This window comes from Neopelma chrysocephalum, unplaced genomic scaffold, assembly GCF_003984885.1.
Source record: "Neopelma chrysocephalum unplaced genomic scaffold, ASM398488v2 Primary Assembly neopelma1_139, whole genome shotgun sequence".
NCBI lineage: Eukaryota > Metazoa > Chordata > Aves > Passeriformes > Pipridae > Neopelma > Neopelma chrysocephalum.
The window spans coordinates 1,011,861-1,131,849 of NW_020897801.1; the positions used below are offsets into that span (position 1 = coordinate 1,011,861).

Genomic DNA, 119,989 nt, shown 5'->3' on the forward strand with positions numbered 1-119,989 from the left:
TCTCACATATCTGCATGCAGCACCGGTCACGCATCCTTCTTCAGCAAACTGCTATTCCTTTTCTTTTTATTTCCTTTTTTTTTTTTTCTAAATCAGCGGTACAAATTAGTAGAGGACATTCCTCCAAACTAAAATTTAACAGAGAACATCACTATGCCTACAGAGTACAACGAATGTTTTGCCATTCATTAAAATGACTCATATTTCAGGTCTGCTAACAAAGGGGCTGCCCTGCTGCCATCTCTTGTGGCACACGGAGATTTCCATTTACCTATTTAGCAACTTATTTAGAGAATTAAGCATCTAGTAACTTCTCAAGGGCTATGTCCACACAGCTGCCAGGTACAAGCTGAAATAACGATTGCTAAGTCACCTCACAGATAGATCATTAATGTACTAATAAGTATGTAAGCAGCTCCACTCAGTGGCAAGAGAATGCATTTCCAACTGTGATATCCAACATAACATGAAAAGAAAAGAGTCTTTGGAAATGTAAATATGTATAATAAACACCCTCAATTTAATTGAGTCTCTGCATTATTTATTTTAATCAAAGCATTAGAATCACGACCTTTCGCTAGGATAGCTTTATTCATTGTCAGCAACATTTGAGAGAATTCAATCACTGGCTTAGGAAAGATGTTGGTCAATCGAGCAGACACTCTGAATTATAGATGTTAAGTAAAAGAGAATCTTGCCCAGAAGCTGTATAACCTATAGTTGGCATACTTGTTATTCTGTGCAGTAATGGGGTAAATTACTTTATATGATTACAAGGCCCTGATTACATCCTGAGAAGTTGGGGTTGATGGATATTTAGCATTACAAGACAGTCATTTAGACAATAAACAGACAAATGTGAACCTTAGAATAAAAAGTTATTAATGACATTTATTTGTAATATTATTGGAATCTAATACACAATCACCTTGTTTAATGATACATAATCACCTTGTTTAAAACCATAAAACTCAGTATTGCCACAATGTTGTTATTTTAAGCTTGCTAGACTTTAATTTGCATCTTTCCTTCTTTTTCTTGTGCTGTTTCTGGACTTGCTTGAAAAACTGAGGTCTGTTGCATAGTTTCTATCTTCTCTAACAATCTCTGTACTAAAAGCAGTTCAGCCTGAGGGCACAGGATTAGTGTATTTCTAAAACAAACATGCTCAGACTGTGGGGAATAAACTATTTAAATGGAGGTTCTACCAGGGACATAAGGAGGGCATTAGTGGAGGAAATTCCAGTTTAGCTACAGCTAAAGGCTCCAACAGAGGAAAACATCAGCTCTGAACACACAGAGGAAGCACTTCTGATAGAAATTACCACATTAGGGTGTTTCTCCTCAGCAAGAGCTCGCTGACAATGCTGGATCTGTTCAGCATCATCTTTTGCTCCTGATCTCTGTGTATTTGGCCCCTTCCCTTCTCACCCCTGCTCTTGCTTCTCTTTGGAGCACTTCCTCCTGCACACACTTCTCATTCCACTTGCAGTGGCTCCACAGCAAAGCGTTTCTCCTTCTCCAACTGCAAACGTGCTTTATGGTGGAATTTCCCCTCCTCATGCTCAGTTTAAGAAATGCAGCATTAGAGATTTCTTGTTGGAGTCAGGTTAGAGATGCAAAACGTATCCTGGAATGCAGTAGGAAAAAAGTCTGAGACTGCTGCTAAAGAAGCGATCTGATTGAATCATGTGTGATATATCCTGAGTTAGGCCTAGGACAAACTTTGGAGACTTTCAATTGCTATGTTCTGTCTCTGTATTAAAAATGCAAGAAAAAACGTAGATAGGTTTATTTTCAGTATTATATCTGTATGCCCTTAGTTATATTTCCTGAAGATAATAAGGGTCTTCTCTGCTTTGCAGAATTTCAGTTTAAGAAGTCATATCCTCTGTATCACTCACTGCTAAGTTCAGACTCTGAAGTGCCTGATGCTTACTCTTCTGGACCAGTCACAGTCCACGTAGGAATGGAAACCCCTTCAGTGCAGAAGACAAAAATCAGTTTCTGGAAGCTGCTGCAGGGGAGCTGGTGGGTGGGAAACGAGGCCCGAGAGGTTGTGTGGCTGGGGCTAGTGGGCAAGTATCAGGACTTAACTGGGAATCAATCAAGCACCTACTGCTGGAAGCAGATACGGTCACTGTGTGGGATTGGTGTTCACATAATCATCTACATGATTGCACTGAGTCCATCTACCAGCAGAATTATAACTTTTATACAACTGGGCAGTGGCTGATAACAATCAATACACAGGTTTCTACCCAGTACAATTATTGTCCTTAGCAGGATGATGCCCAAAGTCTGCCTTGGTCCCACAGTAGGTATCAAAAGCCTATTTTAAGGGTCTGTCTTTAGTGACACCTGTCATGTTCCTTACTAGAATTTTCATGTTCCTGCAACACATGAAAAACTTAATACATAATAATAATAGTACCCAACAGTTCTGCTTGGCCTAGTGGGATTTCTGATGTCTATGTCTATATTTTATACGTTTCATATCTCCATGATTTTTCTCCTTTTATGATTTTCAGCTACTTACTGGCAAATTGGAAATATTTTTGCCTTTCTCTGCCTGTTATAGATTTTGTGTCTTCCTAAGTGGATGTCATGTTGTTGCTCTGTGCAGGTGAAAAATCACGCTCCATTTAATAGAGGACAAAATCAATCAAAGCTATGAAATCATTACAAATAAATGCAATATTCGTCTTCTTTCCATTCCTCAACCTTGAATTTTCAGCAGGTAATTTAAATTGACTGTTTTTATCTGCACTGACCCACAGGATCCCTTTTTTCTCACTCAAAAAGTTAATAAGATAATTTACCAGAAGAGTTTTTTTAAAGTGTAAACCCAAACAGTATATCTAACAAGGAGACATAACCCCATGTTTAGATAAGGTTTTGAAAAATGTAAATGTAAAAGTAATAAATCTTGGTTTAGTCCTGTTTCAAATACAATTCAGATCTCCACTTATCTTTCTCCCCAGTTGCTGCCCCATTCCTATAAATGTACTTTTTGGTGTGCAATGACTCTACTCACAATCAAAACAGATCTACAGGTAGGAACGAAGAAAAAAATACTGAAGACTAGGACAAATAGAGAACATACAGGTAAGGTTTAGTACACTCAGACTAATCTACCATGACATTTTGGAAACACTGCTATAATATAAAGTATAAAAAATGCACTTCACTTTCACACCCTGAAGTTTTAGCCACTCTACTGAAGAAAAATATTTTATACATTAAGCTCTCAAAGTATTCACAAGGGTGGGATATAATACAATAAAAAAATTCTTCAGTCACAGTTTTATCATGAGAAACACACTTTTCAGGAATTTTATTTAAATATAACTTTTAATGTTAAAAGCTTTTGGAGATGCATTTGAATTTCCCATGATTTCAATCTGTGGTCTGAGACTTAAGAGATTCAGCTTCAGGCCTGTGTCAAACTACAATAAGAGACTGGTATCACTGTTAGGAAAAAATCCAGAAAATCTTAAAGACACTGTAAAGGTCTATGTGGTAATCTGCGGCTCTGTGTGGAAAAACTGGAAATGTCAGTTACAGCGTTAGTACATGAAATTACAAAATCATTAGGAGTTACTTCTGAGAACTCTTGGGTGGTAAATGAAATACTAGAAGAAAGTGAAAAGTGGTGCCTATTCTTTAAATAGAGAAGCTGTGAAAGATAACTGTGCAGTTATCCTAAACTTCAATTATCTGTTAATGATTTAAATGCTTTTCCTAATTGTAAGACTTAAAAGGAGAGGAGTAACTCTCAGTAAAATTCTGGTTTTAGCCTGTTACGAGAAACACCACTCGCCCCGTCTTTATAGCTGGTGACACATCTTCAAATGCCATCCTTTAGACGCTTCTGAGGGCAAGTTGAGACAGCACTATCAGCTTGCCTCCCTTCTCTTTTATGCCAACCCAGTTGGGTGCTGCAATGTGCCCCTAAAATCCTTACACCCCTTCAGTGTTTTCCCATCACCTTCCCGGCTGAAAAGGCTTATCAGACCCCGCAGTGAGCCGTGAGAGGAGCCGGCCCTACAGAAAGAGCCGGGCTGCCTTTTGCAAGGATTTATTTGTTGCCAGTTTGGGAAGCGAGCAGTAGAGCACCACAGGGGCACAAAGAACTCATTGGGACAGAGCTGGACACGGGGAGGTGTGCAGGGCAGGCCGGGAACTGGCATCGATTTACGTGGAACACCAACGATTGAAAAGCCAATGCGAGGATTCTAGTCACAACAGAGGAGCACTGAGGCGCCCTGGACTCAGCCCTGGGCTGGGCTGCCAATGAATGGAACGGCAAACACGTTGTTTTTCCCGCAGGAAGCGGAATGAAGGAAGGAATTACGGCTCCCCCACTGGCGGGAACTCCTGAGGCCGCGCCCCGCCCGTGACGCGCGTCCGCCTGGAAGCGCTTCCTGCCCGTCACTTCCCGCGCCGCCGCCGCTCCCGCCGGGCCGGACCCGTGTCCCTGCCCAGCCCCGCTCCCCCGGCCCCGCCATGGCCATGAGGCAGACCCCGCTCACCTGCTCCGGGCACACCCGGCCCGTGGTGGACCTGGCCTTCAGCGGCGTCACCCCCTACGGATATTTCCTGATCAGCGCCTGCAAGGGTGAGGCGGGACGGGCCCGCTTTGTCCATCGGGGCCCAGCGGGGGAGCCCCGGCTGGGTTCGGGGGAGCCCCGGGGTGGGTGCGGGGGAGCCCCGGGTGGGCGAGGCGGAGCCCCGCTGCTCGCAGGCCGCGCATCGCCGGCCGGGGGGCTGTGCCTGGGGGCCCTGTCCATGACACAGCTCGGGAGCTGTGGAATGACGGCGGGAGCGCACGGCCGGTGTTCGTGGTGCTCCATGGCCGGGTTATCCCGGGGGTATCGGAGCCCGCGTGCGCCCGGCTGGGATCCGAGTTGCTGAGGGGATGGGAAGCCTCCAGAAGGGGTTTATTTGTTAAACTTCCCGTTTCTACCGTCTGTGCCCACGGGCTGTAGGTCCAAAGTGAGCTCCCGTTTGGCCAGGGCAGCTGCCTTGCTGCCCTCAGAATGATGAGGACTCTCTTAGTGTGTGAATAGCATTGCCTCTTCATGCATGTATATATTAATCTTATGTATGCACAAATTTTAAAGGACATTCCTTTCTGCCTTGAAGTGCTTCCAGCTGAGCTCTGCATCTTGTGTGAACTCTTTGATAGCCTCCCAGAAAAAAAAAATGATAGGAAAGGCTTTCTATTACTACTTCATTTTTATCTCTCTGTGTTTAAACGTATCTCATTGCAAACATGAGGCTGTGCCTGCATAGAGGCAGCCTGATAATATTGTTCCAAAGTAAAAAAACAAATCTGTCCTGACTGAAGAAAACTTTAGTAAAAATAAAATTCGAATGTTTCCTTCTATCTTAACACAAACCTGAAGAAAACTTTTATCAGAGAACTTTTATTTCATTTGTATAAGTATTTGAATGTCTATACTGTTCAGATGCATGCAGCAAGTACAGCTGCACAGCTAAGCTATTTAGCTAAGCTCTTTTACAAAGAATGGCTTCATAAAATATGAGGTATTTCCACGTGCTAGTGCAAGGGAATATTAAAAAAAAACCAAACCAAACCCACCCCAGTTTTCTTCTTTTACCATGTTACCTGATTGTTGGTTTTGTTTCTGTGAAGATGGCAAGCCTATGCTGCGTCAGGGAGACACAGGGGACTGGATTGGCACGTTTCTAGGCCATAAAGGTGCTGTTTGGGGTGCCACTTTGAACACAGATGCCACTAAAGCAGCAACAGCAGCAGCTGATTTTACAGCGTGAGTGATTAACTGTCTTTGTGGTCTGTATTTTGATTTTAGTCTGTAGTGCTCTTTGGTGACATGATATAGTTGTACTAAATTACTGGTTCATTTTTCTTTCTTTAGTAATTGTTAGCTTATTTTTAGGTAGCCAAATTAAAACCTAGACTTTTAGCATCTTGAAAGCAGCTACAGTTAATTCCAACATGATGAACAACTGTGATTGCTTCTTGATATGCTTAATTACTGTACTACTTTGCTAGAATAACTTTTCTATGCAGCTCTAATTTTTGGCACTGTAGTTAGAGTTGAAAGAGTGATTTTTACTTTGTTTCTAGCAGTTAGCCTCTTTTTATTATAAGAAAATTCTAGTGAATTATTTCTTTGATGTTTATGGTGGTGTTTGTGCTATTTGCAGTATAAATTAACATTTGGCAAGTTGGATCTTGTTAATAAAAGGCAATCTCTTTTAATAAAGTTGCAGAGAACTACTACTCTTAAAACTAAAATGCTCATTAGTCTGCATGGTCCTGAAGAAGAGGATAAAGGAAAGTGGTGGGTTGGTCCAAAAAAAGCTTTAGTAAAAACATATAATGTATTCTTGTTGAATAACTGGGTTATAACTTATGAGAATGTAACACTTGTGATAAAATGTTATAATGGCATCAGGAAATATTGCTCACAAACTCATGTGACTGTCCAAGTTGATTTGTCCTGGTGCTTCTAAAATACGAATTTTTCCTCTTGCTGTTTAGCAAAGTGTGGGATGCTGTGTCAGGCGATGAACTAATCACATTGGCTCACAAACACATTGTCAAAAGTGTGGATTTTACACAGGTATGAGAAACCTTTATACCTTATACACCAGGAAAGTAAGCCTTTGAGCATGTTCTGCTGTTAGTTACTTTTCTGCTTTTTAAATGTGTATCTTAACAGGCAAATAATCTAACATACCACTGCTCGTTTTTAAGATTGTAGATTAAATGCAGTAAGTGTATTAGAAGCTGTCTGAGAGAAAGAACTGTTATTTTAACTCACAGATGAAGGCTGGTATTTTGAATCAAAATAGAGTTGACTCTCTCTAATTTCTGTTTCAGGATAGCAATTATCTGTTAACAGGTGGACAAGATAAGCTCTTGCGTATCTATGACTTGAGCAAGCCAGAAGCAGGTGAGTCTGCTTTTAGAACTGATTCTTGTTTCTTTAGAGTTAAATACAAGTTCTGAAATTAAAGAGTTATTTTCTGTTATGAGTCACAAAAGACAAAGTTGAGGATTGTTTTACAAGTGTAGTGTCTGTACCTTTTGCTATAGTAAGGTCATAGAATTATAGAATAGTTTGGGTTGGAAGGGTCCTTAAGACCTTAAAGATCATCTTGTCTCAAACCCCCCTAGACTAGGTTGCTTAAAGCCCCATCCAGCCTGGCCTTGAAAACTTCCAGGGATGGGTCATCCATAACTTAAAGTTTATCTATAATGGACTTCAAACATAGCATGTTTCAGTTCAATGCAGACTAATTAAAAGTAAGTCTAAATAATTAAATTTCAGTCATCTGAAAGAAAAAAAAGACTCCACATTTGTGTTGATACTGAACTACTTATGGTTGATATGAAGCTAGAGAACCTTGATGTTAACCTAGTGAAGTTTTTTAAAATTAGGCAATCAGATAACCAGTTTACAATTTATCCTGTTTCTGGAATAAGATCTACAAATAAAGTCACAAATGTTTGAAATAATTCTACAGTTTCTAGTAAATGGAAATCCATATAGTTTAAGAAAGCTCCCAAACTGCTGCATGACATTATTTCATATTAAAATATTTGGCTTTATTTTAAGAACCTGACATTGTTAGTGGACATACTTCTGGCATTAAAAAGGCTTTATGGAGCAGTGATGACAAACAGATTCTTTCAGCTGATGATAAAACTGTCCGGTAAGAAAAAGTTAACTTTCAGTTTTCTAAGAAGCTCAGTTTTATTGTCATAATCTATGTCAGAATATAGTTACCTTTTTTTGTTGTTGTTTTAAGGATAATCCCAGATTATTATAGTTGCATGCAGTGGGATAAAAGCCTCGAAAGAGTAACTGGAAACAGTGCACACCTGATAGACAAAGCCCTCTTTCTTTGCCATGCTGGTAAATTGAGTGGGCTTTAGTGTTTTTATAAGATGTCTCATCTAGTGATGGTTAAGTTTACTCTGTCTCCCATTGGTAGGAGATGTGTTGAAACCAGATAAACCTGGGCTTCTGGGAAGATGAATTGACAAAGACCCTTCTCAGACCATGCTCTCCGGAAAGGATGGAAGATGTGTCTAATGGCTTCCTCAGCTTTCTGGATGATATGACCAGTGTCATCTCATGCCTAGCAGAGCCAGCTAATGAACTTACTTACTTACAGTAGAACAATTTAATTTCTGTTTAGATAGCTCTTGCACCATCTATCTATAGGTAGAAAACTATATTATCTTAAATGAATCCCTATATAAATTGGCATTAGTACCTCTTGGTCTTGTGAGGTAAAAAGGCAGAATGGAATTTTCAAGTTTTGTTTCTAGAAAGATCTATTGCTTAGGAGATTTAAACCAAGATTTTTAATCTCCCAAGAGAATCCTTGAGTAGTTAACTGGTGTGTGTACCATTTAATGTTGTTGCATTAAACTGCAAGTGTAAAATTATTTTAAAAAGGAGGTGTGTCTTAGCTTGTCCTAGGTGACAACACAGATAATGCCACTGAAAATCTGAAAGTACCTGTGGAATCAAATCCCGTTCTTCAGATGCCGTTTTTTGATCCAGGTCTTGCCATGGATGGGAGATGAAAATTGCTTGACTTGCTGAAGTAATCTGAGAGTCTTCTTTTTCCTTTTTGTTTCCTTTTAAGCCTTTGGGACCGGAGTACCATGACTGAAGTGAAGTCACTAAATGTTGCAATGTCAGTGAGCAGCATGGAGTATGTTCCAGAAGGACAGATACTTGTGATAACCTACGGGAAGACTATTGCTTTTCATAGTGCAGAAACGTGAGTGCACAACACAGAGTTTTCACAGGTTGAGTAATGGCCTTGGTAATGGGGATGAAAACTGACAGTACAAGGCTAAAATCACCAAGCTGTCAAAACTGGCATCACTGGACATCTTTTCTTGAATGCTTCTGTCTTGTCAGAGGCAGAGTGTGAAACATCTACCCTCTTATAAAATAGTGAAACCTAACTGTCTGTGAGGTGCTAGACTGTATGGGTTTGGTGCCATTTTTTTGTTTCCCACTAGCTGTAATTGTGGTTAAATACGTTTCAGCCAGGTTTCAGTGCAGTGCTTTTCAGAGAAGTTATTTAAACATCTTTATGATATTAAGAAAGAAGTTATACACTTAAACATAGTCCAGAAAGTAGTTCTGAATGTGTGAGCTTTTGTTTTGCTTATTCTAACTTGATGAGCATGGTTTTCGAGTATTAAAACTTGCTTCAGAAACTCTAGGGGGTTGTATTCTGTTTTTCTTAAAAGCAGCTGAGATTAGTAGAATCACAGTTTCTTTGGGATTTTTTTTAAAATGAACTTTATTAACAAACTTTTTTCCCCTCAGTCTAGAGCAGATTAAATCATTTGAAGCACCTGCTACAATCAATTCTGCATCACTTCATCCTGCGAAAGAATGTTTGGTTGCAGGCGGCGAAGATTTTAAACTCTATAAATATGACTATAATACAGGAGAAGAATTAGGTATGTTTGTTTTCTACAATCAAAAAGGAGTTATGAAATGGGTATCCATTAAATAATGACTAGTAGGGCTTAGCATAGCATGCTGTGCAAAAGGGTGAAGAGGTATATTACCAGTTTAAGCATTTTTTCCTATCTCAGTATACCCAACATTATTCTTCTAGAACTAATTAAAACCTACATTCAGCAGCTCTTTGCACCTATTTAAAAGAAAGTCACATTTGGTATTGCTGCATAGCTCTGTGTTGACTTGAGTGTCGTACTGTAGCATTCATTAGATATGTCAGCTTTTATGAAAAATGTGGTACATGTTGGCCAAATTTATTTGAAACAAAAAGCATGTTTCCAAGTTTTTTCATTGATCCTGTCCTTGTTTAAAATTGTACGTGTGTGGAGTGAGTAGTTGAAGGAACAGAGCATGTGTATTTTGTGCTGCTGGCTTGCTTTGTGGTTTTGTCTAGAATAAACAAGCACCTTTTTTCTTGCAGTTAATGAAACATCAATATTTTACCTAAATTAGACATTGCTGAGATACCGATTCATGGAAGCTTTGTTTTGTATCAGAAGCTAATTACTGAGAAAGTGCCCTCTCATCAGTGGTTTTTTCCCTCCTCTTCTAATTGGTTTGTACTTAATCATTTCAGTCATTGGCTGAAATCTGAAATTTATGGTCTTGGTATGTTCTGTTATAGAATCTTACAAAGGGCACTTTGGTCCAATTCACTGTGTGAGATTTAGCCCTGATGGAGAGTTATATGCAAGTGGCTCTGAGGATGGTACACTAAGGCTGTGGCAGACAACAGTAGGAAAAACCTATGGTCTTTGGAAATGTGTAGTTCCTGGTAAGTGTGTGCTTATTCCTGGTGAAACTTGGCTGCTCCATGGGTGCTTTTTAAGTAATATCTGTCATTAGTGGTAAACAATTAATTTGGTGCAGCAACTGCTGTTTTCTGAGGGTTTCTATATCCACTCATATGTGATAGATTTAAGGATGTACCTTTGTAGCTGTAATGTAAGCAATTAACCCTGTAAGCTTTTTGTATATAGACACTTTGTGGATATTTAAGCAAATAGTCTGATGTATTTTTATGTGAATGAGCAAGAAACATGCAATACCACCTTCATAATTCTGAAAGAGATAATCTCTAGAAAGAAGTATGGGTAGTAGTTTTATATTGTACTTTGGTTCTTTCAGCTTGGGGGGAGGGAAGCAATAACTGCAAGTGAGTTTCATTAATGGAATTGCTTGCCCAGATGTTTCTCCTCAGCACTAAATTAAGTGGAAATTACTTTATTATTATTATTATTAAGGTGAGTGGGTGGAACTGAAGGTACTGACTTTGTTTTTCTTCTCTACAGAAGAGGAGAATGCAGAAGCAGCAAAAGCAAGGGCTACCCTTCCAGGAACTGCAGAGGAAGAAATAGGTAATGCACTGAACTGTCAGCTTCCACTCAGCTAAGTGTTAAAAAGATCAGTCAGGATGATAGCATTCTTTAGTATGGAAGAGGTAGTTTCCCTCAAGTATCTTCTGGCATTTTTCACTCTTTTTAAAAGGTGTTTGAATGCATTTTCCTGAAAATCACCATGTGGTAAGTGTCAGACTGGTGCCTGGAGCTGTGCAGGCTGAACAGATGGGGTTGAATAGCTGGATCAGGCTGAATGGGAAAACAAACTGAACTGGTCTTTAAGCAACCCATGCAACATTTCTTTGGTTTATATATCTAAGGTGAAGTTAAATAAAATTCTTTTTATTTAGTTGCAGAAGAGATTGCCTCTGAAAACTCAGATACAGTGTACAGCTCAACTCCTGAAGTTAAGGCCTGATTACTGCAACTGTTACATGACACATGGACATACAAGACTAAATCAAGTGAGCAGTGACAAACAGCAGCCTTCCAGAGTGAGCTCTCTACGTAAGGCAAAGATGGGCAGTAATTGATGAGAATGCGGTGGAACTGGCTAGGTGTTGTCTGTAAGAGAACTGAGTATCCAAATAAAAACCCAAAAGACAAGTAGTAGAGTTTTGCTGTCTTTTTGGCATAACTGCCTACTGTCTTTTCAAAGAAGTGTGCAAGCCAAGATCCAATCTCTCCAATTTCAATTAGACTCATTGTAGTGTGCTTTCTTTATTATGGAGAAGAGATACAATGGCTTTTACCCTTTTTTTTTTTCCTTGAAAGTTGGAAGAATTGGCTGTAGTTGAAAAGAAGGGATTATGTACTTAAAAGTATTTGGTTCGGGTTTTGTTTCATTGTATGCTGCTTCTGAATGTTTAACTGTTTTCAGTTGTCTAAATAAAATGCCTCTCAAAACTTGTACGTTACTGTTGAGCATTGGGTTCGTGAAATGGAAAAGCAACCAAATTAATCACGTAATCTTTTCTAGCATCTTGGTTTTGTACTGTACAGAGGGAAAGCAAAAGAACGTTTTAGTGTTGGTACAGAGGGTGGCAAGTTCTTCGATCTGTAAGCTTTGTGTCTTTTTTTTATTCTTTAAAATTTGAATGTAAACGTGAGTCTCTAAAATGAAAAACAGCGAAAACTGCTAAATTAAATGTGCTGCCTGAAATATTTGGTTGTACATGAAAATCTCAGAAGTTGGCTGCGAATCTGTATAAAGCTTGGGTTTAGTCATCCAGACTGGATAAAAAAGTTACTCTTTCAAGGTTACAAATCATATTTTCTTCATTAAAGAAAATAATTGCTGTTCTTCCACTTGTCATTTCCTTTAATGTTATGCTGAAAGTTTTACATAATGCACTCTGTATGGAAAAGAAGAAAGTTATACAGAGGTATATTTATTCACACACCTTTTTACATTTTAATATTCATACTTGTCCTTACTGTCCTTTTGGATTTTTTTCCCAAGAGTACAGTACCGCTGTCATCTTAGAAAACTGAAGCTTAACATTTGAACATAAATTGAAACATGGGCAATTCTACCTGAACATAAGAAAATACTTTCCCCTTGTGAGGGCCAGTCAAACATTGGCAGAGGTTGAGAAGTCTCCATTCTTGAAGATACTGAAAACCCAACTGGACACGGCCCTAGGGAGCCTCCTGTACCTAACCTGCTTGGAGGGGTGGTTGACAGAGGTCCCTTCCAGCTTCACCTGTTGGGTGGGGTGGAAGTAAGAAGAAAGCACAAAGTGATACCATGAATGATGGTTTCTTAGTGCATCAGCTATGTCAAGGGTATATTATTTCACAGACTGTTCCAAAATTAGTTTTGCAATCTGAATTTTGTTTTAAACACTAGCAACTTCCAACCCTCTGATTTACAGCTAATTGTCTCTGCCTTATTAATTCCACTAAGGCTTTTGAGGGCTCCCAGTCTAGTACTTCAGCCTGGGAACTTCCTTTTACAAGTTAAAGGATGTGTTTAAAGCAAGAAATCAAAATGAAACAGAGCTATACTGAGACAGACCTAATATCTAATAATTGCTACCAAAACACTGCAAGAAATTAAAAAAACTCCAAAACAACCCAAGTACATGAAAGCTTGTAACTTCTGCATTGTTTTAATGTATTCTAAAGTACATAGTGCAAATGGTATATATTCCTTGTAGAGTGATTGCTGTCTTTGAAGAGTTGCTTCTCAAAGCACACATGTAGTTTTGGTATGGGAAAGGCAAAAAGAAGAGTGTCCTCAGTTTTCAGAGCTGTGACCCTCTGCTGCTTTACCTCATCCTGTTTGTGATTTCTTTGTTAGCACTGAGCGAGTAGGGCTGAAGCTGGAAGACGTTTCATGTAAATTAGAGTATTGGGGCATGGTCTTAAGCTCTGCCAGGGGAGGTTTAGGTTGGATATTAGGAAGAAATTCTTTACAGAGAGGGTAATCAGGCATTGGAATGGGCTGCCCAGGGAAGTGGTGGATTCTCCATCCCTGGAGGTTTATAAGATGAGACTGGATGTGGCACTTAGTGCCATGGTCTGGTAACCACGGTGGTAATGGATCAAGGGTTGGACTTGATGATCTTGGAGGTCCTTTCCAACCTGGCTGATTCTATGATTCTATGACTAACAACGTTTAATACTTCTTTTTCATGCTAGTTTGTGTCCTTATAGCTCTGGGGGAAAAAAAATTTAAAGCCAAGAAGTTGTCGGTGGCTTTGTTATTGGACTTTCATTTTTGCAGGTGTCACTACAAGTGAGTAGTGACAGTACCTGAGTTTTACAGGTCAAGTTCATAGAGCCCATGTGTATGTGTGGCACTAGTTCCTCCCTGAAGATTCCACGTGAAGGAACGGGAAAGTGCCTTGACTCGTGGCCACCCAAACGGGCAGGTTCGGCGTCTGTATCGCTAAGGGAATGGCATATCCATGTCATCATCATCATCATGGCTAGGCTTCGCAAACAAAGATTTGGGAAGGGCTCTACCCACGTTTATTACAAGCGTGCTGGTGGCTAAAAAGGCCAATACGAGACAGGCAAGTCCGATTGCAAAAGGCACAGCAGAAAGACTCCTTAGGAGATATATTCTGCAAGGCACGATTCTTTCTGCGTTGTCTTTTCTCCTCAAGAGTGATCCTGCGTGCGTTCTCAAAAGCATCAGCAGCGTTAAAGATAGCGTGTCTCCCGGCCTCCCAACTGGAGGCCAGAGAAGACCAGTTATGTTGATCAATATGGCCAAGACTGAGATGTTGTTTCAGGGAGTCCTTGTAATATCCATGTATCCATAAAGGAATATCCCCGGAGCTCCCGCTGCCGAAGGGCCGTGGTGTAGCCCTGGGGAGGCTGCTCGCTGGGTGAGACCGCAGCTCCGGAGCTCCGGGCTCGGCGCCCACGTGGCGGTGGCGGGGGAGCCCCGAGGCCGGGCCGGGCCCGCCGCCGCTTCCTGCCCGCGGGGCGGGGCCGGACTCTGCCCGCCCCGCCCAGACCGGCCGCGGGGGCGGAGAGCCATGGCGGGGCGAAACCCTGGCACCGAGCTGGGTAAGGGCGGCCGGCGGAGCGGGGGCCCGGGCCGGCTCCCCGGGGGGAGCTGCGGGGCTCCCGGCGGCAGCCGCGGGACGCGGGCGGGAGAAGGGAGTGCTTGGGGCCGGCCCACCTCGGTGTGTAGGAGCCGGGCTGCTGCACAGCCTTGTCTGTCTGAAAAAAACAAAACAGACCTACGAGTCCTGTAGGTCTTCTGAGGTATTCCAGTGGCATGTAACCGGGAGGCCGGCAGGAGGCTGTTTTCCCCTTTGTTACTGGAGGTTGAACACAAGTTGAGGTTTCCCTGTCACACGGGACTTTCGCTGGAAGGGTTCCGAGCAGGGCGACAGGCTGTAGGGCGGCCGGGCCTGCGGGGCTCCACAGTCCCAGTCCTGTCACAAAGCTGGGCTTGGTCCTCTCTTACACACCTTGCTGGTTCTCACGGAATAAGGCTCCCTACTCTCTTTCTTCCCAAGGGATTCAAAACACTCAGTTAGTTGGATTCTATTTGCAAACCTGGGACTTCACCTCTTCTCATCATTCTTATCATGCTTGCTCTCTGAGGAGTGATAGGGATTTTCCAGGTAGTCTCCAAGCCCGAAAGTTGGCTCTGCCTCGGGTAAAGCAGAGAGCAGCCAAAAAAGAGTTTCTCTGGAGCAATTAGGAGAATTTCTCTTCTGCTCATTGCGGGGAAAAGAAAAAGGGCTACAGCTTTCTCACTTCTCCACCCGGCAAAACCCAGCTGCAGCAGTGGAATGAATTAAAGGGATGAACCTTCCCACAATCTGCCTTTAAGGTGTGATAATTTGGCCAGCGTGAGTAAGCGGACAGTTAAGTGGAAGAGATACAGGGGTGGCATCATGGAAGATGGGAAGCAAAGGGCAGCTGGTGTGGGACAGGGATATCTGTAGGTGCGAGCAGAGTTCAGGAGGCCGTGCTGCACGTGGCCTCATGTGGCTGCACTCCTATCACGAGAACAAGCACAGGCACTTTTACAGAATTAACATGCAGTTTAAATTATTAACTTTTGGACAAATGAGAGTTGACTGAGTTTTCATTCACTGAAATCGTGGACATGTTGCAACTCGTAGAAGTGAACTGTCTTGCTGCTCTCTGATGTGCTTGTTTGTGGGCTCTTTGTAGGGACGGGTGAGTTTCAGCTGTAGCCACCTGAACAGCATCTTTTTGCTGAAACAAACATGTTAATGACATAGTGACAAAACTTCAGTCTGTTAGGAAAACAATCTAGCACAAAAGTTTGCAAATACACTCCAGTTATTTTAAACTAGGTGTGGCGTGCTTTTTCTTACTGTAAACTCAATCTTACAATTAATTGTTGGTATGTGTGAGGAGTCCAGAAACTTGAATGTGAAGCCAGTTCAGTTCTTATCGAGCAGTCACCCTCCAAGAGGCATACACATAAGGAAGACCCTACTGTCTAGTGGGAAATTATTGGAAGAGATGGGCAACCTCACTAACAATTGGCTGGATCTTGCTGTGCAGCCATAGTCAAGGGAAAAGTGTTCAATGTGCAGCTGACCAACACAACATAATCATTGGTTTTTTGCACCCAGTGGAATAATCTTTGAGTATATCCCAAATACTTTCTATAACTCTGTCTTCTCCTGTAAGTAGCCCTTCCCTGCCTAAGAGGCAGGGTCAACTGATGCTCAAGATTATCAACAGAGAGCACAGAGCGATGGATATCTTCAGGGCTGCACCATGTGGCCTCTTACAGCTGCAGCTAATCAGCTGTACCTGGAAAGGCCACTGCCCTCAGCTTATCCGCAGATATTTGTTGCCATCCCTTCCCAGTGATCTTTATTTAAACCAGTTGTGGTCCAAATGAGCTGGGTTAGATGTTTGGGACAGGGGAATGGTGTGGTGACCACATTTAAGTGGCAGCTTCTAGCAGCTGCCTTATGCTGGCTGCTTTAAAGGGAGAACTGAATCTCCCTGCTGTTTACTCGCCTGCTAAATACACATCTGAAATACAGCAATATTCTTAATAGAGCACTTAACATATCCTTCTTAATGCTGTACCTTAGCTGGTAGCAGTACTCAAAAAGAATATGTTAAACCCTTACCTTTATCTTTCGTGGTTGCTAACAATACACACTGCTTCTGTGATTGAGGCACTTCAGTTTTTGAAGGTTTTTCAAGCTTGTGGCAGCAGTTTTAACAGTAATTCAAGTGATTTGCCCTGTGTCTCACACAGCATTTTGTAGGATTATAGTTTTCTAATGGGGACATCTAGTGGTGAAATATATTTTACTTAAAAATATATTATTTGAGTCCTTTTCTGTGTCTGTTTCTGTGCTTGCTACGTGTCATTATTTAAGCAGTAAATTTCTGATCCTGCCGTCAGAAAGCATCTATTTGTTTATCAACAAGCCAAGCTCTTCACAAATCATGGAATGCAGTGCTTTCCCATGTGTTTCTTTTTTTTTTTGTAAAATAAATATATTTTTGTAAAAGCCCTTAATCCTTCCCTCCTTCCCATCGCTGTGCATTTGTAGAAGAAGGTGTTTGCTTGGGATAAAGAACAGGTGTGTGTTCCACAGATGAAGACACTGATGTGCACGGCCAGAGGGTCACTAGCCTAATACACTGATACATTTGCCATCATAAAGTCATGTAAAGAAGCCAGATAAAGAATTTTACAAGTTTTTCATTCCACAGGAACTGTTTATGGGGTCGTTCTTGTGTACTTGGGTTCACCACGATGCCTTCAGGGCCTGACAGGAGTCTGCCTCTCCTGCTCTGCTCACAAGGTTGCTCGGTTATAATAGACCAGACATTTCATGTGTTGTCATATTTCAGAAAAGTATCAGATGCAACTTTTTAATGCCACTTCACAACAAAATAGTGAAACATGTCAATGAGTATCTGATTTATATGTGTAAGCTAGTAGCATACTTCTTTGGTTTGGGGCTGCAGACATATGGGTTTTCTGTTCCCTGCAGGTGCAGTTTTGATGGAATGACTTCAGAAGTTGTGGAGAAAGACATTTAATAACCTTGGTTAGAGGCAGAAAATGGCAAAATAGAAAGTTTAAAACCAGGCAGTGCTATCTACTATATTTATCATTTGTTATTCTGGTGAAAGGGTAAATGGCCTGACCAACCTAATTGCCTTCCATAGTAAAATGACTGGATATGTTGAAAACTTGGTCTGATGGTTTGGCTGATGCTTTGGGGCTGATACCAAGCAGGGCATTACAGGCATCTAGCCTGGGACTTGTCCTGTTTAACATTCTTTTCAGTGACTTTGAAGGGGCAGTGGCTTGTTTGCAAAAAGTTTGCATAAAGTTTGCAAATGAGACTGAATTAGTCAGATTGTTTAGAGGGACCCAAACTGGCTGGGGAAATGGGTCAACAGACATCCAGCAGGCCCAGAGACAGAGCCCTGCCCCGGGAAGGATAAGTCCCAGCAGCCACATGGGACCTTCTGGGATGTGCCAATGGGAACATGGAGAGAGAGGGACTGTTCCTTCTGCCCAGCACTTGTTAGAGCATCCCTGGAAGACTGTGTCCAGTTTTCTTGCTTCCCAATAGGAAAAAGAGATTGATGACCTGTCACAGCTTCAGTGGAGGAACACCACAGTGGGTCCAGGGCTGGAGCACTTGCCCTGTGAGGAAATGCTGATGGAGCTGGGCGGGTTCAGCCCAGGGAAGCAATGGCTTTTGGGGGTCCTGACAGCTGCCAGCTCATCCCTGCAGGGAGTGTATCTAGAAGGCAGAGCTGTGCTCTTCACAGCATTGCTTGATGAGATGAAGTAAGACAGCAGCCAGAGAAGTTCATACTGGATATAAGGAAAAACTTTTTCATGCAGAACAGTCCGGTGGTGGCACAGGTTGCCCATAGAGGCTGTGCAGTCTCCATCCTTGGGGACTCTCAAAACCCCATTGAGCAAAGCCCTCAGCAGCCTGAGCTCAGTGCTGATGCTGCATTGCACAGGAGGTTGGACTAGTGACCTTCAGAGACCTTCCAGCTCAAATTATTCTGTATGTTTTTTTACCTCTATGTGTGTATATATGTATATACATGTATGTCTGTGTATTCTGAGCAATGAGTATTTAGTTCTTGGATCTAAAAAACCCAAAATCTATCTGCGTTGCTCAGACCCTCTAACTGAAGGGCCAGAAATACACTAATTATGTTTCAATTGATATTTTTAATTATAGTTGGTATTTCTGAGCCATTTACATGTGAGAGCTAGCCTGTTGGTAAGTGGCATTTAGATAATGAAGTGTTGCATCCCTTTCAAGACAGCATGATTCTGTCCTAATATATTAATAGCTGGTTTTAGCCTGTACTGTGGCTCTGGTTCTTCACTGTTCCTTTCTAACACCTTTTAAATCTGCTAGATAATTTTACTCAACTTTGAAGGACAGGGAGATGTCTGAAATAAGTAAGGCACTGGGTGGAGTGACCAAATTAGTCCCTCTGTTGAGAGAAAGGCAGGCACAGATCAGCATTTACATGAATTTTCATTGTTTGGGCTTTATGCAAATAACAACATGCTGCTTTAGTCCGTGGTTGTAAGGACAATGTCAGGACAGCTGAGTTATTGGAGTGAGGAGAGGCCTCACTGAAGCCAGGGAAGAAGAGAAGGAACAACAGGGGACTTGGATCTGCAGGAAACCAGGCCCCTATATCTGCAGCTTTCCTTCTGATGAAAGACTTGTCAGTGTTTTTCAAAGTGCTTTGGAGGATACCAGGATCCATTGTGTGATTTCACTAATGTCACAAGATAGTAGAGCTGATTTCTAGTTCAGGGCTTGTGCTTTCATGTCCTGCATTGAGTATCTGAATGCAGATGGCCTTGAGGCTGAACTTCTTTCATATAAAGAAAAAAACATCCAAAAATATGGACCTGTTGGTCCATACCAAGTGTCACCACAGAAAAATAATTAAAGCTTCTGTCTCCACGAAACTGAATAACCCCCAAACCTCTAAACAGCTTACGTGGTAAGACAACTGTAATAAGACTTAATCCTGAAGCCTTTTCTTGCTCTTCAGTGACTTTGCTCAGCTCTGCACGGCCAGCTGGGGTCAGCCTGTGTCCAGCTGAATTACCTCGTTTTCCACTGAAGGTTCAGGACGCAGCTTCACTCGCTTCTCCAGAAATAACAGCTTTCATCACTTCCCTTACTCATTTTATCGTGTGTTCATGGTAAGAGCAGGAGCACACATGCTGTTTCTGGCACAGAAAGGAAATAATCAGTTGGGATGCAGCTTCTTTTGGGGACAGTGCTGCCTTAAAATGCTTGTGAAACTACTGCCTCAGGCATTCTTGAGCTTTCTGTTTCACCATCTGAAGGGATGCCATTGACACATTTTTTTAAAGCTTTTGGAAAGCTTAGTTCGTTTTATGAAGATTGTGTTAGGTACCTTAGATATTTATGTAATTATCCTAATGAAGTGGGTTTATTTATTGTTTTCTGAGGAAATGGTTGGTATTTTTGGGTTCATGTTCTTCAAAGAGAGGAGATGAATTTCCTGTTAAGAAATTGAATATGATTTTTTCAAATGTCTTCAGAGAAAAAAGTAAACTTGAGGAGTGATTACAGAATATTGGCTAATTAGCTGTAGTGTAACTGCTTTAATTACTTTTATCCCTGAAGCCACATGACTGTGCAGATGACTAGCAGATGACTTATTTAAAAAAAAAAAAAAAGACGTGTTCACACTGCAAGGTTAATGAGCCTAATTAAATATAGTTTTCCTTAGCCAGATACTAAATCATAAAGCTTGGGGGAGTGAGGGAGGGCAAGAATCCAAAGGCAGTCAGTTCTATTTCAAATAATGGTTTTATTCTGATTTTTAATGGAAAAAAAAGCTGGAATTGTGATTGGTTTTGCTGAATAGAGATACTTACATCTAAAGATTTGATGAGACCTCACATGGCAAACTTTGAAAGTCTATTTTGAGACGATTACACTGAGACATATTTGTTTTCACTTGCCCATTGCTTTAATTAATGTAGAAATGGGCTTGAATAAAAGGTCTGTGTTAGATGGAAGTCTCCATCTGCTGCTGCATATTACCAGAACCTTTGTCCTTCCTTGTGCTGCGCAATTTTTATGACACCATTTTATTTCCTGTAGGCCGCATACCGTCTCATATTAAGCTGTACAAAAAGGATGGAGTTCTGATTTTGTAAAATTATTTAATTTTTTTTTTAAATTTTCTGCCTTTGCTGTGCACAGTGGTTTGAGATCCCACATTCAGAAAAATACTTGGAGGTCCAAATTCTATGGTCTTTCAAGGAAACTTGTGTCTCAGGCACCAAAATTAGATATTAGACATTACTGAGTTGCCATGTGTGAGTTACCTTCTTCACTAGCCTTGACTTACTGAAAACAGAAGGTAAAATGTGTTACACAGTGAAAGGGGCTTAAGCCAATGAATTTCATCATATTTGCAAAGAACATTTGGTCAGCTGTTGCTGATCACCTGATATTTGATGACTTTGGTCAAAGCAAAAGTAGTAACTTATTTCACTTCCACACTTCTTCCACATATTTTCTTCCAGTGGTTATAAGTTTACTTTTTTATCTTTTTTTTTTTCTTTCTCCAAATGGCATAATACTTTTTCCTTTAAGGTAATCTAGTGTGCAGTGCTCTGTGTTCTGAAAAGATTCCTCAGACCTTCTGAGTAGCTCAAAAGTCAGATGGGGTAGATACAACACCTCTATGTATGTTTCTACTCAATCCAGCATGTGATGAATCCTGAATCCTCTGCAAGTAATGACTAATGCACAGTTAACCTCATGGGGGAGATTTATGTTCTTTCATTTAAATTTTCATCTCAAACTTGAATTTTCCCTATGCAGCAGACTGGATACTGTCTTCATATTCTCCCAAACTCTTCTACAGAAGGCTGGAATTTTTTCTAAATTAATTGTTAGTTGTATTTATTGGTTGTCTTTAGTAATGTAGAAAGAACAGGTTAGAGTATGCTAAGTAAAAGGATCCTTATTAGAGAATGAGAAGCTGATTTTCTTCATCTAAACTTTTTTCTTTGATTTTATCACATTTTCCAAAGGGGCTGAAAGGTTACTGTGCACCCAGTAGGGTTCCAAAGCTATAATAATAAATGGTATTATGATTAAATGATATTACCTAAGTACTTGGCACATAGTAGGAGAATCATAACACAGAGTTTGTGTTTCCTACTTTTATGTATGTATTCATTTATATATGTATGTGTGTATTTATTTATCTACTTATTTATTTATTTGGTTGGTTGGTTAGTTAGTTGTGTTTTCCTCCCTCATGGACTTTGTCAATATTCCCTGTAGTGGCCCCGTGGAAAGTGGTGTATGGGCACTGCTGGTCACGTAGGAACTTCAAGCTTAAGGCCACTGCAGGGGATTGCAGAGGTTTCACTAGTCTGTGTTTCAGCTGTCTGTATAGTTTGCATTTATTGATAGGCAAAAAGGAGGAAAATTCTAGCCATAGCTTTTGTAGCAATAACTTTTCTCATCTGCTTTCCTCGTGTCAGCTGAGCTTCCTGCTTTTGGGGCAGAATGGATCAGCCTATAGCTTTGAAAACATAGAGAGGTAACAAAGAGTTTGTTGTTCACTTGTTTTGCAAGGTTGCAAACCACTCCTTTCCCTTGTTGCCATGCAGTGGGTCTGATGCTAAATTCTAAAGAAATCCATACATTCTTTAGGATTCCTTTGAAATTCTGTCATTGATTTATTTTTTCTGCTTTTAGCCAACATTTTCACCTTGTAGACACCACTCATTAATATTTTGTATGTAGTAATAGAAAAGTGGTAGCACAGTGGCTTACTGTGCTCAGAACAAGATTTTATTTAGCTATTAATGCTTTTATCCTGCATTTCCAGTGAGTCATCTTTACCCTAAATTGGTTTCTCTGCGGCTTTTTGTAAGTCTAGGAAAATGAGCTTTTATTTACACATACTTTGGCTAGTTATATTAGTTTTCTACTTTTTTTTGGCTATTAAAGCTATCAAGGGTAAGATTTCTGTACCAAATTAGTGATTTTGGCTATCAGCTTTTTGTATTTTTAAGTTTTAAATCTTTTTTTAAATCAATATGCTCGAGGGAAATGCAAATTTAATGCAGCGGTAAAGAAGATTCATAGAGATAACATGCTCTTAATAAAGTCAGTCACCCAGAATTATTATCTCCTAGTATCTATGCCCATGTCTCTATTCTGACCTCAACTGATGATGATATTTGATGATTGATGGGGGTGATTTGCTGATGATTGGTGGTTAATGATTGTTGATGTTGTTTTCAGAGTATTTTCATGGAATGCTTATATGATTAGTATTTAGAAAAAATATTTGTGTTTTGGGATATGAGAGATTTTAAAGATATTCCGATTTCTTTTTCCTATGTACTCCCATGAGCAGTTTGTGTCTATTAATATTAAAAATTTACACTTTTGGTTTATCATACTAAGCAAAAATTTAAAGATTCAAGAGCTTGAACCTTCAGTTCTCCTTTTTCAGTCAGTTACCCTTTGTTAGCCTTCATTAAGCAGAGTCCAGTACGTGGTTCTTCTGGTTCTGGACAGTTTCATTACTTTAGTAAATGTTGAGCATCTGCTTCTCTTTGGGTTATTGTTCATGGATACTGAAACTCATTGAAGTTGTGAGCCAGTCTCCCTTCAGTGGGCACCTGAAGGAATTCACACGTTGAAGATGTTGCCCTGAGTCCTCCCAGGTGCTTGGCAAGGTGAGCACTCCTCGGGCTGCTTCCAGAAGGGTGTGTTGCCCAGGAATTCAGTACTTTTGGAAACCTGCAGTTAATCAGGCCCTAGTAGCAAATTCAGTAACATTAGCTGCAGACAATCACAACCTAAATGCTTTGTTATGCGTGAGTTTGTTCAGGGTTTTTTTTGAGCGTGTGGGGTACAGTTTCTGTAAAGAGGTTCACACACACAAAAAATGCTGTTGTATCCTGGGACCCAGCAGACAAGCAAAGGGCTGAATAAGTGTTACTGTTTATTCAGAATAAAGTAAATCAGCAAGCAAAGGCAGAAGGCTGTTTTGTGGGTGGGGTTTTTTTCATGCTACATGTATAATAAACGTCTTAGTCCAAGACTGGCAACACAATGTCTCTCATCAGGGCTAAGTTAATTCAGTTGTAATGGCAAACAAAACATGCTATGTGAAACATCCAGACTCTAACAGAAGATAATGCTATTTTGGACTGGTGATAAGTACACAGGTCCTTAAAAGGACATGAAAGCACAACATGCTCTTCAGAGGTTCCAAACCAAGCTACAACTTTCTTCTAAAGTATCACACCATAGATTGTAAGAACACAGAAATAGATAAGGCTTTTTTTTTTGTTTTTCCTCCCAGAACTTGGCTGGCTCTCGAAAGTGTATGTGAATCGACCTGCAGTTGTGAGGCATGCAGAACAAATTAAAAAATGGAAAACTTTGAAAGGTAATTGGCAAGTAAGTGCTCTTCTTATGCATTCTGTTCCTGTATTTTTAAAGCAGTCTCTCTCCCTCTCCAGGCTGTAATATTGAATTTTTTTCAAGACACATGTAAACTTAAAAGATGTGCTTGTCCATGTCTTATTTTAATAATTTGTATTTGATGATGATGGGATGGAATAAGGTGACGCATTTATCCAAACAAGTTAAAAACCTTATAACTCATGAGTGGCAAAACCGCAAATGGATTTAAGTCATCTTTATTCATGAGTGGATTAAATTGTATATTACTATCCCACCACATTTATTCTGTTTCCCAGACAGACTTCTCTGCATGCTGCCGTCTTATTTTTTTTTAATTTTAAAGCTGTAAGATATGATCGTGGTCCCTGTCAAGTTTGACCTACCTGGATGATTTTTCTTTACTTAAACATTCCCAATGTGTGTGATTTCATTGCTTAACTAGTTTTTACCTAAAATTAAAAAAATACTGACAGGCTGTGGCATTTGGAGGGGGGAAGGAGCCCACTAATATTAGGGGGACTGACTTTTCAACTGCTGAGATAAGGTAAATGGTGGGTTATTTTCCACCTTACTACTAAATAAGTTAATGTAAAGCATCACTAAAGCCAGTGGTGCAAATGAACTTCTCTTCAGGGCTGACTTGAATTCATTGAACACACGTTTAGAGTGTCTTAGCAGTTACCCTCAACCTCTGCTGGTTGCTGCCCTCCTGGCAGAATTGACAGATACTGGCCTGGTGTGCCTTTTGGTTTCTCCAGTTTATACATTACACAGAGCCACTCAGTCACCAGCATAAGCTGATGTGTTCTGCAGTGCAGGACAGGTGAGGCACAGCCACGTGCTGGCTTCTGCCCCCTCAGTGGCAGGATGGGAAGTGCTGAGAGGGGAATGGCAAGCAGAACTGGCTGCAGGATGCTCTGAGTGGTTTATCAGCAGCATTCGGCCAAGGGTGAGGTCTGAGAAATGCTGTGCAGCAGAGCTGGAGCTCCCAGTGAGCTCCCAGCCACTGGGTTGTAGCTGGTGTCCAAAATACAGACTGATTCTTCATTCACCAAAGAGCTGTTCTGCGAGAAGGTTCATGGGATTCCTCCCCACTGCTCACTAAACAAGTGGTTTGTGTGCAGCAGTAACTGAAAACCTGGAAGCAGGAGGAAGGAGTCAGCGGAGGATCAGTCTTAACAGTGGAACATAATGGAACAAAGCAAGAATCATTTAATTACATTCAATTACATTGAAAAAAGTGCTCAAAATAGTTGACATCCCGAGCCCAGCATGTTGTGCAGCCATTCTGGAGTGGCTGAAGCTGTGTTCACAATGAGCACAGATCTTGGTGATGACAGTTTGGAGATAATTTGATGTAGCTGTAAGATCCTACTGGGAGGTGATAGAAAAAAAATCTTCCTGCCTATTTTTCCATCCTGAAAGTTTGTGCTTTGTGTGTTATGATTAAATAAAAAAATTGACATAAACTGAGGAAAGTTAGACACTAACTCAGCATTTCTTAAAAGTTTCTTGTGCTTAAGAAGTTACTTGATACCAAGGTTCTGAGTTGGGAAATAGTATCAGGGAGAAAATCGAGAGGGTATTTCATAATCTTGGCTATCCTCAGATACTGCAGGTGCAGTAATGTAAAAAGAAAGTCTGATTTGACCACCCTTACTGTATAACTAACAGAGAGAGCCACAGGCTTTCATTACAAAGAATCATTTGGAAGAAAGGGATTTAGTGTCACTCCCACAACACAGCTGGAGGACAGATGTTTATTACTAATACTTCTCCACCCTCCTGTGTAGAAACGTTGGTACTTCAGCAAGGTTTTACTTTGAAGAATGTCAGAAGCATCTCTCCTGTATTTGAACACTGTCACTGCAGGATAGTCATGTGCTGTTTATTTCAGAGATGATTTTGAACCTTTGCGTGTTTGAATGTAAGGAGCATCACAGATTCAAATTCTGCAGCCCATTGCCCAAAATACACATTTGGAAAACCCTTTAAAAAACCCCCAAAGTTATTGGAACTCCCTGACTACATCTGTCTTGATGAGTTTATGATTCATGTCATAAGAGATGAGACAAAAATTCCCTGGAACGAAGAATAAAAAAAATCCAAGTGGAAGAAACACAAAACCATTTAAAGTGAAAAACCCCTTTGAAGTATTAGAGGGTGAAAGGAGAAATCAGTTAGAAAGCAGTCAGGCTTAGACTGACAGAGGCCGGTGATGGTTCATTACTCTGTTGAGTCACCCCAAAGCAGGTTTCAGTGTCACATTTACTGCAGGTGCCGAAAGGAGACTCCCATCAGTGAAGTGTGAAAGTTTTGTAGGCAGGCCAGCCATGGAAGATTTGCAGAGTAATACCTTCATGCAGAAACAAGCTTAGCTGCCTGCACTGACAAATCGTGTCAGAGAGCAGAGCAATCAGAGAGGGGCTTTATGGACTTTGCTGTTGCTGTACAAGTGCCCAGGAAGAGATGTCAGCTTTAAGTGAAGCCATCACTGTAAATGAGCATTTGCTGGAAGACCTTCAACAGATATTTCAAAATAATCTATTAAGCTCAACTTTTGTTCAGCAAAAAAGCTCATAAAATTTTTAATTGTGCTTCTGTTCCACTCTTTGATTAATAAGTATTTTAAAATTCTGTAGCATTTTCATATAAAGAGTGCTTTAGCCTTGTCACTTAGCTCTTGCTTTTGATTTTTAACTTTACACCAAATAATTACAGAATTGTTTTTTTATTCCTGATTTACACAAAATAAAGTGGAAACATCTGGAGTCTACACCCTAAGTTTGAAGAAGCTTGGGTTCTTAACCCTCCCAATTTCATGTTTCACAGCAGGATAAGCATGCAAACATGCAAGTGTGCAAATTGCTGATGTGTAAACTCATCTGGGTGCTGTCGATTGCAAACCTGTGCTTCTCTTGAAGCATGTGTATAATTTCTTGGGCATACAACCCTTAAAAGGTACAGACATACTGTGTAGCACACGGCATATTATGGCAGTGAGGTATCTCACATAGGTGTTTTTTATCTTTGTCTTACAGAAACAAGATGCTTTTTTTTTCCAGATAAAAATGTCTGATTCTTGCAGAGCCCCGTTTGGTAGTCAGCCTTTGCACCAAAAATTGGAATTTGATCCTTTGGTTCTGAGAGTGGACTTTTGATTCCAAATCTTTTCTATATCATTAGATACTGCTCAAGACATGAATAAATATCTGCCAACCCTGTCTATCATAAGCTCTTATTTGTATATCCTCTATCTTATATCCTTTGCGTTTCCTCATTGTCAGAGTGAGTGCCAGGCTTCCGATTCCTGCATCTTCTGAGTCAGTTTGGCTTTAGAAGTGGAAGTGGAAGTACTATATTTCTTGTTTTGCTCCCTTTGTAGGCTGCTTGGCTGCTGAAAGCTGTCACCTGCATAGACCTCACCACTCTTTCAGGCGATGACACTCCTTCAAATGTTCAAAGACTGTGTTTTAAAGCAAAGCATCCTATCAGAGAGGATCTGCTCAAAGCCTTGAACATGCACGATAAGGGTATGGGAGCTTTTGTTGTATGTATTTTGTAGAGAAAATGTCTGCATTTCCTCATTATTTTTCAGTTTTCAGAAATGGCTTTGGTCCACTGATTAAAGTCATATGGTTTAGAACCAAAGGGGAACCAGGCCTCTGGTTTAAGCCATATACATAAAATATCAAAGATTGTTCTTTTTTTAAAATTTGGATTTATGGACTCTTCAGACAGTGGAAGTATTAAATATGAGGTCTATTATCTGAGACTTTTAGAGGATAGCATTTTAACTAGAAATGCAGTAGCACTGCATTAACATAAAGACTGCTCAGTTGCTGCTGGCCTCAGTCTGGCTCAACAAGTAAGAACAGTTTGTCTTGCAGCAATTTGCTGATTAAGCATGTCTTAACTGTAGATGTTGGCATTAAACTGTGAATCTGTCGATAAATACCTTGGAGTTCTAGCTCCTGCTGATGTAGACTTGCTCCGAGGGTCAGGTGAAGGAACACGAGGGAGGAAACAATAGGGAGAATTACCTGAACCGTTTGAGCAATAGAACAGACATCCCTGGTGCAGGTGCTTAAGACCCTTGTGAGAGTGCAGAAGTGGGAGATGAGAACAATGCACATGTGCTCATAATATGGACTGCACTGGAGAAGGCAGAATTGTGTGTCTGAAAAAGTGAACTGTGGCTTTTGCAGGCATTACTGTTGGAGCGGTTTGTGTATATCCTGCAAGAGTCACCGATGCTGTTAATGCCCTAAAGGCTGCTGGTTGTAACATACCAGTAGCTTCAGGTAAGCTTTATTCAAAAATATACAATTAAATATTTTGATGTTATAAAATATGTGGAAAGATCCAGAAATTTGGGCTTGCTTCTGTGTCAGGGAGTAAGGTGTAAAGGTAACAGGTGGAAGGAAGGGAATGGAGGGGAGGATTTTCTTCTGGTCTAATCTTTTGTTTTCTTTCAACTTCAAGCTTATCAGGAATGCCAAGTCTGTTTTGCTGGAAGCTCTTCAAAAAGGTCTTTAAAATATATCAGTGTTTTCCTCGCCTGAATAGAAAAAATTGAGATAGTATGCTGGACAAGTATCAGGGTACACTAAGTAGATGAAGATGATGATGATAATAAGAGGAGTTCTGATATAAAGTTTATTTTCTCTATCAGTTGTTTGGCTTTTAAGTGTAATCCTATCTCAAGTTTAACTGTAGCCAGCAACTAAGCAACACAGCTGCTCGCTCACACACTCCCTCCCAGGATGGGGAGGGAAAGAGAACTGGAAGGGTAAAAGTGAGAAAATCTGTGGGTTCAGATAAGAACAGTTTCATAATTCAAATAAAATATAATTAATAATATTAATGGTAATAAATGCAATGAAAAGGAAAATAACAACAAAAAAAAGAGCAAGAAAACACAAGTGAGACAAGTGACACAGATGTAAAACAGTTGCTCACCACAAGCAGTAGCCCCCAGCCAAATTTAACCCTAATTTATATGCTGGATATGATGCCATGTGGAATGCATATCCCTTTGGGCAGTTGGGGTCTGCTGTCCTGGCTGTGTCTCCTCCCAGTTTTTTTGTGCACCCCCAGCCTACCCGCTGGTGGGGTAGGGTGAGAGGCAGAAAAGACCTTGACGCTCTGCAAGCCCTTCCCAGCAGTAGCCAAAACATCCTTGTAATACCAACACTGTTTCCAGAACAAATCCAAAACACAACCCTGTACCAGCTCCTGTGAGGATAACTCTATCCCAGCCCAAACCAGCACATCCTAAATCTGTGCAGAGCTGAGGGTTGTTACCTGCTGGGCACCCTACAGGTTCAGAGCCTTTACACACAACTCTCTGACAGTGCCAGCTCTTCTCCAGTCACCACATAGGAGAGACAAGTCCTGAATCCACAATAAGCAAGAAGTAGAATCAAAGAATTATGGAGGTTGGAAGGGAGCTCTGGATGCCACCTGATCCAACATCTTGCTCAAAACAGGCTAACTTTGAAGTTAGATTGGGTGTTTAATGCTAAGCCCCATGTTTTCTGGTGAGTTTTTTTGTTTTTTCGTTGTTGTGTGTGGGAAAAATACATGCTAAATGCATTTATATGTCAGAGAAAGACAATCTCTGAAAAAGCCATTGTTTTTTCCATTTCCAAAGTTACCTTTGGGTTTTGTACTTACACATCATAAACATAATCCTAAGTAGATCTCATTGAAAGCAATTTTTGCTGTTTCGTGATTTAGCTGTTAAACAATATTACTATGATTTAACTTGAGATACTGCTTAAAAGAATTGGAGAGAATTAAAAATGTATGTATTGCTTCATATCTGAGTTCACTTCTTGTTTGCTCAATTCTGCTGGAGGCAATAGATATTTTGCTTTTTATGTAGGCTGCTCTGGAAAAATTTTAAGATGTGAAAGATCTTTTCACAAGATGCACTTACTATCTTGCTGGACACTGGGTTTTGAGGGTAGAGCTAATGCTTCTTGTGGGTGAAGAGGGGGTAGGATGAAGTGCCTTTAGATTTTTTGAATCATAGTATGGATAAAAAAAAGAATAACTTTCAAACTTTTTGGTGTATTAGAGGTATATGCAATCTTATGGTTAATTTATAAAACTTTAAAACATTTCTTCCCTCTACCTGCATCCCCTTTCACGCTAGTGGCTGCTGGGTTTCCATCTGGACAAACTCCTCTAGAAACCAAACTGGCTGAAATAAAACTGGCTGTGGAATATGGTGCCAGAGAGATTGACATTGTCATTAGCAGGAGTCTGGTGCTGACTGGCCAGTGGGAAGGTAAGTACCCACCCTTTGGCAAGGACCCTAAACCTCTCTGTATGCACGTGCTATCTTTGTGTCTTCCCCAAATCACCACATCAGTCCTTGAAGAAAATGGTCCCTCCCCCAATAGTCACTGATAGTCTGGGGCTCTCAGCTAAATAAAACCTATTTAACTAATTCTTGACAGAGGGTTGCATTTTTTTAAAAGAATGCTGTTGAAAGTCATGTCAGGTTGGACATGCGGAATGTGCTTTGAAAATTCAGGTGTATTCCTTCTGTGCCTTTAGAGGATTTTGTGTAAAGAGTTAAAAAAATAGCGAGTGAAAGCCTAATTATTTGAACAGTTTTGTAGAAAGCCCAAGGGACTGTTAATGTAGATGATACCTTGTTAAATATACATGTTTCAGTTCTTGACAAAAACATGTATTTTAGTTGTTTTCCTTCTCCTGAAAATTGAGGGTACAAATTGACTGTTCATATTATTATTGATGTTCTGGTGTCTGTAGACTACTACTACTAATTAGTAAGAACAATAATGCTGAAGGTGGTTTTTGCTCTAATTGCCTCCTTAATGTACTGTGAATGGTTTGCCTTAAGTGCTGACAGTGCTCCTATAACTAATCTCCATGTGAAGATAAACACATCATTGTCTTGGAATGAGTTTTCCATTTAGTTGTATAATGCAGTGCCATAATATCCTAGTTGATTGGACGACTTCATAATGGACCCCTGGTACCTGAGTTTAGTTAAGGAAATACAGTCATCTTGCTAATAGATCATGTTTTCTGATTTTGGCATTCCTTCAATTAGCAGTTAGAATTGAACCAAAAAAATCCATGTTTCTGCATCTGTCTTCAGGGCTGATATCCTGCTTTCATTTGCTGTAATCTTTTGACCTCTTTTACAGTATTTACCGTCTTCATCCTTCTGCTCTTAAATCTATGCAGCTTTACAAGCGTTTGACTTCTGCAGGATGTGCATTGCTGCAGACATTTGTTTCTTTCAGTGTCTATTTGTAAATTCAGGTATGGCCTCAGAAATTGCCGGAACATGGAGACCGGATGATTGAGAGGTTTCAAATAAGGCAGCATGATGGACCAAGACCTTTACCAGCTGGTAGCAAGACTGTGCATATACCTTCCTGTGCTGTATCTTTGTTAGGGTCTTTGCTGTGGTCTACAAAGCAGATACCCCTCCAAGAGCTGCAGTCTGCTGGGAACACATATTAGTCTTGGGTACAAAGTGAGCTGGACAGTGATCTGTCACTAAGACTCAAAAAAGACCACTAAGCTGGACTTCAGCAGAATTGCAATTATGTCTGAAGAAACCTGTCTTGCAGCAATTTCTGACATGACTCTGGTTGTCATGCTTCGGATTTCATGGTACAAACCACTGTTAAGTGCAAGTTGCACAGAACAGAGAGCAGAAGTTTAGTGCATGAAAGGTGTGCAGGCTTGAGGGTCTGTTGCCTGGGATTACATGAAGGAGAACTCAGAGGAGGAATACAGGGCTAGATTCAGAGAGAGAGTTTGTATTGGTGACTGAAATGAACTGAACATACATTGTTAGGTTTTTCTACGTGGGAGATGAATTGGTTTTTGTGGTCACAAATTACAGGGTAGGAGTACACAGACATGGCAATGATGGATGTGGTGTAAAGCTGTCAGTTTATTAAATAAGTAAATTAGGGATGGCTTTTAATTTCGTATGGATATCCTTTTATCCAGAGCTGAAGTCATGATAAGGTTGAAAGCCATCCTGATTTTGGCAGCTGCTTATATTTTTTTTTTCCCTGGGAGCAGAATTCAAATTATTTCCAAATGTTTTCTCTAAGTTTGTCCATCAGTGTGAATCTATTTGTGACACACATTTACATGGTCTTCGAAAAAAGCTACCTCAGGAAGAGAATTTAGTTGCCATCCAGATAATGATGCCACAAGTTGAAAAATTACAATATCTGGCCTTCCCATCCAGAAGAAAAACACCAAACCTCATTAGGTGATCTCAGTATTTCGGTGAAAATCTAGTCTTCTGACTTCCTGTTTAGCTTTTAAGAGATGTATGTTATCTGTGTGAACATGCAGGTTTCCACCTCTATCTAATGATTAGATATGATACTCAACATGTATAAACTACTGCTAAGGAATCTAGAAGGAGGGATGAAGAAGTCTTTTTAGGCTGAATTCCTATATTACATAAAATGGAAAAGTCTAGTGCTATAACCGTGCCTTTGTTCAAGGTGCTTCATCAGTTAAAGCTGTCTTGTACTTATAACAGAACCTCTGCTTATGCTTATAACTTTAACAATATATTTTTATGGGTATTTTCTCGTGCTGCCAGTCTTCGCAACTTCAGAAGTTATTGACAAAAATGTATGTGGTAGAGTGCTTCATCTTACTGTTCATTTGTAGCTTTTCTTCTAGCCTGAGCAATAATTGGGGTCACCGTGATAGAACAGTGTTGCTTTGTGATTCGTTTCAAAGTCTTGTTTGATTATTAAATATTTTAGTGTATGTCCAATTATGTCAAGTTATTTTAAAGCAGTTTTTGAATATTGCTGAAGCTCTTTATGAGCTTCATACTGAGATGGTATTTTCTACATCTTTGTGAAGTGATTGTTAAGATCTTTTTAATATTGCCGAATATGAAAGCAGCTTCATTGGACAGCTAAATTACATTAGAAAATAACATGAAATGAGGTCTAAGTTTATGAATTTACGTACCTTTTACAACCTTGTAGCTTTTAAACCAATACTACTTTAAAGTAGTTTACTCAACCATTATCTTGTGTCACTTGACAAAGTATGGATTAAGCTTAAAAATCTCAATTTAGATACTTCCTTTAGGCATAGAATGTGGAGTCTTTATGTAAGGAGTGATCAACTTGACCAAAAAATGGTTGAAAGAAACTGGATTTATTTATTATTCTTTTTTTTCCCTCTTATCAATGTGTTGGATTTACTGTACCTTCTGAAGCTGTCTGGGGTGTTGTAGTGTTATTTCTAATTCCACAGTTTTTAGGAAAGACCTGGACGTAGTACACTGTCAGTGGCTGTAACAGAATTGTTAATCCATCATTTGCTCTATGTCCATTGAATTTTCCTATTACAAAAGGGAAAAAACCAGCTATACTGTAACAAGTTTGAGTGTGGCTGCATCCATGAACTGCATTAGATATAACCTCATGAAAACTACTTTTCAATTCTGTTAATAATTATTCAGCTGTGAGTTTAGAGGCTTTGTTCAGGGATTGAGATCCCATTTTGTGCTACATGCTTTGTAAACAGTGCAGAGAAAATACACTCTCTGCTCTAGAGACTTGGAAAAGACCCCACGTTGTTCAGAAACATTATAGCTGGATTTACTGTTTCTAGCTGTGCAAGCTGACTTGGGATCTTAAAGTCCAGTTGCACGATATCTGTCTTATATTGTCAGCAGCAGCTCAGGCTCCTGAAGCCGAGCTCTGTTTCCAGTTCCATGTGAATCACTGGAGCCTGGAGTTGCACATATGTGGCTGAGAGCAGAACTGAGAGAGCTGTGTTGAGCTGATAGCCTTGTGCTTGTCATTTTGTTAACAAACCTGCCATTAACATGCCAGACAGAAGGGATTCCAGCTCATTTTCCAGTTTCCCATTGCAATTACCTTGATCTTTTGGTCTAACAGAAATCAAAACATCTTCCCTCCTTGTCTCAATTTCTACCCTTAGCATCAGTCATTGTGACTGACTAGATAAAAACACCAAATAAATTGAATTTAAAAAAGAATTGGTTTTATCATCACCTTTTTGGAGAAGAGCTATTCCATAAAAAATTAAGCAGTGAGATTTTTTCCCCCTTAATATTTTCATTTCCTTTGTAGGAGATTTGGATTATCCATTTTATTTTATGATATTTAAGACTAATGAATTAGGCCAAAGTAAAAGACCATCTAGAAAATCTAATGCAGATTATAGCCAGCAGAAATTGTCAGGGATGTTTACTTGAGAAAGAATATTTTTTTACAATATATTTAATATCTGCTAAAATTCAATATAGTGTACTGAATATTAGCAATTTTAGGAAAACTACAAAAAGGACATCTTCCAACACTTAATGTGTTATAGCAGTGAAATTAAAATCAGAGCTATGAAAACATTTTTTTCCAACAAAATCTGAATTTTTCTGACTTCTATAAATGCATCCAGTAAAAGCAGATCTAAAGTTCATGAAAGCTGTCAGGTATCTTAAGTAAGTGCTGCAATGTAGAGGAGTTCTTTTGTCACATCCATTTTTACAGTAAAGTCAGTAAAGCTACTGCAGACTATATCAATGAGCATCTGCCTCCAGGTATATTCTATATACGTTGACTTGCTTTGGGAGTTTTTTTGTGGGTTTGTTGGGTTTTGGGTTTTTTTTCCGTGTGGATAAGGTTTAGACCTCTTTTAGAATGGATAATGCTGGTGCTTTGTTCAAGATGCTACACACTACTGGCCATTTGCTTTGAGAGCTTTTGATTTTATTTTCTTTGTTTTTAACAGTCAAAAGAAAACTCTTTTACAACCTCTTCTTGGTGGTCTTGGCTCACAGTTGAAAATATGCCTCTGGAGTTTACCAAAATCTTTGTGCCACTACTGCTGGCCAGAGAAGCTGTGTCTGCTGTGTCAGTTGTTGGTGTTCTGCACATGTTGCAGATATTCCCAGAATTGTATAGTCCAGCTTTGATCCTGTTCCTGCCCAGCTTGGAGGAGCACAATAGTTAAGTGATGGGCTTCCTGGCAGCACAAGACCCATTGAAACACTGAGTACGTTTTTAACTCCACCCGTACTTTAGACATTTGCCAGGAAGTTCCAGGATAATCCCATCATTTGTGCCTTGATTTAAATCTGACTGAGCACCGAAACTTCTCTTTTTATTTTTGAAAGGAGTAGGAGTTTTTGCACTTGTTGTGTATCAAAGGAGTTCTGGCTTGCACCGGGACTGAGGTGCTCTGGTTAATTTTCTCCGTCCCAGCCATAGTTGCGTTTCTATTTGTGCTTTTACTGTGGGGTTGGAAATGTCCTATGAACGCCAGCTGATGTCTGCAATAATTGGTCTCTGAATAAAGAACAGCATTCCTTCCCTACACACCTGCCCCATTAAAGCATGCCCACTCTTCCACCACCTCAGCTCACCTGACAGACACGGCTGATTGAAGCTCCTCAGTTGCTCCTGTCCGTGGGATGACGAGAGCTGTCAGGTAGTGAGACTGTTCCAACGAGCTTGACGCTAATTGCATGTAAAAGCACCTTCCAACTATAGGGAGGGTGCTGTAGCTGCAGTACTAACTCCAGTGAACAACAGCTGTGAGGGTATAATTCCTTTTCATGGAATCCAGCCTAAATGTACATTTTGTTGATTTTATTTTGACATTTTTGGTGGCGTGTCTTGAAGGTAGAGAAAACTTTTCCTCTTGTTACCGAAACTAGAAGAACAAGAAAGCTGCTTTCTCTGGCTTTTCAAAAGCTTCAGGATAGTCACTTCACAAAAAGAGGTTGTGTTTGGATCTAACACGAGCAGGGTTATTAAATGCACAAAAAAATAGCACAGGTCCTTTGTGTTTCCTTTTTGAGCCTCGATTTGATGTAGGTTTCTGGAGCATCATCAATTGATCAATAAAACATGTTAGACTGCATGCTAGTACTGATTAATTCACACCTTTGGTACACAGTAAGAAACAAGGTGAAGCCTGGTGTCTATAAAGGGACTTGCTAAGTGCATTAGCCAGTTGTCTGCTAATGTGTGCAGTGTGTCTCAGAGGGCCACCCAAGCAATTCCAGCCCTGGACACCTGATGGGCCAGTGGCATCAATCGGCTGCGGCAGCGGCAGCATCGTGAGTGGAGGGAGGTCCAGCCATATATTTCCAGGTCTCACTGAAGGATTGAGGGGAAAAAAAGAAGTATTGCTGAAAAAAATTAGTCTTTATAGCCTGGACTGCTTTAGCAAGACTTATTTAAAGCTGTATTTTAGCCTTCTACCAAAGAAGTTTTTGATTAAGTGCTTGAAAAAGGACTCTGTTGCAAAGGATCCCGATAGCTTATTTTGCATCTTTAAAAAAAAAAAATCGAATTCTAGAAGTGGTGACTGTACACTGGTAGAGCTGTTTTTCTCCCCACACAGGGGGACTCTTACACATTCCCAAGTGGCCAACTTCTGACAGCTATGTTTCATTCATTTCTAGCTCTTTTCATCTCCCTATGTTTAAACTTTTGTGGGAGCACTGGTGAATGTTACTGGAAAGGATGGGAGGGTTTCTCTGAGCTCCCCATGTTGCATTACCTGACCGGGTTCACAAGTTCTGGCCTTTTTATAGTTGGTTATGTCCAAATTTATTCCAGTCCTTACTGAGTCTGTGAAAATATAAAACTGTTAGAAAGTTAAGCATGCCTCTGGCCATGACGCTTTGTAAATCTGAAAGCAGGAGTTTGTGAGGGGGTGGTCTGCTCTGGACAATGTCCCTGAACAGCCAAATGCTGGGCTGCCCTCCCTGTCACAGATCCATGTGAATTTGCTGGTCCTTGAGGTGTGATCCCAGGCCTTGGTTTCCCCTCTGCAGGGATGTTAGCACACTGTGTTGATTTTTTTCAGGAAATTCTTATTTCTAAGAAGCTTAATGTGGGATTCAGGTGCCTAAACACAGACACTGAGTTCCATAATCAGACTTCCTGAGCTGGTTCTATGGTACTGGGGAGAACAGTAGGAAACCAGAGGGAGATGTGGATCATCCAGAAGTGGCAGCTGGAAGCCAAGGGGATATGTTATGGCATCTCAGGTGGCACTAATGTTTGTGATCATATGACTTGGTTACACCTTTGGTGTCTTTTAAACAAAATACTTTGGCAAATGTAGGTGAAAGGGAGAGAGTGATGTACGTAGAAAAACATAACTGTCCCTGACTACTGATTCAATGTGCTACCATATTTATTGCTGGAAAAGCTGGTTTAAAATCAATCTTTACTATCATAGCATTTTTTACTCCTGATGTGTTTGAGTATTTGGCATACTGTGCACATTTGAAGTTTTGAGAGAACCGACATTAATAGCTATTAAGTAAATGCATGGCATTGTTAATTACCTCCAGTCACGTAATTTATTGAACTTGCAAAACTGAAGTTCTTGAGTGCCATGACTAATTATAAGATTGGAAATTAATCCAGAAGTGGAAATTACAGCCATACTTGAAATGTCTCTCAGGCAACTTTGATCATTTTCCTATGCTTTTATCCACAGGTCTCTACGAGGAGATCCGTCAGTGCCGTAAGGCCTGTGGAGAAGCTCACATGAAAACAATCTTGGCAACAGGTGAATTGGGGTCCCTTGCTAATGTCTACAAAGCCAGTATGATTGCTATGATGGCAGGTAAATATATGTGGTTTTCTTTTCAAGCTAAGAAAGTCTTTGCTATATTATTTATGATGCTTTAAAAATTCTAGTCGTGGAAGTTTAGTTTTGTCGAAAGTAGAAAAAACTGTTATGTAGCAATTACTGAAGTTGCAGGTGTAATGATGAAGTGTCACTTGTTTTGTATAACCTACAAAAATGGAATGAAATGTTAAATAACACTTAAAACTGCTGAATGACAGGATTTGTAGGAACAAGTAATATTTGTTGTCAAACATCTGATCCTTGGTATATTTAATAAAGACACATACATTTGGGGCAGATACACTTATTGAGACAGTTGTGGTGACCAACAGATATGATGTTGGGTGATATCATGTCAGCTTATTTTAAATGCAAGGGGAACTTCCCTATGAAGATTGATGCTGACAGCTCTCATTTTTGGTTTGTGGTCACTTCTTCTGACCACCTCTGAGAGGTTTGGGAAACCAACTCCATGGGAAATGCAGTGAAGGGAAGAACACCGCAGGCTCCAGCAGGCACTGGGATGGGCTAGTTTATAACTGGTTTTAACTGGCACACTCAAAAGCAGTGGCACTCACTACCAGCAGTTAATTGGCACTTCAAAAGGTGTTGTTTTCCCTGTCTTTGAAAACTCGATTACATCAAACCTGATGCTTAAGAGTCTGTCTGTCTTTTATTCTGAACCTTTCAGCTGAGAAACACGTTCCCATGAACAGGATAGAGTTTGTAGGGGCTATGTATACTTTGTAGGGGTTACCTTTTTGCATGGTTATACCACCCAGATTTACAGCAGTATATTTGTCTCTGCTGCTTTGGGGCTGTGCTGGTACAATTTTCCCTAGTTTACCCACGACTTTGGATCTGTGTTTTAATGCTATCTTTAAGATGCAAAACTGGGAATTTGCTTCTAGGCACTTGCTTTTTCCACCATGCTTGAAAGAGGGCACTTCAAGTTCATTTCTGGAAGTTGAAAGATATACTAAGAACCACTTGGGTTAATCTGTCTTTTAAACTTCCCCTCATTATTGTGTTGATTTTTTTTTCTACTATAAACTCTTTGTACCTGAAATTCTTATCGTAAAGTAAGTGTCTTCTCAGTATTTAAATATTCAGCTTGCTGCTGACCTCATTGTCACCATACACAATACTGTGCTTATCTGATTAAGATGGAATGGAAAGCATTTGAGGCTTTTAATATGCTCAGCTACAATGTCAATTAGTATCATCAGACACAGAGGATCAGTATTATGTGACTAAATATTGCTTTTAATTAGAAGAGGTGTAAGAAATACACATTTCCTGTCATTTAAACTGATGTACTAACCGTTATGATCATGTTTCATAACATGGAGTAGTGAAAAATTCAGGTCGTTTTACCATTTTCAGAATTTTTGCTGGTGTAGTTTTTTTGAAATACAGCAGATGGCTCTATTGTTAATGATTTTCCTTGCCTAGTTATTCATTTTACAACATACTTATCCATCTGAATATATGCAGTAATTTCCTTACTTCAGTCTCTTGTTTTTTCTTTGTGGGTAGGTGTAAAAATAAGAATTTATTGGTGCCCTACACACATGCATTGAGGGCCAGATCTTCCGACTCCAACTTGTCATAGCTGGTGAGAACCTCAAATTCCAGTTGAATTTTGTTTGATTTGTATACTTGTAGCATTTGGAGCAAGTGATTTGGCACAGTAGCTTTAAATCCTAGCTTTAGTATCCATTTAGTATCCATTTTTTTTCAACTGGCGACATGATTTAAAAGTAAGGAAAAAAAAGCAGATGATCTTGTCAGGCCCTGGCAGGTTTTAGCTAAGATCAAGCAGTAACAATGCTCATAAACTTGACCCTAGTACTTAGTTTTATATGAGGAAATTAGTTACACAGTATAGTGAATTGAACTGCAAAACTGGCTTTAGAAGTTTTTCCTGCCTCTGGTCAGTTGCTCCTTTCCTTTACAGCAAAATTTGCTGCTCCTTCAGCTGTGGTGTTGGAAGTGCTTTTCATGCTGTGTTGTAAGCTGAGTTTTCAAAGTAATACAGTTACAAATTTCTCCAGAAAAGGGTGAACTAGTTTGATGTGTGGCTTTGGTTATTTGGCTTTTGTGATGTTGGTTTTTTTTTAAATGGTCATAGCCTCAGTAATCTGGTTTACAGCCTTGCCTTACATGCAGTTGTATCAGTGGAACCAAGGACGTGGTGTGCAGTCCTCACACACTTCACTATACATGATGTCAGCCTATCATCTAGGAAGCACAAAATTCTAGGCTTACAGATGTTTACGTTGCCCTTGTTGAGCATGCACACATTTCATCTAGATTCTGAAGCACAAAGCCACTAGACATGTGGCAAAAAGTATGTAAAATATATGTATTTCCTGTGTGTCTCATTTGTGAGACTCAGAAGGCTGAGAGAGTAACACAATTCTGATTTATCAGTAGCTCTGTGGTTGAAAAGCTTCCCTGGGATAGGTGGGACTTGGTTTCTGTGACTGAGGTTCTTCTACGACACAGAGATCAGTTTTACAGTGTATTTGCTGTTAAGCATCTCAGTCCCTCCTGATAAGGTTGTTGTGCTTTGCACAAAGCAGTTAACTGAGCAACACAGATGTCTCCTTTCCCAGATAACTTTCCAAAATTTTTATATAGTCTTCCTTGTGCTGGGTGAGGAATTACTGGTATATGCTGGGTACCACAGCGTGTTATAGAATCACAGAATCAACTGGGTTGGAAGGGACCTCCGAGATCATCAAGTCCAACCCTTGATCCAACCCTGCTGCGGTTGCTAGACCATGGCACTAAGTGCCACATCCAGTCTCATCTTATAAACTTCCAGGGATGGAGAATCCACCCCTTCCCTGGGCAGCCCATTCCAATGCCTGATTACCCTCTCTGTAAAGAATTTCTTCCTAATGTGCAACCTAAACCTCCCCTGGCACAGCTTAAGACCATGCCCTCTTGTCTTGCTGATAGTTGCCTGGGAAAAGAGACCAACCCCCACCTGGCTACAACCTCCTGTCAGGGAGTTGTAGAGAGTGATGAGGTCTCCCCTGAGCCTCCTCTTCTCTGAGCTGAACAGCCCCAGCTCCCTCAGCCTCTTCTCATAGGACTTGTGCTTGAGTCCCTTCACCAGCCTTGTTGCCCTCCTCTGGACCTGCTCCAGGACCTCAATATCCTTCCTGGTTGGTCTGATTCAGCTCTCAGGTGGGGGTTCAGTCACTGGACATGCAGCCAGGCTGCACAGGTCACTGACTTGGAAAGGGATGGTAAATGTTCAAAAAACGGGCACCTCCACGTTGGTTGGGGTTTTAAAAGAACACTGAGGGCCGTGCTCCAAATGGGGAGATGTACCCATGCACTTTGTATTCAGAGGAGGGTGCACAGGGCACTTCCACAGGCAAACAGCTGCACTCTGCACCACAGCCCTTGCAGGACTTGTTGGAAGGCATCCCATGCACACCAGGGAGTGAGACGTGCAGATCCCAGCACTGCAGTGGAGGTGGAGGCCAGTTGTAGATATGGTGCTTTGCACAACATGCCCATGTATAGGATGTTAATCCTTGCACCTTCAAGAACTTGGGAAACAGTGTTGCTTCACAGTGAGATACAAGAATTTGCCTCTGTTTGAATCGGCGGCTCTTGGCTCCTGTTGTCTCTGGAATAATTCTCCACAGCTACTTTTTCTTCCTTTTTCGTGAGGAGAAAGGCATCAGAACGGGAGCAGGCACACAGTTAACTTAAATTCCTTTAACCATACGATTACAGACTTGACTGACATGCGATGAATTCTACTGGAATATTTATAAACCTGTTTCTGAGTGAAAGAGGCTGACAACCCTCTAAGGACAGTGACTCACCTGGCAAGAATTATCCTTGCAGTGCTAAGGAGGACATGATGGCAGGTAGCATTGCACGAGTGGTTCCATGTCACTGCCAAAGGAGCACATTGTTTTCAGAAAGCTGACTGAGACAAACTCTTAGTATTGATTCAGGGAATTTTTGGCCACTGGTTTATAACATCCACTGCCATTTCTTGAGCTTCTTGAAGTCCTGATGGTGGTTTGAGTACATGACTTTCTCAAGAAAACTGACTGCATTTTTGCTCTGCTTTGGGACAATGAGTAAACTAATTAGTGGTTTTCACTGTCTGGTATATACTTATGTGAGTCACGTCCATTTCTATAGGACACACTCAAGTCTGTGTCTTTGTATTCTCTTGGAACAGTCCTAAGGAACACAAATGGGAGTGCCTGACTCCCCCATAATAGAGGTAACTATTATCTCTCCATCATGGTGTCTTTAAGCAGTTCTTGTACACACTATGAGAGGTAGGCCATTTTTTAACTTTTATTTTTTGACACAAAACATCAGAAACTGCCAAGCAAACCAGAGAAGGAAGGGAAAGATGAACTTGAAGTGGGAAACGAACACTTCAGTAAAGTTGTTGATGACTTAATTGCATATTTCAGTCATATATTAGGTTTTTTATTCTGGAAACCCACATTTTAACCATATTACCTAATTACAAAGTCTTTATTGTTCTGTATAACAATTCATATTCATTAAGGTGGAGGAAGTGATTAAGTACTTTGAAAGTGAAAACTTCATCTATGTCATTTTGACAACTGCTCTTGATAGAACAGCTCCTTTTGCATCACGCTTTGGGAAGCTGAGGGAGCACAGCAGTGACGTGAAAGATATTTGTTTTCATTATATATATCTATATATCTAAATAAGTGCCTGTGTAAAGATCAGAAAGGAGTGATATATGTTCTTTTGCAGCTCTACAAATGTATGGGGTTTAAACAATTTTTTCACAGGCCATTAAGCAGTTAGTCAAATAAATTGTATGTTTAGATACTGACTAATGTAAACATTGAATTTAGAAAGGGAATGAGTTAGTGCTAAAACAAAATAACTTCTAAAGCCTCTAGCACAAAACCCCTTGTAAATACTAAAAGAAGATGGCTGAGGCAATAAGATGATAGTCTAGAAGAGGAAAATTCAAGCACATTAAATGTGTGAGCCGGAATTTTTTTAGATCCTTTGATGCTGTTTATTCCAAAGTGAACAGAAATAATATAGCCAAACAGTGAAGAAAAGCTTTGTGTTGCAGTTCACAGGTGAGCAGAGATGTTTTGGAACATCACCAAATAATGCCTGGCTACACAAAGCTTTTACCTCATCTCTAAATAAGGTTTTTATGCTCTGAATAACATTAGGGAAGACAAATTCTAAGATACCGATAGCTGTTCTTGTTCTGAGCACTGCCTTGCAAAGATTTCTTTTGAGCAGGGTTATGTGGTGTGGCTGTAAACATGTCAGCACTCATCCAAGTGCAAGGGATGACCTTCCTACTGCTGGATGTGGACCACCATGATCCAAAACTTCTGCCAAGCAAGTGTTTCATGAAAAATGAAAGAGGCAAAGGAAACCAAACTAGCAAAATTGACTGAAAAGCTTTGCACAAATGCAGCTAATGTAGGAAACAAGACTACTGAATAAGTAATAATACTTGGCACTTAGATAGCACTTTATGTCTTCAAAGCACACACCGACATTAACAGAATAAATCTTACAATTGCCTTGTGAAGTACGAGACAAAGATAATAACAGACAAGTCAGAAGTCAAAATGAGATCAGTTGTGAGTTCCTGGCTTTAAATCTTATGCTCAACCCAAAAGTCCAGGGTCCCCTCAGTAGCATGTGGGTTGTATTATATATTGATTTAATTATGTGTCTACAACTTCAGGTGTAATTTGATACCAAGTCAGACAGCTGTTAGAGCCCAGAGCGTTTCCAAAGGAAAGGCAAGCCAAGGGAGGAGACTTGGTAACACATATAAAACAAGAATTCAATTTGTGTCTTGTTTTATGTGTCTGAAATACAAACAAGTGTACTGAGTTTACAGTGTACACTTTACGCTGTAAAAGGTCCATCAGAAACCAGGGGCAATATGTGTCTGTCATCTAAAAGCAGCTCCTTTGTACAGGGGTGAACTGTCTCTGAATGCTTTTGAGCCTGACAGATGATGTTAAGCTCTGGTCTGCAAGTCCAGTATAAGCTGGGAGCAAATCTGTGAGTCTATACTCTGCTGAAAGTGTAGGAAAAGGACTTACCACTGACTAGTGACTCAGGCTTTCTCAGTCATGGTCTGGTGGCCATTTCCTCTCTCCCTCCAGCCAAGCAAGAGTCAGAGTGAATTGTGATGGGTTTGCTGGCTGTTCCAGCTTAGCTACACTCACTGGCTGGGGAAAACAGGTGTTGAAATGCAGCATATTCTTGCATCTCACTGCTTGTCTTCAGAGAACAAAGCACAGTGTAGAGAGAGTTCTCCCTCCTGCATCATCAAATGGTAGCAAATAGTCCCAATTTTCTTTGGCTGTGATCTTCTAGCAGTACAGATTAGATCTAGTGTGGGCATGAGCACTTTTCTGAATTTGTCAGTTCACTGAGGCTGCATAAAATGATGTTTATGTCAGTTCTCTTCTGTTTGCGTGTGTGCAGACAATACCTCATTTGTCGGAAGATCTGCCTGTTCCTTCAGAATTTTTAGACAAATTTGAACTTGCAGATAAATTCAGCATTTTGCACCACGCAGATGGAGCATTGTATGTCTTGTATATGTAGAAGTGGTGGCAGTTGGCTGCTTTAAGAGGCTTATCAGGACAGTGATTAATGCTATGGAATTATATTGGAAGTTGGTCACTTTCCTGTCTGCTGTAGCAGATGTCCTTCATTCTGCATGGTCTGTGGTTGTTGTGCATGTTCAAAACTCTGGTTAACATCACTGAAAGTTTAGTGCAAGGACTGAGCACAAAACCCCCTGTGCAAAACCAAGATGCATAGCAAGTTAGAGTGACAAGTCTGTCTCAAAGTTCTGAATGATATTATGCACTACCAAAGCTTTTGAATTAGGAGTTAGATCAAAAGATGGATGGTCTTGAAATACATTCAATCTAAAAGAGTCACAGGAACGAGTGACTTCATTTGTTCTGGTACAGAGTGGGGAGAAATAAAAAAGCCAGTAATATAAAAATGCAGATAACTACATGTTCAGTAAGGCACTACAAGGATGCTCTCTTAAATGAGGTAATTGCCTACAAGCTTGACAGTGATACTGCAGCTAATCATTAGAAATAATGTGGGCGTGATAGATAATCTCAGAGTTGAAAAGTTCTAACAATGCAGTCACAGTATCCTCATGTTTGAGTTACCAATGAGAGTCCATACAAAGACTAGTAACACAAAAAAAAATGTGGGTCTTGAGTAAAGCAGACCTAAAATTCTGACTGGAACTCAGTCACATATGTGTAGGGAATCAGAAGCAAAGGAATGGAAAGTGGCTGAGAAACACTAGGGCAGGCCCTAGTGAAAAGTCTTTCCAGTAAGAGTCAACAGAACCCTGCATGGGTAAGTAGAGGCAGAAGTAATACATAAGAGAAACAGAGATGTTGGGGAAAAAATAAAGTTACAGAGATCTGTGAAGGAAGAACAGAGTTAGAGTGTATACAGTAAAACCTCATTTGCTGGCAGTTTGTTAAGGTGGAAATCCAGACGTGCATGCAGTGCCATGTTTTGTTACACATTTATTTATGTGCTTTCTGGACTGTGTGGCTGCCTATACAGCCATATCTGGGGGGAGATTGTTATCTGGGGACGTTAGTATTTGTCATAACAGGATGCCTGGCAACTCAGTTTGCTAATTTTGTGAAAGGTCTGTTCTATTGATGGGGTTCTACTTTAATCAGAAAATAGGAATATACACCCTTGAATGAAGTCAAAGAGGAAATATCAGAGTAAAACAGATGACTTGTCAGCTTTATGCCTGTTTGCTTGATTTTGTGTTACCCACAACACCACTTGACTTTCTCCCTCCACCATCCCCACTTTTGAAGGAAGTGCTATTTCCAAACACTTCCCACTGAAAGAATATCAAGTCAGGAAGCCACAAAGAAGAGAGGTTTGTGGTAGCAGAATGACTTCTAATAAACATATCATCACTTTTGACAACTAATCTTGCCTCTCTGGTTTTCTGTGTGTAAAGTTAACATTGCACATTTTATAGGACTTCTGTGAGGTTTAGTAAATTAAGGTATAAATGGAAATATGTTCTTCTCATTAGAAGGTAGAAATTTCCTGTGCCTGTGCATGAAGATGAAATACTCTAGGTCACAACTGAAATTGGGAAAAAGAGCAAGAAAAAGCCTGGAAATTTTCTGGTGGGAGCAGCTGACCCTGATTTACTAGTGCAGCCATCCCTGGGAGCGGCAGGGAGGTGGGAGCTGACACAGCTTGCTGTGATACTCTAGGCTGATGGTATTGTGTACTGCAGGAGACAACAGCAGCAGAGGTCACCTCCCTTCAGCTGTTTTCATAGCACTCCACCCAAAACGTTGTTTTTTAATGCAGGAGTTTTGCTGTGATTCCCCTGTGCCTGTTCTGTTGTGCTTTGGTGTTCTCCGGGCGCTGAGCAAAATGTAGAGGGGCAGAAGTGTGGTAACTCCCCAGAAATCCCAGGCTTGTCCTTCTCTCTGTGGAGAAGGGTTTGATCTGCAGATTTCTGCTTTTTGACCTTTAAGAAATTGGCTATTTTTCATGCTTCAGCCTTTGGAAATCAGTTGTGAAATAGTAGGTTACAGTGAGTAGGCAAGTACTCACAGTGAAAGTTGAGAGGGGTCAACCTTGTGTTAGCAAACTATCCCCAGTGCCTGAATAGCACTTCACTTTTGCTGATATACAAGATCTTTCCAAAGCATGTTAATTAAGGAATATCTAAATGGTATACTTTCAATTTATAACAACTGATGCAGAGAGGTGAGAAAGCACCCCTGTTGCGTTAATTTTCTCCATGAATGAAACCTTGTTTCTATGTTAAATAATTTGTTAGAATTTGAGTTAAAACTTGTGAAGTTTCATATCACCTCAGACTCAGAAATTGTTGCACAGTGAATAGTTCTAGTCAAACATGCCATCAAAATAACACGGCTTCCTAGGAAAAAACTTTGCATCTGTGAAGCTCCAGTATTGAAGGTAATGGTTTGAGAGAATGCAATTTTAAAACATGGAAATATTATGTAAAATCAATAGATGTACAGGGTATTATTTATTTCTCTGATATTGCAGGTTGATTTTTTTATGCTGTCAGCAGCAGGTGTTAAATTCTACTAAACCAGTGAAAAATAGAAATAAATATTTAATTTACTGTATCTATCAATTATATAAAATTGGCTTATGAAATATTAAAGTATCTTTTAAGAGATTGCAAGTAGGAAAACTACTTAGAAAATCCAGTCCCTTATCAAAAACTTAATATAGATGTGGAAGTAAACTAAGCATGATTTTAGGGTTGTAGATCTGGGAATTTTTTTGTTGCTTTTTGAGGTATCAAAAGTGATCATGCCTGCCTAATTTGAAGGTATGTGCTCATAGCAGCAGCACAGCAGCAATGTGGATTTAGACTTCTGAAGAGAAAGATGTTGAATGGAAAAATACACTAGGAATATATGATCTTTGAACAGTTAGGTTATTTTAAAAAACTAAGGACACACATTTCAATTTAATCCTAAGGAACAGGAATACAGTGGAAAATAAAGAAGAATAACAACAGATGAGCACAAACATAAGTAAAACACATAAAAGTTGGACAAAAATATGAAACAGGATGTTTTCCATAAGGAGGATATGGATTGTTTCCTTACCTGGAATGTTAAAGCTGTATGTTAAAACACACTGAGATCAATATAAAGACATCCACTAACTTAACAAATCGTGTCCTAGTGGTGCTGACACTGTATTTTGAAGTGTGGTGATCTCTTCTCCCAGGCAACTATCAGTAGGACAAGAGGGCATGGTCTTAAGCTCTGCCAGGGGAGGTTTAGGTTGCACATTAGGAAGAAATTCTTTACAGAGAGGGTAATCAGGCATTGGAAAGGGCTGCCCAGGGAAGGGGTGGATTCTCCATCCCTGGAGGTTTATAAGATGAGACTGGATGTGGCACTTAGTGCCATGGTTTAGTAACCACGGCGGTGCTGGATCAAGGGTTGGACTTGATGATCTTGGAGGTCCCTTCCAACCCAGCTGATTCTATGATTCTATGATTCTTTGAAGTGCAGAGAAACAGGCTGAATAGCCAGGCTGACTGCTGGCTGCATGATGCTAAGACACATTCTTCACTGAGCTAAACAGGACTGTTCAAACGCAAATGCATTTATGCTCGTGCATGACATTGTTCCTTCCTTATAAATGTAAGGGTTTAACCAGAATTCAAAAGGTCTTCTTAATAGACTTTGTCAGCCTATTTAAGTCATTTTCTCAAAGGAAAAGGTTTCTGTCAGAATATAAACATAGGATATAGCAATATTCTTCAGGAATGTGCTCACTTCAGTGACTTTTCTGGGTTGCCTCTGTGGTTGCTTGCAGTATTTTTGGTGAGTTGCACAAGGGTCTTGGACTTCTTTGGTAGGTACCTGGGTTACTTGGAGCTTGTCTCACAGCCATTCTGTGTTCCTCTGATTTGTGTTGCCAAAGCTCAAATTGTGTTGGGAAGATGTTGAAAGGAATGAAGGATAGCCTCTTCTTTGATACTATATTTTGGAATTTCATCCCCTGGGAAATCTTCCTGATGCGTTTGGTTTTGGGGGGGGGAATGTTAATTCCTTTTCTGAAATTGTAGTTTTTAAATTCAGCATCTCTCAGATAAGACAACTTCTGGTTTCTGACTATGCTTACTTGATAGTTACTAGAGACAATAGCTTTCCCAGAGCTCTCTGTAGTAGTCCTGCTTTTGAGAGATTTTTTACAAAGACAAAGTTGACAGCAAAGTCCATAACCTTCATGGCAAGTCAATGGGGATTTGATGTCTGATTGTGTCATTTGTAACTTTGGTGCTTCTTCCCCATTAGCATTTGGGCTATAAAGTGATTTCCCTGCAGTGTGCAACTGTAGCTGATTTCTCAAGTTTAGTTCTCCCTAAATCTAAGATGTAGAAATGATTCCTCCTTTGTAATGCCAGGACCTCTTGTTAAGTAAAACATCTTCTGTCCGTCACCTCTGCAGTTGTGTTGCAAATCCAGTGCCCAATTTACCAGCCTATTCTAGACATCACAAGGGTCAAGTCTTGTAGTTTATCAAGAAGATCTGTTAATTCATCTCAAATGGACCAAAAAGGAAACAGGTGGTGATGTTCCATATTGCATGCATCAAATTAAACTTCAATTATGGAATACAAAATCGTGAATAATATATCTTCAAAACCCTCCTTCCCACTGGTCCAGGATAGTGAAGCTGTAGAGAACTCAGCGGAAGCACAAAGCCTTACTCGTAAATGGAGCTTTGAAACTAAGCTGAGCCCCAGGATGAGAAAGCAGCTTGGTGTGGGGTATGATGGAAAGGGATGCCATGTTTTTTGTGACTTTTAGTCTCTAGTAAGAGGAGGGGTAGCATTTTTCAGGTGGTGCTCTGGTACCATGATACTGTATACATGCCATTGATAGCTAAGTAGTTACATTTACGTTATAATCAGGTATTGTGTTTGCAGCTGCTCTGGATGTAAGCAAATTCATGCTTGGTTGCCAGTTGCAGCACGGTTGCAGCTTCAAGGCAGACTCCTCCGGAACTTGAGCTGGATGGGCTATTGAAACGATGCTGTTTTCAGTGATTTCCAGTGTGTGGGTTAGAATTACAGCTCACTTAGCTTTAAATTAACTGTCTTCAGAGTGCACTGCAGAAATGCTGGTTTGTTGCTTAGAGGTAAAACAAAAAAAATCTTAGTAAAATAAACAGAGCTACTCCAGGCTTTTGAACAGCTTGGCGAGTTCATTTGCAGAAACTTGGTTGTATCATGAAGTAAAAACTGAAGCCAGGAAAGAAACATAGGAAGAAGGTAATATTTTCTGCTGAAATGTTGAAGAGATTAAGAAAAAAAAAGTTAGTGAGGGGTGGAAAGAAGCTTTTAGGTTTGAAGTGTTCCTATGCCTTTTTTACTGTCTTAAGAACACAGTTTTGGAGTGAAACTCGGGGACATGCAGAGCACTTTGTCATCCATGTATGAAAGTGCTGCAGATGAGAGCAAATAATTAGTAATTAGTAACACTGCTGCATTTTGTTACTCCTTCCTGTCTAATGTCTTGTTCGTAAAAGACAGAAGCAGGAGAGGTCTGAGGTTATTTGAGGGGAATTTTTAAATGGTGGAAGGAAAAGGGAAGGTTTGAAAAGAATCTGTTCAAGTCAGAAGGCAACTAATATGGCATTTGAGGTATAAGTGATACATTCTGTATTATTCATGGCTGTGACACTGGTATGGCTTGTAGGTTTTCTAAGTTTTTGTTTGCTAAATTAGGTGGGACATCACATAAAGAATAAAGTAGTGAAACATAGAAAGATTTAGATCATCATGATCATACAAAGCTTTCAGACTCCTTTCCACAAAATGTGGATAGCTACAGCACTGATTTTTATGTTAATTTACTAGTGAATAATTTAAAAAGACCTGTTTATTTTTTAATAAAAAGAAAGATATAAATTGTCTGAGTGTTCCTAATGTTACTTACAGCTGCCATTGAGCAGATGTTAGGGATTCTTAGTGGTATGCTAGACCAAAATAAGTTTTATGAATAAACAAACAATTTCTTTTTCTACCACCTCTTTCAGGCTGATTCTCTCCCAAATTCACAATAAATGGTTTTTTAAAGTATTCTCATAAATAATTACCTTTCTTGTGGCACTTTTTTCTAGGCACTTGGATTTTAATTACAATGATGAACTGTTTTAATAAGTTGTTAAATAATTTTATCATTTTAGGGCTTGAATCCATTTTCCATTTCTCTTTGACTTCGTTGGTTCCTGGGATTTTAATCCTTTTAATTCCTGCTAATTCACTTGATATTGCACTTTCACTCCCCTTTATAAATTCACATTGGAAAAGTAAACAGCATGCCAGCAGCATCTTTTTCTTTTGAACTCTTCGCACGTACACCTACCTTAGCTTGCTGGTTATCAATGGTCTCCTGTTACTAGCAACCATTTTGTTTAACTCAGTAATTTTGATCACAGTAAGTATGAAATGATAGGTAATTAAATGGAGACAATGTGGTTTTGCTTTGGGCTAATGTCTGGGGGCCTTAAAGCACTCTATGGAAGATGTGTAGCAAAGCAAATTCAGTGCTTAGTTGATAGATAAGGAATATGCAACACTGCTATACTCCAGAACACTGTTTTCCAGTGTAAATACTCATTAGATACCTTTCTATATGATTTGATGTAGAGAAATGCTGAATTCCTAATGACTTTTTGCTATTCATGTAAGAAGCTCAGGATTACAGGAGGAAAGGTATAGACAGGGTGGTCGCGCTTCCTGGCGTGGTGGTGGCACTGTCACTACCACTGCAGTTTGGCAAGTGACAACTCAGTAACACACAGGTAATGTTTTGCTTAACCACCTCTATTTCTGACCATGTAAGTGTGGATGAAAAAGTCATCGATACCAGAGTGAGGCTCTGAAATATTGCTACAAATTTTACACAGATGATTTTTTTTTTCTGTAAGAAAGACATAAAATGTACTGTCTCAATGAATAGTGACATTTAATAACTTGCCACTAAATACCTATGAGGATATATATACATCTAACACAAAGAGAGTTTGATATTCAATTTCTTTCATTGTCAGTATTTCAGTAAAAAGAGTGGAATGTCAAAGTTCAAAATGATAATATATGTCTAGTGTATGTTTTCAAAAATATAAACCCTATATATAAAGTGTAGATTTGAAGATTGAAATATTATCTTCATTTTACCAGTGGACTAACGGAATGAACATTTCTCTATCAGTTTCAATTATTTTTTAACCAAAACCCACAGTTGTTTAATTAGATTGTTGGTACTTTTGGTTTGAGATGCTCACCGTGATTGCAGTCTGTGGTAAGATCAGCACACAGGCTGTTGACAAATGGAGGTGGAGAACAATGTCCCAGCATATTAAATACCTTTTTAAGAGTTGCTGCCTATTTCTGATGGTGCTTAAGGGTCTTTTTGATTTCCTTCATTTTTTAAAGTAGTGCTCAGTAGATTCTTACGCCAGAAAAGTCTGACTGCATTTATCAGCAACACACCTTCATAAGTCATCCCTTTGAAATAAAATTGTTAGTTTTGCTATGTAAGCATTGGTAATAATGCAGTGAGAGGAAAAAAAAAGATTTCTTAAAAAAACCCCAGAAGTGTGTCTTTTCCTGACCCCCAGCAGAGAGGTGCCTTCTGCTTGGAGTGTGGCTGCACAGTCAGGGGGTTTGGTTGTTTTTTTGTTGAAGGGAACTGGCAAGTTTTTTGGTATTCAGGCTACCCAAAGAGCTTAGAAGCATTATAAAACAACCCTACTGACAGTGGTGAAAACACCTGCCTGTACCTGGAAGTTCTCTCCCACATTGCAGCCTACGCACGTGGGCTTTTGCCAGATGTCAAATTAGCAAGGTGGACAAAGAAGAAGGAGAAACTCTTGAGGGGCAAAAACTGGGAAGCAGGAGCGGTGAGTAAGACTAGTGCTTTTTAAAAACAACCATAGCTTGCGATTGTACTTGTGCTGTTGGTGTGTAGGTGAGACCTTCCAAGGTCTTATCCCTTATCGTATCCCTTTAGATTTTTGTTCCATCAGGAGTACACCTGCACCCAGGAAGTCCGTGGTAGAATCTACGTGTTTGCAGCTTGATTATATTCGGGACTTCAGAATATCATAAAAAATGAGCTAAAAATGCCTAACATTTTCCATGATTACTGGAAGTGGAATATTCATCCCTCTATGCAAGCCCTCAAGTAGTCTGTTCCACCTGATTTGTAAAAGCCAGGTGGAAACAAACACAGCATAGATGAGTCTGGTGAGATCTGGCATCTTATATTTTTTGGTTTTCGGGCAAAGCCAAAAGTCAAAACATTGACAGTTCCAAGTGCTCAAGGAAATGCCTTTGATACTGGAAATCCCCCTAGTGCTAAAGCCTCCACCTGTGCCAGCTGCCTTTTATTGTAGGGAACAGTGTGGAAGAGAGGCTGATGCTGGCTGTTTGTCCTCTGCATTACAAAGAGGCTCGATGCTGGACAGATTCTGACTGTGGCATTAAGACATGACTTTTAAATCTTAAAAATCAATCCTGCCTTTCTCTGTGTTAGAGTAAGAACAGAATCTTAAACTGCTTTTAACATGAGGTGTTGAAAAACACTCAAAATGACATTGAAGTGTCATGATTTTGGCTGTATTATGTATGGTGGGGTTTTTTTAAATCTTTAAAATTCATAGCACCTTCTTGATAAAGTAGACTGATTTTCTACTTGCTCTATTCAGTGTGGAATATTTCCAAATTGATTTTAAACAGCTATTTTTTCAATTTGAGTAATTTTGTTACAAGCTAATAGACAATGCATAAGCATACCAGCATTTTAATGTTAACATATTTGTTTCAAAGCTGTTATCAGCGTTAAAAAGCACAAAGCTAAATGTGGTTGCTAAAACATGGGATGCAATATGCCATGTAGTGCTGTGATTCTAAGCTTTCATGCATATTTATTATTTTCTTCCAAATTGCAATGCTATTACTGGTAGATATATCAGCGTTTTAGACTCAGTCTGTAATATGTCATGTAGTGGGCAACATTTTGAGAGGCTGAGACGTATTGATCCACAACTGAGAATGCCAAGAGGGAAAAAGCCTGACCTAGACCAGTGCTGTTTTAATTATATCACGGTTTGAGATAGTTTATCATTGTTTAGATTAGTTTTAAGTGTAACAAGTAAGTGATGCAATGCATTTCAGTGTTTGTAAAGGAAACTTAAAAGGTGGGATTTTAAAATCAAGTCCGGTTTCTGCCACAGCATTTTGCTTTCTTACCCAGCCCAGCAGGCAGACACGGCCCAGTGCTGAGAACCTGAGTGCCTGCATCTAGTCTGAGAGGCCAACCCTTATGTTGCTTCATAAAGCAACAACCTCCTTTTGCAGCAACCTGTGTGTTACTGGTAAAGCAATGAGAATGAATGTCATGGTTCCTTCTCAAACACCCAGCATGGCTTCAGCTGCTGTATGTGGGACACTGACACTCTGCCAAAGCATGGAAAGTCACCTTCCCCCCTCTTAGCCCCTGACCATATCCATATCCTTGCACAGAGACAATGTGTTATTTTATAACCTGTAGCTTTTTTAATGTAAATGATGACTTCTGGATGTGAGGACAATCTACAGAATTCAGCCATCACTATCTTTGCAGCAGAATGAGGACAAGGTTTTGAAAGATGCCTTTTTTACAGGTAGTTGCTGTGTAATTGTGGGGATGATGGTGATGGTGGCAATGAGAGGGAGCAGGTCTGCTGCTCTGTGCCTCCATACACACTTCAGAGCACTTCCACTAGTGTTTAGGCAGGTGCTGCAGCTACTCTTACCACTAGCACACTCTCCATGCTTTTTTTCACCTGTTTGTGGTTCTTCTGCTCCCCCCTTACTCTTCAGGTATTTTGGTGGTTGGTGGAACAGCCACATCTTAAAGCTCATGGCAACCAATAGGCTTCTATCTCCATGTACCACTTCTGCTACTCCCTTGACCCTGTTCATTCCCCTCTCCACTGGATAAAATATCTGTGGTTGCCTGCTTGTTTTCTCATCACTGTGTACTGGAGGAGGTCATGGTTTTGGGAATCTGGGGCCAGAGCTGTGTCACCAGCAGTGCCTTCTGCCCCGGGTGCTCTGTGCTGCGCTCTCAAGATGAGCCTGTCTTAGAGATGAGATTTGTACTGATACCTCTTGTCTTTTGTGTCTTGCTCAGAATCAGGAGGAGCATGGCAGAAAGTAGCCCACAGCATAGTCTGTAAAGGAAAAGAGCATTACAAGGGGATAAGCTGAGAGAACGGTGTGTTTTTTCTCAGTGATGATAGTAAGGTTAGGATTAGGTGTTGGGATGCATTGGTTTGGTTCTTCTTTCTGCCTTTGGCTCGTCACGTGTCATTAGGCAAAATGCCTAACCAGTTCCAGTAATACCATCTGCAAAAAGAAGTGAGGTTAATATAGGTCATACACTGTAAAGTTCTTGAGCATAGTAACATGGTGCATCATTTTAAAGAAGAAAAATGAGATTGTGGTAAAGAAATGTGAAACTTAGCAAGCAGATAACAATACAGGAATTCCTTAAACTTCCTTCTTGTCCCACTAGTCACTCTTGGGCAGATATACTGCTGCTTTCTCTTTGGAGAGGAAGAGGAATGGCTGTTCCAGCAGCCTGAACTGTTCCTGCACCCTGGCATCCCCCAGCACTGCTTCTGCATGGCAATATGGGAAGGTGACTTGGGAGCATGTTTCCTTCTGTGCTTTAGTGTGGCCCAAAGCCAAGTGCCACCATTGACAGGAATTCCAGCTGTGGTCTTTGGACCTGGAGCACATGTCAATTATTTGTCTTCTCTTTCTCCATACCACATAGGGATTGGATTGGAAGGAATGCTCTAAAAATAGCAGGTGCCTAAGCTGTGTAGCTGAGCAACAGAAGGTGGTATGGCTCTTCCTGTTGAACCATCTAAAGAAACACATTTTAAATGAACACACAAGAAACCAATACTAATTAAGTAACAGTATTCTGTGGAGACCTGTGGTAGACACTATAAGAGTGCATTAGCAAGCTATGCATAATTCAGCAATGCTGAATTCTTTCAGACATCATCTACAGGGAATTTTGCATAAGTATGGACTTAATAATTTGTCCCTTTGTGTGCATGCATAAGTGTTCCTAAGGGCATCGTTTGGCCTGCAGAACCCCTGTTACCAGAGGTGGTGTAGAAGAAAGGAAGCATCCATGCTGAGTCTTGAAAACCAAGCTGAGATGATGCGATGGGTCTAAAGGTTGTCTTATTTGTAAACAGATGTTAAATGTGGAGCCCTATGATGGGATTATTATTTTTTCCCCTCTATTCAGGCACTTTTTTGAAAAGAATTGCAAAAAAATGGACAGTTCACAACAGACCAAGTTGTAAACTAGCATTTTTCAAAATGGTAGCTGAGATACAGGCATGTGAAAACATGCATAGGCACCTAACCAAGTGGTCTGGCACCATAACCTCACGTGATGGAGCTAAAGCTGCTTGGTGAGTGTCATGGTTTCAGAGCCCAAAATCCAATTCTTGATTCCTAGCCCCCCTCCCACGTCTCAACCCAGTGTGAGATGGGTTTTCCAGACAAAAACACCAGACTCAATATGTGGGGAAGGAATATATATTACAGTGACTGTACACATAAATAAATAGTATAATACATTACATACAATCTTAACTCTATCTCTACCATGACAATAATATTTACAATGGGCCAAATCTCTTCTCCCTCCAAATAAAAGTCCAGGAGAGAAGAAGAAGAAAAGACCCCTTCCAGTCTCTGAGCAGCAGGTCTCTCTAGAGTAGCAGTTCTCTTCTTCTCTTCCATGCGGCAGAAGCTGTTGCTGGCTCTCTGCCAGCACACACGAGGGAGGCCTCCAAGCCCCTCTTGGCCCCTCGTCTCCAAATGAAGGGTCTTTCCGTGGGCTGCGTTACCCCAGACAAAGGTTGCTCCACCACGGTCATATCAACGAAGTGCAGCACTTCGTGACGGTCTGGTATCTTCAGGGGAAATCAAGCCCCTTGTCAGAGCTTCTGTGCTCTGCCTCAAGATGGCTGCTAGCTTCTCTGAAGCTGCAGCAAGGGGGGGCCCAAGGTCACCTCCTCCACACATTCCTTTGGCCGTCCTGGCTTTAGCTCTCAGGAGGCCGGAGCTTCTTAGCTCCTCTCTGCAGTGCATACTGCACTCCAAGACTCTTTCAAATAAGAGTCTATCTTCCTCCTCTCTCTCAGAGGAGTCTCCAGGGAGTTTGGGAAGTTTTGGTTATTCAGTTCTTACCCAAACCCTCTCTCTGCAGTGGCTTGGTTCTCTTTTCTGCTGCTGCTTTCCTTTTCTTCTGACAACTCTGTGTCTGCCTTAGCTGCATGCCGGCTTATGCTGCTCCTGTGGTCCTTATCTGTTGGCTCTTTGCCACTGCTCTCCTCCATCCACTGCTGCTCTGCCGCCGCTCTTAGTGTCTCTTACTGCTGCTTACCAGGGAGAAACTCCCCCAGCTCTTAGTTACAGGCACTCAGCCCAGTTTAACACTGTTCCGAGTCCCTGTAACCCCAGCCAAGGGACTGGGGGGGGGGGCAAACCCCCCAGGGGCTTCTGCCCCGGCTCCCTCGTGGCTCACAACAACATGGCTACCCTTCTTCTAACAACAAGTACCACTTCTTCTTTTCCGGTCTAGAGATATGTTTATATTTTGCAGGAGTGCTGATTGGGTCAAACCCCAAGGGTCACCACCCCCTGGGGGTTACCACTTCCTTAGTTTCAGGGGGAAAACCTGGTTCAAACCACTACAGTGAGCTACTTCCAAAGTGAGTTGTAACAGCTTTGTATTCTCTTCTCCTCAATGGCAAAGTTAAGCAAGCAGGGAATGCATTTTATCTTGCCACTGGAGTAGGATAAGGACGTGTTAAGTGGACAATTACGATGACTCAACTGACAAGAATTAGCTACTACATTAGCCTTTTATATCTTGCCCTGCCTCTTATTTTCAGAGGGTTAATAACCTGGTCGCCCCTAGCCAGGCTAATTGTGTATGAATCTGAAGACCCTTAGTTTAGGTACTCATAAAATAGAAATGATACTTGCTAATGGGACTTTATGCACATTTGATACTGTACTATTTTATCACTGCTACCTTGTCAGCAGAAACAGAGGGTGATTTTTCAGGTCCTCTCAGCAGTGTGCCTCTTTTTGCCATCAGTCCTAGGAACCTTGGAAGGGTGTGTGTTTGCCCTGTGTCACTGTATATTGTTATATCTGAGTTGCAGCAACCGAGATACATTTGTGCTCATTGCAAATACTTACAAAGTAGCATGGCATAATTGTCCCTCTGCAAGCATCTCTGTCTAAACTATTGTTTAAAACTGCCAGACACATCTTTGTTCTTTATTAAGACTTAGGCAACAACAAAAATTCTGTAGTTATCGGGAGATAATCATTCCCCAAGGGCATTTGGAACACTTCACAACCAAAAGGTTGTGATTACTCCACAATTGGTATACTGCTTATTATTCCTTATTGCTTAATTATGGAATCAGAGTGTGTTTCCTGGATGTCATCTAAATAAGATTCTCCACTTCTCATGCTCTGCTTCAGTGTTCTGTGGACTGGAAAGCTTTGTAGTGTTTTGAGATGATGTAGAGGAGAGCAATAGGGCAGGCCAGTTAGGGAAGCTCTTCTGACCTTTGGGAGACCGGGGCATTCAATCTGTGCCCTGTCAAATGCTTGCTGAGAGACCTCAGGCAAGTCACTCAGCTTCTATATACCTCAGCTCTACACCTTTGTTCAGGTGCTACCATAAATGAGGCTGTGTATCTAGAGTAGAAATCATATAATGGACTTCGTCCTGATCTCTCAATATGGATTCAGGCAGTGTGGTGTGAAGACCGTGACTTTCTTTTTGGTGTCTGCACATTCAGCTTGATTATTTTGAGGGGTCTTTGGTAGAGTGCAGTGGCTGAGGGTCACTGTATGGGGGGTGAGAGTGCAAAGGAAGAGGAGGTTTAATGTCTTAAACCAACCAAGTTGACAGCTGGGTTAAAACTGGTTGGCAGCCAAAAGGGTTGTCCAGCAGTGGAACAGGCTGTCCAGGGAAGTGGTTGAGTCACCGTCCCCAGAGCTATTTAAAAGAGGTGTAGATATGGCACTTAGGAACATGGTTTATTGATGGACTTGGCAGTGTTAACAGTTAGACTGGATGAACTTCAGGGTTTTTTCCAACCTGAATGTTTCTGTGGGTCACTGAAAGCACTCCACCTGATTACACGAGACCCATGACTGGTCTGGCTCCCAGCAGTGCCGAGAGCTCAGTTGCTCTTGGCCAGAGTGAGTCTCTCAGACAGAGACCGCAGCACTGTTCCCATTTCCTAAGGTTCCTTCAGATTTACATGTGGTGAAAGCAAGCTGCTGCAGTTGGTGTTTGCCAGGCTGTGGTGCTGTAACGCTGGTGGGTCACTGGGTTGGCAGCAAGCCCACTTGAAACAGGCCTGTGATGTTTCTGTGTTTCAAAAAGGCTTCGATGTCACCACTCTTTGCTGATTCAATGGGTCTTACGTGACTCGATGCCTTGAAAGGCAATGTACTGTTGTGGTTATACATGGAAAAAGAGTAGAAAGTGTGGTTTTTTTCTGGGCTCACCGGGCCTAGAAATGTCCCCCAAATAACTCAGTTTGTTTAATCTTTGATTTAGTGCTTCGTTGAATCATGTAACCTTACTCTAAGGAAGGGGAAAGCCATCCAGCATGTATTTTAGCCTTAGCCCTTGATTTTTTGGGTGTATACATTCAGAGGAAGATGAGAAGATGGGTGATAGAACTCAGGTTTCTAAATCATCACCTAAATTTCCAGATGAAACTCTTGCTGAACTTTATTCCTTGGACTTGTTTTTGAAAACTTGAATAAGAAATAGACTTGGTGGAACTCCCTTATTATTACAAGGTTGGCATAAAGTGTACTTAATGAGGTGCCTTTTTTGGTAGCACTTGATTTTTAAATCCTGCTTTTCATTCCTGAAATCCAAGCGTTAATAACACCTTTCATTGTGGCTCTCTCTGCTAGTGTGCATCTTCTTTCTTCTGCAAGAGGCTGCATGCAGTCCTGCTAGCAAGCTCTTGTGTCATAAAAAGAATTTGTTCAGGAAATAAAAATGTATTGTTTTCATTGTTAGAGGATGCTACTAAATTGGCTGTATGTTTGTCTAATAATCACATCTAGAACTGATTATTCTGGTAATAGCCTTAAGATATTATTTAAAAATAAATATATAAATGCACTACTTTTGTACTAATACTAGTTTTTAATCTCTTCTTGTTTCTATGAAGTCTGAATGAGATTTTCAAAATTGAATAATAATTTGATCCGTTAATCTTTTGAAGCTAGTAATTTTATTTTCCCCTCTTTGCAGTCTCTGAGGCTCGCAAATGAATAGAGCTTCATTACTGGAGTCTGCATTTAATAACCATTATCCATTATCTTGTAATTAAGACTCCCTGTAACGAATCATGAGGACAATGCAAAAATACATAGTACATTTCTTTAATGAACTGGAAAATGTTCATCTTGTTCTATTTAGTAATGAGTTGCTGAATAGTCGTTAAATCCACTGGAGAATAGAGCTAGATGGATTTTGAAGACTATCTTGAGTTTGTGGTTAATCTATTAGAATTAAAATTTCATCTTCTATTTTTATCAACAGCTGATTAGAAGTCATTCTGTTTGACCAAATTGATTAGAAGACCATATACAAGGGCAGCTGTTGTTTAATGAAAGTTTTTAATGAAACTGTACCATAGAGACTTGTAATTATAAGACTTATAAAAGCTTTGACTTACCTTATAGTGGAAAAAAAAGAAAAGTACTGCACTGAAGGACTTTAAGTGCTACATTTCAAAAGGGAAATTAAAAATATAATTTGGCAATGTTGAAGTTTCACTTCCACTGTTCTTTGTTTTAATGTGACTATCAGATGTCCGTAGTGTCTCTCTGGAAGGGAGTAGCTCTGAAATGTGTAACTCAGTTGTCTCTCCTGTGTGCTTCGTTCTTTGCAAAGCTCAATCATCTAGTAATTACCTCTTTTGCACACTGCATGTTCTCTGAAGTTAGAATGTTTTTCACAAATAACTGTTTTTCTTTAGAATGGAAATTGTCACAGGAGGGTGTGACTTAATCACCAGTGGGCTGAGTTGGTGCCTTGTCAGGAAGCCTGTAGAGAAAACCATGGTCTTAACAAAACCCAAAGTTGGTGATGCCATTCTATTATGTTTAAATCACAGGACACTGAAACATGCCTGGCTTTGTCTTAACTTCCCATCAGGCTGGGACCCAGCTGTGTGCCAGTCAGCTGTGTCCTGAGGAAGACAGCTCTCTGGAGTGTGCTGCAGCACACCGGCAGGATGTAGCCTAGGCAACTCTTCCATTTGAGCCAGTAGTGAAACTTCCCTTCCTTGCTCTAGGGGATGTTGTAGAGGCATCATCACTCACATAAGAGACAAAATGGACCCTAAGCCAAATTTGAAGTGGAAGCAGATGCAGTTCCAATTGACTTAAGTGGATGATGCACTACACGATGTTTGAATTATCCCTCTTCTTCTCCCAATTACTTTTGATAATTAATGATCCCACAGTACACCTTTTCTAAGAAGTAGGTTCCTAGGGATGAAGTGTGTCCTAATGAAATGAAAGAAGTTTTATCACTGTATTGTGTCAATGCACAATCACACACTGCAAAGCACATTTTTTTTGGTAGTTTCTTAGCTTTTTGTTTTACTGTGCTGCAGGATTCATTTTAAACCAAAGCAGAACAGCAAGAATACACAAGAATGTTACTCAAGTATTAAGACAGGCAGTGGAGAATATTGTTCACAAGTGGGAAACCAGAAAAAAGTAAGCTAAGGCTAACTTTTGTTCTTCAAATAATACATGTTTTGACCTTGTTGCTGCATTGTATCAGGCCATGGCTAAGTAGATGCAATGTAATTAAAAAAACTGATGAAAATAATACCTATTCAGAAAGATCCTTGTGGAAATACTAAAATGTTGATTTATATGAAAATTTTTTTCTGAGGAAATAATTTCCCTTGTCGTGATTAGTCAGACACATTCCTATTAATGTATAGGTAGACATATACTGAGTATCTGTACAGGAACATGTATTATATTGGATTGTCCTGAAGAGATTGCTGGTTTGATAGCTCGAGCAAATAATTAGGAGCTGGGATGTTCATTTACCCTCTGGGATGTCTGACTTACTCTAAAACCATGTGGGTGTAATCCTCCTCCTCTGCCTCGACCAGAGCAAGGTTAGCAGCCACACCACAGGGACGTACATGTGAAGGAATGCTACATAATGGCTGTGAAGCAGGATGATATCTTTGGAGGGTGTGAGCTCTCTATGTGCAGGGTGACTCTTGTTCTGAAGCTGCTCTAAAGCTTTTTACTTCCTTTCAGGTTCTGATTTTATAAAGACGTCTACAGGAAAGGAGGTGGAAAATGCAACCCTTCCGGTTGGAACAGTCATGATGAGAGCCATTAAAGAATACTACTGGCAAACTGGCAACAAGGTAATTCTCACAATCTTTATAAAAATTAACCAAACAGGCTCACTCAGGAGGAAGTAACAACATAATAGGATTTATTTGCTAATATTTGTATACTTTTTTTTTTTTAAATGTGCTTTTGGATTTTCTCCCCCGAAAAACTGTTACTAAAGGATCATGCAATCTTAATGCATCACCTGCTGCATTTGAATTTGAATTTTGTTTCACCATTTGAGGTATTTAAATGGTCACCTCCACTAACAGGGCAAATCTCAAGCTAGTAGTGATTGGCCAACTCCCATAAACCTCAGCAGAGCTATACAAATTTCGAGCCATCGAGAGTCTGTCCAGTGTGCACAACTGTATTTTCTGACTGGCAACCCAAGGGATAAATTTTGCTCTTTCCTCCCTTGCCAGAGAGGCTTTCCAAGGGAGATCCAGTTGTATCTTGTTGTCTGGGATGGAGGGAAGGAAGGAGGGACAGGGACTGGAAGAACATCAAGTCCTGGTACAGAAGGTTTATCTGCTAGGTCACTGTTGAGTGCTGTCACTAGAGGGAAGAAGCAGTGAGGAGCACATGGCAGAGATAGTGATGAACTGTTGACACATTGAGAAAGGAGGAAGTTAACAGGAGAGCTTAAGACACCTCTCATCTCTTTTATCCACAGATAAGTGGGGGCTGCCAGTTAGATCTGGTGCTGGAGTTCAGCAGTGGGCTTTGTCCACACCTTCGGATTCAGGGAAGGGAACCATGTTTCTGGCTAAGAGCCTCTCCCTGTTCCTGGGCCACCCTTCCTTCCTCTCCAGTTTATCCTTCTATCCTTTCTGCAGGTGGCCTTGCAAGGTACAATGTCAGGACACGGGGTGAGCAGTAGGATAGGGTCTGAGATGTCTTCAGGGCCTGTTGGAGCTTGAGGAACACATGACAGCAGGTTAGATGTGTGTCCACCTGCTCTCTGTAGTCATCTAGGTGAGGCCAGCATGGATCCCTGGGCTGTCCTCACTCCTCCCTTCCCCAGCCTGAATCTCTCTCTGCCACACAACAACCTGAGCAGCTCTGACAGTCTTGTTTTTGTGGGAGCATTTTCACTGCACCAACGGGAGGCAGATCCCTGGGGCCGGGTGACTCACCTCGGCACCAGTGCTGCTTGCACGAGCTGTGTGCCAGAAGTTGGGCTCTGCTGCATTAGCACAGCTTTGTACCTATAATTGGATATAAATGTTGAATTCACCTTTTGCTTTAAAAGGATGCATTCATGGCGTAAAATGTGTTATTAAGAATAAGTGCTTATGTCTGTGTGCATGTGTGTGTCAGTGAATTAGATGTAAACTGACTTTGTGTACTTTTATTAACTGAAGACAATATTATCAGTGACAAGAGATTTCTAAATGGTTTCTTTAACAAACTAATTTTGCTGCTGTAGGGATGCTTTCTAGCAAGGCGTTGCCTGGGAAAAACAGGTTAATACAGAAATTAAACTTCTTCAAGGAAAGGAGCAAGTTGCAGAGTAACATTTATTGACTGATAAGCTGTGGTGGTGATATGAAAAGTGTGCAATATAATGGGAAATAATCTTTTCCTGTCATTATTGAAGGACATACATAAATTGGTTTTTCTGTTGGGAAAACTCCCAATCCAGAAAAACTTATTACTTTTAATAATGTAAGGTGAAGAGAAAATTCTTGAGGAGATGAACTTATTAAGCAAAATAATGAAATGCTGTGAAACAGCAGGAAAGTAGTAGCTGGACTTTGTACTGCTCTTGAATTAAATTCCAAGCCCCTTTCCTTTTTGCGTTTTTATGGTAGTCAGATATTCTGTTTGGAAAGCTGGTAAATGGAGAAGAGGACAGGCTTGTCTTTGTCAGCTTTTTTTTTTTGCAGAGAAAAGAGCTTTTAGACTTTGCTAAAAGGGGAAGGAATTCTGAATGATGTTTTCAATTCTCAACTTAGTTTTACTTGGTTTTGCCACAGATTACCTCAAAGAGCTGTAACATTTCTAGGAAGAAATCTAAAATTCGAATTTCATTAGAATTTGTGAGGGAAACCACATTCCAACTATTTTAATTTATTATCTAGAAGATGCTTTTCCGGTTGCTGTGGTTTAAATTCTTTTTGGAAATCTAATGTTAACAGATGGATGCATACCCTCGCATCTATTTGTCCATCCACAAAACCACAGTCTTTGTGGTTTGGATTTATCAGGCTTTTCCTGCTGTTGTTCTTTTAGTCTTATTCGAAATATGCCATTATCACAATGCTCTAGGGTGAGAGAGAAGGATTTATTCTGTGTTTGTTGGTCCTGAAATCACTATATAAAGATTACCAAAGACATTTAAAAACAGATACTTTTGGATTCTACTATTTTAACCGTAAGGTACAAAGAAATCCTCAATGCAGTGAGGTTTCAGAAGCTTATATGAAAAAAGCAAACCAATAATTCTTGCAGAAGGCAGAGGTTTATGGCAGAGGGAAACATATGAAGAATTGCCGTGTTCCTCATATTGTTCTAATTTACTTTTTTTTAATGCAGAAACATTTTTTCCTAATTCTCCTTGTTTTCCAAGAGTTTAGTTAGCTGCTAAAGGCCAACATTTTAACTAATGCAGGTGTCAAAATTTTTGATAGCTGTGTATCACAAGCTGTGTCTCGGAATGAGATGTGTTTAAATGGCACATGAAAGACTGGCATTAGGGGTATATGCCAAGTCACCTCAGTGCTGGCTTTGCACAGCAGGTCCATCATGGGATTCAAGATGTGCTTTACCCCAAAGATAGGCTTTACTTGGCGTGTGTGCCTCTAGTACATGGCAGTTCACCTGACCAAATATGACGAATATCTCACAAGTGACTGACAGCATATCCAGCATGGGAGGGAAGTTTTGCAGTTCCTGTGAAGCACAAAGCTTTTGATTTTTGATAAAAACAAACCTAATTTAATTCCCATTTGGAAAATTTTAGTGAAAATTAAACCTCTAATAGGTTTGAATGTACAGCCAAATCACATGTAACTCTGGCGCACAGGGTTTTTATGAAGTACAGCCATCTTTCACGCTGTCCACGAGTCTGCTGCCTCACATGCTTTAATTCAGCATCTCTAGTGTTATTGCATGTGTATTTGTTGTTATATATTTGGAATTAGATTGTGACATGGGCGTAGGTGATTGTGCAGATGTCCCAGGTCTGGGCTAAATCCCTTGGCCTGATATGTGCAGTAAGCAAAATAGTCCCATTAGACCTCAAGCCCAGCTCCTGAGAAAGTGCACGGGGTTCAATGGTATTACTCCCTCTGAACGGAAATGTTATCTTTCACAGTGATGGCTGAGGCTTGATAGCTCTCAGTGCTAGAGCTTATCCTCTTTGCAGTCAGGTCCTTACTGGGTAGAGCTGTTACATACACCACAGACACTGTGAGACTGCAGGTGTACAAACATTTATTGCTCTTCCTGGTGTTGCTGACGAATGAAAATGCAATTGTGTATTGAACTTTTTTTTCTTCTGTATAAAGGTTGGATTTAAACCCGCCGGGGGCATTCGAACAGCAAAAGAAGCTATCACTTGGCTTATGCTGGTGAAGGAGGAGCTGGGAGTGGAATGGCTGACACCAGAGCTCTTTCGCCTGGGTGCCAGTAGCTTACTGGGAGACATTGAGCAACAGGTTAGTTGTTGACAGCTTTCAACTTCTGGAGATAGTCATCTTTCTAGATATGCTGGCTTACTGATTTTGCAGAAGTAGAACATGCATCTGATTCATTGTTAGTGATGTGTACTTCCAGCCCAGCATTTCTTTAAATGTGGCCTGTCATCACAGACACCTGGGACTCTGATATTCCAGCAGCTGACCATTGTCTGTTTGCAATGGAGTGAGCAAAGAGTCTCAGTTTGTACATGTATGGAGTCTTTTGCAAATGCATGGCAGTGCACTCCCCTGCACTCCCAGCTGTTGCCAGTTCAACTGACCCTCAAAATACCTCAAAATACACTGTACCACAACTGTTCACCATATATTTCCATGCTGTGGAGAAAGTTGCATCTCATCCAAACGCTGCTGATAGAGAAGCTTTTACGTGTTGATTATTTCCTGAGGAAGAAGTTTCCAATGGGAAGAGGGGTTCTGACCTATCTACCCTTGACCTACATCACTAGCACAGGGTATCAACCCCGAAGGATTCAGCATAGTTGGGAACAGTGTAGTGTTGGAGGAACTACCAAAACGTTAAGGCTTCTGAACTTCACTCCCGTGTTCACTGAACCCAGGAGATAAGGTGATACCAGCTTTAACCAATTCAAAGTTTGAGAGTCCTTTTTCTGTTGATGCCGGGAAAACATGAGTTTTGAGGGAGGAGAAAAGTACCAGTCTGTTCCCTTTCCCCATCTTTCTAACAACTGAAATACTGACATGTCTTTAGAAATATAGAACATCTGAGAGATGTCAGTTTATATTCATGACTGTTGAAAACTCACTCCTGCAATGAGGATAATATTGGCTTGCTTCATTGCCAGACTTCCTCTGCCTCACTCTTGACCTAAAATTATGCTCCTGGTTATACAAAGCAGCATGAGCCTTCTTGTTGCCACTGCCATTGCTGCTGAGTCTTAGGACACAGCCAGTGATTGTGTCACACGATTTCTTCTGATTTCTTTAATATGCCAGGGTTTGCATAAATGCCCCAGTTGTGACCAAAGCTCTGCTATACTATGCCATCAAAAAACATGGAAGATAAAATGTCCCAATCATTATATTCAATAAAACAAACACTGAAATCATCAAAATCAGATGACAAATAAAAGCATTGGCTTCTGCCTGTCTCTTTTTGAAAAGCAATAAGAGTCTTTCCTTTTTACCTTTTTTTTCCAAATACAGCAGCAAGAGCTGCTATAGTTCATATTCTACAAACAAATATATAAAGGTATATTACATCATATTTTATACACACACACAAACAAACATCTATCATCTTCATCTGGCATGCCTTTAATTTGTTACTTCCTTGACACTTTCAGTTTTATAGTCATATATAATTCCATCATAAATTTTCTTTTTTTTCTTGCAGATTTTCTATCATGTGACTGGCTCTTATCCACTTCAGCATGAACTGGCAATGGCTTAGACATGAAATCAGCTCAGGATTACTTTTACAAAAGAGGTCTTTAAGCAAACAGCATTCAGAACTCTTCTGACAACCAAGTGCATATGATGGAATGAAAGACCTAATTCTCCCTTCTTCATATTTTATAGTATTTAAAAATATGCTCAAGTCTGGTGGTTGTACTTGATCCAAAAGCAGAAAAAAATGGTATTTCTGAAATAGTTAAATAGTTAATACTTACAGATTTGCAAAGTTAATCTTCCAAAGTTCCTCAGACCAGGCTGAAAAGCTTATTAATGGCAACACTGAAATACTATGAAAGAGATTTAGGTGGCCTGGTAACACTTTGCAGTCACAGAATATGAAGTATCTATGGAATGTTTCAGATTGCTAATTAAGAGCTACTGATCTTGAAATAGATTTCCATTCACCTCAGACAAAATCTTCTGGCACAAATGTGTTGCACTATTAATTGTTATGTTGATTCAGTTTCAAGCATTATAACTGGAAAGAAGAATGAAACTTGGCTAATACTGTCTTTTATAAAATGTCTTCTGTATCAAAAAACCCCACCTCTTTTTTATTTTTTGTATTTTTCCCCTCAAACTTGGGCACAGACATCCATATTTAGACCCTTGAATAAAAGTGGCTTAATTTCTAGAGCAGCTGAGTATCCACAGTTGCTCCTGAAGTTAATGGGAGCTCTGGGTGATCAGAACAACTGAAAATCAAGCAGTCTCTATATAGGTGCCTAACTATGCATTCAGGGGCCTATTTTTAGCCATTTCACTCTTAAAATTTTAGTCTAACTTGCTTAGAAGCTCCCATTCCTGTCTCCTGTCATTTTAAAACACATTCATGCAAATCTTTCCATTTTAATGTAGGGGGGTTTGACTGTCAGTTTGCAGGTGTCACTGCTGGCTAAACTTCAACTTTGCCATTCTAAAAGCAATTCTTTAATTTAAAAGGTGAATTGAATTGTGTCCTATATGGGGTTTAATGCTTTAATGTAAAAAAAACCATACTTTTCTCAGAGCACATTAAGAATAATACTGAAATCATCAACACCTTTTGAATATCAGACTGAAGCTGGTGGATTCATTATATCAGAACTGCATTCTGCTCACTAACCAGAGTTGTACTAAAAACTTAATTATCTTATCGTCATGACTAGTCTCACTGACTTAAGTAGGTCTCATCATGGAAGTAAGAGTAGGAGGATTTTGCTGTAAATCAAGCTACAAGGTACATTTATTACAAAGAGATTTATTATAAAGAAATAACTCGGTTATTTATCTGGTTATGCCACCTGAATCACTAGTGTGCTACAAACCACCTTGGACAGATAGGAAAGCTGATTAGGGAAAAAAATCAGAGAAACAACATATAGAGAAAACAAAATCCTATATTGCAATGCTCAGTACTAAAAATGGGCCTTAATTTCTCAGGAAGTAGTTCATCCAAGGCTCTCTGTCTTCTTCTGCTTTAGGTCTCCTCACAGAAAATGAGGCTGAGCTGTAACACTATTTTCATGTTTATTTTCCTGAAAAGTGGCCCTTTTTGCCATGGGTTTTCGTTCTGAGTTCATTGCCAGTCTCTTCAAGGAAAAATCCAGTGCCTGTTTGCATATTGAGAGGAAGATTCTGCTGCTCAGCTTTAAGAAATACAGAGCCTGTTATTTGAGGTCAGGTCCCACCGGGTGCTTGCCAGGCTGACCCTCTGCCGTGCCCTCCCAGCAGCCACACACTGGATTTTGCTGCTGTTTAGCTCTAGCTGTATAAATGTTGGTGTGTGTTTCCATAGTCTCATATTAGAAAGTCATGCCACTTGCAAAGTATCCTTTTTTGTTATTGGTTGACTTTTGGACGTTTAGGGTGAAGATAGAAGATGCAAACTGTTTTCGGAGATGCTTTAGTTTCCAGGTGAAGGACTCTGTGTAGTTCCCTAAGATTAACGGAGGTCCAGCTTTGCCACCTCACTATGTAAAGTGAGTCTCACCTCTGAGAACAGCCTTATTGTTTCCACAGAAACTATGTCAATTAGTGAACTTGCCCAGGAGGAATTCTGTGGAATCGGCCCCCGTTTGTTCTGATGTACACACAGGCTGTTGGTGGTTACTTCACTTCAAAGGTAACAGGCTCCGTTTGCGGAGGGAGAGGTTCGGCTTCCTGAGAAGGCAAAGAGAGCTGCTTCCCTTTTCCATGAACATTATAAACACACTGATGTTAAATACTGTGCAATTCCAGGCCAACCAGTGTTTTGGGAGAAGCTGGCTTGGAGAGTAATTTTATACATTTTTTTCTGTTGAAACCTATAACACTTTTTTGGAAAAAAAGAAAAAAAGTAACAGAGTCTGTAAACACATCCAAATAAAGATGATTCTGGTTTTGGGGTGTTTTTTTTCAAAGAATAAGCAGAAGGCTCAGTGTTTCAGAGCAACTGATTGTCTTTGTTAACTCCTTGGTGACACAAGTGAGTTATATTCAGCCTGTGTCTGTTCCCCCAACATGACCCAGAGCCTTGTCTCTTGCTCCTCTTCCTACAGAAGCTGCTGGTACCAGCCAAGTATTGGTCTGTTGACAGCCCTAAGTGATGTGAGGGGTTGAACCTGGGCCGAGGATCCCATCAGGAGCAGCAGGGAACTGGGCTGGAGACAGACAACAAGGCATGTCCAGGGGCCCATCCATGAGACTTACCAACAGCACAGGTCTGAGGTCCATTGCACAGGCAGGGCTGGAGACCAGCTGAGCTGGAGTGGGGCTCCTGGGCCCCTGCTGTGCTTGGAAGAAGGCTGGGCAGAGCCACAAGCATCACTGGGCTTATGCCAGTACTGAGCCTGTGAGAGAGCCAAACACAGGGGGATGCAGGGACTAACATGTTCTGAGCTCAGGTCAGAGGCCGGCATCCCCAGGGTCCAGTTCTTGGTCCCCAATTCCAGTTCCTCAATCCCTGTCCCCTTGTCCCCAGTCCCTGGTCCTCCAAGTCCCCAGTTTCTTGTCCTCAGTCCCAGGTCCCCAAACTCCAGCCCTGGTCTCCTGCATCCAGGGACACCCCTAACCCTGAACCTCCTGCTCCAGGTGGACCAGTGAGGGGGCAGTTTGGGGTGAAGGTGGCACTCAGCACCATCCCCCTGTCCCTGTCCCCTCCCCGGGGTCAGCAGGGTGCAGACCCTGCTGGGGCAGGGGACACACATGTCCCCTGGCACAGGGACCATGGGTGGATGTTCAGGCCCCACACAGGTCCCAGTCTTTGGAGGGGTCCCGTGCCCCAAAGGTCTCTCCCATCCTGGAGAAGGGATGGGTCCCATAACGCAGCGTCCCTGGGGGGCAATCCCCCATCCCAAAGGGCGTGGCAGGACCTGCATCCCCACCCACAGGGAGCTGGAAGCCCTCACCCTGGGGTCTCCCGGGCTTGCTGCCCTTCACCTGCCTGGCACTTCCACTGCCCCTCTCTTCCCTCTTTCCCAGGTGTTTCCTGATGACTGTTTGCTGCTGTTTAGTTCCCGTGGTCAGCTGAGGTTTATCGAGGCTGCTGCAGCTGGTTGTCAGTCCTGTAAGCAGCACGTGAAAAGCAGAGGACCTGAGTTCAGCTGGGAGCTGGGGAGGGGGCGGCACTCGGTTGCTGCACAGACTTTGGGAAAAGTTCAGATTTAGCACTGTGCTTCAGGCCATTAGAAAAGGAACAGGCAATTATGCACTCACGTCTAAATATATTTCAGAGTATAACATATGTTTTGTGCAAGTCAGTCTTGTATACTAATTTATTATTTTTATAACACTTATTCATTTAGGATTTTAAATAGCTTCATTTTGTAGACCACATTACTTTGAAAAGAAGAGAATAAATTCAAGAAGAAAGTCAAGTAGAAACTGCAAATCTAGAATATTCTGCATCAGCTTATTTACAAGGAGAGGGAATTGGGAGTGAGGGTAAGCTTTTTTCCTGGTTTGTAGGAAACAAAGATATTAAATAGTAATTATATGTGAAGTGCACATAGCAGCTGGGACAAGTAATACTTTGATATCTTTATTTCATCAGTCATATAAGTTCATTTTTTCATTTCCTTTGTGAAGCAGGGAACATACATTATATACCATAGCACATGCCACTGAGACAAAAAAACCTGATCTACTTTTAATTTTATTTTGCTCAGTTGGAACTTTGGCTTCCTGCCTCTCTGGGGTTGAAAAACCCCACAAACAACAACAGCAAATTTTATCCAAATCTTGGTGAGCTTTGCTGAAATTACCAGTGCTGATAGCTGGATGATATGTATCATGTGGGGTAGGGAGTAGAAGGAGAGAACTGCTTTTAATTAGATGTAACCTGCCCAGGAAAGAAAGAAAAATGTTCCTCTGGTCAGTCCTTATTTAACAGGGAAACCAAAGAGAAGAGTATTCTTAATTTGCAAAGACACCATCGGTAAAATTACCGTTAGACTGCTTTTATTACAAATCCCAGAAAACCAGAATTGTGCTAAATTAAGACACTGTAATGTGTAGAGATGATGATGATTTCCACCTTTAAGAACGATCAAAGCTTTCAGCTTTGGTCTCCATCTTTGCAAAGGGCCTGTCCAGCCTCAAGAAGAGATGACTGAGAGGAGATCTCCTCAATGTACTTAAGTATCTGAAGGGAAGATTTCAAGAGGATGGAACCAGGCTCTTCTAAGACTTAGAAAGGGGCATCAAGAAAGCTTGCAATCCTTCCACTCCTTAAAAACAAGAGTGAGCAAATGATCAGATCCCGACCAGCTCTGTTGTAGAGACCTTTCCTCTCTTTTAAGCACTTGACAGATCCTTCCCACTCCATAAGGACCTACAGTAACTGCTTACCAAGAAAAAGTTTAATATCCTGTAATGAAATTTAACATTGATGCAATGAAGACGTACCAACAAGGTGCTCTAACCATTCCTAATGAGTCTAGTGACTTTGTGTGTCTCTGTTTTAAGCGCTGGGGACATCTTGTGGATTGCTAATTCTTGGAAATTGCAGAAAATAAGGTCTGAAAGCAAAGCTTTCTTGAGACATAAAAGTTTCAGATCTCTTCAGATCACAGGGAGTGTTTGAAAACACTGAATTGTAAAAGCATAAATCTAAAATTGCTTCTTTAGCTGAGATGAAAACAAAGGGCTTTTTAAAGAACGTTAACAAACTGAGGAAACCATACTGGAATTAACTACACTTGTTTTCTTCAAGTCTTGCTTTCCTTATAGAGGGAGTAGAATAATCCCAGAATCACAGAATGGATAAGGTTGGAAGGGACCACAGTGGGTCATCTGGTCCAACCTTCCTACTCAGGCAGGGTCATCCCAGAGCACATGGCCCAGGATTGCATCTAGATGGTCCTTGAATATCTCCAGTGAGGGAGATTCCACGACCTCTCTGGGCAGTCTGTTCCAGTATGTGGTCACCTACACAGGAAAGAAGTTCTTCCTCATGTTCAGGTGGAACTTCCTTTGCATCAGGAATCTTGTGCATCAGTTTCTGCCCATTTTCTCTTGTCCTATTGTTTGGCACCACTGAGCAGAGCCTGGCTCCATCCTCTTGACACTCTCCCTTCAGATACTGATGGACGTTAATCACATTCCCTCTCAGTCATCTCTTCTTGTGGCTGAACAGGCCCTTTGCATACTCAGCTGGTGGAGATCAGTGTCATCTCTATATAGCGCAGTGTCCTATAAAACCAAACCTTAAAGTGCCTGGAAAAATGAGGGAGTGCATCATAAGCTGATTTTTTTCATTTCAGTAATAGCATGTGCTCTGTTTTTATTCAAAGGCTTAAATGAATTCTCACCTATTTACTAGGTGAGACAAGTGAACCAGCCAACCAGTTCCCTTCCTACATCTGGGTCGAGCCAGTGACCAGGCTGGTTTGGTAATCCCATGGGTTAGGGGTCCCTGCCCCTGTCTCAACCTGGAGAGCAAGAGGGTGGAGGAGCCTGGAAAGCTTTACCAATGAGCCTAGCAGCTGCATGAACCAGCCTGTGCTCTCAGTGCCTGAGAGGTTGCCCTGGGGCTGGAAGGTGCTAAAACTCTCTGTAGTGATTTCTGGTCCATCGAGAACTCTATTTTTTTCCTACCCTAATGCTCAGACCTGAGCAACCAGCTTCTTAGGAGAAGCTGAAGAATGCATATGCTCCATGATTTAATTTAATTACATGTAAGATGATTAAGGATGTTATCTTCATTTCCAAGGGAAATGAAACATTCAGCCAGCAGCATGTCAGAAGTCTGGCTGAAGGCTGGCACGTCTCAGCACTGGCTGCTTTCTGCTGCCTTCAGCAGAGTCTGGGGCTTTCTTCAAAGTACAGGCACCGGCTGACCCAGAGTGTGATTTCTTGCTCTAACTTATTTAAAGGCACGAATTGAAACAGAGCAAAGAACGACTATCCAGGCTCTGAACAAGAAGTGCTTTGTGTTCTAGTTAGTATGTATCTGTCCAATTCAAAAAAAACCCATGAAATCCTTCACCCCATCTGATAGCAGCTGTAATGAGGCCTCTGGGAGGGTGGTGATGGGAAGATGTAGATAAAGGAAAAACAGAGGGGTAAAAAGAGAAGTTGTGAGAAGTAAGAGAGATCATCACCACTGCTGTTATTGCTTCACAGAAGTGTAATCTTTTGTGATCTCTTTGGAACAGGAGGTAAATAATAAAACACAAGGGAGGGGAAAAAAAATAAAATAAATGTAGCGTTGTGAGTGCATGTTAAAACAGATGTCAGATTAAAAATAACTGAAAAGGAAATTCTACTGTAGGGGAAAAACTGCTTTTTCCTTCAACATTTTATATTCCACCTTCATTAGGCGAAAAGTGAAAGAGCTGTAAAGGAAAAGAACTTTTGTTGTTTCCCTCTGAATGTTAAGAAAAGCCTAATGCGAGCGCAGAGGGGTTGCTCCGTGGCACATGGAGCTGGAGCAATTCTCAGGCTGAAGCCCAGAAGCCGTAAGGATGTTAAATAGATGCTGTGTGTGCTGAGCCCTGGGACTTGGAGCTTTAAACCTGCAGCACTGCACATTCAGGTGGTTTCATCCTCTGCATCCTCCTTCCCTTAGTCCCTTCAGGGTTGACGAGTCCTCTAATGTTGAAAAAAAATAAACCCGGCAATCTGGTAGGATCACATCATCCAGTAATGCCCCTCTAACTATAGATCTATGCACCAGGGACTTCCTTCTAGTTCCTTCAGCCCTTTTAAATGGGTTGTTTTAGTGTTTGATGACAGCAGAGCGGGGAACATCTACACAAACCCATATTTTTCCCCACATGGCAGCCTGATCACACCCATCCTTGGAGATGGCAAGTACTCACAAAAATACCTGTGCCAGTCTGTAAAATAGTGTCATCTCGGGTCTCTTCTACTAAACGTTCTTCAAGATGGCTCCTAAAAACTCGTGATCTGAAATATGACCTGCCCTGCACCGGTTTAAAGCTCAAGAAGCTTTAAAGATGTACCAAGACCTTGAAGACGTCCCAAGGCTGGCCTGGGAACCATTACATTTCTTGGGTTGTTTGGCTTGTTCATGTTAGGTAATGAAATGAGAATAATCTTTACATGGTTTCCTTCTTTATTCCTGAATGTGGAATGCAGGTTTAAATAAAAAAGGCACAGCTCTGTGACTAATGCCTCAGCTTACAGGAAGAGTCAGAAATGACAGATATCTTTGGCTACTGTTACAGTGTGGATGTCCAATGTATTCAAACAACTTGATGGGATCTGGAGTGAGTATATTTCTGCAGTGATTGAGAAGAATATCTTTACTTTTCCCTACTATTACCCTGAGCAAATTCCCACAACTCCTATTTCTTTTAGACACTTAAGATAAGGAGGAGGCAGCTGAGACAGAAGTAAAAGGTATCCCCAGCAGACCGAAGAAAAAGCTGTTTCACAATTCCTGAAACTTTTCTTAAGCTTGTCCTTACAATGCCAGGTAAGAACCAAATGCAGAGTCCTGAAAATAACTGCTGGTGAGCAAGAACATCTTGGCATTATGCTGGCTTAGGATTTGCCAGAGAGGAAGGAGCAGCTGTAGCCCAAAGCAATTCCCCACAGCTAGTCAGGGTGAAACGGGTATGTTAGCAACACAGGAGGGTACACTGCTTCTTACATGTCAAATTAGACAGTATTAGCAACGTGTTCCATTTTCAGAGAGGATGGCCAGGTATTCATAGCCACTCACTGGATCAACTCTGCCCACAGACTGTCCTCAGAGGCACAGCAGAGAAGCAGGGACGTCCCCAGTACAAATGACCTCCTCAGCAAAGGTGGGCAGGCAGAAGTCTCCAGGAGGTTTCACCTGTGCTCTTTCCAGTAATCAAATTTCGTTCACTCCCCACCCCTGCTTCTCACTAAAAACCTCATGACCTTCTGCTCTGAATAAACAAATAAATAAATAACTAAAAGTCACTTCAACAGAAAATTATCTATCTGCTCTTAATTGAGTATGTGTTCCCCGAGCTGCCTCCTCCAGTGGAAATTTCTTTGTTAAGTGTTAATTCCATTTCATTTTGCGGATTGTGGCTGCCATTGTCTCCATTAGAGGGCCTCAGAGCAGTGTGTTACAGTGTTTTAGGATCGGATTTAAAGCTCTATATGTACTTTGGGTCTAATTTCCTGCTGTACAGCTCTCTTAAACTCAATGGGGTGTAAAACTGGTGCAACACACAGAGAGAAAAAAAAAACGTACCACACCTCAGAATACATCGGTGCTTTGGGTTTTTGCTGAGGAGATTAAGAAACGCTGAGATGCTAAGACAGGGTTTTAAATACACGTGTGACAGGTGAGGCAGATGAGTAAGTTAATTGCTGCTTGTGTGGTTGAACACAGTGTAATTGGTCAATAGGGTATGTTTCCAGAGAAGAGTAGTGAAGTGCGTGAGCAAAGCACAAATAGAGCCTTAATCCTTCCTTAGAAATTACACTTGTTCTAGGCAGAAGTTAGAGTCTGAAACACTTATAAGAGTCATAAACATTTTATTCTCCATTATGCTCCAATTGCGGCGTTGGCGAGCAAATTGCTTGGACTGAAATTTTCTAGGTAGATGTCGTCATTGACTGAACTTTCTTCTAAAAAAAGTGTCAGAAAATAAAGCTGAATAAAAATAGGGAGTGGGCTGGGAGTTTTCAGCCCAAACCTAGAAACTGGGACAATTGAGATCTGTGAAATTCCCACATATGAGAGAATGAATTTGTGGCAAGGGGGAAAATGATCCCAATCTATGGCACCTGCCTTTCCTGGTGTTAGTATTGTGCATGGTGCGAGCTGGAGTGTAATTCCATCAGCAGGCAAAAGCTAGACTGGGGGGAGAGAAAGACAGTGGAATGGGTTAGAGAAATAAAGGAAACAGGGAGTGGTAGCAGGGAAAGTGGAAGGAAAGGCATGGGGGAAAATGGCTCAGAAGACCAGATGCAAGAGCTGGCAGGTGCACAGCAAGAGTGAGGTGATCCAGGCAAGAAGAGTGGGAGTGGACCTGCCAGAAACATGATGCCTTATCAGGAGAGGAGGAATACTGGGATCAAAAGCAAATGGTTCACAAATGTGATCTCCTGTCCATTAGTTTAATTTTGGGAATGGCTAGAAAAGAGGGACAGACAGATGGACCAGGGAACAAAATTGTCACTGAAAGTGGCATTTACGAAGTTTGAGAGATGGTGGCATGGGCAGCTTAGTTTTTTGTAACTTTGAAATGCTTTGCTCTCCCGACTTCAGTGTTTATTTCTTGTTACCTGTCATGCATGTTGTAAATTTAATTCATCTGAGCAATTAACTCATTGAGGCAGGGATTGATTTTTTTTTTTGTTGTTCTGTTTTCACACAGCACTTCCTGAGGTGTTTTGTGGTTCTTGGCCAGTGCCTTTGCACGTCACTAATGTGAACACAGGCGATGCCATGTGGATGGAGGTAAATGTGAATGCTGGCAATGGAGGAGAATGGCTTAATGCAAAATACTGTGTTTATGTCGGGCGCACCAGGCAAAAATAACATGGGGGAAATTAAGGGTGAGTGCCAACAAGTCTTTCTGTAAGTCATTATCTGAGGTTGTTTGGCAGCCCACCGGGGAGGCAGCAGAAGCCCCTCAGCTGGGACCCAATCGAATACAAGACAACTTCGTTCAGAAAGCACCAGCCTGCATGGGGAGGCAGATGAGCTGGATGGTCTAGTGGGTCCACTCCATCTTTAATTTCTCTGATTCTGCACAGCCTTCCCCAAAAGCCAGCACAAAGGAATGTCAAAAGACAGAATACATATTCATGGACATTTCTGGAGCTGCAAACTATGAAAAGAAATCAAGTCACTCTCATCCATGGTCTGAAATTCTGAGTACACTCTAATCCGAAAGGATACCAGCCCACAGAGTGGTGTATGAAAATCTTATAAAGCACTGCAACGGTCCATAAATAATTTTCAAACAAGAAGCTTTTTGTTTCAGTGATGGCAATACTGAAAAGGGAGAATGGCAAATAGCCGTCAAAAAGCGGCTGAAACAGCCTGCACTCTGTGCTGATGTTAACTTTAATCACTGTGAGAGTTACACTCGGAGTTATCAGTCATTTATTAGAAACTGCAGATGATCATTGCAGAGGTTTAGATTAATGTGGACCAGAGCCTGGTACTTTGCCAATGGGGCGCCACATGACGGGCAGCCCATGGAATAAACATTCTGGCACATCAGAGCACTATAAATCCTCCAAATGAAAGAAATTAAAAAGCCAGGAGCAATTTTGAAAATGATTTATGATTGGAGGTGCACTTAGGGATGCTTTTATTGTCACAGGAACATCTTTCACATCCTTAAGGTGACAGACCCACTCTGCTTCCCTCTGGATTTCCTGGGCTACCCTGTGGGTGTGAGCACCACGGAAGTGTGCTGGGGGTTGGGGGGCATATGGGCAATTTAGCAGCATCCCCCATGTTGTGAGGGTTGGCTTTGCACAGCCCAAGGGCGAGAAAACTGCAAATCCATTCTGACATCTTAAGTATGAGAAAAGACATCAGTCGTGGGGTGGTTTTTTTCCTTTTACATCTATACCATAACCATGCTCCTAAGTGCACATATAAACATTTTATAACATGGATTTGGAATAACACTTGAAAAATAAACTTAAGAATAGTTCCCAAGCAGAAGGTATTCTTATCAAAATAGCAGTCTGTTGCAAGTCAGCCCTTTGCTCCATACATAAAAAGATGCAGCACTATCTGTTAGTGTACTTCTAGTGTAAATATTGCTAAATGTTTCACTAAAATACAGTTCTAGTACTGGTGTAGATATGTTTTCTTAAAAAGTGCTTTCACTATAAGCTGAAAGGTGAAGGACTGTGGTTTGCAGGCAGAGTGCTCTCTTGCTTATCTAAGGAAGAGCAATGGTGATGCGAGTGAAAGCCTGGATATCTGGTATATCCAAGATACAGGCATATGGATTAATCATGCCCCAAGCCAGTGACGCCCTGGGCCATGGACACAAAGCTACCTTTGCTTTGCTGCTGTCCTGGTTTCAGCTTTGGACATGCCTTCCAGCACTCGGCCTCACGCCTCTTGTTCTTCTGGGGTGTCACTGGGGTGTCCCACGTGGGCTGCCATGCACATATACCCACCAGGGCCAGCTGGTTTGGATACATCTGGATTAGCAAGCCTGTCTGGTCATTACTGCTTCTGACCACAGCTGGAACGAAATTTTTAAAAATGTAGTCTGCATGGGTGGTGGTTTCAGTTAAAGGCTTACACATCTCCCAGTGCTGCCCATCTTCTTTAGGTGACTGTGGATACCTGTATTGGACTAAAAACCTTTTCTCCACCTGTTCCCACAGCTGACTTCTTAGAAAGGGTTAATTTTGCATCTGTCTACTGATCTTTTTGATGTTCCTGTCCTGGGGCAGTGCAGCAAAACAACTTTTATAACTTGGTTGGAGGTCAGCTCTTCAAAGCCAGCTGCTCAGGAGCTGTCTTATAAAACTCTGTGTGTGTTTGCTGAGCGTGACTTTTCCTTTGCTGGGTGTTAAACTCCTGCAAGGTTCTTTCACCCTTTTTGGGGGAGCCACTCACGTCCCCACCCCATCAAGACCAGGCAGTGCCTCCTCCCCCATGGACACCGTCAGTGGACTGAAAGTGTGGGGCACAAGGCATGGGAACCTGCACCACATATGCAACCTTGTGGGGTCCCTCACATGGGGTGGTGGGAGGACATGGGGTTAAAACCTTTGGGGATTACTTGTGGAAGCTCTTTCTTGAGTTTGCAAGAGTTTATTTACGTCTCTTAAGCATCTCCTATTGTGGTTTATCTGCTGATATTGACCCTGGATTTGTAATTCACTGATTGCCTGTTAATTACATGCCATTAATAAGTCAATAACCTGCTTTGATCCTGATTTGCTCTAAAACATACAAATTGAGAAGCTTTCCCCTGCAACAACACAAATCTTTCTCTGTCCATCCCTCAGAAATAAACCAATCAAGTTATAAAGCAACTCCCTTCTGCCACCCACCAAATTCAGGTATCTCTTTGTACATATCATTCCTCATCCACCATGCTGAACAAAAAGGCAGAGTAGGGAAAAAAGGAGCTGAACACTGAGGGAGAAGCTCCCCGTGACACTGGAAATGAAGGGTGTTTCCCAGGGTAGCAATAGCTCGAGTGCGGGAGACGACCAACAAGCTCTTGGAACACAGGGAGAGTACTGTAGGTTGTACAAATTGTGCTGAAGGAAACTGGAGGCACTGGAGTTGTCTTAGATTGGGTGAGCACAAAGAGGGCTTTAAGCCATTCATGATTACTCTTTGCAGAGCCTGAGCTGAGGCACTGCAGACTTGTAGCTTCCCTTCCTCTGTACAGGTGTTTGTTTGCTCAGTGCATCCAGTCTGGTCTTGATCTCTCTTCCCATTTTACTGACAAGGCTGCTGAGCAGGGGCTGCTATGACAGTAATAGGCACCTGTGGACACCTATTTAATAAGAAATAACCTGGGAGAAATCCCCTGTCTGCATAGTAGGTTAATGTTCCTCCTTTTTTTCTGATTTGGATTTGACTTAGAAATGCTAAGCCATAATTTTTACAAGGCAGCTGCTGCTAAAAATGCAAGATGCAACAAAAAGTGATTTAATCCTTGTGCTGCATTTAAAGCACAAATAGGAGTAGACGCAATGAAGGACATTTTAGCACGTATCAACTCGGTAACAAATTCTCCATCCTAAACAGAGAGGGGCATGTCTGAAACGGTGGTCTGGGAGCCACCCTTGCTTCTCAACAAACTCAGGCGCTCTGATCCCACCCTACACACCCCCAGGTTGTATTTTTCCGTTAGGACCTGACCTGTCCGTGGTTTTGTCAGAGGGTCTGGCCTGTCCCCCCGCCCCGTGACATCCCATCAAACCTCCCAGCGGGCGGAGGGAGCCGTTTCCATTCTCGGGAGGGAGATCTCACCCGCGCAGTCTGTGAGGATGCGTGTGCCTTGTCTCGCAGGGCCCTTTCCTCCCTCTCTCTCTCACCCAGCCCGTCAACACTCCGGCATGAAGCCGGGATGCCATCAGGCAGAGCTATTAATACACAATGGAAGTGCCATGTGTGATTGTCTGCGAACGCTCCAGCGTTCTCCGTAATGCGGATTTGGAGATTTCATTGTAAAGTCATTTTCAACTCTGAACTAATGGGTAGTTTGGCAACAGCTTCTAAGTATGAAATCATTATTAATTCCTTCAGTGCCATAATAACATTGATTTAGATGAACTCTTATAACATAGAAATTGTATAGTATTTAGCTGTAATTAACGTCCCCTAATTAGGAAGTGTTGCCAAGTAGTTTTCTCTGCTGGCTCTGTTGTACTTAAATACAGCTGGATGAAAATTAACCACAAAGGGAACAGCTTGTGTTTTATGTGAAGTTTGCCTTTGATTGATTAAAAAACTATTCCTTGGTACTTTATTTTATTACCAAAGAGGGTGCACTGGATTATCAATGTTACAAAGAGCCACAAAGTCCACATGCTGTAAACTATACACACATTTGTATAGTGTATAAACCCAGTGACTTATCTGCACTTTCAGAAAATTCACAGATTTATTTTGTCTCAATACCACAAGTTACCATAATAAAAGTGAATTGATTTTAATGCGGCTGTCATTAATAAATTCTGTAGAAATGTAAGCAGAATTAGCACAATTTAATGTCCACTCAGAGACAAGAGTCATGCACTGAAAGCTGGGAGGCATTTGTTGATGTGAAAAATGCTGACATTTTTGGAAATTCAAATTATAAATGAAATACTGCTGTCAGTTTACTGTGCAACTTCGTAGCATATGGTGCTTCTGCTGGTGGGTGTTATTTCAAAGTTTGCAAATCACACTATGAGAGTGTCCCTCTGGTAAGCTTTTGCAATGCTTAGCAACTGTGAATCAAAAGTGACAGTACAGAGGAAGAGGAACTAAAAAAAATTTCTCTTTCTCTAAGTCAGTAGAACAAAGTACATGATAAGTTAATACATTTTTACAGGGGAAAAAAAGGAGGCCAACCCACTAAAGCTAAAGGACCCCAGTGCCTCCATTCTTGTAGAATAATGCACAAAGTCTTCTAAATTGTTAAAATAAAAATATGGTTTATTTCTCCCAGTCTCTATGACTTTGCTATGACCAGAGCATTAAAACAACTGGCAGATACAACATGTAATGATTCAGAATTAGGAAAGTTACTGCAAGACATAATGTAATCCCCTCAGAAGGTTCAGATGTTTCTTTTACCCATCTCTGAAGAAAGTTCCTATTATATTTGCCATTTGAAAACCACTGTCCACTTGAGGCTGGCAACACAGAGGAAAAAAGCCAGAAAAATATTTCATTCTGTAGTAGCCCAGCAGTGTGGATTCCAACTTGTCTGATAAAAAGCATTCACTGATAAGGTAAATTTAAATAACTAAAATATGAAGATATCCTACACCACAGTTTTCAAGAATCTGCTATCCAATGACCTCTTTAATGTGCATATACACTATCAAGAAGTGAACATAAAAATTGGCTTCATTGTGATTTGATCTGACCGTAGTTGCTACTTGTTGTTCTGCTCCAGGTAGTGATTTTTGGCACCAAGATGGAACCGTGGCTGTGCAGTACAGACCTCATCCATTTGCCAATCAAGCTGGCTGATAATAGAAAGTGATGGAACTGTCAGTAGCAGTTCAACCATAAGCAATTCTAAACTAAGCAATTTGGAAATTTAAATAGTTATAATGACCAAGATTCTCTGTGTTGGCCCTTAATTACTGGAATGTCAATTCAGCTGAAAATTGCCTTTCCCGGGTAATGATAATTCTTAGAAAAGTCTTTGCTTATACACCCACCCCTAGCACTCATTAAATCAAGCTTCTTCCTTTTGTCTGAAGAGCTGTCAATTTTACGTGACATCACCAATCATCTGCCATCTAAAAAATCTCAAGGCTGTCTCACTGAAGGCAGGTTTATTCTCTCTCAGCTGTAGCGCTCTGCGTGGCAGCCCAGCCCGCTGTTAAAAGCAATGTTGCACCAAATGAGTGTCATGAGTTGCCCAGTCTTGGCACTGCTAAACAATGAGCCACTCAAATTTGGTTGTTGGCATCTCGGGTGAAACGGGGGTCTGTAAAATAGCAGTTTGTGTTTTATGTGTGAAGGGAAATTCCACAGCACTAAGCACTGGAAGAGAAGGTTGACTCGAGGGATCCCCTCCATCACAGCTGGAAAGGAAAAGGAGAGGGAAGTTGCTGGATTTGCTGCATCAGAGGGCTCCCCCTGAGATAGGCATACACGATAGAAAGGGTGGATTGAACCAGGTGCATGAACATATCCCTATCTATTCCAAATACCATATTTCTGCTATTTCTTTTCCAGCGATCTGCTATTTCCAGTTCAGAATTATCACATTACAAATGTCTGTGTTAATCTGCATTGGTGGACATCACTACTGGTTTTCTCTTTGTGAGGAAAAACATGAAAAAGAAGCAAAACCATCTCCATGACTAGAATTTGTATATCAATGATCCATTGTCATTGTAACTCGTGATAGTAATTTCATTTATTTCTCACAGAAGGCCAATGGCACCCTGCAGTTGTGGGTGCAGAACAGCAATGCTTCGTTTCTTACTTCAGTCGCACTGAAGCAGTCTTTGCCTTCTGCCTTCATATGAGTAATATGGAATTCCAGGGAAACCAAGAAAAAGTAAAAGCAGCACAACTGTACCCACTGAAAACATCTGTCACAGTTAGAGGGAATTCAAGTGCCTGTGCATCTGAATTCAGACTTGTTCGAATTGTGGCTGTGTGTCGTGTGCCTTGATGGTACTGTTACACCTCTCTGGACACCATGGCCAATTTGTGGCATTGTCTTATGCACAGAAATGGAGGAAAGGGACTCCATTGTTGGTTTGAAAAGGGAAGAGGGTTTCTTCTATGCTGCTTTCTTAACCACGACTCCTTCCCTCAGTGGTCCTGCGCACTGAGCGTGCCATTCTACCCCATCTGTAACAGATGCATAAGGGTTACAATCGAATTCTTGCAGTCAGAACTGTTTCTTACTAGTTTGGATGCAACTTCCTCAGTCTCTCACCCTGCTCCTGATTCTTGGCTTGCACACAATGAAATAGGAGGGGCCTTAGGCACTTTGGGGGGAAAAAAAAAAACACAACAAAAAAAACAGCCCTCAATAAATCCCCTTAAAGGCCTATTTTAATTCTGCTTATGCTCTTGATGTGCAAGTTCTTACCCTGCTATCCCCCTAGAAGCAGTTTTTATTTCTGTCTGTCAGCACTGCCAAAGTGACAAAATCCCCTTTCCCACCCACCATGTAATTGCTCTGTTGATGCCCTTCCCACACATGCCTGTAGAAAGAAAGCTCTCGCTTTATTTGTACTGCTGAAGTGAATAGCATTTTTTTCCTCCCTCCCTCCATGTGGCTTTAAAGTAGTCACATTATCATTAGTTATTTCTATTCTGGAGGAGCTCCCCATCTGAGAAGGGAGCATATTCCATGGGAAGTAAAGCAAAGGCCTGATCTGAACAGCTCTCATGTGCCCCCAGTTCCTGGAGCTGAAGAATTTAGGGGTTGTGAGAAATGCAGAAGCAAATATTACAAAGAAGGGACATTCAGAGAAAGGGAATAAAATAAGGAAATCAATGGCTCCATTTCTAAATTGCTTTTATTGCAAGGGCTATGGGATATAGCAGCTCCCTTTGTTCTGTCCTTTCATAGTGCCAAGGTGTTAATTTTAGATTGTGACAGGAAAACTATCCATTGTAATTGGGTTATTTTACTTTTTCAGCACCTCTCACTCTTCTTCATGTAAACTTCCATTGTTCATAGAAAACAAAAGCAGCTCTAGAATCAGTCTAAAGTTGTTTTTCTTTGAATTTCATTTAGGTTTATTTATCCATCTGTTTTAAAGGTGCACCACAGAATAGTTTCCCCACTTCATTCCAGGTGCTCAGTGCATGATTACAAAAGACCAACTACTAAGTAAATCATCAGAAATAATTTCTTCAATTTGCCTAAGGAAACTAACCCCAAACTCTTGTTAAAACTTCAAAATTCACTGAAGGATGGTTACATGCAAATAAGAAATAGAGTTTCAGAACCACTCACCTCTAAGGCAAACAATGCTCAATAAATTTATTCCTTAATAAAATTTTAAAGTATAATAACATAGCCTCAGAATGAACAAATTTTTGTTTTAGACATGGTTTTTCACTCAGGTTTTCTCCTATGCGGTTTGGCAATCTAAGATCGGTAAATAGCCATAGTTATATTGTTAAATAATAGGAGAGCAAGGTTGTAACATATTTTGCAGTCAGCATCCTATTATATGCAGCTTCACAATTTTGCAGTGTGACAACTTTCTTTGCGGAAAAAAATTCCCCAACAATGGTCTAAATCACACATTTGCTCTTCCTTTGAGCGCCGGTGGTTGTCAAAACCTGTTGCACTCTGGTAGGGGAGCCTTTTAGGCATATTCCAGGGCTGGCTTCATGCAGACAAAATGCATTAAAGGCCACTCAAATACCACATCTGAACAATCACACAAACCTGCATATGCCCACTCAGCAAGCAGCCCTGTGCCCCACACACGGGGTCAGCCATCCTCCTCCTCTGCCGTGTGGAGCACTGCCAGGCACACAAAACATCATTGCCTGCTAGCAATTAATCTGTATTACTTCCCAAGCATGGGTTTAGTATATCAGAGGGGGTGTTATCAAAAACAATGCAAATGCCAAAGTTAGGAAAAAATGGGAAGAATCTCATTTTAGTAAGAACATAATGGACTAACCTTAAACATGTCCCTCTGTGGGTGCCCAGGCTTCTCTCTGTGCTGCTGTTCCACTCAGCTATCCCCCTCCACTCTAGTTACTTCCTCCTAAAGCAGTCTATTTTTATTAAAACTTCTGTTTATTTAAAATTAATCAGTTAATTTTAGAAGCAGCTAAAATGTATCTGTGAAGGAGCTGTATTAATTAGCATTCATTTTCTGGGCTAACTCATGGAAACCTGTTCTGGGGGAGAGCCCTATTATGCTACGGTTAATGCTTTTCTGATGGTGCTGCCATGCTGGACGCTGGCTGTGCACTTTTAGACTTGGTTTTCAGTCCTCTACGTTTTTATCCCTGACAGGACCTTCTGTCTCCAGTTCAGGCATTATCAAGTCTTCGTAGCTGCGTCTGATTTCAACGTTTTATAATCAGCTCTAAAATTTTTCATTTAAACCACAGCAGCATGGATTCGTTAATGGCAACCTGGAAATAACAGCCTTCATCATAAAGTCCTACATTAAAATTTTATCTTTATGGAAATATTTGCATTTGGGTTTGGATAAACAGAAACCAGTTATGCTGTGAGTACAGATCAGTGCTCATGCTGTGAAAATTGAGGGGATGATAAAACATGAGTGAAGATGGGACGCTGCTCTGTGCTCCCAAATGATCTGCAGAACCCCCCAAACCCTCTTATTTATTCCTCTATAGTGATTCCAAAGCTGAAATAAAAATGTATTCCTCAAAGTAGTTTTTGATTGGCTCAAAGGTGGTATTTCCATCAGTGATGATTTACAATTCTTAGCATTCCCAGTGATCCAGCCCTCCTGGGAAATCATGCCCCTCCTCTGAGCCCCCCAGACCAGTGGAGTGAACCCTGCCCGGTAATGGCTGCGTCATCCTGTCATCCAAACAGCACACTTGGGGCATCCCAAACAGCTTCTGTGGGTGACACACAATGGGAACTGAATGACATTCCCTCTTTGTGAATTGTACTGGCACTGCAATATTAAGGGGTGTACAAACACGGATGGTTACATTTCTACACTCATTTCAGCAGGGGAGACTTTAACTATAAACACAGACTAAATAAGCTACGCGTTAAGAGTTTAAGGTCCATACTCACAAAATGGATTTAAGCAAAACATCACTAATCACCCTGGCTTGTGTGGCTACAGCAGGATCAAGAAGCACCGTGCAGTTTTTCACACCTGCGTAACTCAGATCCCCAACTGCCTGGCTCTTAGGTGGCTGGTTGGATGACCAGAGAGTGACAGGTACCAAAGTAATATCCACAAAAAACTTAAAGAGGAAAATGGGGCTCACCCTCACTTGCCATCACTACCCATAGGTTTTTGTAGTGTTACAGCACTTAATAAGATCCAGTACATCCAGGCACGTGTCTTTTCTCACCAAAACAGAAATCAGATCCCCGTGTCCTACCCTCACCACCAAGTGACAGCCCAGTAGTGACACTGTGGCTATAAAGGTGTGTGGATTCACTCCTGTGTGCCCTAACACAGCTGGGAGTGATGGTGGGAGCTCTTCTGAAAAGCCAAGAAGCTTCTCCTGGATTGGGATGGGGAGAGAGGAGGAAGAAGGTGCATAAGTAAGAGGGACCACAGCTCTTCAGATTATTATTGAGAGCTTTCCTCGGATAGCAAGAGTATTTGGTCACAGTGCATGCTCCTAGAAAGGGATCTATTTTGCATTGCATGGATTTTACACAGATAAAATACAGAAGGAGCTGGTACTGGAGCTCAGGACTCCTTCTTTTAAACTAAATGCCATAACTTCACAGCTGTTTATGGTCTCCCCCCTCCCTCTGGCCCAAATCACTGTAGGTCTCTCCTGTGCTATGGCACAGCTCCCTAAGGTAGGTTGGCAAATGCAGCTCCAATCATGGTGCATACCTGGAGAGGAGAGAGAGGGGTTCAGGCAGAGGAAGAAACTGACTCAGGGCTGCTCCTTTGTGACCAAATGTCCTAACACCAAGCCACTCACGGAATCAGAAAAGCTCCAGTTTAAAACAGAACTTAAATGAAAGCAGAGACTTCCACGTTTCACCCAATCTGGTCAGCATTTCCAAAATTTTTAGGCTACTCTGGGAGAAGAAAATGTATGAATATATTGTTTGGAGATCTTGATAAGGCTTAGGCATAAAGACAGGCGAAGAGCTGTTCAGCCATTTCAAGGCTAGGGATCTGTTCTCTCTGCACTGAAGTTGATCGTGAGGTTTTTGGGAAACATAGGAGAAAACTGCCCATAAAAGACTATGAGTCACAAGCTGGGGGTCCAAATAAACAGTGCTTAGTAGGACTACACTTTAGGATATACTTGACATTTAATGGAAGTAACACTTAGGCATCCTAGTTCGTTTCCTATCTTCCCTCCTGGACGCTGATACACCTCCTTGAGCAGTCCTGAAACCTTGTTCAGCTGACAAGGTCACCAGGTTTCGACACTGTACTTCCACCGGCTTTGGTTCCCTCCTGTTTTAAGCAGGAATGAAAGACAAGCACACATTTCTCAGGCAATCAGAGGCATTTAACTTTTGGCTGTGTGACACAGGATGAGAGACGTACCCAACCTCCCAACTTCTCGCCTGAACTCACGCTTCTTTCACGGCTGACATTTCTCCTTCTGCCAAGTCAAATCAAAACCCCATCTCACAGCTATCCTGAAAACTGCATTTACAACCAGTCCAAGGTTCCCGAGCTGGTGCCAGCTCTTCACACGCGTCAGAGTGTTTGGTAGGAAGGAGAAGGGCCTTATGAAACACACCTGCTTCGGTTTGCTGGGCAAGAGCCCATTCTCATTTGCGAGTCAGGCATAACGCTTTGGAAGGCAGAGGAATTATTCCTGTGTACGCTGACTACAGGAGCAAAAGGCATGCCTCCTCTACTCATGGAAAATGTAACCCCTTTCTTTTTTGCCTTTAAGATAATCTACCACTGGCTCCAAACTTGCACTGTTGTGATTTAAATCACAATTCTGTAGGGTAAAATTTGGCTCATGATGCCCTGTACTAATTTAAGAGGAAAAGAGGGGCCTCACTCATGAGATATTTCAGGTATAATCAAGAAATTGTGGTTACAGATGCAATCCAGGAGCATTTTGGGTTGGTAACCAAGGCAACACTTCTTGCTTCAAGACACACTTTTCTGTTGATAATCTATTGTAATGCCAGTAATTGCAGCTGACAAGGCTCTGTTTGTTGTGAGAGATAATTAGCACTTGAAATAAAGTAACAGATTTAAATAAATTGGGGGGAACTGAGTGGTGTGACCTGATCGCTTTAGAAACAAACAAGAGCTTTGGGGGCCTGCACACTGTGTGATGTTAGTGGTAGCTCCATAGTGACTGAACAATACCAACATTCATTAGGAGTTGTTTAATTGGGAATTACAGTTGCTTTCGTGATAAAAACAATTTTTTCTCTTTGTCATCCACGTTATATTTACATTATAATACAGATTTAAAAAAAAAACACACACAAACCCCTCTACCTACCTTACCAACCAAAACTACTGATGTTTTCATATGCTCGTTATTTTGCCTAGAATTTGATTTCAAAGCCAGTGTTTTAAAATAAGTAAGTGTTTTGGACAATTGCACAGTTTGAAGAACCCGGAGTGACTCTGCCCAAGGGTGTGTGTGGAAGGAGTGTTTTTCATTCAGCATGTACCAGGTATGTCCCTAGGGTCAGCTTCACTTTGCTGCCAATTTATTCAAGCCCTGTATTCTTGGCTTGGATTGTTAACATGGCCCCTTTGTTGATGTCTGTCTTCCTGTGTTGTATCTAGAGCAAACTAGGGCTGCTGCCTGATGTCACTAGGGATCCTGTGTCCTTCAGAGGAAGTATGAAATGAGGGTCAGAAGCCACAGCAAATCCCGTGGACTCCACTACAAAAGCCAGACTAGATATTATATTTTTCATTCTGTAATTATGATACACAACTACTTGTGGATAGCAAGAAGAGGAATACAATCCGAATAAACTTTTCTGCCATGGGAATGGAAGTATTTTACATAAACTTGTAGCTGTTGAAGTGAGGATGCTTCTGGGATGGAGTGACACAACCACATGGCTGCATGCAGCCAACACTAACCTAGTTATGTGATCCCCTTTTCCACAGCACCTGAGCATCATTTCCACAGTTAAAGAGAAAATGAGATTTCCTAACAATATGAAATCAGCTTGTTTACAAAACAGGAATGAAGGCTAAGGTTACACAACCTTGTCCAGGCTCGCAGGCAGACGTGGCAGGTTTACTGTGAGGGTGGTGAGGTGCTAGTACAGGTTTGTCCAAAGAAGTTGTGGATGCCCCATCCCTGGAAATGTTCAAGGCCAGGGCTTTGAGCCCTTTGGACAGGGCATTGAGCAACCGGATCAAATAAAATGTGTCCATGCCCACGGCAGAGGGGTTGAAGCTAGATTGTCTTTAAGGTTCCTCCCAAACCAAGCCATTCTATGATTCTGTGATCAGTGAACTCTCACAAAGTCAACAGTAGCAGCTGAACCTGGAGGCCACACTTCTCTTCTGAAAGTCAGGCCGGTTTTGGGCTGGAATGGTTCATCGCCTTCACAGAATCTCACCAAATCTGTGAAACTTCCTGGCCAGGACATGATATCATATCTAGTGTCAAAACAGAGACTGTCATACAAATGCATTCATCTCAGGGCTGGCCAGAAGGCAAAATCAGTCCCTCTTGAGATTTAGTCATTTAATGTTCTGAGGTATTAAATGCCTAACTCTGGCTAGTAATACCATTTCTTTCTTTAATACTTCATGAAAAAGACAACATCTCTGTTATCCTCAAGACAACAGCCACATTATTTCTTCAGCAAACATTAATCACAGTTCACATCAGAATCACACATCTATTGTACATTACTATTCACAGCCCATGTAAGACAGGATAGTAATATCCTCAGGAGTCCAAAATTGCAGTATTGCTTTCTTTCTACAAGTGAGGTCAGTGGCTAAAGGTACCTGAATTGAGTTGCCTGCTGTTTGCTAAACTCTGCTGAAGTTACAAAGGTGTCTAGCAGAGGAGATCAAACTGAGACCCAAGGGACTTCATACTTCCAAACCAGTGGTCAGGCTCTCCCACACCTGCTGCCCCACGCCCTGTTTTCCATACAAGTTCTCCAGAAGTAATCAAAGGAAGGTGCTGCGTTAAAACCACAGGCTCAGCCCATGGATTACAATTGTCTTCTTTCTTTAGTAATCAGGAATTTAGTTCCACCAGGCAATGTTTCTGCCTTCTAAATGCTTCGAAACATGCAAAAGTGTTGCATTTATAAGTTATTTAAAAACCCACAATAAATAATGATCTGCAGTAGTTCCCCAGGAATTCAAAATTGTTTACAATTTGCAATGCATGCAGGACGTTACCGCAAATCACATCCCACCCCAGTTCTAAGCAGCTCATAAAAATGGCCTGTTTATTTTCTAAAACGATCTGCATAAAAAGATTAAACTTATTTATTGTAAAAATTAACGTCTTGCTGAAACAGTAATGACTATATCGTCAAGGAATGTTCTTCCCCTGAATGCCTCCCTTGGCAGTGCTGTGTGAGGAGACCTGCATTTATAGTCTCCCAGAATAAAGTTAATGCTCATAAAACTCTGCTCTTGTACGCCTACAGCTAAATCATGGTATCTAGCAGATGGTGTATGTGTGTTTCCTAATGCAATGCCTTGTATGTGTGTAGTTGTCATAATTAAATAATAACTCCCTACACCGCCTCATGTAACAGGAGAGCCACAGCCATGTTTCCCACTGGAGTGAAGCTGTCAAACCCAGCTGGTGGGTAGATGAAGTAGGCTATGAGGAAACCAATACACAAAGCACCCCATCACCTCCTCTCAGGGATAAAACAAGTTCTGCTGCACGTGGCCAGCCCTTTTTTCAAAGGTAAATAAAAGCCTCTCCATCCCAAAATTGGGAGATAGTAGGGTCCCAACATAACTGATGTTAAGTAATCTATTATTTTGGGGGAGGAGTCTGACCTTATATATTTGGGATTTTCCCTGCTTTTCACAGTCATCATCTTGGTGGATAAATTATGAGCATCTGCAGGAGAAGTGCATGTGATACCAGCCAATTTACAGCTATCATCTTCTTAGGATAAATGCAACAGCTGCTTGTTATATTCCTTTATGGGTGGAAGACAGAATGATAGGTCTCTGAAGATATTCATTCTTTCCTTGGCTTGGGGAGAGAATTAAGTTGTTGATTACGCCCAGCAAGAAACATCACTGTTCAAACTGAGGACAAATGTAACTTATTTTAAGGGACACGAGTTTAACAATTCCAGTATTACCCTTCACGTTGCTGTAAAAAAATCCTTTTGTTGAGGATACTATAAATGACTTGAACAGATGAAAGGCATTTAGCCTTTATTTCATACTAAAAATTAGAATTTGAAATCCAGAGAAGCATCTTTCAAATTTGAGTGCACAAGTTAAACAGGAGGTAGTAGGAGCTACTTACCTCTTTTGTGTGGGAAAAATACAAGGAAGCTTTGGCTCCGGTTTCCTGTGGTCAGGCAGAGCTCTGTCCCTCCTCCTCTTGCCCCAGCAGATCACACCTCCTATTAAACAGGCTATTTGCAGGGAGTGGAGGAGCCATTTGCAACACCTTCCTGCATCTTCCTCTTCTGTAAGATAGCACAGGAATAGTTGATCATCTTTTCATCCCCCTCTCCTTCAGCTTCAGAGAACTGAAAGTTAAAACCAGGAGTCAGTTCTACATTTTGCAAAGGGCCTCCATCTTTTAACAAATAAGTCACTCTTCCTCTACCTTCAGGGTGCTTTTTTATGGCTTGAAAAAGGGAAGACATAATTGTCTAGAGCATATGAATGACTAACTCAGTATTTTATTTCATACTATGATCATTTTGCTTCACATGTGTGAGAAAAAAAGAAAAATTCCACCTTTAAATTTCACATCATATCCTCTAATTAAAAGTCAAGGTGAGCTCTTGCCACAGGAAGCACATAAATACAACTAACTCACTTTCTAATTTTTTTTCCCCAAAGTTTAAATTATCATAAATATTCAAGCCATACTCACTTCACAGTGTAACTGCTAGAGAATACGCTGTAATCTGTTTAAGAAGTACATGAATCAGACTGATAAAAATAATTGGTTGGATTTTTCTTTTAATTTTTTTTTTAATGTTTTAAATAAAGCTGTCAAAGGTTCCCATGGTAATGAAGAGCTTTGTTGTTATGACAACTGCTTATTCCTTTTCCTTTGAAGAAGTCTGTGATTTGATAGGCAAAAACACCAGGAATAATTAAAAAAAAAAAGGTAAGTGAAGAAAAACATCTGCTAGGAAAAATCCCCACCCGAAATCTTAACAATCATCTAATTAGTGAAGTGACAAACTTCAGGTGGAGTATCTTCACATCAGCAAGCACAGGGGTGTTCAGCAGCTGCCAGGGGTTCAGGTAACCTCACGTCAGAAAGCTCATCTCTTTGTAAGGGCCACACATGTTATTCATGTGACTCCTTCTCTTCCTCTCTAAAGTCTACCGTTATCAAAGAAGGGTCCTTTCAGAAGTTAACTCTGCTTCTTCTAATAATTTATTCTGCTCATCCATTTCAAAAGTGGCCATCATTTGAAACACGGCCCCCAAGCGTTTGGCAAACTGTGCTGGTGTTTCCTGCAACAAGTCCCCCTCTCCCTGTAGGACAGGGAATGGTGATCTCTGGGCAAACTGGTGTGAATTGACAGGTCTTTGGGCAGGGCTTCCCTTTGGAATTGGAAGTGGATGTGGGTAAAAGTCCTCTAGTGAAGATGGAGCAATGCTCAGAGCACTGGCTGGGACCGTACTGAGGGTCTTCATGGCTTTGAGGGCCCCTCGTATGAGCAGCTGGGGGTGTCCACAGTGGACAACATGAGCAGGCAGCCGTGGTGTTGACAGCCACACACATGCAATGGACCTTGAGATGCATCAATCAAAAGTGTTTGTGCAGTCTGGGATTTCTGTTAGGCACTGGGGGAAATCACACCATCAGCAACCACTGAAAATTTGGGAGAGTTTTTCCCAAAGTGATTTTCTTCCCTACATTGATATGTCATGGGCTGTCCTTCCCAGGAGACATGTGACTGTCAGATTTTAGTAATTTCTTGTGTATGATAATTAGTCTGCTCCACTTTACAAGCTGTGAGGCTTAACCCCATAGCTGTAGTATGACAGAAGGGATACAAACACACACTCCTGGCTCTACAATACTAATAAACCCAGTGATTTGCAATAAGTTATGATGATACATGCCTGTCCAAGACTGGAATTGGTAGTGCCAACATTCCTGCTGTGCATTTGACTTCATGAGAAATAGGACACTTTGTAATAATTTCGGTTGCTTTACACGCCAGCTTGTATTGCCAGGCACACCATGGTCTCATTTCGCTGTTCTTTGTGGCACACTCTGCTTTCCATTTCTCCATCCTCTTGGAAATAATTCAGTACTCTTAAGCAGAAAAATTTTAACCACTGTTTTGCCTTGCCACCGGCATTGAAAAACCTGCATTTTTCATGAAGTCCCTTCTTAATACCTCTGAGCTCCTCATTCATTCAGCCAAGATACCCTTACTGAAAGTGAAAATTTCAACATCCCTATCAAGAAGGGTTCTTGCTTGCTTCTCTTTTCTATGCAGAGAGATTTCAGACATCCAAGAGAAGACAGCCACACTAAGAAATGACAGGATTCGGAAATAAAAGCATTATTTCAGATGTTACAATTGTGGACTTATACGAACGTACTGTTGGAGTCTACATTAGCTTAAAAAAACCACCACCACCAAAAAAAACCCCAAACCTGACCTTTATTTTCCTCTTTTCCCGCAAATGGCTCCAATTCTGTTAAAGACACCTGAATTACCAGGCTGGACACTAGGTGGTGCTAGGACAGTGGTTTGTCAGGAAATTTAGTAGGAAAATTCTGGGTGAAAGAGCACGGTAGGTTATAAATGGTTACTTGCCAATAAAACATTTGCTCTGGTACAGCTAATCCATTACTATCTGTCTTTGTTAAACTAACCCACATGACTGGACACCATTAGCTGCCAGCAGGAACACCTAATGCTGCCTTTTGCCAACCTTGTTTCCCATACATTTGTAAGCTGTCAGAGGTATAGTGCTCCTTTCACCAATCTGTCACTCTTCCCCTCCCTCTCCCATGCCCTCATGGGAGAAGAACAGCCTGGCTGCCTCTGGAATGCAGAGAGAAAGGTGCTCAAGAAGTTTTCTTGAGCTAGCTCTGATGGTTAGTTTGGAGGGAGGCAAGTGAGCTGGACTGTTACGGGGTCAACTCTGCACCTCCCGGCTTGTCCCATGGCCGTAAAAGCTGTTTAGAGAGTTGTGCAACTGGCCAGGCCAGGGACCTGATTTGGTTTTAAAACAACTGTTTCCCACCATGTTCCAAGGTTGTTTTTCAGCTGGACTGGGCCCCCCCCCAATCCAGCATGGAGCCAGCCCTGCTTGCTGCAACCGCAGCACTGCTGCCACTGGCCAGGAACACACAGCCAAAGTCACCTTGGCCATCTCTCCTGGTAGTGAAGGCACCAGAAACCATAGAATCATAGAATAATTTGGGTTGGAAGAGATCTTTAAAAGTCATCTAGTCCAACCCTCCTGCCATGGGCACGGACAGCTTTAACTAGATCAGATTTCTCAGAGACTTACCCAACCAGACCTCGAATGTTTCCAGGGGTGGGACAAACTTTGACAGAGAACTGTCTGCTGGGAGTGGACAGGAGGGCTCAGCTCTGCTCTCTGCTCTCCTGAGCAATCCCCCACTGCAGGGGAGCAAAGCTTAGTGGCCCCTGAGCTCCCCACTGCCCTAGGAGCCCTGTTTCCGTCACAGGCATGGCACACATCCCACTGCATCTGCCTGAGGGGGGTACGGTGCTCCAAAGCTTACAGCAGCTGCCACACACCTCGGACCGTGACGTGTGAAGAAACCCGACGAAGCCACACTCAGGAGTGCTGTGCTCCCAGAGGTGTGAGTGAATCTGGTGACAAGAGGAATAAATAGCACTTAGAAACCAATTAGTGGGAGAGGCTTGCTTCCTCTGAACTGGTTTTGACACCCGACTAAAGTGTTTCTCCTCACTTACGTGGTGCTACACGAGTGAGAGACCCGTCATCATAACATCCACTCGCCCCTCTCCCCCAGCCTCCAGGCAAACTGCACCCCCATATTTATAGACAGCAAATCAGGTTAATTCCCAGGGGTCAGGCCGGTCAGGTGCAAACTGGACATAGCTTGGCCTTTTAATAAATATATTCAGAGAAAAAGAAGAGATTGAAAGAATAAATCGTGTAGTCTTACGATGTGCTATATACTTAATAGATTGGCAGAAACTAAAAAACTCAAGGGTCAATCTGTTTATCACACATAAAATTACGTCTGAACTACAACAATTAGGTTGACCCTGCTTCAGCCTAAATCCTTTTACCCAAAACATTAGGAATAACAAAGTAAAGGGGCCCCAGAGATCCTGTACTTTATGCTTTCTATTGTCAGAGAGCACTATTTGGAAAATCAGGACCAGTTTAAGACAAATTTTAAAAAAAAACCTCTCGCCATCAAACAAAGAAAGCAAACCTTAAAGAATGAAATGCAATTTAAGAATAACTAACAGCACACAGCAAATAAACATTCCTGCGAGAGGTGCATTAAACCTAGAGCTGATACCTGGCTTAACAGTGTAAAAGGCCTGTTCCCAGAAATAAGAAATACATTACAGTACACAATACAAAGAGTTGGTTATTGTCTTCTTCTTTTTTTTTTTTTTAAATGACAAAGAACCACTTCATGGCAACCAGAAAGGTTTGGATAAGAATGCTCTGATTTCTATATTTATCTGAAATGAAATAACTAGTCTGGAGCAAGAAAGAAAAGATTTGAAACTGCATTTCTAGGTAAGTGTCCAAGGGGTGTAAGCATAAGACTGCTCTGGACACACTTTTGAGTCAAAAGATTTTCCTCAAAACATTTTCTAAGCAGCCTACAGATGTCTTGAGACAGGGTGGAAAGAGATCTGAAACCTCAGAATTGCAGAATAATGCTCTCACCTGGGAAAGGCAAACAATAAATTTAGCATTTTGATCTTTTGGTGCTTGTGTTATGCACAACATGACACCAATCACATCCTCATCCATCAGGTACCTGCGGCAAGACAAACATCCTTCAGCAGATGGGAGAGGCACCGGGGCTTGTGTCCATCCTGTCGCAGTTAACCAGTAACTGAGTGTGTCTGGGGGGTTTGTAATGGCTCCCTCAGAGGCAGATGCTCTTGACATCTGGGCCTGCTGTCACCCAGCCAGCACTCTGTAAGCAGAAATGTAGCAATGGATGTTTGGAAGGAGTCCTGCCAAAGGTGGACTGATGAAGCAGAAGTTTTTAATGTTGTCTAAACTCATGTTAAGAGGGCTCTTTACAGAGCCACTGCGTTTTCCCCTATACCTCCACTGTAAATCCCTTATCTCTCGGGCCAGAGTGTCCTGGGAAGATGTCCCAAGGTGTTCCCATTGGTCCCTTGTTAACCCCTCCCTTATTGGCTGTAAACCCCTTACCTTGATTGTGACCCCTCACCTGTGATTGGTCCCCAAGGGCTATATAAGCCCCCTCCCACAATTAAACTCTCTCTTTCGTCCTCTCTCCCCTGGTGGTCTGGTGAGTGCTCCGTCTTGGGGTCCCAGGGCCACGTGGCGGGGGAGGGTGAGAAAGCATACTCCTTCCAGGTTATGGACTGAAACGAGGCCTGAAGGATCTCCCCCTTCCCAAATATCCACCGTTACAGAAAGACCTGGATGGCCTGGAAGTGAAGCCTGGGAAGTTGTGAGGAACATCAGATGACTCAGCCGGCAAAAAAGGTTGACCCTCCTCACAAAATCACAGTGTCCTCTGCACAGGTGCTTGTGTAGGGAAAGAGGTTCTTCCATTTCCTCATTTCCTAAGTTAAATTAAATAGAAAAGTACTCTTAATAGCCAAGAAGATCATTTGCACATGGGAAAATTCAAACTAGCTATTGTGACTTATGTCTGTGTCTTCATTGGTCAAACTGGCTTTTGTGGATAGGCAAGACTGTGATGGAACCAGGGAAAGTATCAAATCAAATAGCTGTACAAAGTCATTAATTACGAAAGATCACAACAATATTACATAAATCTTAAAGTGTTCTTTAATGGAATACCTATTACAGCCAGACTGTGAGCAGCTGTCTATGGATTTCTTGCCTTTTCCTACTCCACTCTTGCTCTGTATTCAGGGATCTTTCAAGATAACAGTTAATACACATTAAAAGTGAATTTAAAAAAAAAAAAGCAACCATGACTTGGTGGCTATTATCTAAACGAGTAGTTCCTGATGACCATCTTGTTAATGCAAACTATAAAATATATTATCCCTGCTTGGTGGATGTAAAATTAACACAAAGATTTGTGGGTTCTGACAGTTCCTTCTTACTCAGCAATGCTCATGCATCTTGTCACAAATATAAAATGTAGAATTTTTTTGTATAAATATATAAATATTTCCAGCTTGGCAAAGTGATTAAAGACAGAGTATATCCATCTTCAACTATCCAAAGGTATAAAAATGAAAAAGGGAAAATATTAGCAATAATTCACAAGGGGATGGGTCAGAAGACCCAGATATGATTATGGTTTTTCATCTTTGGAAAAAAAATGTGACTAGCCTGACAGGAACCGGTGACCTGGGACTTCAGGAACATGTATTAAGGACCCTGTCCTCTTCTGGCAGTGAACCCTTTTGCTCTAAGTGCACTCTCAGCTGAAGAACATGAGGATGGCCATGTCCCATGGAGCAGCTGCCACCTCCCTGCTGCCCAGCCCTGTCCCACCAGCCAAGGAGCTCCATGCTGTGGTCCAGCAAACCAGTACTCACGAGGCCACTGCTTGCTGCATAGAGACACAGATTCTGAGAGCTTGTGCAAAGACCAAAGTGCTGCAGAAGTACTGATGGCTACCCAGTGCCCTCCAGGACACTGTGCTGCAGGACTTCCCAAGCCAGCAGCTCCTGATGGAGAAGGATGAGCAACTCCCATGTACCGGCAGGGAAACAGAACACACGCACAGGAGCTGGTTGTTGTTTCAGGCTGGGTGAAAGTGCTGCTGTGAGGGATCTACCACTGTATAATCACTCAAATTAGTCCAAGAGAGAGAACAAAGATAATTACACGAAGCATTAATAAGATTTGAAATCCTTTTGGTGATAACCAGTGAAATCAGTGCAACCACAGCTGATGAGCATTGACACAGAGCTGCTGAGCAAAACTTCAGGGCATGAGGCGTGGACCCTCAGGCCTAAAATGAGTCCCTGAAAGTGGACTCACTGATGATACCCAGCCTGCTCTGTGCATTTACTGCGAAGTGTGTGCTTGCAGCAGGTGACTCTGGCCTTAGAGTGGAGGGAAAATAGTGCCCCTGAACAACTGTAGAGCCTCTCCTAAATGCCTGCAATTCCTGCCTTTTCTATGGCTTCCCTTTCAGTGAAAAAGGATAACTGTGCTGTCATTCTGTGCTCCCCAGGGATATTTATTAGACAACGGGCAGCAAATCACCTTCATTACTGCAACCAAATGCAAAGCCTCGAATGATGCAAAGATCTTTCAAGTTTACCGGTGGCACTTCCAAAGAAAGAGAAAGTGAGTGTGAATTTAGTTTTGTTCTTTGCATCCTGTCATCCCTCAACATCCAAGGGCTTCAGGCTTGCTGCAGTCGGACTGTTGAGGACCCCCATGGATTAACACGAAGCCAGAAGACGGTAAGAGATGATCAGACGGCAACCGCAGAAGCAGATGCTTAAAGGATCTTTTCATTTCACCAGGTGACAGACCCAATATGCTAATTGAAATAATGTCTGTGTTTGCTCATGCCATTTCAAACCACTAAAGCTCTGTTTTCGACACAGGCATGACAAAAATAAAGTCCTCTTCAAAAGAGTATCAGTGACCTCATTCAGACACACTCGTTTTCATGAGAGGTAAATATGGCAGACAAAGTTTGTGATGTTAGCAGTTTGTTCCTGGGAAGAGAGGAAGAGAGAGGGAAGAAAAACCATCACATAGTTTGTCTTTCCACCAGGCCGATTTCCTTTAGCAGCCTGAATAAGCAATTGGCCACTAGCCAGCTGTGGTGAATTTGTCCCATGTTTGCAAGATCAGTCAGTGAGCAAAGCTGTTTTCAGTTAATAAATATTTGATTTACAAGGTACAGTAAGTAATAAAAAGGGAAGGGAGTTTAGCTGCTGGGAGATTTGTTTAGCACTTTACTGGGGATAACTAACAACCAGCTTTGGTTATTTTTCCTCCTTCGCATGGCCAGTGGGCAACCAACTTTATCAGTCTTGCTGCATTACACCTCGTAGTGAGCAGAACTAACACACTGAGCAAAACAGAGGTGGACTGGGACGTACACCGTGCCTTGACAGAAACACAGCTGAAGGGAACACTCTTAGATTCTCCTTTCTTCTTCTCTGCAAGTAACCTGTAATAAATATTGCATTTCTCAGTATCATTGGGAAAAATCAAAACTGTTTGATCCTTTCCATATGATATAGGTAGCTATATATGAGAGGGGGAAGGATATAAAGTAGCAGGTACAGAACAGCCAGCAGCATTGTATCAAAGGAGAAAAGACCCCAGAAGACACCAATCAGCCGACTACACAGTTCTGGGTATTTTGGATAGAGCTGGAAAACAAAGTGGGCATGCACACACAGATAAAGAAAAGAAATAAATAAAAAGGCTGTGCTTAAAAAAAAAAACAAACCCAAACCAGCTATGATAGAAAAGGTAGCTTTTTTTTTTCCTTTTTACATTTTAATTTCTTCCTGGAGTACTGAGCCTCTAGGTGGGGATGTGGTAATGTGGGCAAGGCAGGGAACAGCGCACCAGGAGACCTGTAGTGCAGTGCTAAGCACAGGTGAGCGCGCTCCGCATGCTGAAGGAGCCGACACTTCTGTTCTCAGTCTCCGGCGCACAACAGACCTCCCATGTGACAGTGGGCACATCACTCAGTCTTTCAGATCTCCAATTCCCCCACTTGTAAAAACACTGACTATCCTACGCGCTGCTCAGACACATCAGGATGTTTCATGCAGGCTCTGTAAAGGAGTTCTGAGTTGCGTAGCAGTAACTAGAAAAGTGCAGAATATTATTGTTGGAGCTGCGGCTGTTCTTTGCGGATCAAGGACTCCACCAGAAGAGTAATAGCCTCTTTCTAGAGGCTCAGAACAGCAGTAAGGATGTCCATACAGCCAGAGCTACTGATTTCTAGGATGCTGTCAGTAGTTTCTTCCCAGTAACTACCAGTATTTTTTCTGTCAAGTACAAAATTCTTCTAACTCCTCAGTCTATGCAACTTTCCACTGTTCTATACTGCTTTGCATTTGACCCCGGAGTTATTCCAGGTGTTTGCCTAGTGAGATCACAAAGCCAGCCCTGGACAGCCCGCAGAAGAGGAGCAGATCACAGGTCTTTCAAAGCAGACTCTGGAAAATCGCTGCCTTCCCCACTCCCTGCCCACCAAGAGGTCTCAGCATCTGAAGGGGACAGCGGAAAGCATCCCTGGATAACACCACGCTGTTGTGGAGGACACAGGAGCTCTGGCAGGAGCTGAACAGCCCAGCTGGGTGACCCAGGCCCCCTCACAGCCACAGAGGAAGGTCCGTGTTCACTGTTCTGCGAGCACAGAAAATCTGTCTTTAAATTCTGTTCCACGCTTCAGGAAAACTTCATGCCAGGAGTTTCATGAAAGCATATGCTTCTGCAAAAGAGCTTTAATGAATCAATGTTTCCTGACAAAAAATAGCTTTTGCCAGAAATCCTGTCCAGCTCCCCTATTCAGTTATCTATCTCTGAAGACCACAGTCCTCCATCTGCAAAACTAGGATAAGAATTTTACCTTCTTTTTATGAAGTCTGTTAGGATCTATGGGTGAGCAGCTCACAAAATAAAGAGCTATTAAAAGCTGGTGCTGCTTTCACAAACAGATCTGACAGCTGCCACACTAATATTGAACAATAGTATTCAAAGGGGCCAGACAAAGCAGCAATTTTGGCATGAACAAACCCACATTACATTATTTTAAGATATGCAGTCATTCTGCTGCAATTGGAGCCCAAGGGTGATGCCAAGTGCTTTGGGGAAAGCAGGGAGCAGGAGGAGGCTGTATTTCTTTCATGTACTCTTTACTTTTTAATAGCTGTTGGGATACCTGTTAAACTAAACTGCAATAGCTGTTTATTGTAATAACAGCAACACTGTAAAAGTGATCAGCCCCATCCTTCAGAAACAGGCTGTGCCTCTGTTTGTTTTTCTGTTGAGGAGGGACGTGTCCCAGAGGATCTCCCTTTGGGAACCCCTGTCTCGGCATGAAATGAGTAACACGATTTATGTAGACACTGCCAGCTTCTTTCCCTTCTCAGACAGAAAATGGCTTTATCTAGTCAGATAATGTCACAATAAAGTAGTACAGTAGAAATTTCATCACTGAATGGTCTAAAAGAGACAGATCACCCAATCTATATTTCCACAGGCTTTTTAAACAATGTGCTGCGCTCAACCTGCAGCAAGGAGCACAAAGTGGGGGGAAGGGAACCAAACAACCACAATACCAAACTACTGATGCTAAACCACAGATTTTAAGCTAAATATTTTTATGAGGGACTGATGATACCATTATCAAAGTGGGATAAACAGGGACGAGGACAATGCAATGCACTGATCAGATTTAGAGAACCTATTAGACTTGCTTTTGGTGATTTTTTCAAAATAATTCTTTATTTATCATCTGTTTAACCATACGGGATTTGAGTGCAGAGGATGGGCTCTGAGAGGTCTGACAATCCCCTGCCAACAGCATTCAATATTATGTTAACACCTGCCCAGCACATCTGCACCCATCCTGCCTTTCCTCTCCAGGTCAGACTGGGGTTTGTCCTACTGTATTTGCACATGCAGAGATGGGGATTATTAATAGCTAATTTTTAAATAAAGAGGGAAATGCAGCAAATTGAGGTTTTTTTCTACAATATTTCAGCTTCTTGTTTTAATCACATTTTTCCTGAATCTTCTTCCTGAATCTAGCTTATGGTGGGTACAAAGCTCTCTGCCCAGGTAATGTGCAGCAGTGTCCCTAGTACTCATCACTTGCACCTAACTTGGCACAGCTCTCAGCTGCGTGATTAAATAAAATTCGTCATTGATGTTTCCTTGGTTTTGAATACCTGAATAAAAAGCTTTAAAAAAACAACCAACAGCCACATTAAGTACATAATGCTACTGTCACGTCAGTGTCCAGAAGCTCCACTCATGATTTCAGCATAACAAGGTTTCTCAGTTTGTGAAAAGTCCCAGTGGATGCAGTTTTAAAGAACAGAACGCCGTGTATGATGCAGTTGGCTTGAGCCACTTTTGCTCTGTCAAGAAAAGACCAATTAGTGCCTCAGAAAATAAGTTCCTTCCAAAAAATCCAGACTTGCAGCTCATATTGGTAACTCTGTACCACAGTGCCAAAGAGAGATTGGAATGCAGGACTTGGTGATGGGATTTAGTAAGTGAAAGCAAAGGAGGTGTGTCACCACCTACTGAGATTTTTATTTACTTTCAAAGGTGTGAGTGTTTACAAGCTCCCTTCCCTCAAAAGTGAAAGCAGATCTAAAACAAAACCATGTAAGTCACTACCGTCTCAACTGACTTAGACAGCTGTTGTTGCTGATGGTATTTTTGCTTCTCGACATTCATGAATAAATTCCTTCATCTTAAACCTTATAAACATATAAGTTCATGAAAGAACCCACATGGCTCCTTTTATTTTTAGGAGACAGAATAAAATATTTATATCCCTCTGTGTCCCAAATATCAATTACTTCCTTCACCGAAAAGGTACATATGCAATGTGATTAAAAATTTACCCTACTACAAAACAATATACAATTGACTCACACATTTCCAACTTTCCTTAACAGACATGTGCTGTATGCATCCACATCCATCCCGTTTAAACCACATACCCCATCAATTCATCCTTTCAAATTTGACAGGTAAGTAAAAAATAAAGCTATTATCAGACAATGCATCCACATGATCTCCTGACGGCTACAAACACACACAGCAGTTACCACTGGAAGAAGTCAGCATCTACTAACGTGTGTTGGATACCAGTTTGATTTTCCTAGATTATAAGATTCCTGAAGTACTTTAGTTTCAGAATTAATTTTTAGAGAAGTTTAGACAAACACAGAATCTGAAATTTTTAAATTTTTTTTTAACTTTGAAATTTCATGCAATCTATTTTCTTCTTTCTTACGACAACTTCTGTCTTCCAAGAAAGAATATCCAGCAAAAAACCCTTCAAACTTTATCCCAGTAAAGCTTTCTTTATTTTTTCTTTTCTTCTGGAATAAAGAACATGAAATTCAATAACAACAGTTGCTTTTGTCGCTCCAGTTTACATGGGAGATACGAGGAAATTAAAATTTTACTTAGAATTAATAAATAGTAAATGCCTAGAGTAATACACCCTCTGCAAAAGTCTTGCAATAACATAGCCATGAAAATTAATGGTATTAAAAAAAATGCACAATAAAATAACTAGCTAAAAAAACCCCAATCCAATCAACAAATCCAACCAGGAAATCAATGCTCACAAAGCCAAAGCAGCACTGCAAAGCTGTGTTGGATTTTTTAACACAATGTCATCTTCAAAATGTTTCCTTTTAGAAAATTTCCTGAATATCTGTAAAAATTAACTTTAGTGATATGTTAATATTCAGACCTCAGGAGTTGAGAAAGACTGAGAAAATGATACACTAAATATGTACTGAGATGCTGTTTGTGAAGAATAGATCCTATAGCAAAATACAACAGCTAAACAAAATTTGATTTCTGGCACAGAAAGCTAAGGGGTTATTTAACTTATTTTTAAAATTAAATAGCTGTGATGCAATTAAACATCAACTGGTCACAGTTAAATCAGCATAAACTAATGTAGATTTTCTTCCAATGGGAAAAACCCTCTATAGCAGCAGAAGTTATTTTCGTACCTATGAGGAAAGGGATCCTGCTGCTTTCATGTAAGACATATTGAAAGAGGTAAATATTTTGTTTTCAAATAGTGCTCCAGGTTCATAAAAGTGAAGTTTGTTTGTTTTTTTATTTGTTTTTCAGATACTTAGTGACTTCACCTTACTAAGCAGATCCTCCAGGAAAGCCCCCACACTGCATCTGTTGCTTCTCCTGCCCCCTCAGGTATAATTTTTACAATTACTATGGGCTCAGACCAACCTTAGAGGAACCACAGGGTTCTCAAGCAGAGGGAAGCAGAAAGAACGAGGCAAAAGGAGGGAAGAACTTCTGAGAAACAAACTCCCCAAATCTGTCTGTTTACCTGCATCCCTACAACCCCATTCACCAACATAGTGTTGTGGATTTAGTTTCTTGGTTTTCTTAGCTGTGGGTCTGTTGTGGCCATTGTTTCCAAGATGAGAGGAAGGCCTGACCTGTGTATATGCTCCCTTACAATGGAGAAAATAAGCATTAAAATGTGTTGCGGCTCGGGGATGAGGCTCACAGTAACATGACCCTACATATATACCTGAGCTCCTACTGAAGTCAGAAATAAGTAAAACTTAAGTGCTCATGGGTGTTTGATTACATTCCTCTTGTATTCAATTTTGGAAGATCTCAAGGCTGTCTCCACTTCCCTATTTTTGGCTTCCTACAGCCTCTGCTAAATAAAATAGAAGGACTTCCCATCTGGATGGGTCTTCTGACAAGCAATAACAACATACGACTCGATGATTTCCAGCAGGAGCACAGAAGAATGCACAGTGGAAAAATGTGTCTTTGAATTCATCATTTTGGAACTTATTTCCATTCTCATTCTATGAAAAATTCATTTGTGCTATTAAAAACTGTTATGGCGGAAACCCAAAAATCCAAGCCAATTTCATAATGGAAGGCAATTAAGTTGATTGCTGAATGATAAACACCACATCTTTCTTCAATGGGGATACTGCTTTTGAGTAAGCAAACTGCTTTTCTGCTCATGGTTTTGAAAAAAATGCATCATAAGTCTCTCTCTCAAAAGTTCAATGGAAAGCAAGCATTCATTAGAGTGCTCTTTAAAGTCTCAACCAATTAAAGAGCTTATATACCAACAATATGCCAACAATGGAGGCAGAATAAAAGCAAATTTACTCTTACGCAAAAATATTAGGATTAGAAAACACGCTTCTGTGAATCCTGACCTATATTTTTGCTTTCCAGGTGTCTATTCATTTTCAGAATGGTTTCTGCTGGAATCTGTAGGTTGATTTAAGACTGGAATAAGAGAGGTATTATGAAAGACACAGTTATTGCCTTGCACGTAGTTAAATGGCAGTTTATTTCTCAAGCAAGACCACAAAAATGCAACAGCAGCTTATTGATTTATTCCCTTGGTCCAGACTAGCTGAACTATACAGGTTAAGTTCCTTTACTGTGAAAACTAAACCAACCTGGTCAAGAATTGACTATACCAACACAGAAGTTCACACAGAACATGGGTAGAGAAATTTAGTGCTAGGCAAACCCTGAAAAGAAAAATATAAAGTTAAATCTGCAGAAGAGATCGGTTTTGAAAGTAAAGTCAGCTAAGAGTCGGGGGCAATAATTTGCAGATTCCTAGACTTCAGGATTTTTCTTCAGCAGCAAAATCACCGACAAAATGCCACACCTTACCATGGTTTGATCATAAAAATCTAAATTTGGTTCTTATCTTCTCTATACCATATACATTACAGACAAAATGTAGGAAATGTAAAAACCCAAACCCAATAACAACAATAAAAAACTCTTATGGCAATTTTAGGCCTTTATGGTTGAAAAATCCCATAGGTCATGCCACACATTCAGATCCTCAAAAAAGACAATGTCAAACCAGGCAGCAGAATGAAACCAGATATTAAATCCTGAACGAGAGTCCACTCGTGATTCTTATGATCTAGAACTGACAGTATTCACCAAAAGCTGAGATGAAACTCAAACAACATGAATTGATGTTATCAAATGACATTAGCTGAAGAAAAATTTTAATTGCTTGGAATACCTGATATTTCTCTCTTGTTTCTCAGAATTCTGTTTTTATTGTTTCATAAGGCACTGACAAGTTCCTGAGGTTAGAGACACTCCATCTGTTGTATTTGAACAATATATAGAGAAGTAAACCCTGAATGTAATCTGAATCTTTGGACACATTAAGGAAAGTAACAGCAACAATTAAAAAAAGTGAAAATTCTTAACCAGCTGCTCCTCCCTTCAACTCTCTTCTGTACAGTTGAGGCTAAGATTTGGTTACAAATACTACAGTATTAAAAAAGAGGCATTTTATATTTTCCTTTGGAAAACTCAACATTTTTGGTGCTTTGTATTGTCAAGAGACAAGAGAAGCTCTTTGAATTATGTCTTTAAAAGGAGATTAAATAAAAAATATTTTGTAAAGCCATAAATGTGGATGGAATGGGGAAAACAGTGAATAGTGCAAGCTACAGTAACCGCTATCAGAATGGCTGTAATGTACAGAAATCCTGGATGATTAGACACAGCAGATTGCAAGGAAGGTATTCCAACTCAGGAGCCCCAAAGCCAATATGAGGATAGGATAAATTTTAATGCCAAACTATCTCAAAATGTTTTGTGGGAAATGCTGGCTTATAATATGCTGACAAATGGGATCTGGGTGCTGAAGGTGATATTTCACCGGAGCTCAATTTCCAAAGGGTGCTCGTTAGTCTTGTAGATCACACCCCTTAAAGGGCAGCCAAAATGGGCATTTTAAATTGGAAGGCACTGCTGGAGCCATAGAAGTGACCCCAGACCATTCCCCCTCTTTGCAGCAGTCAACTGGCTGCAGGGCATTTGAGAACCTTCAGCAGTTCTGCTCACAACTTGGCCTTCAAGATCTCTCTTTTAAGAGACATGCTTCAATTGCATTTATTTTAAACCAGCTGCAATCCCCTGCAAGCTGCAGCTCCCTCATCAGGTTTCTGTTTGAGCAAAGACTAGCTTGAGCAATCCATGAAGCTCTTAAAAGACATACACTGTCAGATAATAATAATAAAAAAAATAATATGGCAGCCTGGCATGACTCAGCAGGCAAATATTTTCATTCAGAGCTATTTAGCATGAAAATTCAAACAGACTCAGGTGCCATTAGTATTTATGAGGGAAAGATTCTCAGGTAAGTATTCTTGATTTTTTTCAGTTACAATGAAGCTTTTGTTTCCTTTTAATTGCAAGCAAACAATATTATTAGTACTCAAGGCAGACAAAACAGCAGTGTTATCATTATTCATTTAACATTATTACTAAAAAGTACAAGAAAAAGCAACAGAAGCCCCCAACCTCAATCTCTTCCTCCACCCCTCAAGATATCCTTTCTAATCCTATAAAAGCATCTGTCTTTGATTTCAAGTGGAGTACCTGCTGTGCAGGATGCAATGCCAATCCAATTTGTGTGCAACAAAACCAAATGGGTTGAAATGAACTCTGCATTTTAAAGATGTTTTTGTTTAATCATTACCATCACTCCTCTTTAATGAATACATTAATCAAGCAAAACTTCATGCAAAAACGGAAAGGCTCATCTCAAGAAATGAAAAAACAAACAAAACACCCCCCCACCATCTTCATGATATCCGCTACTACTGTCAAACCCTGTTACACTTTTCCTTTGGCAGAACTTCAAATGCATATTACTGTAGGTTGTTTGGAGACATTAAGTAGAAGCAGCAGCTCCCTCCAGAAAGAAGAGGAGGAGGAGGAAACAGGTGAGCTGCCACATTAGTCTCAGCTCTGCTGCCGAGCTGATTAATGGCCTGCTACGCAGGATGTACAGCCCTGATCTTTCCTGAGCATCCCCTCAAACATCCAAAATTCCATTTTATTTTAAGGAAATAGTAACCATCACATTGTCAGCAATGTGAAAGAGCCACATGCATAACATTTATTCAGACCTTTGAAATGCATTTGTTTCAAAACTCAGTATCAGTAGGAATGAGTCACTGTTTGGAAGATTTCCACCAAAGGGCACAGGGCTGGCCTAAAGAGAAATTTGTTTTTAAAAATTAGGCTATGTAAATGCTCACTTCTATCATAAATTCAGTCACATCCATTAGTTAGCTTATGGTATTTATCCATATTTTTGAAGCAGAGATTGAAAATGAATTTGTATGGGAAAATACCAGCAGAGAAGAACAGAAAGTGAGATAACACAGCAGCTTTTCCAGTCTCGCATTCCCACCACCTCTATCACCCAGGCAAAATTAAGGATTTGTTGAAATTTAACCATCTTGGTACACTGGAATAAGCCAGATATCATTTCACAAATAAAGTGGAGATAATTCAGTAAACCTTGTCAGATGACAAATGCATTTTAGTTAAGTGTTTTTCTGTACAAGTGTTTTTCTTGTTGAAATTGTCATACTCTTTCATCAGGGTAATATTTAAAATCCATTACTTTTCTCTTATTTAGTTTGTACATCATATTTTTTCCAAATGTTTAAAACATTTTGGCTGGTCACTGCCCCCACAGTACCACATGCAAACCTAGGGAAAAGAATTGCTGTACCAAAGTTTGCAGTGTTCCTTTGAAAGGCTTTATTACAGAGCTAGATCTTTTCCAGGAGGAATTGTCCAATAGCACTCCATTAAAGGATCATAAAACTTCTAAAGACATTTTATCATTAGGCCAGTGACCTTTACTAGAATTTCTCCCATGTCTTCCACAAATTTTATCTCAATGTGGAAACAGAAAACAGCAGAGGAACAATCATATTGTTTAAATTAATTTGTTATTTGACAACAACAAAAAAAGGCAGTATTTCCAGTATCAGATGGATGAAGAGAAATATAATATTACATAAAATTATAAAAAACTAATTAAAAAAAAAGGAATGTAGATTTTTATGTGCTCTCTCAATCCCCAGAGGGTTCATACTCTTTTTTAATATTTCTGAACTAAAATAGAGAGCAAAGTTGACTACGCTGATGCACAGCAGACAGACATTTTACTGCTCTGATGCTACAAACCAGAAGATCAGCTCATGCCATCTCTGGAGTTACTGAGTGGGCAAAGGACAGTTGGTTCCTCTGCACAATTATACAACAAGCAGCCTTTAAACAGGGCAGGGGAAGAAGCATATTCCATCCACTTATGTAAAGGACTGGAATTCACTGTTGTGCTCTATTATGACAACCACAGAACAAGTCTATTTTTATTTGTATACTTTGAAATCTATCCTGTTCAGAATAATTCCAGAAAAAAACGCTCAGTCGGGAAAATGGGAGGCTCTTCTTCCGTGACAGGCAGGGACTGCCAGACTCAGGAAAGGGAAGGAGACGGCTCCTCAGCCTCATTACAGACTCCAGATGAACCAAGGCACACATGAATTATGCATGAGGTAATTTGAAAAAGTTGTATGAAAAGTTTAAGTTGTGATTATTTGTCATCACTTTCAAAACAAAAAAAAAAAATAAAATTCCCTGGGACCACTAGCAATAACATTTATTTACCAGTTATTTCAGTGTTATGCATTCAAAAGAATAGCTCACATTTTCTTTACTCTTTCTTCCAAATCCTCAATTTGAAAAGCAATTAAAAGATATCCCCAGATATTTGTCTGTGAGAGACTCGACTTCCTGATTTCTGCTGTTGATAGATATGAAACAACATCACATAGGGGGAAGAAAAAGAAAAAACACGAGAAAACAAGTCATCCCAACCTTCTGTCAGGCACTTTACAGCATAATGAGCTATGATGAAAAACAAGTCAAACACTGAGAAAACAAGAAAGCTTGGAAATTTGATCTCCCTGACGGGATCGGGAGTAATTAATTATAACCCATGTGACCACTGGATGTCCCCAGTGTTCCTCGAATGCAGCGCTGACACCGATTCCGTGGCAGTTACAAAACCAGAGTATCTGACAAAGAGCAAGGAGTGTGCAAGGACACAGGTAGTGATGATTCCCACAGAAAACAAATTCCCAACGCACGTGGATGCACCTCTGGGAGTGCACCAGAGACCAGGGGAACAGCAGATCACGCACGGAGAGAGAAACACTCTTTGAATACAGTTTCCACCAAGTTCACTTGGTGTCTACTCAATGCTTAATAATGCAGCACTGAGTGAGGCTGGGTGACAGATCCTCAGAGGGAGCCAGGAAAGCAGAATTACTTCTGAGGAGATGTGAAAGAAACCTGGATTAGAGCATGGGGTGTCACAGGGCAGATAAAAAAGACCCTTGTGCCGTAACAGGTGAGAGGAAAGGTGAGCAGGAGCAGGGATGCCAGCATAAGGCCACTGAGAAGCTGCCAGTCAAAAGCAAGCACAAGAGCTGAAATAACAACAGAACATCTGTAACACCATGGGGTGCTCTTCGGATCAAAGCTCTGAGGGCACTGGTGGGATGAAAGCTGGAGAAGGCGAAGGAAAACAAAATCAAACCCCAAAATACACCAGGAAGACTACTTCTACACATCCCTCTTTGGGGTCAGGTCATATGAGAGGTTGAAGTTCATGTGAAGGTGTAGGAAGCTGAGGCGTTAGCATCAACTCATTTTTATTTATTTTCCCACATGACAAAAATCCAGGTCTGATTCTGCCATCAAGGAAGACCCAAGTGCCTTGCTTACTATGATAAAAAGGAAAGAGATCATCCTATTTTTGATGGAAGGAATTTCTTATGAATAGATTCTAAAGCAAACTTCAAATCAACGATGTGTCTGTTTTGTGGACTTAGAAAGCTCAAGCTCTGATAGCTTATGAGTTATTTTATTCTTGTAATGAGAGGTTACACCACAAAAAGCACCAGACCTGTCCCCATCTCCTTTCATTAGCACAGCTCCCTGATGTTAGATGTTGGACTACAAAGCTATGGGAAGGGCAGCAGTGGCTCATGCAAAATAATATTTGAAGAGTGTGCATTCTATGAAGGTGATACATGAGTTTATTCTCTCTTCTCCATCTGAAATCCCCTTCCTAGTACTTGTAGAAGCCTGATCAGTGAAGTCTCTGGCCCACAGCTGACTTCACCTTGGACTTCAAAAGGCAAGGCATAAAAAACCCAAGAGCAAAAGCACTAATGGAAAGATACTAAAAACAAATATAAACTGAAAACAAGTACCTGAATCTTACATTAAACTAGAACCTGCCAAACTGGCAATTAGTATTATGTTTAGTTATTATTTGTGTTCTCATTAGTTACAGAAGCTACTAGGACAAACAGGAACACAGAACTAAAGGTAATTCCTTCAGCCTGGATAACTGGAAAGGTTTACTAGAAGGGTTTTGTTTTGTTCTTTATTTTTCTCCCTCAGACACCCTTAGAAGGATGACTGGTCTGACACACTGTGGATATTCTTTTGTTCAGATTTCAGATGTTCACAAAACAGAGCTGCACTGAAAAGGCAGTGTTTTTTAGGGGGGAGAGCCCTTGGGGAGGGAAATGCATGAATATATTTGAATAATAAACTAATTTGAGAATTTCATGGTTTGCAATTAAATTAATTAGGCACTCTGAATTGCTGGACAGTGACTCTTCAAGCTTGTTCTACTCATTTTGAAGTGATGTATATACACGAATGTGGCAGAAACCCTAGATAGCTTTTGCTCCCTGCCCTTGATCTCATTTGTACTTTCAGATCAGCAACTGACCATAACACATACATTTGGTATGAAGAATAAAATGGATAAAGTGATTTGCTGAGATTCCACAATAATAAAAAAGGAAAAAATTGCTACTTGTTAGGCTGACTTCTGGTAGTCACCACTCTCTTTTGCAGCATGTTGTCTGACAGACAGAATTCATTGTGTACACCTCAGCCTTCCAAAAAGTAGAGTTACTATCATGGCTCTTCATCCAAAGATCTGAGATTGCTAAAAATGTCAGGGATGCTTTATGACAGCTGTTCAAATTCTGAGCAGTTTCTTTATAGCTTTTGGCTCTAAAAGAGGATAAGTAACATATCTAATCCTGAAACCTGATTACTTTCTCAGGTTTGAGATGGAGACTGTGCACTCTCATTTTCAGACTTGTTGTTGGAGAGCTTGTTCTCACTCTCAGAACATTACATCTCCACTTGACTCCAAGTTGAAGTCAAGTAAGAGGGCTCTGCACTCTCCAGTGCTCAGCTTTTTGCATCTTAATCAGGTGCTACAATTACATAGTCTTTAATTATGACTAACTTGTGAATTTAGGAGAAAATAATAGAAAAAAATATCAAGAAACAGTTAAAATCCCTTGAGCCAAATATTTTGGGACCTGAAATTTCAAGATTTCATTCAGCCTCTTGGCCCTACAGCTCAGAGAAGGAAGAGTTTAACCTACAGTGTTAGGCTGTGATCGCAAGATAGATCCTTCAGAATCAGCTGGGTTCCTCCAATTTTAATATTATCAGTGTTTGAAAATTATATGGCCTACTGTGGAGTCATTTAAATTAATCCTTAGCTATTAGAGATGCAACTAAGTCCCATTACTGTTTACCAAGATTTTATCAGACTTTAGGAATGATAGTTATGTAAATAAAACAAGAACTATTGAGCCATTGCTAAGGGTCCTCCCCAGCACCTCCACAGAAAAGGTTTTGCCAGTGCAAGCCAAAGATTATTGAATGGAGAAGTATTAAAAGGTGTCCACAGAAGAAAATAAAGACTTTGGCCAAGTTTGCTCAAACCTTTATTCTGTGTCATTTTTTCCCTTATCAGTCATTAATTTAAGAGAGAAAAAAAAATTGCCCAGAGTTGCGACATTTATCTCTGATTAAGTTTTAGCTAATCATGTGTGATGTAAAATTCATGTCTGAAATGGCTGTGTAGTTTGGTCTGAAACACTCACACTGCCTCGACAGAGCCCTTTAAGGATGATAAACCAGAACAAGACTACACAGTAAATCCCGTCTTGCACTAAGGGGTCTCACAAATTCAGTTTTAATTTTTATAAACAGATTGCTTCGTGAGTTGTTATTATTAGTGTGAGCTGGACAGCTTGAATTAGAGAATAATTTATTCCCTGTGCATTTCTAATTACAGAAAAGAGGTTCACTCACTGACACACTTGTCCGTCTTGTTCTTTCCTGTCTTTCAGGCATGGCTGATTGCAGTTAAATAGACAGACCAGCACAAACTGCATGAGAAACACAACTCTGTCAAAAAAGGACTGAAGTGTTACCATTAATTATTCTGGACCATGTGCTCATTTACAACAGATCTAACATGAGAAATATTCTCAGAGGTGTCAAACAGCCTCAGTTTCATAGGTGCATGGGGGTAGCACTGACTAAATGTTTGAGTGACTGGTAGGATGTGACCTGCCAGAGACCCTTGTAGCTTGGGGATTTCATGTGCAATTTGTGTTTCAGCATTCAATAGATAATTTAAATTGGGCCACTGTTTCTGAGCATTTCTGAAGAATCTACATGCCTAAGCCTGTGTCAGAACTGCACAAGTATCTAAAAAAAAACAACACCAAACCAACCAAACCCCCAAACCAAACAAACAAAAAAGAAAGGTAGGCGTAACAACCCTTGCGCGCATGGGAAGAACAAAACCAAAATCACCATGACTTAGTTAACCCTTGCTACAACAGAGGCTGTTGTTTCAAATAATTGAGCAGAGAATAGTCCATTTTAGCCATTAATCAGATGAACAAACAAGGCAAGAATCAACTGACTGGTAATTCACACTGGAACTGAAAAGAGAAACAGCACTGGATCTACTAAGTTATACCCTTCAGTTATTTAAGCCAGAACCAGAAGAGTCCCCTTTTCTGCTAATTTCTTTTTAAATACAAGAAATAGGTACTTTAGGTGTGCCTTCACTGCCACTGTACTTAGTCTTTTTAACATCTGTGCAATCTAACAGACAAGACCCACATCCACTCTCACCTATTCTAAAAAACATTAATTTCCTTCCCCGAGCAAAACTGCAAGAAATGAAGCATATCATAATGAAGCAACACCATTTTCAAATAGCTCATAATCACCTCCCTCCCCTCCTCGTACAGTTTGCTGCTCTCTGTTGTTGAAACTCTTTGCTTGTTTTGGCATGACCTGCATAATTTCCGTACTTGAATCTCTGCAGTGAAGTTTCTTCCTTAAAGTTCTAGACATTCTCTAGCTCCTTTTCATTGAATATGTAAGACTGCATAATACTTTTGCTGCTTAAGGTTTAACACAATATTCTCAGTATTAAAGTTTAGTTTACAAACAGCTTAAGTTTGAAGAGCGTTTCCACTGAATGACAGCCCTTTATAAACAGTGACAAAGCTTGTTGAGGGGGTTATCGTCTGATCTTAAAATCTCTCAGGTTTTTCATCTGACTATTTTAAAAAGGGACAATTTCAAGACAACAGCAGAACTGTTTTGGCTGAAAAAGGCCAAGGTAAAGAAATTCAGAATTGCGTATAATGCTGGATTCAGCTTCAAGCAGCATCTTCTTGCAACCTTTGCTTTACTATTCAACATTAGTTTTGAAATTATGTTTTGTATCAAAGATTGCTTCTTTCTGGCAGCTAAATAGATAGTATCTTCATATCATATTGGTTGACCGTGCAAAAAAACTCCTGAGATAACTTGCTGTGCCTTTTACTAAGTGCTACTATAACTACTACCCCCAACCTCATCAGAAATCTTGCTTCTGAAGTTTGCATGACATGACAATGAAAGCTCTCGGGATCTGGTTTCAAAAGACGCTTTTTAACAGGCTACAAAGCAGGTAGGACAAATGTCAACTGCTTTAAGGTTTGTTTTTCTGTTAGTGTACCTCCGCCTCCTCAGTGATTGGGTTTTTCGGATTGTTTGTTAAGTGTTTCAGCTTTCAAAACATTTCTTCTGATCTGAAAGGAAAAAGAATATATATATTTAAATAATAAAAGGAGAATCCAGAAAATATGCACACCTGCATTCAGCTCCATCCTGTCAGCACACTCTGCTGGGAATTCAAGACTCAGTTTCAAAACCTCTGTTCAAAGCTAAGCTGTTCCAGATGTGATAACGCAACCACTTAAACAAAAATTCCCCATATTAACAGGAAAGAAGCCTAACCCTCAAAAATATACAGCTAATATCTGCAATAGTTTCTAGACTAGTGTATTTTCTCAGAAGTGAGTTAGAGAATATCAATGAGAATATTTGGCTCTTCACAAAATCCTGATATTTGCAAAGGTGGTGGAACGCTCCCCAGTCAAATGCAGATATATGTACTCCAATTTCTTTACTTAATCTGGAGGGAAATAATGAAAAAAAACCCAACTAACCTCCAAACAAAATAAGCAAACAATTCCCTACCATCAAGCAAACAAGAAACCCCAAAGTTGGAAAAGATGCTGGTCATACAATATTTAAAAAAAAAGCTTCTGCTAATTTTATTTTTGAGAGATGTAAACCCCAACAAAATATGTAGACTGTATTTACAATTTGGCAGTCTTAGGGTGCAATATCCAGTACTCTGTAGAGATGAAATGTCTTCAAAACACTGAAAAATCACTGTCAAAGCAGTTCCTTTCATACTTTTTACCACTGAGTATTAGAACTGATTAACTAACTTTAAAGAGTCAGCACCAACACTAGTAGACTGCATAAGGTTCAGATGTCAACCTTCTCTGAATCAAGGAAATCTATATTTAAAATTACAGACAAGACTGAAACTAGAATAATTTAAAGTACTAGACTAACAGAACATGACTTCTTTGGTGAGACTTGCTAGGGATCAGGTAGAACGGGAAAGGAAATTTTTATCGTATTCAGAACATGAGGAGACTTGTGAAATTTTTATTTTTTTTTTTTAAATCAAGATGAAATAAAAGCAGACTTTCAAAACATCCTCCAGAAGGTAGTTGCATTTGCCCTTGCTAAGGCAGTATATGTTAGAGCAAACAGACACCAAGCTTAAGTCTAAAAGCTTTGGTTCTGTGCAACTCTGCTCTAGAGCCACAAGGAAGGTGTAGGTGTTCTCCTACCTCATCTTTCTAACTCAGAGTTTCCAGAGGAACTGAATAAGACTGATTTTGATAACTAATGGATCATGCACCTCTTTCTGCCATCACTGTGAGAAAGCAGGTGTTTCCAGAAAATTTACAAGAACTTTCAAGATGCAAGAGCAGCTTCAACTAAAAGAAGGGGAAGGAAATCCAGCACCGACCTAGACAGCTCAGTTTAATGCCCTAAAATTACTTCCAGAGTTTTTTAATCAGATAATCTCAGGGTTCTTTACAAAAAAAAAAAAAAAAAAAGAATTCTGAATGCTATTCTTCCTTTCATACCCAGAGAATCTGATTGAAACAAATTAAATAACTTGCACAAGGACACTCAAAGTCTATGTAATGTCTGATCTGGGTTCTACTTTCTGACTACTACTGCTGAGTCTTAACAACTCCCTCCTTCCTCCACAAAGCTGCAGGCTTCAGCAAACAAAGCATTCCTTATAGCTAATTGGTATTACATAGAATCTCAACTGCTCTTATTTACAAAACTACAGATTTATGTCAAGCAAAGCCAATTATGCTTAATGTTTAAACTATTGCAGGTGCTCAGTGACATTGTTGCTAGGCAGTAGAAGTGAAATTGCTCTTTTAATGCATCTTGTTCCAACTGGGAGCATGTGTTTTATCATCAGTGCAAACTTAACAGATGGAGATCTTAATCCTCTCCAGTGAGTTTTCTTCACTCTCCCGCACTCAAAATGGTGTCCCATCCATTTAGGCTTAACTGAGGTGCTCAATGAACTGTCTGGGACAGAACTTGAATTTTTTTTGTGTGTGTACATGAATACAGTATAAAAGACACATTTAACACATTAAAAAGAAACCCCCAAACTGTACCAGCAGTAACCAGCAACACATCTGGCTATTCAAGGCTAGTAATGACCTCTGCTGAGCACAGCACCTACTCAAATAGTTATTACCCAGAGCTGCACAAAAGCAACTTCTTCCAAAGTCAAGACTGAATCTGGAGTCCTTTATACTAGTTTCACTCTGTGCTGAGAGATTTAGAAAATTTAGGCAGCATTCAAATAGAAAACTGAACTGGGATGTTTCTGGTTCCTAACCTCACTTAGGAGGCCACTTTTTCCATAACACATTTCAAAATTAACCTTTTATGTGGGGAATTAAAACATTCATATCTTGGATTTACTTGGTGCAAAGCTATACAGAACATCAACAGGTGACTTCAAACACAGGCAATCAGACCTGAGTGCTTTGTTATCTCCCTTGAAACTGCCAAATATCTGAAATGCTGAACAACAGAAGGTTATCCTAACATTTTCCAACTGCTTATTGCATCATTTCATATGTGCACACATCTCTTTATTTTTTTTCTGTCCTCTAATTTTTTCTAATGTATTAAACCATGTGAAAAGCAGCTTCTTCCAAAGTCAAGGCCAAACCTATAGAGTCCTTTGTACTGATTTCACTGTGTGCTGGTGCAAGATTTATAAAATTCAGGCAGTGCTCTGAACGTACAAAGGATTCCATCAGCTTTGTATTGGAGTCCCAGATGCTGCATTTCGAGAAGCATCCCTGTCTGTTGGGTTTAACTGCTAAATTGCTCTGTCATAACAGCAAGCATGATTGATGGACTTTTGCATGTAGCTTCTTCTGCACTAGCAACCGAAATAAGTCAAAATCCAGCGATCAGTACCTCCTTTTCTTTTACCATCCATCTAAAAGGCCAAATTCTTCATTAAATCTGATAGAAAAAGCATCCTTCTAGTCTCTGTGAAGAAGACAGAGAGCTTTATTTATCCCAAAGCCCGTTCTAATCCCTACCTTCCAGAGTACCTCTTTATGAAGGCTGCCCAACTGCTTCCTTCATTGTTGAAAGCCTTTCTTGCATGATTGCATGCCAGACAAGTCCTATCCAGGGAGTTAACTAATCCTCTTTTTCTTGCAGAATGATCTTCATCAAACAATTCAACTGCAGTAGCTGCATTCTATTATCTGCTTTCATCTATTCTTGCATTTTGATTTCTGAGATTAAAAAAAAAGAAAAACTGGTCTTAGGAAGTTTGAGGTCATTTGGCCTGAGAATGCATCAGGGGAAACACTATCTTGAAATAAGGTTATATTTCTCATTCTCCCGTTCTTAGTCTGAATGGTTCCACACTGTTCTTATTTTTGCAGTTAAAAAAAATAAAATTATCATTGGGTGTTAAAAGCATTTCCAGCCCAATTATATCCACTGGCCCAAATTTTAGATTTTAGTCTTTTATTACATAGTTCTTCTCCTCTTATGTATAACTCTCAAATGCATTGGCAGCAACCACATACCTCCTGTGAGCAGACTCCAGACAGTATTTTTGTAACTCTTCTGTGCCAAGACAAAGGTCAAGTCAAGTATTCAAGAATTTCTCAGGGAAGACACTAGGAATTTTCATGGCTTAAATAATTATTGCAATACAAATAAATTTTAGAAAATAATACCTTACATGCAAACAACTGTCAAGCGTGATGGGTAAATTTACTCAAATATCTGGAAGTTAGTCTGTCCCCCACTTTGTGGTGCTCTCAGAGAATAGATCCTTCAGCCTCTCCTCTCACAGCCCCAGCTCCAGCCCAGCTTGTGCAGCCACTTTTGGAGGAAGAGTCTGTCCCTTGCTGGCAAGAGCCAGGGCAAGGCAGGCAGGCAGCCTTGTCTCCCCCACACCACTTCTTACAGGGCAAACAGGGAGTTGTACACTCAGCTCTGCTATCAAGGCACGACATCCCCCACTCAGTCAGAAAGCAGATCTTTGACAGGGATGATCATTTCAGATAAAACTTGTAGAAAGATACACTTACTTCTTCCATCTCCACTGGGGCTTCCCAGGATTCTTTTTTTTTACCACAAAGATATTAAACAAGTTCCACAAAAATCTCACTTCCAGATGGGGACTTCTTTCTGCAGTATTTGTTGCCAGCTGGGCTTTAATGGGTCCCTCAGCCACCTCGTAGCTCTCCTGCTGACCCTGATCTCCATCTTCACAAGTTATTTCCCAAGGGACATACGTCAAATGCTTTACTGAAATCAATGTACATCATCTCTGCTATGTTTTGTTTAGAAAATGAGTTCTCATTATACAGACATTAAGGTAATCTGGCAAATCTACCTTTGATACATCTGTGTTGCATTTGAATCGAATTTTTTTTTAAATCTCATGATTAGAAATTTTTTTTTTAAATAGTTAAATAGTAGTGAGATCAAACCAAGAGTTCCTTGCTACCTTCCTTCCTACTTCTTAGGTGTATTTACTACATTTTGCTCCCACTTCCACAATGCCCAACCCAAAGTTACAGCATAAAATACGGTTAATGGTGGAGAAGTGATTTCCTTTACTAGCTCTTTTATAGTTTCAGCTCACAAACTGCCCTGTATCACTTAATTACATTCTTTTAATGTAGTTTCTCCTGTGATAGAGCATTCCTCATATCTAGCAAGCATTTTGACTTAGCTACCACTTCCATTATGAACATCTTGATATCAAAGTGCTCCTTTAGTTTCTGAGTTCGATATGTTTCCTTATGACATAAATACTCCACTTCTATCCTCACTCTTTTTAGTAATGTGACTTTTAAAAAGAAATGTTAAGTGCTCGATTAGCATCTCTCACAATAACAAAATCAGCCAATCAACAAAGATTTTGTGTAGATCTTTAAACTAGAATGTATTTCACTAATAATTTTTTCACCCCATTTCCAACTGCATCTACCCTTTCCCAATCTTTTTTTTCCTAATTACCTTCAACTACTGAAACTGGGCTACAATTCGTAATTTTGATGTAAATAAATTCTAGTCTCCAGTTCTCCTCCTATCATTTTTCTTTATATCATCCTTTATGGATGGCAAATCTCACAGTGCTTCTGCCAAATAAGACTGGATGCCTCAGCATCAATTTTTCATGGTACAGTTTATGGACTGA

General features: G+C 40.8%; 2 protein-coding genes and 1 long non-coding RNA gene across 3 annotated transcripts; all 3 read left to right on the forward strand.

The window, feature by feature from the left end:
* The first annotated feature begins 4,446 nt into the window (after positions 1-4,446).
* On the forward strand, positions 4,447-12,079 carry STRAP (serine/threonine kinase receptor associated protein). The gene is made up of 10 exons (XM_027699711.1): positions 4,447-4,621; positions 5,663-5,798; positions 6,536-6,617; positions 6,878-6,950; positions 7,617-7,713; positions 8,659-8,796; positions 9,357-9,493; positions 10,183-10,332; positions 10,850-10,915; positions 11,248-12,079. The coding sequence occupies exons 1-10, from the start codon at positions 4,510-4,512 to the stop codon at positions 11,313-11,315; spliced, it is 1,059 nt and encodes a 352-aa protein (XP_027555512.1). The 5' UTR covers positions 4,447-4,509; the 3' UTR covers positions 11,316-12,079.
* Positions 12,080-14,335: 2,256 nt separating this feature from the next.
* Positions 14,336-67,767, forward strand: DERA (deoxyribose-phosphate aldolase). Its single transcript, XM_027699706.1, has 9 exons — positions 14,336-14,422; positions 23,759-23,856; positions 27,248-27,395; positions 28,071-28,166; positions 30,026-30,160; positions 37,393-37,521; positions 61,571-61,683; positions 65,167-65,316; positions 66,713-67,767. The coding sequence occupies exons 1-9, from the start codon at positions 14,392-14,394 to the stop codon at positions 66,767-66,769; spliced, it is 957 nt and encodes a 318-aa protein (XP_027555507.1). The 5' UTR covers positions 14,336-14,391; the 3' UTR covers positions 66,770-67,767.
* Positions 67,768-75,102: 7,335 nt separating this feature from the next.
* LOC113975550 lies at positions 75,103-106,261 on the forward strand. The gene is made up of 4 exons (XR_003536850.1): positions 75,103-76,648; positions 90,768-90,925; positions 104,224-104,304; positions 104,780-106,261. It is a non-coding gene; the product is annotated as an uncharacterized LOC113975550 (long non-coding RNA).
* The last annotated feature ends 13,728 nt before the right edge of the window (positions 106,262-119,989 follow it).

Bases quoted from the DNA above. Each gene is read 5' to 3' on its own strand.
- STRAP (XM_027699711.1), top strand. From the start codon at position 4,510: ATGGCCATGAGGCAGACCCCGCTCACCTGCTCCGGGCACACCCGGCCC. The intron at 7,714-8,658 runs GTAAGAAAAAGT...TTTCCTTTTAAG, and splicing joins GCTGATGATAAAACTGTCCG to CCTTTGGGACCGGAGTACCA. The intron at 10,333-10,849 runs GTAAGTGTGTGC...TCTTCTCTACAG, and splicing joins TTGGAAATGTGTAGTTCCTG to AAGAGGAGAATGCAGAAGCA.
- DERA (XM_027699706.1), top strand. From the start codon at position 14,392: ATGGCGGGGCGAAACCCTGGCACCGAGCTGG. The intron at 23,857-27,247 runs GTAAGTGCTCTT...CTCCCTTTGTAG, and splicing joins CTTTGAAAGGTAATTGGCAA to GCTGCTTGGCTGCTGAAAGC. The intron at 30,161-37,392 runs GTAAGTACCCAC...TTTTATCCACAG, and splicing joins GCTGACTGGCCAGTGGGAAG to GTCTCTACGAGGAGATCCGT.